Here is a 144,179-nt window from a genome sequence, read left to right as displayed (position 1 = left end):
GAGACAAGTAGATACACAAGACACTTTCTAGAAGTTTCCTCACTTGCATCAGGGTATCTGCTTTAACAACTTGGCAAAATTCACTAACCCAATCAAAAAAATCACTTCAATGTGTCTGCACATGCATGCCAGAAAAAACATTTTGGTCACCCATAACCCACCTGCCCTAAAGAGTCACCTCTGGGCTTCTCCAGACAGGCTCCCACACTCTTTGATCCAAAGTTCTGTGGGTTATCACCGTCCCCTGCCTCATGTTATGAAGGGAAAGTTCTACCAAAAGAGGAGAAAGCTAGAAAGGCCCGTAAGAAAAGCAGCCATGTCTAAAAGGGATAGAAAAGCCCAAAAAGTAGAAGTGAAAAGACGTAAGCGTGGTCACACCCATGTCCCCATCAGCCAAGGCTGTGACTTTTTTTTTCTATGTGTGAAAACTTGGGAAGATATTTGAAGTTGCAGTTGGTTCCAGATAACTTCACTGTGTTGTGTAAATATGTGAGAATGATTTAGTGATTTGGGAGGAAACTGTTCTGTGTTTTTGAATGGGCTAGAAATGCTTTCCAATTTCTCCCATTTAAAATCATAGGATATAGGTTACCACTATTCAAAATGTTAACATTAAAATGTTTGCTCAGATTTGGAGAAGGAAAGATTCCTGAACATAGATTTCAACTATTTGCAGAGTAGGTGGTTTGTACCTGTGGAAATAAAGAATTAGTTAGCCTTTTTCCAAATAGGTACCTTGGGAGTCTAGGAGTTTCATCTGACAATACTGCCATGACTTAAAATATTTTTGAACTCCTCTTTTAAAATTGCCTTTAGTCTGTGATGTAGACTCTTAAATGTCCTCAATGGTGGGAAATGTTTAGCAATTATTTTCAGCAACTGATTTGGAGACTAGACAAAGGCATTCAGAGCCAGATTCTGGAAAATAAGGTAAAAAAATGGTTCCTCCAAGAAATGGTATTTTGCTCAACAGGAGTATTCGTATGCGGTAATGATGTCACATTTCTGGTGTGACTTATGAGGTGGTTTTGCAGTCAGTGGGATAGGAGGAATTCCAAAGAGTTTTATGAATGGCAACATCATTAGAAAAGATACCTTTCCCAAAATGAATGTGAAGAATAAAACTCCTTGTTATAGGGGCGCCTGGGTGGCTCAGTGGGTTAAGCCTCTGCCTTCTGCTCAGGTCATGGTCCCAGAGTCCTGGGATCGAGCCCTGCATTAGGTTCTCTGCTCGGCAGGGAGCCTGCTTCCTCCTCTCTCTCTCTGCCTGTCTCTCTGCCTACTTGTGATCTCTGTCTGTCAAATAAATAAAAAAAAAAAACAAAACTCCTTGTTATAAACACTTGGATAAGTTTGTTCAAAATAGTTCCCATTATTTTTTTTCCCTCCTTTTGTTCAAAACAACTTGTCCACTTAAGGCAAGTCCCTAAAGAACGGGATACCTACCTATTTTCATCCAAATAGGTGATTTCCCTTTCAAGTATTTTCTGGAAGGAGACTTATGCTGTCTTCTCTGAATCCCTCCCATTTATAGGACAGAAAAAATAACCTGACAGGAGATTAAAAAAAAAAAAAAAAAGCCAGAGTTGGCAGATGATGGATGGGAAGTGGAAGGAAGGTAGAGAGCAGGTATTATCAAGCTGTCTTTTTTTTTTAAGATATTATTTATTTATTTGACAGACAGAGATCACAAGTAGGCAGAGGCGGGCAGAGAGAGAGGGGGGGAAGCAGGCTCCCCGCTGAGCAGAGAGCCCGATGCAGGGCTCGATCCCAGGACCCTGGGATCATGACCTGAGCCGAAGGCAGAGGCTTTAACCCACTGAGCCACCCAGGCGCCCCATCAAACTGTCTTTTGACCTAGAGGTCCATCAGATCTGTACGACAGAGAAGGTTTCAGACTCTGCCAAGACCTCTCAAAGCAACCACACAAACGAATGATGGTTTTCCATCACAGCGTTTTGTTTTTGACTTGAATTTCAAGGACTCTTAAAGCTCCAGTCCTTTCGGCCTGGAGCAATAGAGCGATGGGTATGTAAGACTCAGGCCTGCAGGAAGGAATGTGGCCCCTGAGGCAGAGAACTCTGTTTCGTTCACTAATGAGTCCCAAGAGCTTGTAATAGACCCTTGTAGATACTCAATAAATGCTTGCAGTAAACGGGGTTCATCTCTCTAGGCCTCAGTTTCCTCATCTGTTAAAAGAGGATGCTGGCTTAGACCAAGAGTTTCTAGTAGTTACTAATAGGGCCTCACCTTTGTTCTCTCCTTTCCTTTCCAGAGCTAGAAAGCTCTCCCCAGGCTAGACCAAAAGGGCAGAAAATCAGTTGTGTCTTCCTTGTGCTGGATTACCATCTCTATTATCAACGGGCACTTCACTTTCATAAACTCAACGTTTTCCAGAAATGAAAATAAAGTGGAACAGAAACTACTGGCCGCCCATAGGACATCCGTGTTTTTCTTTTTTTCTTAGGAGCAGAACTCAATTTTGCTGGAACTCTCATGTTTGCTAACCCCAAGGGTTGCTGGAGTTAGAGGACATGACTCTGGGCTAAGAAGGAAGCAGTAACCTTTCCTAAAAGAGAAAGAGACAGCACCACATTGGGCTGGAAGAATGGGTACAAGGCTGAGATACTGGAGGTGCTGTATTTGTCACACAGGTCACGCCAACACTGTCAGTAACCCCCAGGCCATGGAGCTTTCACTCCTGATTAGGACATTCTTTATGCCTAGTTCTTAGAATCCAGCAAATGATTTCTAAGGCAGCCCAGAACTGCTAAGGAGAACTTTATGATCCATATCTAGCCCTTTTGGGGACCAGACTTCCAAAACAAAACCTTTGGGTATCAACCAGAGCAAGACCAAAACTAACCTTCCTCACCCACCCCACCAATGCGACTGTGTTTGGTTTTCTAGAAGCTTCTGGGCACAACGCGTCACCCAAAAGTACGGAGGAGCACACAGCTGAAGCCTAGCTCATTTTGTTCCCTGTGAGCCTCATTTTTATGTCCCTCCCCCAAATATTATGAATTGAAGGCGATACTTATTAATACAAATACGGCGTTTTGCTCTCTTAGAAAGACAGGGTTTGGGGCACCTGGGTGGCTCAGTGGGTTAAAGCCTCTGCCTTCGGCTCAGGTCATGATCCCAGGGTCCTGGGATCGAGCCCCACATCGGGCTCTCTGCTCAGCGGGAAGCCTGCTTCCTCTTCTCTCTCTGCCTGCCTCTCTGCGTACTTGTGATCTCTCTCTGTCAAATAAATAAATAAAATCTTAAAAAAGAAAGAAAGAAAGACAGGGTTTGACCCTGTGAATAGGTAGCACCGGTTTGCATCCCTCGGCCTCTCCCCCTCTCATCCAAAGTTCCAGCCACACATGACACAGTCACCAGGGCTCCAGGAGGCCCATGTGGTGGCTGAGAGGCGGGATGTCACTTTTCGGCCGTAGCTCAATAGAGCCAAGCCGGCAAAAACAGGAGAGCTCATCAGTGAGGTCACAGAATTTTCTTCATGCCTTAGAAATTTTACTCCCATGTACCCACGACACTCAACACAAGAATGTAGGAAGAGACAGAGCCAGTTGTCAGGTTCAGGAGAGAGATCCATGGAGTAGCCGGGAAATTCTACCCAAGAATGAGTTTTAATTTTTTTTTTTAAAGACTTTATTTATTTATTTGACAGACAGAGATCACAAGTAGGCCGAGAGGTGGGCAGAGAGAGAGGAGGAAGCAGACTCCCCGCTGAGCAGAGAGCCCGATGGGGGACTCGATCCCAGGACCCTGGGATCATGACCCTAGCCGAAAGCAGAGGCTTTAACCCACGGAGCCACCCAGGTGCCCCCAAGAATGAGTTTTTAAAGGAAGGCATTTATTTAAGGCAATGGAGTGTCTATCTTGTTTATATTTAACATTTTAATGGTTGGAAGGTTAAGGTCTTAGAGCAAGAATTGTTGCTACTCACCTACAAGCAACTGATTATATTTTAGTGAACTTGACCCTCTCTCGGGTATTTAAGGAAGCCTGTTATAATGTCAAGCCCTGGTCTTTTTCCCGAAAAGAGGAAGGAGATAGAAGAAGTAAGTCTACAAAATGGCACCGAGTCACAGCAACGCCAGCCTACTCAGCTGCCTTCAGGGAAGCTAAACACAAAGAACAGGCAGCGAGTCTGAGAGGACAGAGGGGAAGGAGCCCCTGAGAAGTGAGGTTTCATGCTAAGTTCACTGCAGAAAAACAGGAGGCAGACTCTCGCGAGGGGACTTGAGGGAGTTACTCCCATTACAAGCTGGGGTTCTGCGGCTGATCTCTCTCTCTCTGTCCCCGCCCCCTTCTGCTCCCACAGGAGGATACAGGTAATTAACAAGCACCCCGAGATGCAGGCCCTTGTCAGCAGGTCTCAATGTCTTTCCGATGGTCCAAGATAACATAAATTTGGGATTTTCTTTTTTTTTTAAGATTTATTTATTTATTTGACAGACAGAGATCACAAGTAGGCAGAGAGACAGGCAGAGCGGGGGGCGGGGGGGGGCGGGGGGAAGCAGGCTCCCCGCTGAGCAGAGACCCCCCCCACCCCCATGCGGGACTCCATCCCAGGACCCTGGGATCATGACCGGAGCTGAAGACAGAGGCTTTAACCCACTGAGCCACCCAGGCGCCCTGGGATTTTCTAAACCAGTTGCACACATGGACCCCAAAAAAGAAAACTTACACTTACAACTAGTATCGATGGCCTTTTCCCCGTGCTGCTATTTAAATAGCCAGTTGCACAGAAAATTGTCCCTCCGAAGAGACCGCCATGATGTCCAGCCCCAGAGTCCAAGCAGCCTCAGGAGCAGCGGCCTCCCTCCTGCCACAAAGCCGGCTCCGGGTGGACATGGGACACAACCTCGATGAAGGAAAACAGGTGAGGAAGAGCGGTTCAGCGGCAACAAGCACCTGGTCACCATCTTTAGACCAAACAGGAAATGAAAATAATAGCGTGTCAGAGACAAAAGGAAGAACCTTCTATTGTCAGACCACAATTCCCTAATAGGAGCTTTCTTTCTTTCTTTCTTTCTTTTTTTTTTTTTGCCTACGAAAGATGCTCTCAGCTACGGGGCCACGTTGGAATCACCCAGGGGAGCTTTAAGGGGAAAACCTGAAGTCTGCTCCCACGCCAAACCAATTAACTAAGACTCTCTGAGGGAAAGGGGAAAGCCCCGGTGGGGGGGAGGGGGAGGGGCAAACAACCCCCAGAAGAGACATGCAGACCCCCAATGTGACAGGCAGGTCCACTGTCCCTCAACTCCATCATCCCCACCTTGATCAAGCAGCCACATTCGACACATCTCCAAAGACGAAGAATTCACGGACCTTCCACAGAATTCCATTCCACGTTGACACCATTCTGAAGTTTAAAGGTTTTCTTTATGTGGAGGGAGGGTCCACCTCCCTTTCCACAACGGCCCCCAGTTTGTCCTCGCTCTGCCCACAAGGGCCACGGAAATCCACATAACACATACGTTGAATTTGGGAAAGGTGCCAACCCAGAGGAATTCTTTGATAGCACAATTGACAAGCTGAGGGCAAATTTGAGGGCAGATTAAAGAGAATGAATGAAATCCAACAGGTATCTGCATCATGTCTTTTATTTCATGTAGGGCTAAGAAACACGGGCAAGGAGAGAGGATGGGGGAAAGCGGGCTTTGGCAGCAGGAGTGCCGTGAGGGACCTCCAGCGTGGGGATGGAGGGTTGGGGGACGGTACCTTGAGCTGAGTCACGGGGAATGAGATGGCTGTCCCTACTGCCCGTGCTCTCCCAGCTGCATTCACAGAGGGCAAAGCGGGGAGGGCCCTCGTGAGACACGCCTGTGGCTGAGGACTACGGGGACCACTCTTCAAAAGAGATCCAGAAAACCAGAGAATGTGAACCCTAGGGTGATAGATTTTTCAATGTCTTCAATAAAGAACTACTGGCAGAAAAGCTACTGAAAAGGACGTTAAAATGGTGAGAGGAAACTCACATTTGAGTTGAGGCTCTGGGCCAGGTGTTCTAAATCTGTCCCTTCCAGGAAGGATCGAGCCAGCCTCTGAGGTTACCGGTGATCTAAAGAGAAGGTGTTTACATGGTTTCAAGGACTAAAACCAGGCAGGGGGAGTGGACTTGAAGCTTAAAGGAGACAGGTGTCTTCTTCAGCTGCTTTTTCTTTTGTTTTGGGGTCTCCTCGGGAGAAGACTCAGGTCATCCTACTTCTCAGTTGGTGGGACTCGGTTCACTGTTCTGGAAAGACTCCTCGCTTACTTATTTGCTCATTAACTCCTTTATTGGTTTATTCACATGTATATATTCTTAAATCCCGCTACTATTTCTCTCCCTCTCCAAAGGCAATGATGTATATTCTTTTCTTTGCCTGTATCCTTGTAGAATTTTGTAGGTATTCTGTACATTTTCCTTCCGTCTGCGTTGTCATTTTCCACTACAGTTTTTGCCTTTTTCTTGTTAATTTGCAGGAGTTCTCTGTGTGTTCTGGATACCAGTGTCTTGTTGGCCTTTGCCACTTAATTTACAGTCTGTTAACTTTCTAATCTTTGTAATAACGTTTACCAGATGTCATGAAAAGCTCCTTTTCTTTTTCTGGTATGGATTTTACATCCAAAGTTTTACTTAATAAATCCTTCCTTACTTTATAGTCACAACAAATTCTCCTACAATTTCTTTCTATCACTGTATCATTTCAGCTTTCATATTTTAATTTTAATTCATCGGGAATCTGTCACAGTGTGTGACGTTATGATAAGGTCAGTGTTCTTTTTCTCCTTCGAATGAGCCTGTTTTTCCAGGAGCATCTACTAGATGGTCCTTCCTCTCCCCCACTGACTTGTGATGCCACCTCCATATTATATCAATTTCAGGTCCGTGTAGGAGTCTGTTTTAAGCTCTTTATCCTGTTGCATTGGCCTCCTGGTCTGTCCTTGCACTGGTACCACGCTGGTTTTATTACTGCAGCTTTGTAGTATGTCTTAACATCTGCCCAGGAACTGTACCCCCCTTATGCTTCTCTTTCATGATTGGCTTACTATGAAACACTTCTGGAGATGTGAAGGACAACATCGTGCTTTTAGCTCACAATATTCTACTGTACGCTTAAAAATTGTTGCGAGGGTAGATCTCTTGTGATGTGTTTTCCAGAACTTTTTCTAAAAGAGCCTGGCTCTTTTAGCTGGCTCAGTCGGTAAAGCATCTGCCTTCAGCTAAGGTCATGATCCCAAGATCCTAGGATCAAGCCCCGCACCACCTTCCTGCTCAACAGGGAGCCTGTTTCTCCCTCTGCCCTTCCCTCCTGCTCACTCTCCTGCTCTCTTTCTCAAATAAGTAAATAAAATATTTTTCTAAAAATAAAAAGAGCCCGGCTTACTATTTGTGGACCTTCATTATTCTGTATAAATTTTAGATTAAAACTTGATAACTTCACAAAAAGAAAGTACAAGGGGCACCTGAGTGGCTCAGTGGGTTAAAGCCTCTGCCTTCAGCTCAGGTCATGATCCCAGGGTCTTGGGATCGAGTCCCGCATCGGGCTCTCTGCTCAGCAGGGACCCTGCTTCCTCCTCTCTCTCTGCCTGCTGCTCTGCTTGCTTGTGATCTCTGTCTGTCAAATAAATAAAATCTTTAAAAAAAAAAAAAAGAAAGTACAAGTGGAATTTTTATAGAGATTGAATTGAAATGAGAGATAGTTTAGGAAGAATCACCATCTTCATGTTATTAAGTCGTCTTATCCAAGAACATGAAACATCTCTCCATTTATTCAGATCATCTTCTGTGTCCTTTATTTACATTTTAAACTTCTCTCGGTACATCGTGTGCATACCCTTGAATAAGTTAATTCCTAGATGCAATCTTTCTTGCAGGAATTCCTCTCTGTGGACTGATAGAGAAATGATATCAGCACACAGTGGTTTGCCCTTACTGGTAGGAAATTATGTTCCAAGACTCCCAGTAGACACCAGAAACCATAGACAGTACTAAATCCTCTATGTACCATGTTTTCTTCCTCTACATATGATCCGACGATAATTTTCTAGATTAGGCACGGTAAGAGATTAAGAACAATAACTAACAATAAAATAGAGCAATTATGACAATACACTCCAATAAAAGTTCTGTGAATGTGGTCTCTCCCTCTCAAAATATTTTCTTGCGCTAACTACATTCAACCTTCTTCTTGGGACCATGTGAGATGATATAATGCCGGTGCGGTGACATGAAGTCAGGAGCATGACGCAGGCTTTACGCACAGAAGGAACATCCTCTGCTTCCAGACCAGGTTGATCTCGAGTAACTGAAAGCACAGAATGTAAAACCATAGATACGGGAAGACTATGGTGCCATAGGGAAGCCTCTGGCTGCCATGGGCTTTTCCCAACACATTCACATCCAGGGCTATCCTGCGACCTCGCTGTATGCAAAGCAGCTAAGCCGGCTGCCCTTGACCCTTCCGGTCAGGACCCTTCACACTCTTGGCCTCTCCTCCATCCCAGGTGTGTGAAAGCCAGCGTAGACTTAGAACTCGGTCGGTAACCTCTGCACCCCAGACCTGAGGTCTCTGTCTCTCCCCCACTGGTTGCTGTTCGCCTTCTCAGTTTAGCACCTCAGGCGGATCAGGTTCTCAGGGAAGCCCGCGGAGAAGCGGATTTCAGCTCAGTCCCCGGAGGGACTTGTGTCCCAGCTGTCCCAGGAGGGAGTGGCTGACAGGTAGTTAGTTACAACCTCCCCTCAAGGAAGAGGGCTTTCCCTCAGCCTCGTCAGAGACGTGTGATGGTGCCGTGTCCTGGAAACCGTGGGCTCTGTGGTCAGTGTCAGTTCTGATATTTGGGGGTTCCCAGGGTCCAGGTGCCTCTTTCCGTCACCCAGGCTCACCTTCCCAGGTGTGCTCCCCTGTGATCCAGGGGTCCCCACTTGCCCCTTGGGGTCTCCAGTCCAGAGCACACAGAGCTCTGGTCTGCTGGGGACATTGTGGGAAAGAAGGGACAAAGGAAGGACCTAGGTCCTCTGTGAGACATCTTTGGGCGCAGAGGGCATCGCCCGGGCTCCCAAAGTCTAGCTGGTATATTGAGGAAACCACCCATCCCGGAGAGGGATACACCCTGGGAACCTCGTCATTAGTCTAGATCCATAAAACGAGCTGGGCAGTTTTCACTCCCTTCCATCGTCTGCAATGTCTAATGTGAGTGAAGAAGCAACTGTTTTTTTGAAAGTTTGGTAGAATGTACCTGTCAAAACAATCTGAGCCTGGGGTTCCAGAGAGCGGAGGCTGTTAAATGCCGTGTCCACTGATTTAACCTTCATGGTTTTATTCAAGTTTCCTGCACGTGTGCTGGTTTTGCTGTTTTCCATTTTCAAGGAACATATCCATTTCATCTGCTTTAACTTTGTTTGCACAGAGGAGAGCAAATCCCGTAATTGGATAAGTGGAGTGCACACAAACAAAAGAAATCAGTTGTGTAAATGAAGAGCTGTTGAATTGTGAGGCGGAAAACAACATCCAGGGTAAACCTGAGCCGCCAGGGAGGGGCCGGAGGTTCCGAGTCACAAAGTTCCTATTTGCCCGGCTTGCTGCGATGTGATGCCATCTAGTGGTCTTGGCCTGCTCTGGCTAAAGTACGGATCGGAATAAATCTGGGACCCGAGGCTGGCCAAAGCTTCCAGATCACCGGCAGCAGCCGTTCCAGAAGTTTCCCTGGTTGTCCAATGCTGCAGATTTGGGCTAAAGAGCCTCCTGCTCCCTTTGAAGCCCCTTCAGTTGGTGGCCTACAGAGCCCCCCCTCCCTGGTCTCACTCCCCAACAGTCGCCCTCCCCGGAAAGATAAACACTTGAGGCCACGGCCATTTGAGAAGGGCGGGATATATCACCAAGCCCAGTATTACCAAGTTCACGCTATTGTGAGATGAGAAGGTAATGTTTTAATTATTTTTTTATATTCCTGTTGTATCTTATTGGGCCATTCTCATTCTGTAGGATATTTAGTTTCATCTTTTTCCTCATCACTTTGGAGAAGAGTTTGTCGATCTTATTTATCTGGTCGAAGAGAGGGCTTTTGACTTTGTTCATCATTCTATCTTTTTTTATTGAGATATAAATGGTTTTTTATGGATAGATAATTCATACGCTGTCAAACGTACCCTTTAAAGTGTGCAATTCACAGGTTTTTTTTTTAGTATAGTCACGAGAATGTGCGGGTGTTCCCACTATTTCCGGAACATATTCATGGCCCCAAAAAGAGCATCTACACAGATTGGTCACCACTTCCCATCCCTCCTTTCCCTGCCCCCGGAGAACCACCAGTCTGCTTTCTGTCTCTCCCTGAACAGTTCATATAAATCACGCAGGATGTGGCCTTTGAGGTCTTGCTTCTTTCATTTGGCTTTCTGTTTTCAAGTTTCACCCCACGGTAACATGTATCAGCTGCCTCTTCCTTTTTATGGTGGGATAATAGTCCACTGCATGGATATACCCTATTCTGTTCGTCCGTTCATCTGTTGATGGACATTTGAGCTTCTCCTTCGGACTACTATAAATAACGCTGCTAGAAACACTCATACGCGAGTTTCTGCGTGAACGTAGGTTTTTGGATCTTCTGCGTATATACCTAGGAGTCCAATGGTGGGGTTCATATGATAAGTCGCCATTTAACTCATTGGGGAACTGACACATTTTTCCACAGTGGCTGCACCACCTTATGTTTCCACCAGTGAAATGAGTAAGGGTTTCAGTTTCTCCACATCCTCATGGGTGTGAAAAGGTATCTCATTGTGGTTTTGATTTGTATTTCCCTCATGATTAATGATGCTCACTATCCCTTCGAATTTTGTATCTTCTCTGGAGAAATGTTCTATTCAAGTTCTTTGCTTATTTTTATTTTTATTTTTTGGATTTTTATATGTTGTATTTGAGTAGAGTTGACATACAACTTAACGCTAGTTTCAGGTGCACAACGCAGTGATTCAGCATTTTTTTTTTAAGGTTTTAAGGATTTATTTATTTTTCAGAGAGAGAGAACACAAGTAGGGGGAGCTACAGGCCCAGGGAGAAGCAGGCTTCTCACTGAGCAGGGAGACCAGTGCTGGACTGCATTCCAGGACCCTGAGATCAGGACCTGAGCTGAAGGCAGACGCTTAACCAAATGAGCCACCACGGTGTCCCTCTTTGCCTCCCCCTTCCCCTTTGCCTGTTTTTAAGTCGGGTATTTGTCTATTGTTGGGTTCTAAGAGCCACGTATACGCTGGTAACGAACTGGCTAAGATTTTACCACTGCTCAGAGAGAAGCAGCACAGAGAGGAGGAGTTTCCTGAGACAGTAATCTGTGAGCCCCGGGCATACGGAGGGGCAAGGTGGCAGCAGTAAATTAAGAAGGGCATAGGTCAGCTCGCATGTGTTTTTATCAACTGTCTACCCCTCGGAGCTCCGGCATTGCCTGGATTTTACCATCCCAACACCAAATATTTGAGCCTTTGCTAAGATTTCCAAAATAAATCCCAATTTTAGTCCACGATCTTGAATTTATTACTGATCCTTCTGCTCTCCATGTGTAAAGATGGAGAGGACCTCCTTGCAGCACTGCCTTGAGGCTTATATGATGTAATGTATAGGAACACTGGGCTTCTAGCTAAAATATTAGATCCTCCTCCCCTATTTTAATGTTTATTCTCACATTCTGCTTGCCAACATCTTCATCTCTTACACAGATGCTCACTGTTTAAATATAATGAAGCTGTTCTTCCACTACTGTAAATTATAGAGACCTGGGCTGGGCTGCTATGGGAAGAGGTACTTTGGTCTAGTTAGATAACTACATATGGACATGGGTCTCCAGCTTTCTGGGATCAGTTTATGTCCTACAAGGTTAAAAACAAGCTCTAAGTTAGAAGCGATCCTGTTTCCTGATTGCATTTCTGATTATGGTTTGTCGCTTATCATTTATTTCCCATAGGTGTTGCTGAATGGACTTTTACCCCAAAGCTTCATTTGTTAAAAAGAACACTATTAACATAAAAGAATCCTCACCAGAGCTGCACAAGGAAGATACATTGCTTTGGTTTTTCTCTAGACATCTAGTAGCAGCAAGCACATATTTCATTAAAAAGATTTAAAAGTCCATTTGTTTACAAAAATGACACGGGGAAATCTAAGTCACAATTTATTTCTTAAAAAAGTATAATGAGAAAAATAAGTCATACAGTAGACATATGAGAAGCCGAGAAACTTTTTTTTTTTTTTAAGTCAATGTCTGAGATTATATCCTCCTTCTAAAAAATAATTTCACCATTTCAGGACAGTCTGAGAAGGAAGCCAATCAGCCAAAAAGAATTCTCTAATTTTCTTCGGCATATAATAGCCATCCAAGGGACATGGTAATTTTAGAAAATTAAGAGCTTCATATCCCAAAGGGAAGGCATCCCCCCAAGGTGACAGTTTTGGTTTTGTATATGGTTTCTCCTTCACGCATATAAAAGTTCTCACCGTACACCGTCAGAAAGCCCTGAGGCACAGTTTGCATCTTGTATCATTTTCATGTTGTTGTAACTCTGTGGTCAAGATCTTCCTCCCCCTTCATATGAATGTGGCCAATGCTTCCTCAAGTGATTTCCCTAAAGAGAACACAGTCTTAGGCCTACCCAGGAGCCACCTAATCCATTCTGGTTACATTTATGAAGAATAGTCCTAAAATTCCGTATTTCCATTGGAATTCCTTGCATTACCAAATGAATTAACCCTAACCTGATGAACTTTATAAATATAATGATTTGCAAGAGGGGCTTCACATTTCCTCTTTATACCACGTCCTTTTCACCTCGGACCTGTTACAGAACGGATCCCAGGCTACAGGAGTAAAACTCCAGCGACTCTCATCTTCTTTTGATGTTGCCTCTGCACTGCTACAGAGTTAAAAACGCAATTTCTGGGGCATCTGGGTGGCCTTCGGGTCATGTCATGATCTCAGGGTCCTGCGATAGAGACCCACATTGGGCTCTCTGCTCAGCAGGGAGCCTGCTTCCCCCACCCCTCTCTCTGTCAGCCTCTCTATTTGTGATCTCTCTCTCTGTCAAATAAATAAATAAAATCTTTTTTTTTTTTTAATGCAATCCATAGGTAACTTGGGATGTATGCTCTGAGCCCAGTCCAGTAACAAGAGAGTATTCTAATTTGGGAGACCTTAACAAATCTTTCTAAGAAATACCACAAAGAGGGGTGCCTGGGTGGCTCAGTGGGTTAAAGCCTCTGCCTTAGGCTCAGGTCATGATCCCAGGGTCCTGGGATCACGCCCTGAATCGGGCTCTCTGCTCAGCAGGGAGCCTGCTTCCCCACCCCCACCCCCACCCCCCTGCCTGCTGCTCTGCCTGCTTGTGATCTCTCTGTTAAATGAATAAATAAAATCTTAAAAAAAAAAAAAATTCTGTAAAATTGCCTTTCCTGAAATTCAACGATTTCATGGTAACTACCCATCCATATTTAATTTTCATGTGCTATCATTTGGATAAAATTTCATTTACTACCGTCAGATCAGCTCCCTTTGGGGGCACAGTGATTTTCACGTTGTCAACGGGATAACTGTTAGTCAGGCACGTCGCTTGGTGTTTCCCAGAATTACCATTCTTCCTTTTCCTTATTAAGTCAGTACTTCCCTTCCTGGATTCAGGAGTCTATTCCACTCAAGAAGCAAGATATCTTCCAGATCTTTAGAAAAAAGAATTTGTGGTTGGATCTGTGGCCAACTTTTGCCACCTAAGCTCCACCTGCCACTCCCTCGTTTGCAACCTGAAAGCTCACAAACCCAGCTCTGTCCTCCACCACCTCAGCAAGAGCTCTGGAGATGCCCCCTTCCCAGGGCTGGGATCCACTGAAGCCATGTAGACAGGTGGTGTTCTGACGTGACCACGCCTCTGACTGACGTGGAAACTTGTTGAAACAGACTGCTCATTCAGTAGGTCTGACGTGGGTCCAAGAATTTGTCTTTCTAACCAAGTACCTGGATGACGCAGGTGACTGAGTGCAGTGACCATAATTTGGAAACCACTGCCTATATACCAGGGCATCAACCTCCCACCTGGAAAGTCCTAACTTGTCTCAACACATACCAACGTCAGAGATCAAGAAGACTGGAAGAACAGCTAAAACCGTCAAGAACTCATTTCGGCCGACACCAGCTCTAGAGATAGGGGATTTTGTAAATGACTGGCTAAACCTGGCAGATTCCCTGGCCGTCTGGATTCTGGACCGTGCTCCCTTACCTAGGTGTTCAGAATTTTCCAGACTCCCTTCGCTTCACTCCTGGGCTGCTGTTACCCTGCCTGGTCTTAGTATCATGGCCTCATTGTTACATATCTTCTGATTCTGATAAAAGCCTGATGAAGAAAAACTTCAGTCCATTTTTGGAAAGCAGATGAAAACAGCTCACCAGGTCAGGATTCCTCTAAAGGCACAAGCCCCTTTCAGGAGTGTAACATTCATTAGCAATTCAGTAAGTCCCTGTACATTTTCAACGGTCTCCAAACTCGTGGGGAGGGGAAGTACCTGATATGAGCTTCCACTGTGGCAAATACCTTAAGAGCTTGTGAACAATTCCACAAAGCAAAACCATGCCCTCAGTGAGCTCACGGCTGTAATAAAAGGCTGTATAAGGCCAGGAGGGGGGTATAATGGGGCTGGGATTCACATCCCCCTGACAGCCCTCTTAATTCATTTCTCCTCATTCCGGGTGATTCACAGACACCCACACAATACAGCTTAGGCTCTTGAGTCCCCAGCACTGAAGAGGTTGCCACAGGGCCCTGCAATTTTCATCATGGAGCAAAATCATCTACTGATTACCTTATGGCTTACATTGTAGATGAGATCGTTTGGGGAGAACACAAAGACAATCTTCACGAAAAACAAACACCCTTCCCCCAACAAAAACCACACCCCTTATGAATTATCTTCCCACAACTAAGACAATGATTTAAGACTCTGCCAAAGCATTTTAGCAACGACAGCTGATTTCTGGCGAGGAGCACGGATAAAGCCCAAATCAGAAGGCCTCGTGTCGGGACCCAGAGCTGGCCCGGATCACCTGTGCTGCCCTCGTCTCTGCATGACAGACTCAGAGAGGAGGAAGACCCAACTGTTAAAATATCCAGCATGAGCCCCCCACCCTGGCTCCTGAGTCCATGCGGGACACCCTGACGGCCGTACGCCCCACCCTCTCATGGTAGCTGCCTTCTTGACTCTTGTCTTCCCGAAGCTCTGACCACTGCCCTGTCATGCTTGGCGAAAGACCACCTTACAGTGCAGAACCATGAAATTCATCTGCGTCGGCCAAATGTAACAGGGAGCCCCTTAGCTGCAAAAGCGACTGTCGGGGTTCCTGTGGGGGGTCTCGGGTGCTGGAGGCAGGAGAGGCCAGAGAGGGGAGCAGGGCCCCTATCAGTCCAGCACAGACAGGAGGGAGTCGGGAGCAGCTCCTTCTGCTTCCCGGCGCCACCTCTGCCATCTTCTTCCCCGTCAAGAGAGAACCTCTCCCATCACCACTTAACTTTTGTTGACTTGGCCGAGTATTTACTTTTATACATTTTATCACCGGGTACAGATTGAAGCAGCAGGTACCTGCAGGGCAGTTTGTAGGGAATACTTAAGAACTGTTTCCTGGAAATAGAAAGGAGATGGTAGGTGGGGGGGCTGCACCAGAGGAAAGTGGCCCCCAATAAACATGGACGGAAGGGCTGGAGCCTCCCCGTCTCCAACAGAAATATCCCAGCTGTCATGCGGTGTCAGCCGGAATGCAGAGAGCATGGCCTGTCCTTTCCCACCCACCCCAGTTCCTCCCAGCCAGATGCCAGGATCCCGGGCCTGCCTGGACACATGGCAGTGTCTCTGGTTATGACAGAAACCCAGGAGGAGGCCTAGCATTTCCCAGGATTCCTTACTCATCTTTTCAAACCAGACGGAGGGCAGGAGGTCACTCTGTCAACAGCTTTCATCGGGTCACACAAATGTCCAGTATTCATCTCAACGAGCAGCTTCTGATAAACAGATCTGGAAAACACAGCTTAGGCCTGAGGTTACAATACAGGCTTTTCCCTCGAGCTACTGTGTCCAGGAAGTCAGTGTAATGGCCAAGGATATAACCTAAAATTAAGTGCAGCAAGAATGGGGCACCCGAGTGGCTCAGTGGGCTGAGCCTCTGCCTTTGGCTCAGGTCATGATCTCAAGGTCCTGGGATGGAGCCCCGAGTTGGGCTCTCTGCTCAGCGGGGAACCTGCTTCCCCCCTCTCTCTGCCTGCTGCTCTGCCTACTTGTGATCTGTCTCTGTCAAATAAATAAATAAAAATCTTTAAAAAAAAAAAAAGTACAGCAAGAATTCTGAGCAGACCTGTTTCCTAAGAAGGAAGTGTGAGTGAATCAGCAGTGATGGCCACCATTGGTACAAGGACCATGACCGGAACCAGATATTCGGGTGGATGATGACAGAGTGGCTTTGCATTTCATTTACATTTCATTTACATTTACCTCTTTAGTATGAAAAGGTTCAAACACGCACAAGAAGGAGAACAGTGTCAACGCTTGTCACACCAACCCTACATAATTCAGTGTGTCGTTTCTATAACGTGACAATATTTTCTTACAGAATCAGGACACCACTGCTGCCCTTAACAAAATTCCTTGATTGTATCTGGCATCCCCAGTCCATATTCAATCCTGAATGGAGAGACATATTTTTATTTTGTATGGAGCATGGGAAAATTGATAATATTGGAAAACTGATACAGTAATGCTGACTATAGATACTGAACAACCTTCAGAAAGGAACAAAACTTACAAACATTTGGTAATTAACACGAATCACAACAATTTATCCAACTACTTGACGCTGACCCCCAGTAACCACAGATCATAATAACGATTAACGCATGTCATTAAATGTTCACGGGATCAGAGTTGGAATCAAATAAAATATGCATGAAGAGTGAAGGCATCTGCTTGCAACTTTAAAAGAAAATTGTTCACTTCCAACAAACTCATGCTGACCTAGATTATCTGTATTCAGACCCAGGGAAGTGTAGCTGATATCAGGAGCACCAGAAAACTTGGGGCTTCATCAAATTCATACCCTCTGTGCTTACCTTTACAATGATACATTAGGCCCTTAGCGAGGTGGGGAAAATGCTGATCCCAGACCAACACGATGACAGAAAACACACTTGTTCTGACGTCTCTGAGAAGGAACTCTTTTTGTATGAACGTGCTGGAGTCAGAAGGTAGGTTTTGCATATAGTGGCTGTTGAAGGGCTCCTCGTCCTCCTCCTTCCCTCCCTGCACACACTCTGGTTTGCAGGACTGAACTCGGGCAAAGGGGCCGAAAACAGACCTTGAGCGCGTTCCTTCTGTGACTCAGTGTGTCATCTGGGAGACACTGATGGTTCCATCAGAGAGCTTTCTGCTATGCTACCACACGACCTATACAACACATTTGCATGGTCCTTTCCAAGTCCCTGTGTCAAAGGACGCACTTAGTCCAAAGGAAAAGGGTCTAACAGAAGTCAAGGGGGAGCTCTGTGCACTAACGTCTTCCACTGGCAGTTGGCATTTGCCATGAAGCCTTCCCCAGACCTTTGTTCTCATCCTCCCTGAGCTCGTGGCCACTTGGTTCTTTGGACACAGACACTAGTGAACTCAAGGACCCTGACCTGCCCCACGGATCAACAGACTGGCTTCGAATTCTGGCAGAATAACCTCTGTGATGTTGACCCCAACTTCTTAGTGAGGTTGTAAAACTGGGCGGGTCTTGTTAAGTCACATTAGCCTTCTGCAAAAGGGGAGGGAGAGAGAGAGGAAGGCAGGGAGAGAAGGGAGGGAGGGAAGAAGGAAGGCGGGCAGGCAGGCGGGCCGGCTGTGCTTGGAAACGGCCCTCTGAAACCCAAACACTGGTGAGCCCGTTAAAGACTTCGAGTCTGACAGCCCAGCGTTCTCAAACCACGGCCGCTCTAAAGGGAGAATAATTATACTTAACAGAAACCACCTGCATTTTGAAGTTGCCCTAAATTTAAAGCTTCTGGGAGACTTCATTAAATTTAATGAAAACCAAAGCTGCTCAACAAAGATGCACTGTAGCACCCACTTAGTTATTCCTGAGGAAATTAAGCAGCGGCACGAAGACCTACCTCAGCTTTCACACTGAAACCTCTGGATAGCAACGCCCCTGAGTGTATAAAGAATGTATGAAGAAGGTAATGCTCCTTTCTTTGCGTAAGCGAATAACGTCAAACTACTCACGCGTTCCTGTAGCAAGAAAGGAAAACAGAACTAGAAGGAGAAAGACGAGGAGAAAGGCAGGATGTTTAGGGAAACGATCCTGAGTGTGAAACTGGGTGATATCCTAGCTGACTTCCCATCCCTAAAGCCCCTCGGTCCTCTGCTCCCCACCCCCAAGTGGCATCTCTTTGGTTCCTAAGAGGCCTGTGTGTTATCTGCCACTTCAGGGCAAGTGCCCACTTCATGCAGGTCAGGACGGGTACCTGTAAATCCCGGCACCAGGGTACGTGGCTTGCTGTGCGTTCGCGGGAATCCTACTTAACCAAGACTACTTCTCTGCGGAAACAACGGTGATTCCGTTGAAGGATTTTAGCAGTAGGTAGAAGGTGACACCAGGCAGAAACTTTTCTCCAGGACAAGGACAGGGGGAAGAGGAGGGGAAACTGCCCAACCTGCCTTCACAGAGGGCAACCAGACAGCCGAGGGCACGACGGTGCGTCAGATTCCCCTTGGAGAGCTTGTGAACGGACTGCGGGAGCCTGCTCCCAGGGTTTCTCCCTCAGGAGGCTGGGAGTGGGCCCCCAAACTTGCCTAACAAATGGCCAGATGCTGATACTATGGTCCACAGACCGTATTTTGAGAACCACTGACCAAAGACATAGTGTCTCCAAGCCCTAGAAAACTGAGGCATTTAGGAAATGCTTTGGTATTAGATCAGTCTGATCCAAAAAGCAGACCATAGCGTTGGGAAAACGAAGCCACCAGTGACAGGAAGTAGCTGGCTAATGACTGAGTCACGGACATCTGCCCCAAACAGCAGGTCCATCCCCAAGAAGGGAAGAATAAAGCCTCACCCTTGAAAGGTGATAGGGTTGGGTGGGGTCCCACAGCCACCATCCAGCTGCTGGAATCAGGAAAATGCCATGGAAGGTTCCTAGGGGCTGAGGAATGAAGTTTGGAGAGACTGCTTCAGGGCAAGGAACATCTACCTATGAGGAAGACCTGACTGGTCTGCGGGTGGGCTGGAAACTGTGTTCCCCATCCTGGCAACAGAACCCACCCCCCCCAAAACCACACACCCAGACAGACCCATGCCCACAAGTGCCCCCAGGTCTTTACAATTTCTGTATATTTAAGCAAAAACTCTGAATCACTGAAGTCTACAACTCATCTGCTTCCACTCAGAGCACTGTCTACACCAACTTAATGAATGACAACACACAGAACCCTGAGGCGAAGTTACTGAAACACTTTCATATTTAACTGTCACGTAACTCTTACAACATGCTCGTGAGATACACCAAGAGAACAAGCAAGAGAAAGGATTTTCATGCGTCACAGGACTAGCCCTCAGACCCCCAACTGTGTGAAATTGAGGCCAGCCTCCTGGTTCCAAGACTGGCCTCTTGATGCTACATTCAATATTTTTTCTCCTTAGACCACATTCTCTCCCATTTAAAAGGGATGTGAACCAACCCTACAGAGCAGGAGAAACTTAACCTCCCCCGCTTCATTCAGTGAGAACCCAAATCAACAGATTATCCAGGAGACGTATTTCATCATTGCATTGAACTTGACACCTAGTACCATCCATCGCCCTAAGGAGCTCCCTGCCCCTGCCTTCAGAAAGACAGAGCTCTCCATCACTCAAGGTAACCAAACAAATGTTCCACAACCACGCACACCAGGTACTTTAAAAAGGGGATTCAGGCATCCAGTGGGATGGACATTGACAGATGCTACTAATTCTATTGATTCTAAATTCTCTTAATTTCTCCATTAGGTTACTCATGAAGAACACACTCATTATCCCTATCACTCTCTGTCACTTTCACGTGTAAAATGTTTCTGTGGGCCCACTAATTTCAAAGGACAAGAAATCTTGGTATCGTCATAGCCACAATGAACATAAAGGACAATGGATTTTTTTCATGCTTGCCAGTTAGTTCATTTTTGACAAGTGGATATAGACAGGACAATGTTTCTTACCAGAATGCACGGGTTTGGAATTCCACAGTCCCAAGTGGGTGTATTTCTTGTCCAATGGCATCTTTCCTATTTGAAAGTGTTTTCTTTAATCTTCTCTAATGTACTCTTCCCCCTTTTCTTTCTGTTGTTCACACTGTAAAGTTCTAAAATGAAAGTCCGTATGCATTGACTCTGTGATGTTTGTTCTAAAAGCCTGCAAATTTTTAATGGAATCATTATAAAAAATTCTGCTTGTTAAACCCAAGTACAAGTAGAGATGTATTAATATTTTAAGTGGAAAGCTCATCAAGGCAACATGCCACAAAGACTTAGGAGTTAAGAGAGCTGAGTTTGACTCCCGGCACCAATACATCCTAACTCTGTGACTTTGGCTAAGTTTCTTCTTTGGGGTAAAAAAAAAACATAACTCACAGGAATAAAATGGAATAACATGTGTGGGCACCAGCGTAAGGGATAAGGCAGCACTTTACAGCAATTAGGCACAGAGACTACCTGTGTCCACATCACAGATCTGCCATTTGACAGCCACAGGATGGTGAAAAAGTGATTTAACCCCCCCAAAACCTGTCTCCTCATTGTTGCAATGAGGATGGTATTATCTGCCTCACAGGCTTGTGATGATTGGCTTGGAGAAGGCTTGGGAAACCCTTGGCATGGAGTGCTACAGATGGAACAGAACTTGGACCCGGGTCCCTTTCCTGGCAACCTCTTTGCAAGGACCCTCGGGTCTTCCTACACCCATCTCTCCCTACCTTGGCATCTTGGGTGGCACAGAAGGAGAAAAGACATGTAAGCTAGACACCGAACCCTCACAGGGAAAGAAGTGTCTTTGTCGAGGCGTAGATATCCACTGAAACCCTGGTCAGCTGTGAAAAGAAACACTGCAATGGCCTGGCTGAGAAATGAGCCAGACGGTTCTGTATGGTAAAGTGGGACAGAGTGGAGCTCCGGGGTCACGGGGGGTAAGCAAAGCCAGTGTGAGAGGAGCCAGCCCATTTGGGACTTTCCAATGGTGGGAGGAGCCAAAGCAGTTCTGAGAACCAGAGTGTCTAGTATAGGCCATGAGGAGCCCACCCGGCTAAGATATAAGGAAAGTCCTCTGTGTTAATCCAGGGGCTTCCATGTTGGCCTGCTACACATAATGACCTTGAGCATGTGTGGTTTGGGGAAAACATTGACAAAATGAATACTGCCCCCCATTTAGTTTCAGGGCAGTGACATAAGAAGGGAATGGCTGAGTGAGGGGAGATGAGAGATGATAAGCCAACGGAATCAGAAAATCCTATCAAAAGGTGATGAGAAAAGCCATCAAACCCCCCCAAGAATACTTGGGCACATTGGTAGGCACCCCAGATTCTCCTGTAAGCAGGGACTCTGGGTTTAATTATCAAATGAGAGGTGACCAAGAGAGTTGGAAAACTGACTGTGCCATTTGCATCACTGGCTTAAAACTGGATTTTAACTGATTCTTACCTGAGAAAGTGAAATACTTGACTTCAAAGCAAGGTTGGAAAGTTAATACTCAGTCCTAAAGTCTTGAAGCTAGAAGACCTTCCCACAATGACTGAGTCTAACCCCTTAACAGCTCAGAAACCAGCCTGGAGAATGGTGGGCCCAGTTCTCAGAGCAAGTTCTAGCAGCCCGTGGACTGGAGTCCTCAACCAAGGGCAGCCATTCCCTTACTTATCATTGGGCTGATGGTTTCGTGTCAAAAATGGTATAAAGAGGAGCCCCAGTGTGTGTATAAGATAGCTCAAGAAACCAGGGGGTTAGGACGAGCTGCCCACAGATGTTCTAGAGTTGAAATGTTATTAATCCATTTCAGCAACAGAGGATCTTTCTTTCAACTACACCAATCAACTCTATCAATACATTATTATATCAGGCAACTCCGAATGACAAATTAATGCTCTTTTGAGGATAAAACCCATTTTGAAGATGAAACTCAGTCTTGGACACAGAAAAGTGGAATTAAGTATGAAAAAAGGCCCATTTGATTATCAGAACTTCTGAAGTTTTCATTTGCTTTTCTGTGTCCTGAACTGATTTTCTGGTGTGTTGAAACAAAGTGAACACAAATTTAGAAAATCCAATGCCTTTACAAAGAATATGAAACTTTTGAGAAATTTTTATCACTGTGGTCTAATTATTGAACGTGTGTTTAAATTGTCACTGAATTTATGAAATGAAAATCAACTAAACATTTTAATCAACTTAATTTGGAGATTTTAAACCCGTGATTTTTACAAAATGGCTGTGTAATAAAGCCATACTCCCTCAGCAATGCAACATGTTTATAACAGTAATAATTCCATTTTCAAGACATACAAAGACCACCAAGATGAGCTACTGTATAGAACTTGAAATTAATAGACCGTGTCTTATGCCTCTGTTTGTCTTTATAATAGTTAGAGCTATAAACCTAATTAAATTCAAGAGAAAATGCGACAGTCAACCGTAAGACTTTATCAGGAAAAGACAAATGATAGTTGTTTGGATACTGGAGGAGGAGTGAAAAGGCATTTAGGGGATAGAACTTTGATACATAAAGGAGCTATAGGATACAAGATAGGGGCACATTTTCAACTTTGCAAGGAAAGTCAGAAATAAAAAAGGTCAGAGGGACACCTGGATGGCTCAGTCGGTTAAACGTCTGCCTTTGGCTCAGGTCCTGATCCCAGGGTCCTGGGATCCAGCCCCAGGTCAGGCTCCCTGCTCAGCGGCGAGTCTGCTTCTCTCTCTCTTCCTCTGCCTCTGCCCCACTGCTGTGTGTGCACTCTCTGACAAATAAAATCTTCATATTAAAAAAAAAAAAAATTCTCATCACGGTAACAAAAAATTACATACCAAAAAAAAAAAAGTTAAAAAATGTCAGAGATAAAGAGGCTTCTCTGGTCCAAGTAATTCTGCAGTGCCCAGTCTTTTCCTGTTTCCACTTTAGAAGATTGTCTATACAGCCAAAGCTACCGAGTTCAAGTACTGCCAGCATTACAGAAAGAGCACTCCTCGGGGCCCCAGTGCCCTTAGTTAAGGAGTCTAAGACAAATCAGATGATCTGCAGAAGGTAGGCATGGAGGGGTATGTTTTGAGGCATTGCTTCAAGTGCATTGCAGAATAAAGACGAAGTAGGAGTGGGTGACCTTGTTTCTTCATCTGGTGCTCAGACCTCCCCCAGTGGGACCAGGCACAACTCATTTTCTTGTCAGAGGTTTAAGGCCAACTGCCACATGGGCTGGGGTTTGTTTTCTTTTTAGGTAGGCTCCACACCCAACCTGGGGCTTCTGCTCTCCACCCTGAGACCAAGTGTTGTGTGCCCTACCACTGATCCAGCCAGGTGCCCCCAAATGGTTTTTTTTTTTCATTGTCAACTCCAAAGAGTTAGAAACTGACAGTTTACAAGTGGGGAAATACAGATTTCTTTTTTTAAAATGTTTTATTTATTTGACAGAGAGAGATCACAAGCAGGCAGAGAGGCAGGCAGAGAGAGAGAGGAGGAAGCAGGCTCCCCGATGAGCAGAGAGCCCGATGTGGGGCTCGATCCCAGGACCCTGGAATCACGACTTGAGCCGAAGGCAGAGGCTTTAACCCACTGAGCCACCCAGGCACCCCAAGATTTCTTTTTTTTTTTTACGATTTTATTGTTTTTTAAGTAACCTCTACACCCAGCGTGAGGCTCGAACTTACAACCCAGAGGTCAAGTCCCAGCTCCACCAACTGAGCCAGCCACGTGCCTCGAAATACACATTCCTTAGACAACTCATACGTGAATGTTTATTCTCTGATTAAAAGTGCAACTGAAATGAAACCTGAGAAGCCACAGGACGTCTACTAAAAAAGAGGAATTTCTTTAAATGATAATGTCTTGAGAAACAGTAACAATAAAATTGTGTGCGTTCAATGGAATCAGCTCCTGAACGCCAGCTTCCGTGTTCACGTGGGACTCGCCAATGCCCAGTGCATACTAGGAATCCGGTGAATACCTCTTGACTGAGGATCCATCCATTACTGGTCTTGGAAATTGTGCTTTGGGAATCCGTACAGTCCTACGTAGCAAAAACCATATAGCCGACCTTGCATGCCTATTAAGCTGGTGAGGAGTGAGGGGAAATGGTGTGTCCTCACTCACTTCCACAGGCCCAGATACATGGAGCACTCTGAACTCAGCAGAAGAAGAAAGGCCTATTCTGACTGGGGATAGTAGGCGAGGAGGTAGGGGTACCAACACCCTAACCTCTCATCTCCCAGTCAGAACTCAAAGATAAAGCCCCCTCTACTCCCACAGTCCATGTGTCCCCCCTCAGGACACAGCTGGAGCTGCTGGCTCCCTTTGGACTGAGGCTTGGTTGCCACTGGGCCCAGCTTCTGGGGATTATTCAAAAAGGCCAAAGACTAGAGTCCCTTAAACCCACAGCTCTACTCATTTTCATGACCCTGCGATCATGACCGGATACCCCTTAGGTATCTTTTCTTCATTTTTTAAGCTCTGTGAACCCTGATACCTCGATGTCACTTACCAGGCAACTTCAAGCCAACATCCTGCATATATGTGTAATGTAAATCTAATTTCACTTTTACTCTTGTGCCCATTTGTGGGTTATTAAAACGGTTTTTTGTATTTTTTCTTTTTTTCCTCTTCCATCTTAAATAGCTTAGTCCACACTGACTTAAAATGCTCTGCTCTTCAGAAAATCACTCTCCGTAACTTGCAGGTTTTGACGTCTCTCGACGTCAGAATTTCTCAATGGAGCTGGGTTACCATTTAATTTTGCTGCTCTATGTGTTGACTGAAAGGGTAAACTTCTTGTTGGGGTGCTATTACTAAATACATTATCCCTCAAATCTATTTCTGTCCAATGTAAATATCTGCTTTCTCAGGTTGTTTGCTTTAAAATAACTAAGCCAGGTTCTGTGAGAAGTTGGGAGACTGTTCTCGCTGTGTCCAGGAACAGCTTCACGCAGGCACACATGTGGGAGGCTTCAGGAGAGAGCAGAGTTTACCAGGTGATAAGGTTAAAAAAGCAAGTTGGGGGAGAGGAGACCTTCACGGTGGACCATTGTGATTTGGGTCCCCTGTATTCTCAATGTCCTTGGATATCACACCTGATTAGCTCTCAGGCCATGTCATTTGGATGCTAACAGGACATCCCTGAGATTCCTATCCTTAGAAAGGTTTGCTTGCAAGGTTGACCCCTGGCTGGCATCTGGGAACTCAAGATTTTGGGAAGATCCCCCCCCCCCATTCCCTCCCTGAGGAGAGCGGCTCCATTCCCAAACTGCATCAGTGGGGTTTATGCTAAATACCTGCTTTCCTTCATGAGTCTGGACTTCTGGTGTGTGCTCTGACAAGAGAAGCCTGGCCTGTGTAACCAGCCTCTCAGTTAAACCCTTGGACGCTGAGTCTTGGTCGGTGTTTTACACATGCTGTGTGAGACGCTGGGGGAATTAGGCATGTCCTGTGTGACTCTCTGGGAAAAGAAGTCTTGAGAGCTTGGACTGATTTCCTCTGGACCTTGCTCCATGTGACCGTCTCCTTTTTCTGATTTTGCTTGGTATCATTTTGATAGGATAAATCACAGCCACGAATATGACTATATCCTGAGTCTCATGAGTCCTCCCAGCAAATCATCAAAACCAGGAGAGTCTGAGGGAGCCCCAACACACTATGCTCAGCTACACTTTTGGGCCCTGATACACACAGGCCAATCAGCATATCCAGCATCTCTAGAGCGATGATGATTCAAGGGTTGGCTTCTGACTCAGGCGCAGCTAGTCCGACTAGATGAGGCCTTCACCGGGGCTTTTGTGAGAACCCAGTGCTCTTTATCCTGCTGGTAGACTAGGAATGGGGCTCTTGAGGCTGCACCTGTTGGTTGCCTTCATGTGACCAAACAGGAAAGAGCCAGGCAGGGCACCACATGGGAGCTTGCAGATAAAGCAGCCAGAGAGATGGCAAGGAACTAGGCCGGGATCCAAGTGAATTGCTTGATGAAACCCCTTCAAAAACAAACCAACCCTTCTAGAGGTTTCTTCAGTTACGCGGGAAGGTTGTGTTACACCAGTCTGAACTTGTTTTATTATTGGCCACTACAACAAAAATCCCAGCTGATGGACCATGGAACCATGCCAGAGCCTGGACGGGAAGGTGACAAGTAGGAACTCTCACGGGTTCCTAGCTGGGAGGTGTGTGTACTAGGAAGACTCCTCTGATGGGCGGTACGATGGGACCATCTGGGAAGCCACGAAAATGAGCTATCCACCACAAGGGCACACTTGGGTAATGGCGGCTAGAAAACCCTGGAATATTCAGGAAGTGGAAGTAAAGGAGGGGACGCAGGGTTGGGGGCAGTGAGGACAAGAAAAGTCAAAGGTGACTGGTTCCTTAGTTGGCCTCAGGACACATTCGGGAATGGAGGGGAGGACCATGCATTTACCTTGGGCATGTGTGCGCAGTAAGGAGGGGACAACAGTCCAGTAACAATCTGGAGCTGTGGGTGGGACTCGGGGATTATGGAGGGATCGGGGCTAAAATACAGACTCAGAGCAACCAGCACTCAGGTGATGGCTGAAGACAGGATAGTGGATGAAACCAACCGGGAAGAAAATATCTAGCAAAAAGGGAGGAGGGCTGAAACTTCGACTGGTAATCCTGAAAAGATAGAGAGACAGAGGAAATTATAAAGGGGACAAGTAGAAGACAGGGAGATTAATCCATAGGTTCACTAAGAAGTTAACACCTTTCTCACTGGAGGATAAAAGGGAAGGAAAGAACGAAAGAGGACGGTACAATCAACAGTATTGAAATTATAGAAAAGATTAAGGAGCACGAGGATTAAGAAGCTGCTAAATCTGGATACCAGTAGCTTTCTGACCTTTAAGACTGATGGAGATGGGTTAGTAAGATAATTAAAACATCTTTCTTAGTATCTTTTAAGCATCTAGGGTATATAGTCAACACTTTCATTAGTGTGGGGCATTTGATTAATTTTAATATGCGATTCCTATTTGAAAGGACACAAAGCTCTTCCAAGCTCAGTAGGAACAACTTCTATTTTAAACGACCAGTGTTAAAAGACTGCTACTTTATAAACAAATTCAATTGGTGTAACAATAAATCACTTTAAATTGCAGTTAATTTTATAACAGCATTCAGAGATCATGAAGCTAAGGCATGACTGCCGAGTATGTACCTTTTCTTCTACACCTTCTACATATCCGGCTCATCTATTAGGCCGACCGTAATCTATTAAGGCGCTGCTCTGTGCTCCACCGCTTCGTAAATACTCCATTTCCACATTTCTGAGAGCATTTCCTTTGATCCCTGAGCTGTAGTTCCCCCCGTCTTGCTCCTTGAAGCAAAACGCCAGGCCAAGCTCCCAGAAGCCTTCTTCAGACCAAAGACAAGTCTGCCCAGCAGCTGAGGAAATCATCAATGGCTCAGCCTAGGTCAGGGCTCCCCTGCAGGGCATCACCAGTGACAAGTTCGCTCAGGGCAATACTGAAGGGCCATCCCCGAAGGATCCGCCGAGGCCTTGTGGTAAGTGCACCCACCACAGCCAAATGTCTCCCTATGCGTCCTTTGTTTACCACCCCGCCCCAGGCGTCAGTCTCAAGAACACCTCCAAATACAGCTCCTGCCCACAGATCTCCATCTCAAAGTCTGTCTCCCAGGGAACTGAGCCCGGAACAGCCCCCCCCACCCCCACCCCGCGCACACACACGTCCCCCTCAGCTGTGCTCTGTGAGCGGCATTCAGGCCTTCCCCGACTTCAGCACCCCACCTGCCGGTCACCTCTGCAGCCAACCAGTCAAGAGGGCATTTCATCAGCACACATCACCTGAGCCACAGTGTGGGGAGAACATTAGCATGACAGGACCTGTCAGTCACAGCTTTATGATTGCCAATTACCGATGAAGCAAGAAAACCCTGTTTGGTATTTACAGGCATTGTGTGAAAATAAAGGATTTGCAGCAAAACAGAGTGGAGAAGAAAGAAAACTATTTGGGAACATAAAGACCCTTCTCCTGCCCTGAAGCAGGACACTGTTAGAGTATGAGAAACAAGTGAGTATGTGTGATCATTCATGTTAAAACTGGGGTATCAGTAAGCAAGAGATCAGAAAATAACAAAACAAAGTGTAAAAGACTTCAAAGTGGCCTTTCCTCATCTAATTTTCCTTTCCACTTATAAATGCTATTATGGTTCTAAAGACCTGGGTGACAGTTTTTTTATTATGAAGATAGAGCTCTGAGAACAGAAAGATATTACGGGCTGACTTACAATTTCTTGTAAAAAGAACAATAATGTGAAAAATTAGTAAAAAATTAAAATCTCCAAACTTATCTAAAACCTGAAAATGGTAAGCAGCTTCCTCTGTATCTTAGTTTTGATCACTTTTGCTTAATCAGGTTTGCGTATCTGGGCGAAGAGACGATGTAATTTTTCTAGTCTTAGTCACACCGCGGGGTGTCCTTCAGAGCCTGGCGTAGTCTTTAAGAATCATTTGAAGCTTCTGGCCCAGCAAGATGTTCCCTCTGGCCTTCAGTCTGCCACTAAAGAATGCCTGGAAAGGAGAGAGGAAAACAAGAGCGCCAGACTTAACCATGTTACATTTCCTTTCTTTTTTAAAAAGATCCTTGGTCACACTGAATACAATTGAGATAACAACCCTGGAAAACAAAGGCAACTTTTATCCAGCAACAACATTTTAATGATTATGGAGAGCACCCATATTCTAGATATGTAAGAGGGGGAAAAAAAGCATCTTTTGGAAAAATCACAGAATAATCTGAACGGACAGACTTGTGAGTTTCTGCTTCAACCCACCCTTGGAGGCCAGTGTATGTTCTTAAATGTGATTTTGAGACTCTATGAATAAAAGTCTTTGCTGTGTTCCTAACGCTAAAAATATTTACGACACCATGAGACAGAGAGCCGAGTACTGACAGAAGAAGGTCGCGTCACAAAGTCGGGCATCGACCCGGTGCTGGCGCCTCCCAAGGGCTGGGTGAAGAGCCAGGCTCTGCTGCTTCCAAGCGAGGGGAGCAGGGGGCAAACCCCTTCACCTCCCGCAGCTCCAGCCTCCTCTTCTCCAAGAGGCATGACGAGAGGACCTAAATAAGGCAGGCCTACCGCGGCACTGACGGCATTAGTGCGGCAAGCGCCGAGCTCGGCCTGCCCCAGGCAGCAGGAACACATTAAACTCGCGGTTGTCACCACACCAGGCCTCGCATGGCCTGACCCCACCCGACGCAGACTCAGGCAAGGTGCTAAAGATCCCCCTCAGTGTCAACTACCCTTTCGACAGAAAACAACCAACACCAGCCCAAAAGAAAAAAACCATCACAGTTTACATAGCCGAGAAAAGAGTACGTGGAACATGAAGTGAAAAAGAAATCCACAGATTTTTAGCCACAACTACTACTTACTGCTGCAAAGTAGCCCTACAAACACGATGTCACTCGGGAAGCACAGCCATGAGCCCACATGGGCACACTGAACATCTATTTACTGCCAGCGGACAGCGGGGCCGACTTCAGGTCCCAGAGCTTCCCAGACCCAGCAGGAAGGGGGGGGCAGGCTGCGTACACTCAATACTGCCTCCTGCTTAGCAACGAGTGGCAACTTAATCTTAGAAGCAAATCCTCATCAATCGGAGGAGAAGCAAAAGCCTTTTAAACTTCTGAGCCCAGCAAAAATCAACGAGAACTCATTCAGTCGGGATCAAGTGCTCCGTGTTCGAACGGGAGACTGCAATTTCAAAACTACTGCTTTCGCTGCACAGTTATGGACACTATACTCACAACGCTGCAGGGGGCCAGTATGGACACGGGCCTGCTCGCTTCTAGCTCCCAGAGGGACGTGCAACCTTGGATAAGACCACCTCACTCCTTGAACTAAGTCCACCAAAACTGGCATGCAATGGTTGTCAGAGTGCCAAGACTATGTACACAGATCTGTATACCTATTTCCTCAGGGCAGATTCCTAACAAGAAACTACTGAATCATGACCTTTTTTTTCCCTTAAAGATTTTATTTACTTATTTGACAGAGAGAGAAAGCACAAGCAGGGGGAACAGCAGGCAGAGGGAGAGGAAGATGCAGGCTCCCGCTGAGCGGGGAGCCTGATGCAGGGCTCGATCCCAGGACCCTGGGATCACGACCTCAGCTGAAGGCAGATGCTTAACCCACTGAGCCACCCTGGCGCCTCCGAATCATGACATTTCTTAGGTAAGCTTCCTAACCATGCTTCTCTATCACCAGCTTCCAAACCACACCATGGTTCTGAAGCAAATTCATAGGCACAGGAAGGAATGCTTAAAATTTTCGAGGCAAATATGGTGACAGTGGTCACACAACTTTTGTTTGGACCCAACTACTTAACCAACTGGACCGCTGGGTTATTTCTTTTGGCCTAGGAATGCCAGGCGAAAAATATGGAGACCGTAAGTTGCCATAAAGGAAGAAAGTCGGAACCTCTTCCACGGTGCTTTGCAGAAAGACTCTTCCAAATGTATATTCCCTGAAACTACATGTGAATGCTCTTACACAAACTTTTTAACATAATCTTTGAAAATGTGAGGCAAGATGACATCCTTTAATTTGCATTTTGTGGATACTGGGAAAAATTAGTAGTTTTTCTAAGGCAAGTGAATCATTTCTACTTCTTTACTAATACTGGTTCAAATCTTTTGCCCCTTTTTTGTATTTAGTGCTTTCCAGAATTTTGCAAAGGTTATCAATACCACTAGACCATGATTCATCGTTCCCTTTATTAGTTCTCCCAGGTTTATGGGAATATCTTATGGAGTCTGACATGCTGAAGTTTCCAATTTCTACGTGGCCTAAATTGCTGCAATTGAGCTTCTGTTCCTTATTTTTACCCTTGCTTTAATCTACTCAAGTGTTACTGAGTGTCCACAGTATACTAGGTCATATCCCAGGCAGGAAATAACTATCGCCCTCTGTTTTCATGAAGCTAACATTATAGTAGGGGAGTCAAAAAATAAAATGTAAACAAGAAATTAAGATCTGCTGTCAATGCTATGAAAGAGAAAACAAGATGCTCTCAGAGACTGTAACAAAAAGGAACTACTTTGGATGAACTAAAGCCAGCTATGGAAAAAGCTGGGGGACAAATTCCAGAAAAGGCAAAGGCACTGACACCAAAGGAGTTAAAGCTGACAAGAAGAAACTGCAAGCAACAGGAATGAAAATAGCATTCTAAGAGGGAAGGCAAGCGGTATGGGCTGAAGCTAGAAACACCGCCGAGAATCTCTATCACGTCCTGCTCGGCTCCCACTGTTCACGTGGCCTCCTCGCCGTTCCAGTGCTCCAGTAAGCCCGGATCCTCCTGCATCCACACGTGGTCTCCTTGGCCTCATGGCTCATCCCTCACGGTGGTCAGCGTTCTCTCAGGCCTCTGAGGACAAGCCCGTCTGAAACCCTTCCTCTAGCCCGTCACACTCTGACCCAGGGGCTGGCAAGCCGCAGCCCGCGGACCAAACTGGTCTGCTGCCTGTTTCTGTGAACGCAGCTGTACAAGGACACAGCCCCACTCCTCTGTCTCCCTATTATCTGTGACTGCTTTGACTCTACAATGGCCAGACTGTGCACATGCAACAGAGACCATCGGGCCACACAGCTGAGAATGTTCACTACCTTTCATGGAGAAAGGGTGCCAAGCAGGGCTCTAACCCATTGCTCTGCCCGATTCTTCTTCATGCCTGCAATCAGATTTCCTTCCCACTCCCCTCTAGAACTAAGCTCAGACAGCAGGGGCGCCATCTTGTTCTGCCATGCCAAGCACCCAAATCAGATTAAGTGCTGAATACGTTTCTGAGAAGGAATCAACTAAGGCCACGAGTCACCAAGCACTGTACTGAGCTCTTCATATATATTATCAGACTGAATTATAACTGGCCTTTGGGATCATTACAATTATTGTATTAACTTTACCAATGAGAAAATCGAGATTGAGAGAGGAAGTGACAGAACTTAGATGCAAACTCAGAACCACCTCATGTCAAAGATGCTACTCTATTACTTGACAGTTCTCTTTAAATTAGTCCCTTCTCCAAGAAAACTATACTTTCTCACGTATTCAGCGGCTCTGTTCCCTGTAAACGCTGCACAGCTTCTTTAAACAAGCATTCCTTGTTAGGGAAGTCACTGGTATTCCGCAGTTTGGGTTGGGATTATAAACAACTTCTTTTTCAGTGATACCTTCTAGTTGGGTTTGCTGCTGTGTGAAAGTGATTTTTTAGTAATTATGGAGCATGGGCTCGAAGTCCTTCATTCTAAGAATCAGTAGTTGATTCTCTCAGGATTTCTAGCTACATAATCAGGGTTTCATCAAAGTAACATCCTAATTTTTACATCAGTTTCTTTAATTCTGTGTGTTTGTGGACTGGCCAAATGCTTCAGAACAATATTCACTAAAAATGGTCAGAGAGGGTGCTCCTGTCCTCGTCATTATTTTCCACAGAAACGCCTCTGCACTTAAGTAGGACGCTGGCTCTTATTGGTCTATCCTTCTATTTCCAGTTTTCAGTGATGATTGTTAAGACAAGTTCTTAATCTTCTACATCAGGAATGAATTTCAAATTTTAGGAAGTATCTACTAATAATATGGTTTTTCACCTTTGAACATGAATAATGACAGAATATATTTAAAGGTGTAGGTGTGAGTTTTATATGGTCTTACTCCAGGCTGAAGAAGAAACTCAGTTTTCAAGGGGGTTATGTGGAACTCTGCTAATATGTATCATCTGTCAACCCCGATATTGAGATCCCCTGAGTATCGTTCATAGCAACAAGGAACTTGTCTTCTAGGTTAGCATCTGGGAGCCAGCTAAAAACTGCAATGGTCCAACAGGATGCAATGATGAGGACCGGGCGTGTTGGGACATTACCTTCTGGGGATCCAGCTTGCCCAGGACCACTTCCATGAAATCTTCATCTGAAAGGGTGAAGGTTGCATCAGCTGAGCCTTTGGCCGGGCCTTGGTACACTTTTCCAGAACCACCTTTGAGGTCAATAGCTGTCAAAAGTAGGAAGAGAGCAACGTCTATTTTTTTCTGCACAACATGAGAGTAAAATAAACCAACCAAAATGTGAACATTTTTACAGTTTCCAAGTTCATGTGGTGCTTTCTACATTATACATTATATGTCATTTAGAAAAATTTAGAAAATCCTTTATTTTTCAAGATGGCCTTTTTATAAAGAAGTTGTTCAAAACGGTCAAATCAAGGGCACCTGGCTGGCTCAGTTGGAAGAGCGTTTGACTCTTGATCTCAGGGTCGTGAATTCAAGCCCCATGTTGGGTGCAGAAATTACTTAAAAATAAAATCCTTGGGGCACCTGGGTGGCTCAGTGGGTTAAGCCTCTGCCTTCGGCTCAGGTCATGATCTCAGGGTCCTGAGATCGAGCCCCGCATCAGTCTCTCTGCTCAGCGGGAAGCCTGCTTCTTCCTCTCTCTCTGCCTGCCTCTCTGCCTACTTGTGATCTCTGTCTGTCAAATAAATAAATAAAATCTAAAAAATAAAAAAATAAAAATAATAAATAAAATCCTTAAAAAATAGACCAATAATTTCACCTCAGTGAAGAAGTTTATACAACAGAGACATTTTAAATGTTAATTAACGTAGAATAACATAAGGAAGTTAAGTGGTTAAGGCCTTTAGATTCAAATACAGACACTCTAGTCAACAAAGGAAGAAAGCTCCATTTTGTTTTATTTAATTAATTTATTTTGAGAGAGAGCATGCGAGACGGGGTGGGGGGGGCGCTGAAGGACAGGGGGTGAGGAAGAGAGAGAGCTCAACGCTCCACAAGGCTCAATCTCACCACCCTGAGATCATGACTTAGCTGAAATCAAGAGTCAGACACTCAACTGACTGAGCTGACCACCCAGGCACCCCAGAAAGCTGAATTTTAAAACAGGTGCATATTGGCTGGGTTGAAGGAAGGGAATACACACATTCTAGTCACCTCTCAAATACCTGCCTTCATCAAACGTTCTGTCATGGATAATAAGACACTCAAAACAGATTCATAAGAATGTTATAACAGTTTGCTGCACTTACGATTTATAAAATATTTATTGCCCTCATTGTTGCAAACAAGCATTAAAATTAGTTTCTTTTCCCTTAATTGTTTTTGACAGAAGTGTTCAGTGTCCCAGAAACAGGCTGAGTAACTGGGAAAGCGATGGACAATCACCTTCAAGGCTCTCTCTTAGAGAGTTGGATGCCCAAGCTACATGTTAGAAAGTTGTCTCCCATGTGACAGACACCAGTCATCCAGTCCTCTGGCGTCAGTCTCCGGAAGGCGCTCTCTCTTGCTACAGTGAAGGAGCTACCATCGCATCGCTGCCCCTGAGGGTGTGGAGAGAACTCCCAGGTGAGGGCCACAGAGAAGCGACACATTTGTGAGGAAACCCCACAGTGCTTAACTACATGCTGCTTAACTGAGACTTGCTCCAGAGAGAAAATTAAATCACGCCAACTCTGAGAGAACAGGATTTTCCCAACTAAGGTAAAACAGTAGTAACCTGACAGTAATGGTTACATGGGGAAGGAGAAGGGGAACTTTTTGCTGTACGCTTCATTCACTCACTTCACTGCTGAGTTTCTACCTGGGGTGTCCGGCCATACGCCAGGTACTGAGTCCGGCACATGGAGCAAAGGCTCTGTTCTTATTGGCACTTACCTAGTACACACGTGTTTTCACATAATGCTTGTAGAGTTGAAAAGGAAGAGAGAAAAAGAAAGGGAGGGAGTCAGGAAGGCTGGAGAAGGAAAGGGAAGGAAGGAAGAAAAGCCTGTAAACTCTCAAAAGCAAACCTCTGGCGTTCAACAGACAACCTTCATGATTTTAGTTCTTCACAAGAAAGTCTGAAGTCCACAAGACCCGCTCAGGCATGAAGGGGGACCGCAAACATCTTAACGCTCATGTGTGCAAGTGACTCTCTGAGCGGATGGGGGCTCGTCGCCGTCCGCCTGCCCTCTTGCTCCCCCTACTTCTACGTGCGGCTTCCCAGCCCTGCTTCTTGCAAAGTAGTAAAACACTTCTGTGGAAAGCTGGTAACAAGGGTTGATGACAGAAACAGGGCTAGGAAAGGGAAGGTTCTTAGCAAGGACACAGGCAATCAGGGTAGAGGAGTGGAACTGCCAATCCCACAGTAGCTCAGGTCATGGTCTACAACATGGCACGTGTGGGAGCCTCAACACCCACCACCACCTTGACTTCACAGACAATGGGAAGGTCATGGCTGATCTTAGTGAAATGAAGAAACAGAGAGCACATATTTTCTCCTACTGGTAGAAATGATTTTAAAAGCTTTATGAATGACGGTAGCTCTGTATTTATATAATCATTCAGGCTCTGAAAGAGTCCATTAAAATTTCAGTCATACTTTACAGCATTTAATGGAGAGGTGTCAGATGAGAACAGGGCATCTGGAAATTTAGGGATCTTGGACACTCTTGGGATATATGTACCTTAGAAATCACAAAGGGATACCACAGCAGAAAGCAGTTACTTTTATTGATGCCTCCTTCATTTAAGATGACAAATTCTTCGATGGAACAAGAATGTTTTGTGTCTGTATACCCTACACTTCCTTGAATAGAGAGTACTTAGAAACTATTAGTTAATGGATGATTAGGAAAGCACAAAGAAGAAGCCCTTCTCTTAAGGAAAAAAAAAAAAAACAAACAGTAACAACAACAAAAGGAAAACTTAAGTCAAATACAGATAATTCTTTTAAATCACACCATGAAGGACATAACACTTTCATGCCGTTTCTCACAAAAACTCAAGCTCAATCTAATAATCATGAGGAAATATCTAATAAATACAAACTGTACAGCATTCTATAAAATATTTGGGCTCTACTCTTCATAGGTCCCCCACCCCCCAAAAAAGGCAGACTGAGGAACTCATCCAGATTAACAAGCTAACAAGACCTAATAATGAAATGCATTATCTGATCCCAAACTGGATCCCAGGCAGTTCTTTCTTTTTCTTTCTCCATTTCTATTGTTATTGTTATTATTATTACTATTAGTATTCTTTGACTATAAAGGACATTAATGGGACAATTGGTGAAATAGTAAGGTCTGTTGATTAAATAATACTACATCAATGTTACTTTCCTGATATTGATAATGGTTTTATGAATAGTAACAGAAAGTGTTTGCTTTTAGGAGAGTGTTTGGAGATAAAGCACACTGTATCTGCAAGTTACTCTCAAATGCTTCAGAAAAATGATCCCAAGATGTATGGAGAAAATAAAATAATAAGGAATATGAAATAAAATCATAATTTGGAGAACTGGGTGAAGGACAGATACAAGTTCTCTGTGCTAGTCCTGCAACTTTTCCCTAAGTCGGAAATCATTTCAAAATTAAAAAAAAACTACAAGAAGAAGTTATTAAGATGAATAACACCCACAGCCAGATGGAAAGCCCTAACAGTTTAAGAGATTTTGTGTGTGAATGTACATGGGCATGCAGTTAGGGGGTAAGCTGTGACAGAGGAAGCAGTCACCACTGCTGCTAAGGGAATGGATCTGAAGCAGATGCCACTTCAACACACATGTCCCCATTCCTGACTAGACACCGTATTTCTTTCCAAAGGTCATCTTTCAAGTCTTTTCTGCAAACACATGAGGCTCTTTTGGATCCCAATGCAAAACGTGGAACCAGCATCCTTAAGATTTGGTTTCCATCACAGCTGAGAAACCCTAAAAGGTGAATTGGTTTGATGGCTAGAAGGGCCATGAACACTAACCCAGGAGCTAAAAATAGGTTCTAATGACCAACTGGTGTGTCCTCCAGGATGAATGTATTCTGCTCCTAAAAGAACGCTCGTTGCTAAATCTTCCACATTCCGGCCAATCTCCAAGATCCAAAACAAATGACCTCTAACATTTAAAGAACATCTTCATCCAATATTGTCACATAATGTATAATGGATACCTGGGTCTGGTCCAAACATGTAGACTTGGCTCTACACCATTAATTTCAGTATGTATTTTTTAAACCCCAGTAACTTTATTACTCAACTAGCAACAGTCAAGCAATACTGCATTGTATGTCTACACCTTGCTATATAATTGCCAATTCCAACTGTGTTCCTATAATGGAAAAGACTACAAATACATGAAAAGAAACTCAGTTTCCGTGAGGGGAAAAAAACACCGGATCATTCAATATGAACCAGCTTAAACCTATCATCTTAAGAAAAACGGAACATATTTTTACTCAGCAGCACTGTGTCATTACTACACGAAAATCAATCTGTCTCCATCAAAAGTTACTGTTCTTACAGCTACTTTACAGCCCTTGGATACAATCGAACAACAAACAAATTCTTACTTGGACTAAAGTTACAAGAAATTGCATATTTACGATCCGCGGGCCACATTCTAAGATGCTCACTTCATTTAGAGACAAATGGAAATGCTGGAGCCATGAGCTGAGAGCAGATACTCGTGCAGGATCAATAGGGATTTCCCTCCATTTTCGTCCTGCAGACCACAGAGCACAGCGGCAAAGCTAACACTCTTGAGTTCCAACCACCATTTCCTCGAGCATGGTTTCCAAGTCTCTGTAATGGCTGAGTCTCTCCCACATTCCAGGCCCACCATTCCTACCGCCTAGTCCAGATCTCAGTTGGCTACAGGTAAGCACAAGCACCGGGCTTATCCTCTGCTCCCTGAACCCATCTCCTCGCTCACGTTTCACACATCTGGCAATGGAGTTAACATCCCCAGCCCCAAAGGCTCTTCCTTCCATTTCATCTGTAATGCAACAAACCTTGTTTCTTCAACCTCTATATTCAAACTTTCCTGCACACGCTGCCTCTAAGAGTTATTCCCGCAGACAAAAAAAAAGAAAAAGCCTATCTTTTCATATCTGTAATCAGCAACCTAACAGAGAACTTAGCACATGGTAAACATAAACGCTCAATTATTACTTGAATGATCCAATCCTCCCATTCTGTGAAAGCTGACAGCACCTTTTCCATGTCTCTTATCTATTCTGTTCAGAATTATTTATACATATGAATAGGTTTGGATTCCTTATTTGGACTCCTTCAGGCCAGATGTGTTTTAGAATTCAGAATTTTTCAGATTTCAGGAAGGAAATATGGTGCATAAAACATGTTTTACCTAGTATAGAAAAGCTCTGATGATGCAACACTCTATAAACAAATACAGGATTTCTGTACTCAACCCCTTCCCCGGGTGAGAGAGAAGACAGTCATTTACACCACTGAAGTTCCAGCCAGGCTTTGCCATCAGTGAGTTGGGAAAAACAAAAACAAAAACAAAAACCACCTTTTCATGTTTAGACTTTTTGGTTTCTGGAGTTGCTGAAGGAAGCAGATGTATTTAAATTTTCAGGAGCAGGCTACATAAAGCCTCTGATTCTTTACCTTCTTTATGCCTTCTTGTTATCTTTCATTTCCTCTGAATTTTAACTGTTACTCCGAACAGAACGGGATCCAGACGGCTTATAAGAACAACTTTTTGCTGGCTTTAGAAATTAATAGTAATAAATATTTAGAAGCTACACTGCCTACTTATAAAAGGTTTTAGTGGTATCACACTGTTCTTGAATGTTTCACTCATACTAAATAGACAATATCCACACAACACATTATTGTTTTAAAAGAGAGAAAAGCACTAATTTCAGCCCTTTTTCTGAAAAAAGCTGACATATGATTCCATCTAAAGCGACACATTCTACATGGCTTTTAGCACTTATTCAAAATACATGGAAAGAGGTTACTGTGTTGTAGACTATACTAGAAGACAGCAACAAAAAAATTAATCTGCAGCTCTTTCTCAGGCTGAAACCCAAGGTCAAATGGGAGGAGACATATAATTATAAATGATCATAACACAGTAAGATAACCGTGACAAGCAACAAATTGTTCAAAGGAAATTCGGGGATTTATTTCTCTAGATGATGTCCAACTGCACCTTTGCAACCTAATCAAAATATCCCTAGGAAAGTAAAAAGCCAAAGGATAACCTTTATTCTTTTTCTGTTTTTTTTAAGATTTTATCTATTTATTTGACAGAGAGAGAGCACAAGCAGGGGGGAGAGGCAGAGGGAGAAGCTGAGCTAGCAGCCCAACACCGGACTGGATCCCAGGACCCTGAGATCATGACCCAAGCAGAAAGCAGATGGTTAACCAGCTGAGATACCCAGGCGCCCCAGGATAACCTTTATTCAAAAGGGTAAAATACCTGAAGTCATAGTATCTTTGAAAAAGGTGTTCTAACATAGCAAGGCTTTCAATTACATTTTAGAGTAATAAAAAAAGACATAACAAGATCATTTGTCCTTGATATTATTATATTGTTACATGTTATAATATTATTTTATACATTATTATGTAGTAATTGTATATTATACATCATATAATAATATAATTTTAATAATGAAATAAGGAAAATATGCTTCTATCTTAATTTCTATCTATGTAAAGAAGCACTATGTGTGGATCATAATGTTTTATACTTGGTAAACGAAACACTGTCTCCAGAGGTAGAATAAGAAGGTGCAGTGACCATTCCAAGATATGGCTCCCTCCCGCTAAGTTCCTCACCAAGACCCTGCTTCTGGCTTCTTCGTAGGCAGACCCAGGGCCTGCACCTCTCTGCTATGTGCTCGTAGCCTGCGAGAAAGTAAAGGACAAGCTCTCCAGCCTGTCTCCAGTCATCTCAGCCCAATGAGGCAGAGGCCACACTGGCCTTCACCCTCCTGCTCCTGGGTGACCAGGCATGACAGGCCTGGGGGGTGGGGGGGGGGCAAACCTCAAAGGCAGAGCTACCACTCCTCCTCCGCAGCCCAAACCAACCCTGACCCAGCACAGACACCAGAACTCACCTAATTCTCCCTAGACCAACACTAATTTGGTTGTAAAAGACACTCCTTGGGGCACCTAGATGGTGCAGTCGGTTAAGCGCAGAACTCTTGGCTTTGGCTCAGGTCATGATCTCAGGGTCACTGGACCTAGCCCCATGTGGGGCTCCATGCTCAGCAGGGAGTCTGCTTGGGACTCTCTGTCACCCTCTGCCCCTCCCTGCCATTCTAAAATAAATAAATTAATTTTAAAAAAAGACTCTCCTTACTCTCCCCGCCCCCAAACCACATGCTGCTCCAGAGATTTGGCAGTGGTGGTGTGTGGATGGCATGGTTGGGGACAGAAGGGAAAATGGGCACAGTCCAAGATCTGTGGGTTAAAACGCATCTCCTGGGCCACTAAGCCAAAAGTCCTTGGTTCTGATATTTGCACAGTCACCTGTGCAACTTCAGGGACACCCAAGCCCAGCCACAGTGAGCTGAGGAGCTTCAGCCTAGTCTCTGCAACCAGTTCTGGCCCGGCAAGACATGAACCAGGCTGAGACAACTAAGAGCAATTTAAAATACAAAATACTTGGGGGCTCCTGGGTGGCTCAGTTGGTTGAACACCCGACTCTTGATTTCGGTTCAGGTCATAATCTCAGGATCCTGGGATCAAGCCCCACTTCTGGCTCCTCACCTGGCAGGAAATCTGCTTGAGGATTTCTCTCTCTTCCCCCTCCCCCGGCTTGCGCACGTGCGCTTTCTCTCTCTCTCAAATAAACAAATAAATCCATAAAATGCAAAATATTTGGTACTGAAGTGTTGAACAAAATATTTTTAAAACTGTTCATGAAAAAAATGCTATCTACTCCCTAAATCAAAGCACTCAATCATCAATTTCATGTCATTTAGCAACAAGATAAAAAGATGCCAACACGGAGTTGTTCTCTACGATGCCATAAGCCTAGAGGCCTGGACAGCTGCTACTGCTGCCATCAGTGACACAAAGCCTGGAAGAAAACAACAGCCCGAAGTGAAGACAGTTACAACACCAGTGAGAACCAAGTAACGGACAGGCAAAGGGAACAGTGAACCCTTTCAGAGAAAGCTTTCAGATCCCACGTGACCATGAGCTTCAATAACCAAGGCCGTACAGAAGAGATGTAAGCCAAGCCAAAGCCACCAGACTTATCAATAATAAGTAGTTATTAACAGGATATTGATGTTCCCATTTCTCCAGTGGAAATGTGAGGAAAAACCCTTCTAAGTTAACTGAAGGTCACTTGTAAAGGGAAGCACATTTTCTAACACTGCCTCCAAGGAAAGTGTCACCAAGATAAGGGGGAAAACCTGAGTTAGCTACCAACGCTAAACTGGAGATCACTCTCTTGCCACGAGGGAATCACACGTACGCTGTGTCAATCCCTACAGGGCTCTGGTCGCCACCTGTGATAGACACACGGTTCCAGCACCTTCTCACTCTTAGAGATGTCATTCCTCTCCTCGACCAATAGACTCAAAAAGCCTGTGCTTTATATTTGTCCCTCAACTTCTACGTTCATCCCTAGGGAAAAAGTTGACTTCCATCATGGAAAGATAGAAAGATAGAAAGAAAAAAAGAAGAAGAAAGGCAGGCATGTGATAACACTTGCACACAGCGTTAATCTATGAAATTCCTGAGAAAAAAATTAGATGCTTTGAAATTGGGGGGATTAAATACCTATTAACATTGCTGCCTTACCACCCCCGCCATTTTGTAAGTTAACGTTATAGAAGCAGTGTCTCCAGAAGAACAAACATCAGAATGTGAGCAGCGGGGAGTGGAATTCGATCATCACTGTCTCCTTCATATCTTTAACTATCCAATTTCAGGTCATCAACACACAGTGCTTAACAGAAACCACAATTGTCAATTAGAAAGAAGGTTGTTAACATTGATCCAGAATCAGTTTAACAAAACTTCAAAATGTTTTTCATTTTGTTTTACATTTTCAACATGTAACAAAGACTATTTCAAAAAGTTTCAGTCGATTGAGAGATGTATTTTAATTTTCTGCTCTAAGTGAGCATTTATAGTGATCATTAGTTGTAGTGGGGAGTAAAACACATGGATTTCCGAGGCACTCGAAAAGGCAGTCTTAAATACCAATCTGATAATTCAGGTGATAATTAAAATTATTAATGTTTTGGGATAAAGAAAACAATTTTGAGAGTGTCAAAGTACAATGACTTAAAACTATATCATCTGACCTGATGAATTTGCTTTCTGTGAAAGGGACGTTTAAAAATTAAAGATGCGGGGCGCCTGGGTGGCTCAGTGGGTTAAAGCCTCTGCCTTCAGCTCAGGTCATGATCTCCGGGTCCTGGGGTCGAGCCCCGCATCGGGCTCTCTGCTCAGCAGGGAGTCTGCTTCCCTTCCTCTTTCTCTGCCTGCCTCTCTGCCTACTTGTGATCTCTGTCTGTCAAATAAATAAATAAAATCTTAAAAAAAAAAAAATTAAAGATGCACAGAGCTACCACCACCATTTCAAAGTATGAATTTCAGGTATTACAACGAAATCTTTAAAAGAGGTATTTTCATTTTAATGGATTCTTTTACATCCCTGAAATACACCGTCTTCTGAGTGCCCTGAAACCCGATATTTCACATGAAGGCAGGGTTGACCTACCTTCAAAGAGACAGGCTTTGATAAGAAGGATACTCTCTCTCTGTTTCCTAAGAGCAACCTCAGAACAGTGAATATGTGCTGCCGAAGCGAGCACAACCTCAGAACAGTGTAAAGTCAGGGACAGGACTTACTCCACTTGGCTGCCGTGTGTCCACCTTTAGTGATATGCCACTCAAATACGGCATTGACCTTCTTCGCCACCTCATGCCCGATATCCTTAAGGCGGCGACCTATCTCCTCAAAGACCAGAGTACTCTGGAGCTCCCCACCCTAGCAAAAAGAAAAAAATTAACTTGAAAATTTTGTAAAAATGACTCAAGGGGAAAAAATGATTACAAAATGTGTATGTGCAATAAAGAGATTTTTTTTAAATCTGCATTAAAATAAGGCAAACTCATTTTTTTCACACCAGGCTCCTTTCACTCTTCCCTTATGTTTATTGATGTCATCCACGACCTCAGTCTTAGTGAGAGGATTTTACTTTCATCAGCATTCAGAAATAATATTTTAAAAGTACCCTAGGAGCTAGACAACCTGTGTCCTAACTAACTTGAGAAGCAAGATACTGGACAAATCAATCAACCTCTGTGATCTCATTTCTTTCTTTGTAAAATAGGATTAAGTTAAGTGCAGCCCGCAACTCCTTGTAGCTCTAACACTTCTGAAGTTTTTGATCTTAGATTCTTCTTAAAAGGGATCTCAATATTCAGGCTTTAGGTGATGATGTAGCTTACAACAGAAAATTAAAGATCATGGGTCTGAGAACCTCAATATTATAAGGTTACTATTCTGAAGATCAAGAATATAAACATTTGTATTAAAAGCCTCTGTTAAGAGAGGATAGCAGAAATGTTTTAATAAATAATACAAGCTATTGCTTTTATATTTGCATACACACAAATTTACATAAATCTTTACACAAATCTTTAAATCAAGCAAAGGTACAGGGATATTTAACTTTTTCCTCTATTTTTCTCCAGAATATTGTTAGTTTAAGATTTCTCATTAAACAACCGGGACGCCTGGGTGGCTCAGTCGGTTAAGCATCTGCCTTCAGCTCAAATCATAATCCGGGGTCCTGGGATAGAGTCCCACTTTGGGCTCCTTGCTCAGTGGGGAGCCTGCTTCTCCCTCTGCCCCTAACCCTGCTTTATGCACATTCTTTCTCTCTCTGACAAATAAATAAAATCTTTAAAAATTTAAAAAAAAAAAGATTTCTCATTAAACGACTGATTCAGTTACTCTAAAACTAGAAAAATCAATTATTTTCTCTTGAGAGGCACCTCAGTATCTTCCTTAAAAAAAAGTTAAAGAAATTCCTAAACTGTCAAATATTCCTTTACTTGAAGTTTTGGATTAACGTCCTTTAAGAATTAAAAATCTTTCAAAGCTCTTACTTGTCTAAAGCAGCCTGAACATTCTAAAAGTAATCTTAGAGACAACTGGATGGCTCAGTTGTTAAGCATCTGCTCAGGTCATGCTCCCAGGGTCCTGGGATCCAACCCTGCATCCAGCTCACTGCTCAGCAGGAAGCCTGCTTCTCCCTCTCCCGCTCCCCCTGCTTGTGTTCCCTCTCTTGCTGTCTCTCTCTCTCTCTCTGTCAATAAATAAAATCTTTAAAAATAAATAAAATAAAATAAAAGTAATCTTAACTGAAATTCACCAATCAGGAAATGACTTGGCTACCAGTTTCTATAACCCACCTCAGAGGGTGTCTTCACTGAAGTATCAGATTTTGGCAAGAGATCCACATACGCATTTGAAATGACAATGTCTCCGGTTTCTTGGACCTTAAAAGAGATGTAAGAGGGGAAAAAACCAATTCACTCTGATGATTCCAACGAAAACATAGTATTGTTGCAAAACAGTATACAGTCATTTAAAAGAAAACGGCAATTTTTCATCATCATCATAAGAAAATAAGAATCCAAATTAAATCATGTTTATAAATTAAATGTCAAGATGAACAAACATGAAGGCTTGCTGTTTTAATACAACTGTTATTAACCCTAACTGCAGAATCCACTGGTACCCTTTTAAAAAATACCTATGACCAGGTCCCATCTCCCAAATTCTAATTTAAACGGCCTATGGCAGATCCTTGGCATTGGTATTTGGGGAAATTACTTTTTAAACCTAAGTGTGTCTCATGGGGAGCTAGGGCAAGGAGTGTTGAATTCTAGTAAGCAGTACAATGCATGGCTGAGTACCCACATGACACAGTGATGCTCAAAGTGCATTTATTCTATTCAGAGAGAATAAAATCCGCTGGAACAGACCACAGTGATCCTTTTTAAGCAATAACTCTAGCTCTTATTACAAATAGGAAGGGTACACAGCATAAACTAAATGCTTAAATAGACTTTCATCAAAACACTCATGAAAGGAACTCAAATTCGAATCCCTAATCCTTCATCTAAAATCATTCCAATGGCTACTCTTTCATAAAATTATGGTGTTGCTACCAATGGGCAGAACTGGGTCTAAAAATTAAGGAAGCATTTATAAAACCAGATTTTTAGCAACTGAGATCATTCTCCCTTGACCACTTGCCCTCGTACTTCAGAAGAAAGATCTTTCAAACAATTTGTTCATTTTATCTCTAATTATATACAGTGCAAAGCACGGAAAGAGCCAATTTATGAACAAAATACACTTTAGTAAATTACTTTTCTGTAACCAAGCCAAGCATGTCATTTTGGAACATTAGTTTAAAATGTTTCTTAAAATACAACATGAAGGAAGGAGGGAAGGAAGGAAAGAAGGATTCCTATATGTAATAGGAAAGAATACCTCTGATCACTGGGAGGGAAAGGTGAATACAGAGAAAAGATAGGAAGATGTGCTTAGAATTTATCAAAATGGCAAAAAGGTATTCTATTTAGATATTAAATTCTTTCTCAGCCCTTTAAGTCTGTATCCATGGAGATTATTTCTATGCTGTTCATTACTGCAACTGAGGAAAATCAAAACCTGTAATGTGGTCATGGACCTTACCGCTTATAGATTTCATTACCTTACTCAAAAAATAAAACTTACTCAAAATAATTAGAAAATAGGAAGGCTCCAGAAGAGGTGGCACAAATATTAACCACAAGAGGATTTCAGAGAAAGGCCATTTGTGAGTCTGTGGGGGCAGGAAAAGGGGAGTGAGCCATAAGGGGCTGCCTCTGAGGGCAAGGGAGAGCTTGGAGGAAGCCGAGAAGACAGGAGGCCCCGGCAAATGAAGGGTATACACAAATTAAGCAGGAACGGGACACTGCAAGCCACAGGAATTCATGAGGAGTAAGGCAGCCACAGAGAGCTGAGTTCTGCAAAGTTATTTCTTAACAAAAGAAACTACGATACAGTAAGAAGAGCAAGGGCTCTGAGACTGGAGCTTTGAGCCAGGAAGACCTGGGTGTGTCTCCCAGCTTGACCACTTTCTGTGTGATTGTGAGCAAGTATTTAGATTTTTTTTAGTGAATGGAGAGTTCTTGGCCATATTAGAAATAATGGTATAGCCTGTTCAGAGTATTTAATAGCTACTATTATTATTCATGGGGGTGTCTATACTGCTCAACACACACCATCTGATTTTTCTTTTTTTTTATTAATTTTTAAAATTTTTTGTAAACGTACAATGTATTTTCATCCCCAAGGGTACAGGTCTGTGAATTGCCAGGTTTACACACTTCACAGCACTTACCATAGCACATACCCTCCCCAATGTCCATATCCCCACGACCCTAGCCCAACCCCCCTCCCCCCCAGCAACCCTCAGTCTGTTTTTTGAGAATGGGTCTTTTATGGTTTGTCTCCCTCCCGAACCCATCTTCTTTCATTTTTTCTATTCCTACCCCCCAAACCCCCCATGTTGCATCTCCACTTCCTCATATCGGGGAGATCATATGATAGTTGTCTTTCTCTGACTGACTTATTTCACTAAGCATAATACCCTCTAGTTCCATCCACGTCATTGCAAATGGCAAGATTTCATTTCTTTTGATGGCTGCATAGTATTCCATTGTGTATATATACCACCTCTTCTTTATCCATTCATCTGTTGATGGACATCTAGGTTCTTTCCATAGTTCAGCTATTGTGGACATTGCTGCTATAAACATTCAGGTGCATGTGCCCCTTAGGAGCACCACGTTTGTATCTTTAGGATATATACCCAGTAGTGCAATCGCTGGGTCATAGGGTAGTTTTTTGAGGAACTACGTTCAGTTTTTTGAGGAACGTCCACACTGTTTTCCAGAGTGGTTACACCAGTTTGCATTCCCACCAACAGTGTAGGAGGGTTCCCCTGTCTCCGCAACCTCGCCAGCATCTGTCATTTCTTGACTTGTTAATTGTAGCCATTCTGACTGGTGTGAGGTGGTATCTCATTGTGGTTTTGATTTGTATTTCCCTGACGCCAAGTGATGTGGAGCACTTTTTCATGTGTCTATTGGCTATCTGGATGTCTTTGCAGAAATGTCTGTTCATGTCCTCTGCCCACTTCTTGATTGGATTATTTGTTCTTTGGGTGTTGAGTTTACTAAGCTCTTTATAGATTTTGGATACTAGCCCTTTATCTGATATGTCGTTTGCAAATATCTTCTCCCATTCTGTCAGTTGTCTTTTGGTTTTGTTAACTATTTCCTTTGCTGTGCAAAAGCTTTTGATCTTGATAAAATCCGAACAGTTCATTTTTGCCCTTGCTTCTGTTGTCTTTGGCGATGTTCCTAGGAAGAAATTGCTGGGGCTGAGGTCAAAGAGGTTGCGGCCTGTGTTCTCCTCAAGGATTTTGATGGATTCCATTCTCACACTGAGGTCTTTCATCCATTTTGAGTCTCTTTTCATGTATGGTGTAAGGAAATGGTCCAATTTCCTTTTTCTGCATGTGGCTGTCCAATTTTCCCAGCACCATTTGTTGAAGAGGCTGTCTTTTTTCCATTGGACATTCCTTCCTGCTTTGTTGAAGATTAGTTGACCATAGAGTTGAGGGTCTATTTCTGGGCTCTCTATTCTGTTCCATTGATCTATGTGTCTCTTTTTGTGCCAATACCATACTGTCTTGATGATGACAGCTTTGTAATGGAGCTTGAGGTCTGGAATTGTGATGCCACCAACTTTGGCTTTCTTTTTCAATATTCCTTTGGCTATTCGAGGTCTTTTCTGATTCCATATAAATTTTAGGGTTATTTGTTCTATTTCTTTGAAAAAAATGGGTGGGATTTTAATAGGGATTGCATTAAATGTGTAGATTGCTTTAGGTAGAATAGACATTTTCACAATATTTGTTCTTCCAATCCATGAGCATGGAATATTTTTCCATTTCTTTGTGCCTTCCTCAATTTCTTTAATGAGTACTTTATAGTTTTCTGAGTATAGATTCTTTGCCTCTTTGGTTAGGTTTATTCCTAGGTATCTTACGGTTTTGGGTGCAATTGTAAATGGGACTGACTCCTTAATTTCTCTTTCTTCTGTCTTGTTGTTAGTGTAAAAAAATGCAACTGATTTCTGCGCATTGACTTTATATTCTGACACTTTACTGAATTCCTGTACAAGTTCTAGCAGTTTTGGAGTGGAGCCTTTTGGGTTTTCCACATATAGTACCATATCATCTGCAAAGAGTGATAGTTTGACTTCTTCTTTGCCAATTTGGATGCCTTTAATTTCTTTTTGTTGTCTGATTGCTGAGGCTAGGACTTCTAGTACTATGTTGAATAGCAGTGGTGATAACGGACATCCTTGCCGTGTTCCTGACCTTAACAGAAAAGCTTTCAGTTTTTCTCCATTGAGAATGATATTTGCGGTGGGTTTTTCATAGATGGCTTTGATAATATTGAGGTATGTGCCCTCTATCCCTACACTTTGAAGAATTTTAATCAGGAAGGGATGCTACACTCTGTCAAATGCTTTTTCGGCATCTATGGAGAGTATCATATGGTTCTTGTTCTTTCTTTTATTAATGTATTGTATCACATTGACTGATTTGCGGATGTTGAGCCAACCTTGCAGCCCTGGAATAAATCCCACTTGGTCGTGGTGAATAATCCTTTTAACGTACTGTTGGATCCTATTGACTAGTATTTTGGTGAGAATTTTCGCATCTGTGTTCATCAAGGATATTGGTCTGTAATTCTCTTTTTTGATGGGATCCTTGACTGGTTTTGGGATCAAGGTGATGCTGGCCTCATAAAATGAGTTTGGAAGTTTTCCTTCCATTTCTATTTTTTGGAACAGTTTCAGGAGAATAGGAATTAGTTCTTCTTTAAGTGTTTGGTAGAATTCCCCCGGGAAGCCGTCTGGCCCTGGGCTTTTGTTTATTTGGAGGTTTTGATGACTGTTTCAATCTCCTTACTGGTTATGGGTCTGTTCAGGCTTTCTATTTCTTCCTGGTTCAGTTGTGGTAGTTTATATGTCTCTAGAAATGCATCCATTTCTTCGAGATTGTCGAATTCGTTGGCGTAGAGATGCTCATAGTACGTTCTTATAATTGTTTGTATTTCTTTGGTGTTGGTTGTGATCTCTCCTCTTTCATTCATGATTTTATTTATTTGCGTCCTTTCTCTTTTCTTTTTGATAAGTCTGGCCAGGGGTTTGTCAATCTTACTAATTCTTTCAAAGAACCAGCTCCTAGTTTCATTGATTTGTTCTATTGTTATTTTAGTTTCTATTTCATTGATTTCTGCTCTGATCTTTATGATTTCTCTTCTCCTGCTGGGTTGAGGCTTTCTTTGTTGTTCTTTCTCCAGCTCCTTTAGGTGTAGGGTTAGGTTGTGTACTTGAGACCTTTCTTGTTTCTTGAGAAAGGCTTGTACCGCTATATATTTTCCTCTCAGGACTGCCTTTGTTGTGTCCCACAGATTTTGAACCGTTGTGTTTTCATTATCATTTGTTTCCATGAATTTTTTTCACTCTTCTTTAATTTCCTGGTTGACCCATTCATTTTTTAGAAGGATGCTGTTTAGTCTCCATGTATTTGGGTTCTTTCCAAATTTCCTCTTGTGATTGAGTTCTAGCTTCAGAGCGTTGTGGTCTGAAAATATGCAGGGAATGATCCTAATCTTTTGATACCGGTTGAGACCTGATTTATAACCCAGGATATGGTCTATTCTGGAGAATGTTCCATGTGCACTAGAGAAGAATGTGTATTCTGTTATTTTGGTGTGGAATGTTCTGAATATATCTGTGATGTCCATTTGGTCCAGTGTGTCATTTAAGGCATTTATTTCCTTGTTGATCTTTTGCTTAGATGATCTATCCATTTCAGTGAGGGGAGTGTTAAAGTCCCCTGCTATTATTGTATGATTGTCAATGTGTTTCTTTGATCTTGTAATTAATTGTTTTATATAGTTGGCTGCTCCCACGTTAGGGGCATAGATATTTAAAATTATTAGGTCTTCTTGTTGGGCAAACCCTTTGAGTATGATATAGTGTCCTTCCTCATCTCTTATTATAGTCTTTGGCTTAAAATCTAATTGATCTGATATAAGGATTACCACCCCAGCTTTCTTCTGATGTCCATTAGCATGGTACATTGTTTTCCATCCCCTCACTTTAAATCTGGAGGTGTCTTCGGGTCTAAGATGAGTTTCTTGTAGGCAGCATATTGATGGGTTTTGTTTTTTTATCCATTCTGATACCCTGTGTCTTTTGATTGGGGCATTTAGCCCATTAACATTCAGGATAACTATTGAGAGATATGAATTCAGTGCCATTGTATTGCCTGTAAGGTGACTGGTACTGTATATTGTCTCTGTTTCTTTCTGATCTACTACTTTTAGGGTCTCTCTTTGCTTAGAGGGCCCCTTTCAATATTTCCTGTAGAGCTGGTTTGGTGTTTGCAAATTCTTTCAGTTTTTGTTTGTCCTGGAAGATTTTTATCTCTCCTTCTATTTTCAATGAAAGCCTAGCTGGATATAGTATTCTTGGCTGCATGTTTTTCTGGTTTAGTGCTCTGAATATATCATGCCAGTTCTTTCTGGCCTGCCAGGTCTGTGTGGATAAGTCTGCTGCCAATCTAATGTTTTTACCCTTGTATGTTACAGACTTCTTTTCCCGGGCTGCTTTCAGGATTTTCTCTTTGTCGCTAAGACTTGTAAATTTTACTCTCAGGTGACGGGGTGTGGACCTATTTTTATTGATTTTGAGGGGCGTTCTTTGCATCTCCTGGATTTTGATATTTGTTCCCTTTGCCATATTAGGGAAATTCTCTTCAATAATTCTCTCCAATATACCTTCCGCTCCCCTTTCTCTTTCTTCTTCTTCTGGGATCCCAATTATTCTAATGTTGTGTCGTCTTATGGTGTCACTTATCTCTCGAATTCTCTCCTGGTGGTCCAGTATTTGTTTGTCTCTCTTTTGCTCAGCTTCTTTATTCTCTGTCATTTGGTCTTCTATGTCACTAATTCTTTTTTCTGCCTCATTTATCCTAGCAGTAAGAGCTTCCATTTTTGATTGCACCTCATTAATAGCTTTTTTTATTTCAACTTGGTTAGATTTTAGTTCTTTTATTTCTGCAGAAAGGGCTTTTATCTCTCCGGAGCGGGTTTCTCTAATATCTTCCATGCCTTTTTTGAGCCTGGCTAGAACCTTGAGAATCGTCATTCTGAACTCTAGATCTGTCATATTACCAATGTCCGTATTGATTAGGTCCCTAGCCTTTGGTACTGCCTCTTGTTCTTTTTTTTGCGGTGAGTTTTTCCGCCTTGTCATTTTGTCCAGATAAGAATGTATAAAGGAGCAAATAAGATGTTAAAAGGGTTTCAAAGACCCCAGGAAAATGTGCTTTAACCAAATCAGAAGAGACCCCAAATTGTGCGAGGGAAAAAGGGGATAAGAAAGAATTTAAAAAAAAAAAAGAAAGAAAGAAAGAAAAGGAAAACAAGTAAAGAAAAAATATTGTAAGAGAAAAGAAAAGAAAAAAATATATAGATATATTAGACTGGCAACTAGAACAAATTCCCTCACTTAATTTGGGAGTATTTTGGTCTCTTAGTAGGAACTACCTCCCGCAATTTTAAAGGATGAAAAACATATATAAGGGTAGGCATAATGAAGAGATGGAATAAGCCTATAAAGATGAGATTTTTTTTTTAATTTCTAAAAAATGAGTTGATAAAGCAAGTTGGTTGGCAGAATAAAGAAAAAGAAAGTGGAGAGAATTTCTCGGGCTGGAAACTAGAACAAGCCTGGAGCTACATTTAGGGTATATTTTGATCTATTAGAAGTTATACCCCAAAATTTTTTAGAAGAAAAAACCCTATGTGTATACAAATAATAAAGTTAGATACAATAGAGGATAAAATATGACTATAATAATGAAGGTTAAAAAAAGTATTATTTTTTTTGGTAAGGCATTGTTAAGATAAACTAGTTAAAAAAAACGTTAAAAGAGGATAAGAGTTTAAAAAAAGGGTAAGAGTTAAAAAAAAAAAAATTAGCAGAGGAAAAAAGAAAAAAAATATTAACTGCAAGACTAAAGAATCATGGGGAGAAAGCCATGAATTCCTTGCTTTGCTTTCTCCTCTTCTGGAATTCTGCTGTTCTCCTTGGTAAGTGAAGTTGGTCTTGGCTGGGTTTCTTGTTGATCTTCTGGGGGAGGGGCCTGTTGTAGTGATTCTCAAGTGTCTTTGCCCGAGGTGGAATTGCCCCGCCCTCATCAGGGGCCAGGCTAAGTAATCCACTCAGGTTCGCTTTCGGGAGCTTTTGTTCCCTGAAGGCTTTCCGCAGAGTTCCAGGGGATGGGAATTATAATGGCAGCCTCCCAGTCTCTGGCCTGGAAGAGCCGAGAGCCCAGGGCCCTGCTCCTCAGTGCGCCCTCAGAGAAGAGCGCCCAATTGCTCCCATCTCCCTGGTCTCTGGCTGCACCTGGAGAAAAGTGCTCATTCACTCACACTTGGAGAAAAGCGCTTGGTTGGTCCCGTCTCCCTGGCCTCCAGCCGCGTGCTTGGAGAAAAGCGCTCAATCACTCTGTCTCCCTGGTCTCTGGCCACGCTCTGAGCTCACCCAGCCTGTGCCCGGTTCAAGGTAACCCCGAGCTGAGAGCTCACTCCTCGGCTTGGTCTCTGTAGCCAGCTTCCCCGCTCTAAGATCTGCGAGCTCTGCGACACTCAGACACCCCCGATCCTTCTGTGACCCCGCGAGACCTGGGGCTACGCAGATCCCATTTGGGCTTCACCTCGGTTTAGCCTCTGGAGCGATGTCCCTCAGTGGAGCAGACTTTTAAAAGTCCTGACTTTGTGCTCCACTGCTCCGCCGCTTGCCGGGAGCCGGCCCCTCCCACTGCAGTCTATCTTCCCATCGCTTTGGATTCACTTCTCCGCCATCCTACCTTTCAGAAAGTGGTCGATTTTCTGTTTCTAGAATTGTTGCTCTTCTTCTCTTCGGTCTCCTGTTGGATTTGTAGGTGTTCGCAATGGATTGGTAAGCTGTCTAGCTGATCTCCTGCTACCTGATGTCGTCTCAGCCTGCTACTTCTCCGCCATCTTGACTCCCCCACCCACATCATCTGATTTTTAACAAGGACAGAATCATGGGCCGAAAAAGTACCAGTCTGGTCAACCATGTTAACAACGATTATCTCTAAAAAACTTACAAAAAAAGAGGTGATTGCCTGTCCTTTTAGTATTTTACTGGAATACTGCTAATAGCCTCACCCACACATCACCTAGCTCTTTATAGGAAGGCATACTTATTTTTTGTCCTGTCACCTGCTCTTAATTAGGTCCAACCTCTGTGACAAAAGGTGTTAATTTCCAGATTTTGTTGTGATCAAGATGCACATGATTTCTGTCCAGTAGAAAACCTAACGATTAAGGGTATGGTTTTACTTTTTCTGTAGGACATTAATTAGTTATGCCTCTAATTCAGCAAGATTATTTGAGAGCAGCTCCTGTTGGACCAGGCAAACACTGTTGCTCTAATTCTCTTGTGAACCAGCTTTATCATCTTGCCAGCTCCCTCATTAAGCAATTAGACAGTTCTGTCATATTTTCATTTTACATCCGTGTGAGAGTCATGCCTTTAATATTCTGAAGATTATATTTTGACAACAACTTGATTGACTGGTTGAGCCAAAAAGACAGCATTGGTTGGGTTTTCCAAATAGCTGTGCCACTCCTACATACAGGCACCAACGTAGTAAGAAAGTAAAACAAAATTAAAAAGAAGATACATAGGCATCTTATTTTCAATGAAAAGTTACCACTGATTAAAAAAAAACCTTCTAGGGCGCCTGGGTGGCTCAGTGGGTTAAGCCGCTGCCTTCAGCTCAGGTCATGATCTCAGGGTCCTGGGATCAAGTCCCGCATCGGGCTCTCTGCTCAGCAGGGAGCCTGCTTCTCCCCCGCCGCCTTCTCTCTGCCTGCCTCTCTGCCTACTTGTGATCTCTCTCTGTCAAATAAATAAATAAAATCTTTAAAAAAAAAAAAAAAAAAAAAAAAAAAAAACCTTCTAGGTTTTCCATCATACCCACAGCACTCATGGAAAGAATGCTAGAGCACGGACTGAGGTTCCAGAGGGTAGGGAAGCTGGCAACAAAACAAGGAACCTCTAACAGCATGACTCATACCTTGGTTTGGAAATGGATTCTGTTTCCTTCCTTCCACATCTCAGTTTGTAGAGTCTGTCCTGGATATACCGGTTTTGCGAAACGAACCTTGAAAAGAAATGAGTTCGGGGGTTACATGTGTTTCAGAATGAAACCTTCCTGTTTGTGGGGAAAGAAATTCAGATGGACGTTAGAGAACATAAAAGAAAAGAGAGGTTTAAATACATTTCAGTTCATAAAGGAACAAAAATAGAAGTATAATTAAAATTAGATAATGGATACAGTTTGTATTAAGCTAGTTTATCTTCCAAAATAAAGAGTCCATAAATAGTCTTTAATCTTGATGAAGAAACAGAAGCATCATCATGAGGAGAGTGATACAGGTGCCCCCAGAATAAGGTAAAGGATCGGGTCCACAGTGGTACTGCATGAGCCTGGGGAGTAAGATCGGTGGGGGGGGGGCGCCGTGCAGGACAAATGAACGCCACTTCTTATCTCCTCACTTTCTATACCTCTGTATTTGTTCTGTGTACATCGGACTGCATAATCATACAAGTAGTTATAATAAAATGAAAAGCATGAAAATAACCAGTGTTCTTACAGGCAGCATATCAGAAAATGCATTTTCACTGCTGCATGGAGCACAAATCGATAAAAGCTTCTGGAGCTCTCTGACACCATCTTAAACTTTGTTTTCAGTGTCTGCCTTTTGACGTACACCTCTGCAAAGGTACTGTGTGCAGAGCTAGGGGGTAATTTGGTAATTTATAAAGGATGAAAATGTGCAAATCGGTAAGCAGCCATCAAGCTGACATAGGTGTACGTTTATGAGAGTTCTAACACAGCTACTTAACATTCTTCATTAAGCTAGGGGAAATTACACAACAGTGAAAAAAAATTTTTTTTTTTTTTTTTTGAAAAAAAAATTTTTTAAGATAAATCTCAAGTTTCTATTAATGCATATAGGCTGACGTGTGTATGCTGCTGAGATTACAATTGCATATGATATCCCTCACGGTGCAAGTGTGAGAGATATTTGCAGCTGCAACAGGAACACGTGCTAACTGCCAAGTCAGTGAAATAAAAGAAACATGCATTGTTTCAGTACACTACCTATATTCAATGAAGTCACTAAAACTCCTTTTCTTTTCTAAAAAAAAAAAATGAACTCATGTTCAAATTACACAATAATAATAAAAAATTACACAATAATACAGATATACCTTAATTGCCTTGAATCTCGACACATCATTATCTGCAAACTGCTTTAAAACATGCCTGGCAGAAAATCCAAATGTACATAATCCATGTAATATGGGCTTGTCAAAACCTAAATAAAAGAAAGAGAATTTGGATAGACAGAGGCACATTTCCTGTTTAAAAGCCAAGGAGAGTTAATTCAGGATTTCAAACAGCACTCAGAGGAATTATACTATCTATTTTAAGCAAGGTGGAAAAGAGTTTGTAAAAAATACTTCCGGGGTGAAACTATGAAATAAACAAACTGAGAAGAAACAAGAAAAGAACGCATGTTGGAGAGGTGGGAACAAAAAGCACTGTTCTGTTTAGCTGGGGCTGTAACCATGAACTCCTGCACACTGGTGTCCGTACCAGACGATCCTTCCCTCACCTCTCAGTCCCTTGCTCTCTCCTCCAACATCCCTGCCTGTCAGGGTAACTCATACACGCACCCACACGATCCCACTGAAACCCTGCGCTCACTTCCGTCCTCCACCATCCGAATTACGAACTCCAAGCACACCCTCCTCTTAACACTACATCCTGCCCTTCCCGATGTTTGGCATAAAAGTGTTAGGAGAGGCCTATTTTTAAAATATTACTCAAACTAGCTCTCCTAAGTAGCAATGTCTCTCAGATGACGGAGATAGTAGTTTTCATGGGTATGTACCATGAGCAACTCACCTGAGAAAGCAGCGAAGTTAGGATCGATGTGTAAGGGATTCCAGTCGCCGCTGAGGCGGTACAAAGCAGCCTGCGGAGAATAAATTATAAAAGTAACAAGCTATTCTCAGTAACTAGTTTCTAAGAACACATTAAAAGAAAAACAGGATATATGGTCGGTTATTATATAAGAAATGTATTCTAATTGAAGCTCTGATTTAAAAAATAACATTTCTAACACAGAAAGAGGAGCTGTAAATCAAATACATTTTGTAACACTTGCCACTGAAACCAGCTGGGGAGGAGGGAACCTGCCAGATAATGGGAAGGGGAGCAACGAACTACATCTGGGTCAGGAGCAAGTCACGGAAACGACTCCGTCAATCTACTCTCATTAAAACACAATGAAGATAAGGTACGTATTTACAGCCGCTTCTAACCAAGCAAAATTTAGGCCAACTTTCTTAATGGGGTACTTTGAACTGAAGCCTGTAAACCAATACTAGACACATAAATATCAAAGACGACCGCCGAGGGGCTCCTGGGTGGCTCAGTGGGTTAAAGCCTCTGCCTTAGGCTCAGGTCATGATCCCAGAGTCCTGGGATCGAGCCCCACATGGGGCTGTCCACTAGCTGAGAAGTCTGCTTCCTCCTTTCTCTCTCTCTCTGCCTGCCTCTCTGCCTACTTGTGATCTCTATCAAATAAATAGATAAAATCTTTAAAAAAAAAAAAAAAAAAAGACGACCGCCAACTTTCACCCTCCTGGTACCCCAAATCCCAAGCATGAGCTCAGCCTTTAAGAAAACAGATGGACAAGTTGCCAGGGAGATAAAATTTCTGCTTAGTCCAGATTTTCCTGTCACTTCCTCACTTTGATGAGGCAGGATGAGCAGAAAGATACAGAAAACAATAGGGAAAAAGGTGCCATAGCTCCCAGCATTTAGCTTGTTTATTGTTCAAGCCAGAGAGTACTTTTCAGTACTGATGGGGAGAGACTTGCCAAAAAGCCAACAGTAAGTATTCCAAGTATCTCTATGGGATCTGCCTCAGTATGCCTGCCCTTTCCCATCGGTTGCTACCTCAGGCTTTTCAAGACTATTAAAATGCTGCACAAAGACTCATCATGTCAGCATATATGACTTCCTTAATTACCAGATTCTTATTATTTTTAATTATTGATTATTCTTTTTTAATACATTTCATTTCTAGAAAACATTTTCCATAATGTACAGGAAAATACCATTTCTTTTAAAATATGCTTTGTACAGTTTTAATAAGCTCTTTCTCCTCTCCATCACTCCATATAATACTTCTATAAATGATTCATTTTCTCAATGACTCAACATTGTTCCCTTTATATGACCTTCTAAAAATAACTAAATATAAATCAACAATTATCGTAGTGTAAGATATCATATAGTATAGTTGCAAGATTCTGTGTAATATGTTAGCGGATTAAGTGATAATTTTTAAAAAGCATTTTGCAAACAATAAAACATTAGGCAAATATATAGGACTGTGTTGCACAGAAATGAAAGCAAAGATACATTTCAGAGCCTGAAGATCAAGCTGTCGAACATGATGGATCATGGGCTTTGATACCACACAGACCTGGGTTCAGATCCAGCTCTGCCATTAATGGGCACATTTCCTTACCACCCTGAGCCTCAATCTCCTCACTTAAAAAACTGAGAGGTAATACAACTCTTACAAAGCATTATCCTTGATAAATATTTATACCTCAATAAATGTGAGCTATTATTATTATTTTAAAAGGCATTAACAACAGGCTCAAAGTAGGTGAGTAAATGCTTTATTCATTGTCTTACTGAGGACTCTACCCTGGGAAACAGTCTTTCAGATTGCTCTGAAGAACTGTCCCAAAGCTTGTCAGCTCAAGGGATCATATATACAAAAGGGAGAAAAGGAACACATGCTTGCCAGCACTTCTCTGAACACTTGCACGTCACAAGGTATAATTTGTTACAAATGTAAAAATTAAGGTTTTCTGATTTCTAAGCAGATACGAGAAAGACGCTGCAGTCATCTTAATACATGATGTTTCTATATATCTGACTGTTTAAAAATACTGCTTGCATGTCTCAGTTTAACTGGTTTTTTGGTTCCTCCTTTTTATTTCTCCTTGAGGTCACCTGAGATGGTCACAGGAGGCTGACATCAGTCACCTACGGCAGTGTCTGTGTACAAGGATACGACAACCAAGTTTTAAGATTAGTACCAGTATTCTTACCCCACAGATATCCTTCCTATAAATGAATAACAACTAATTCTCCTAAAGAAATCCTATTAAAGGAATATGAAAATTTTCATATTATTTCAATGATAGTACTGCTTCCTATAGATGGCAAAGACAGAACAGAGACATCATGAGACATGACTAAAGTCAAGGGACTGGATGTTTTACTAAATTCAATCATAAATGCCAAATAACCGTTTTCCAAATAAGGAACACCGTCAGGGCTTACTTTCTGAATATTTGGACACTCATATTTCAACTTTCAGAAGGAAAGCTGAAATCTTGTTTCATGTTTCATCTCTGTCTAGATACAAAAATCACTAAAACACAAACACACACATACACACACAACTAAGAGAAACAGCTATAAATTGCCTTACTTGTATATTATATGTGAGTGGGAGGATCCTCAACATATCAATAAATTAGTTCTTAATTTTATTTTTAAAAAAATTGTATCATGAAGCTAAACTAAATGCTAAATCAAAATGCTCAGAAATGTGCAGTCAAATCCGCACATGCTCCAAAAAAGCATACATATCACCATGAAGAACAAATAAAACTGCACAGATCCCAAGACTACGGACAGTGTAACCAAAGACGGAGAACACTGCGAACTTCAAATTGCTGTAAGCAGAAAAATAAGCACCAATTTCCAGCACAGCTACCCTCTGAGCATCCTCTCAAACCTACTAGAGAGAGCGGTGGGGGCAACCAGGGGTGCACAAAAGCAGTATGGAAGAGAGGAGAGGAAAAGAAAGAAAAACCACTTCCAGAAAGTCCCCCTTGAGGAAAAAAAAAAAGGTACTGAGGAGAATCCTGAAAGATGAGAGCACTGACTACAAAGAAAAGAATCAGAAGTGCATCGGCCTCCAAATGGCAGTTCAGAAAGGCAACATTTCTGGGGGAGAAAGGATAAAACAAAGAAGTCCCCTTTCAAGACTGGATAATGTAGGGAAAAAGCAGCAAGATAGGAAATTTAATATAAAGAGAACTAGAAAAATTTTATTAGTAAAACAGCTCCTGACACTGTCCCATTCCAAAAAGCCATCTTTCAAAGAAAACACACTCTGCCACGTTGACAGAAGCAGGAGATCCTGAATTCCTTAACGAGATCATCTCGTTAACTACCACAAACTACCTGTTTTACCCATAAACTGCAAACAGGTAAGCAGCCTCCATCTGTAGAAAGCTACTGTAAGACTAAAAGAGGAAGTAAGAACCAAAACATTACAATAAATGAAATTTCCCCAAACAAAACAACTACCAAACAGAACAAAACTCTAACACAACATTCAAGCATTTGGGGATATGAAACAAACACCATGAATCTAAAACTCAAAAACTAAGAACACCAAATGGACAAAAAACATGAAGGAATGAAATAAGAATTAAACTCAGGAAAGAAAGGGAAGGGGGGAATTCTATCAGTAAGGAAGACTAAATTAGAAGATGCATATGGGCTCCTGGGTGGCTCAGTCAGTTAAAAACCTGACTCTTTGATTTTGGCTCAGGTCATGATCTCAGGGAGCCCACATGGGCCTCCACCCTCAGTGGGGAGTCTGCCTGAGATTCTCTCTCTCCCCCCTGACTCTGCCCCCACCCCTGCCTCAAGTAAATACAATATTTGAAAAAAATATAAGATGCCTCGAGGAAAACATATTCAAATCAAAATGTAATAAGGGGCATAAAAGAAAGGGAGGGAAAGAACCAAGAGAATAGAAATGAGACCAAGAGAGAAGTAAAAAAGGCAGAGACAAGTGGTTAAAAGAAGACAGAATAAGATCCAACACACATAAAATTAAAGTAATTAAAGAAGAAAAACAAAATAATGAATGAGAACTACTATCTAAAATTATGATCCTAAAAAACTTGCTGAAAAGAAGATGTAAATATACCTATTCAAAAGACCTACCAGCGGCATGGGGAAATTGACCAGGAATAGGCAACGATGAGACACAGCACAGTTAAACTATTAGGCTTTAAAGATAAAGAAAAATAGCAGCACCTGGGTAGTTCGATCAGTTGAGCATCCAATTCTTGATTTTAGGTCATGATCTCGGGGTCATGAAATAGAGCACTACATGGGCCTATGCACTAAGCGTGGAGCCTGCTTGGGATTCTCTCTCCCTCCACCCTCCCCCACTGCCTGCACACTCACTTACTCTCTCAAAAAAAAAAAAAAAAAAAAGATAAAGATAAAGAAAAATATCCTAAGGGCTTCAAGGATAAAGACCAAGTAACTTAGAGAAAGATAATTAGCTTGGCATCAAAATTGTCAAAAGCCACATATGAAAGCAAAGTAACAATGGAACACCATTTCTGAGAAACTCAAGACTTCATATCCTTAAGACTTCATATCCAACCAAGTTGTTCTTAAAGAATCTAAGGTATAGGAAAACAGTTTTAAATACACAGGAACCAAAGGAACACAATACACGTGAGCCCTTCTTGGGGAACCTACCACAGGAGGAGCTTTATCCAACATGGAGGTGACAGGGCAACATTTAGCAAAAAGGAATGATATACTCATTTGCAAATCTAAGACTAAAACAAAGATAGGGACAACAGCAGAAGAAGAATTTTTACATGTTAAATGTTCTGAAAAAGTAAAATTAATGCAGCTCAAAAAATGGGAATAAGGGAGAAGAGAAACAAGAAAATAAAAGAGGCTCTTTAACTGTAATACAGGAAACAGGTAGAAAACAAAAGACAACGATAAAAACTGGAAAACCGGGATGCCTAGGTGGCTCAGTCTGTTAAGCCACTGCCTTCGGCTCAGGCCACAATCCCAGGGTCCTGGGATCGAGTCCCGCATCAGGCTCCTTGCTCTGCAGGGAGCCTGCTTCTCTCTCAGCCTCTGCCTGCCACTGTGCCTGCTTGTGTGTGTGCGCTCTCTCTCTCTCTGTCTGACAAATAAATAAATAAATAAAATCTTTAAAAAAAAAACAAAAACAAAAACTGGAAAACCACAGAGTAATAAGCAAGAAAATGAGGCACAAAGGGTATATAAAAAGGTGTGTACCAAAGAGAAAGGTTATGACTTCCACTTGTGGCCATGACAAAATATCCCTTCTACTGTCAAAAACTAGGAAAAAGAGGGACGCCTGGGTGGTTCAGTTGGTTAAGCGGCTGCCTTCGGCTCAGGTCATGATCCCAGCGTCCTAGGATCGAGTCCTACATCAGCTCCTTGCTTGGCAGGGAGCCTGCTTCTCCCTCTGCCTCTGCCTGCTTCTCCCTCTGCCTGTGCTCGCTCTTACTCTCTCTCTCATTCTGACAAATAAATAAATAAAATCTTAAAAAAAAAACTAGGAAAAAGAAAAATTTTACATGGGGGAGGGAGGCACTGTTCTTCGACATTGCAGAGCAATGTCTTGATATACTGTCTTGTGTCTTGATAGAAGAGACACAAACAAGAGATCACATCTCTTTGCTGGACAACACTTTCTAGACTGCAGGACAAAGAAGGAAAGTCAAGGAGAGCAAAACAATCTCAACAAGTTAAAGAGATAAAGATCAGAGCTCTGGGAGACTGTGCAGCTGGAATGTGACTGCAAGGGAGAGGGGAAAGCTACACAGAAGAGAGTGCCAGTAATCTGAAGAGAGGTTGGTTCCCTTGAGGGCCATAGAGAAAGGCCCTGGAAGATGAGCCATCACATGAAGCAAGAGCCCTTGTGGGGTTTAGAGGCACTCCAGGCAGAAGCCAGCATGAAGACCTAAACTTATGTAAGACCTTCAACCTCCTGGCCCGGCTACCATAGAACAGCTACATGAGTGAAGGCAGAAGGAATACCCAGGCAACACACAGGATCATAAAAAAAACAAACAAAAAAGGTGCTACTTATAATACACCTTGTAATTTAATAAAAAATAATTTAATGGACCGTATAACCAATATACCCAAGAGTAACTTTATTTAATAATGCTAGTGGGTAATGTTAGAATAGTGGTATAAAATATGTATCTGGGGAAAATAGGTATTGATTTTCATTCTCCCCGGCTGTAAAGCCTGACATCTAATATCTTCATCTTTCTAGATTACTAAGGATGCATTTTCTACTTAATAATTATGAAAAGCTACAAAGGACACCTGGTAATGTCATACCAGTTTGAAGATGAAGAAATGCTCCCAAAGACACGAGAAAGAGACCGTCCCAGAAGTGATACGGGAAAAGCTAAAGATATGGTTGCCAGTTTCCTTAGTGACCAAAAAATTACTGATTTAATGTAAACACCCAGCACAGAGTTGAAGCTATAATGACATAATCTCTTCCTTACTTCTACTTCTCCTTCCCGACCTGCCCAACCACAACCACCTCCCACTACTGTCTCATGTGGTCACTCCCATTCCCTCCCTCGTACAGCCTCATGCTCTCCTCGTCTCTTATAGTTAGCTCTCGTTACTTATCCCCGGCCCAGCAAACTGCAAGCCCTACTGGTGCGGAGAGAAGAGCTACACCATGGTAGCCCAGCTAAGTGCCAGCTTTCCTACCAGAACCTTCCGAACATCATTCCCTAAAGAGTATCCCTTCTCGGAATGTCTACAGCACTTACACACCAATTCAAAGCCCATGTTCAATCATTCATTGCTTGCAACAGGTGCCCCAGTTATTCCGACATTTACATCCTGAGTATCCAAGCGTCCTTTCATCTCCTTGACCACCGATCCCATTTCTTCCACTTGATCTGGCTCCAACGGCACCAATTCAGTTTAAAACAGCCCTAAATCCCTTGAAGTTTATGCAAAATTTTATGAAAAATGATTTTTGAAGAAACAGAATGTGGCTTTCATCGTATTTTCAAATGACCACAGGAGACAAAATGCTGTCAAATAATGAATGGGTGCCCATTATTTATACAAAAAGTATTTGTTAACTTAAAGACTGTCCTTCATCACACAGCAAGAGTCAACTCTGCTGAACACTAACGAAAAGTTCTACTTCTCTGAACGAGGCTTTAAAAAAAAAAAAAAAAAAACCTCTCAACTTACCGTGTATAGAAATTCAAGCCTTGGAAACTATTCCGCTTTTCTTATCTACAGCAGGTTCCTTTTATAATTTCAGTAACCCAAGAATAATAAAGAAGCACTGCTGGGTTTTCTGAACCATGAAACCACCAAGCCTTTTCTGTCCTTTTAGTGCCTTAATAAAATTAATTTCACTATGAGGCTTTAATTAAACATAAATATGGGTGCATTCTTAAGAAATTGATAAGAAATGGGGATGGGAAAAATACTGAAAGCCAAAAACTAATCTCAGGAAAAAAAAAAGTGTCCTTCTTTCCGTCACCTGATTCCACAGTGTGGAAAAAAAATACCAATCTTAATTCTTTCTGGCTCATGAAATTAATTTCTATTTGCCTGCAAACATAAATCCCGCAGAAGTTCTCATATCAAGCATATCAAAATTAGCATCAAAAACCACATAAACTTATGAATAATTTGCCATCCTTACCGATGCTCCCTCACAAAGGACCGTCAGAGTGTGATGTATTCTGTTCTGTACCTGCATGCTTTGTCTTCTGGCCACTGCCAGGAAGACTCTTTGGGGACTCACAAAAACAAAGTGGCCTTTCTCATCTTTACAGTTACCTTTTGTTTCTTAAATCAGTCCTCATATGCTCACAGACTCTGTCTACTGATTTTATCTCCTCCATCAGGAAACAAATTATTCATGCCAAACAAAAGAGATTAAGCCAGCCACCCTTCCTAAAATGCTGTATTTTTGCCTATCCACTAAAACTGGCTTAAAATGATCTGTTTTCAAGCAATGCAGCTCGATTTTCTTTCCAGAAAGTGAAAAATGTGATGAAAATTTGCCTTTTAGTTCTTTTTATCCTGCTTGCCAAGGCCTTAATGAAACTCTTCACTTCTGGGCTAGGCAGTCTCTTTAAGCCCTGGCCAACAAAGCAAACAGGGAAAATACAATCTTACCTGATTAAGAGAGGTGGTGTCTCTAAGTACAGCATCGGGAGGTCTAGTAGGCACAGCTACAGCTACCTGAAATCAAAACACATCACATGTTAAATACTAACAAAGTAAGAGTTACTCTTAAATACTAACAAAGTAAGAGTTACTCTCTTTACTCAAATGGGTATATTTGATGAACAACCCTGCTTCAGTGTAATAAAATTGGCAAGTTAGATAAAAAAGCTTTTAAAAATATTTCCTGCTCAGGAAATAACATTTAAAATTTCCTAACTGCTAGCCTCATCTGTGTGGTGATTTCCCTGAAATGACCCTGTTTAATGAAAGGAATTATACAACCGGACCCATTCTCTAGGCCAGAAGGGAAACAGAGGTGAAGACTCTTTTCCCAGGGCAAAAGGTGATAACTATAAGAATTAGACAAACGACTCACACCTTTGAATTGATTTCATCTTTAAATGTACTTTACTAAGGGTTCAGGTCTCTCATTTGGCTGAGATCCTTGGATGTGTGGATCAATGTTCTTCATCAAAGTATTCCTTCCATCATTTTGCCGGTTTCTTCCTCTCTCTCCTCTCTCACTGGAACTCCCACTACACGCACGTTGCTGTACTGGAGGTATCCTGCATTTATTTCCCTGAAGTTCTTCATTCTTTTTCTTTTCTTCAACTTTCTTCTCTTTATTCTTGAGACTAATGTAGGTAGGTAGGTAGGTAGACAGATGGACAAAGAGAGAGAGAGATCTTCAAGCTTTCTGGTTCCTTCTTCTGAGAGTTCAAATCTACTGTTGAGCACTCTAGAAAATTCTTCCTTCCCTTCATTGTACTTTCAGCTCTGGGACTTCTGTTTTGTTTCCACTACCTGATTTCTCTTTCTTGATTTTCTCTCTCTGTGGAGTCACTGCATTGCACATGATTTCCTTCAACATGCTCTCCTTTAGTTCTCTGAACACATTTGGAATAGCTGCTTAGAAGTCCTTGTCTGTGAAGACCTCTCAAAGGCAGTTTCTATGGACTGTTTTGTTCTGGTTTTATTTTCCTGTTTCTGGATCATGTGCTCCTATTTCTTGCATGTCTTGTAATTTTCTGTTGATGACTGGACATTTTAGACGACCTGTTAGGGCAACTCTGGACACTGACCTCCTTTCTCGTCCGCAGGCTTGCAGTTACTGTTAACTTGTTTATCTGTGTAGTGCCTTGACTAGACTGTTCTCGCTAAGTCTCCGCCTCCCCCTCCCCCGACCCCCCTCCAGCAGGCTCTGCTGGTGCTCCTGAGAGGTTAGGCTTAGGGCAAGAACACAGTCACCGTGGAGGAGACCAGTGTTAGTGGAGCTCTCTGTAACTGTCTCCCTCGTTAAGGATCGTACCCACCTGTTAGCTCCACTAAGTGCCGGATGACTGCTCTAATATTTTCAACAGTGCCATGGGGCATAAACTGCTCTAAAGTCAGGCCTCTTCACAGGGCTAGCCTCTGAAGCCCAGCTTTGAGGTTTGTTAGGATCCCATGAGGGCTCTCCTTAGCTGTCTCTCCAAGGTTCTCTCTGGTAAACTTCCAGTTGGGCTAGTTGTTAGCTTCCTGCTCTCATGGAGCTGCCAGACTCTGCCTGATACATGTTCACCACAAACATAACTTAGCTTTCTGTGGGCACCCTTACTTTTGAATTTCCAAATACTCTGTTCCACGATGAATCCGTTTCCTTGGGAAGCATTTCTTCGATCTCTTACCATGACAGCCTGCCATACCTATGAGCAAAACTGCTCCTCCTCTGCAGTCAGGGGAGGGGCAAGGAGATTGGCCCACTTACTGCCAAGTGACAGCCTCACTTTACAAGAAGTGGTGTTGGGCAGGGCCAGTGGCTAGTGGTCTCCCAGCCTTCCTCTTCCAGCATCAAATCCTCACCCTATGAGCAAGCTGGGGCAGGAGGGAGTGGGGCCTGAGTCTTTTCAGCCTAGCACAGGTAGAACAGAGTTTCCACCCTGTAGGTGGGAGCTGGGGAGAGGATGAGAATCGCCTAACTCTGAACTACTTCGACCTGAAAGGGAGCTTCAGCAACATAAGCTGGGGGTGGTGACAGGGGAAGAAAAACCAGTAAACTCCTCCTGGGAAGAAGGCATCGCCCTATTCTGGGAACTGGGGCAGAGGGATCACGTGTTTTGGCTGCACACGCCTGGAGGGGAGCTTGCATCATGTGGGGAGCCAGGGGAAGAGGGAGAAAGGCCAGAGCTGTGGCTCAACACCAGAGATTCTCACTGTTCTTACCAAGATAAAGAGTTCCTTGAATAAACATTTCTTCATTTGCTATATATCCTGTGGACAATTCCTAGACACTTCAAATGTTTGTTTTAATTTTACCAGTCACAATGGTTTCACTGGGGAGAGGGTCCAGGGAACTCCTCACACCATCGTTCCAGAAGCAGTTTCTCCATACTGCTTTAAGTACACTTCATTTACCCCAGAATATTTATTATAGTATAATCTTATATAATCTTATTACCTCAAACACATCAGAGTTGCCCAGGTTAAATGAGAGTAAAATCCAAGTTATAAAACATTTTTAGAAAAAAATGTTTTCACAAAGAATCTGAGACTAAAGAGTACTAGAACTGTCTTACATAAAAGAAGTGCTTAAGTCATTAAATGAATAAAGGTTTTATTTTATACAAAGATCACTTACATGCATTGGGTTTTTCTAAAGACTTCTGGGTACTACAAAATTTACATAAGAAAGTAAAAATATTCCCATAATTACCTCAGGTACATTATACTTACATCAAACAGACTTTTCTATATATAACACATATTATCATTCAAAATACACACACATAAACAGCATTTCCAATCCAAGGAACACACTCTGATCCAAAGAAGTGTGAATTACTGAGGAAACACTCTACGAAATTATACCTATGAAAATATGTGTAGTTTGCACATATAGTAATATGTGTATTCAATATAAATGAATACACTTAAATACTCATTTATTTTGCTTATAAGGCCAGAGCCTACCTTGGCTTTGTCTGATGTCCGTTTTCCACCAATGCCTCCAGAGCCAATAGCAAAAACAGAGAACTGATTATAACACACAAGCTCCTCCTCAAAGTAAGAATAGACTGAAAAGCAAATGAAAGAAAAAATAGTTATTCTCAAAAGACATAGACTAGTTAAACAATATATGATCAGCTATTCCTTTAAAATTTCCAAAAACAAAATCCAGTTACTGAAAAGCATGTAATTTAAGATGCCCAAGTTTGGTTTACAAAGCATGATTTTAATTCATTCACTACCAGTCTCTGGAAGGCAGAATGAAGACATCTTCACAAATCCTCTCTCCATTATAAAACAGCTGTTTCTCTCGCCTCTTCTTAAACCTCCCCAACTGCCTATCATATCTCAACACTCTCCACCTAGAACACTTCCAAAATTCCCACTATGTAAGGCAGGTATCCACACTCTCAAACATTTGCACATTCTGCCAAAGGACTCAACAAGAGTCTGGAATATAAAAGAAATTGTGAGATTGAAGGTATAAGCTTCAGGAGGGCAGAATCATGAGCATTTTCCTCACCATTCTATTCCCAGCAATCAGAATAGTACCTGGGATTGAAAAGGCACCTAGTAAATATTAAATTAACTAGTAAATTAATGAATATATGACATGACTGAGCAAGTCAGTGAATAAGTAATGAATGAATGTAGGACAACGGTCCCTCTTTCCACTGACAATTTCCCAGTGAGAATTTGAATACAGTCTTGTGTCTCCAACTCTAGGAAACTAGAAATATGACTTTGAATGGCAGACTAAGAAAAAATCTAATTATAACAAAAAAATAAGGAAGGTCATGGCAATTTGTATTTAAAATAAGATTTTTCTCTTCATTACACAGGAAACTGGATATCTCATTTCATATATACTTTGTCTACAACTTCTAATACATTATTATCCATTACCAAGCTATAGTTAAATCAATGGAGTAGGTCAAGAGAAAAATGTCAACATGAAAGCTAAGGTCACAGCAGAACTTCTGTTTTGTAGTATGTTACATATTAGGTAGCACGGGGAGAAGAGTCAAAGAAAACGAGGAGAATTAAAACCAAATGATAGCCAACTTCAGGAATGATAAGAAAACATAAAAACCTACAACAGAAAAAGGAGAAGGAAGAGGACAATGAGAAAGAGTGAGAGAGAGAACAGACATATGATGAAACTCTACGAGCTAACACAAACAATGTAGCAAAATATTTAAGAGCATCAAAAACGTTCCTGGCATATGATTCAGTAAAAACAAGATAAGGTCCTCAACAGCGTACACAGTAAAACCTATTATCTAGTTAGAACAAAAACGATGAAGCCTATATGCTAACTATCAGACAATACTAAACTTCCACTATAATTTATTTACAAATTTTTTCACAATAAAGATCTATTTCTTGCCTTCTTAAACTTTAGAATAATTTGATTTTAAGTGATGCATCTTTAGCTGATGTTTAATTACTAGCATTTCAACATTTATTTAAACTACTGTAACCTTTTTTCTCCCCACTGCAAAGAAAATGTGGCTCCAGTGTTTAAGTCCCAGTTGAGTTGAACAGGCCTGAATGTGCAACGTTAGGAACCTAACTACCATTTATGAAAATGACTCAGGGGTCAAATGCGTTCCAAGTTCCAAAGAGCTAACAAAGACAAGAATATTTACAGTATAGGCTAATTATCAACTGATGGCTGTCAGTGTGTTCCTTCTGGCCAAGTTCATACACCAGAGAGTTGAGTTCCCACCACGCTCTACATACGACCCACACCTCTCAGCTCTGCGCTTTGTTGGAAACTCCCGTCTTCCCACCCCTACCCCAACCCACTCTTTCTCCCCACCTTCGCTTCTTTTCTAAGACCTTATAAATTTTTAGAATGCTTATCTTACTTTCTCACAAACTGGAAGATGAACACAAACCTACCCATCACTTTCTAGGGTGAGGTACTACATTACATATGAGACCTATCAATCTAACAATATTATGAAAAGAACCAGAAGTGAGTTACCATCCACAAGAATTACTAGCCCGGATCCTTTATCTAGGACATCAGCAATGACTGCTTCACATTTTAAGTTTCCTAAAATGAAAAGCAAAATAAATATGATGATGTTGATGATCTTGATGATCTTGAAGATCATCAACTTATCACATTCAAATAGGAGAGAACGTAACATAATTTACATAGTAAGTTCAGCAAAACTATAAAGTTGAAATAATTTTCAATTTAATGCTGAGTAATTCAATATTAAAAGGAAACAGAATACCTAAGTCACTACGTTTGCAACAACAAGTAGCAACATAATAAAGATCAAACTTTCAATACCCAGAAAATCTACAGACCAGCACATCCTGAACTACAAAGAAAATAAAGTTCTATTAGGTTTCTTGTACTCAATGTAATGCTTTTTTTTTTCACCCCTAGGAGGGGGTCACTCAACCTCTGACAGTACCATCATGGCTAACAAATGAGCCACTGAGAGACACAGAGACACTGACATCAGTCCCCTGACGCTTGTGGCCTTATGTCTCATCGCCTGCCAGGTTTGAAGGGAAGACCATGAACAGCAGTCGTACCATGGTTTCCTACAGTTTAAAGAGGTTCTAAAACATTCGTGTCTTGGATTTTGAATATCCATATTTACTAATTTACTAAGGTAAACTTTAACACTTGCCTAAAGAAAATGTACAGAAGCTACTGAAGAAAAATAATTCATGAGAAACATCACTTGAGACTAGAAAGGTACAAGAAATTGAGAGAAATGTTTTTCACACCTTCCTATTTGTATCTCTATTCAGTCATAATCATTTCTTCAAAGATTTATTTACTTTTGAGAGAGAGCATGCAAATGAGAAAGCAAAGAGCAGAGGGAGAGGGAAAGAGAAGCTCAAGGAGACTCCCCGTTGAGCTGAGAGCCTGATGCAGGGCTCGATCCCAGAACCCTGAGATCACACCTGAGACGAAATCAAGAGCTGGACGCTCAACGAACAGAGCCAGGCACCCCCATTGTAGTCATTTTCAAGTATATACCTTCATCTCTCTCTTAAAATCCCTTAGGCAGAAATCCCTAAAGGCAGAAATCTATCTCACACATTTCTGCTTTCCTCATCACCCAAGTTCCCAAGCAAACCCACATCAGGCTGGCTGCACCACAGAGGGACCCTTCTGGCCTCGGCCTCAGCCCCTGCCACCAGGGCCGCCACCACACCGCACGCACGTGACACACGCACGCACACAAAACCTTCCTGGCTGGGATCCAGAATCCGTATTTTATTTTAAATAACAGGAAGGGGCTCCTGGGTGGCTCAGTCGGTTACGTGTCTGACTCTTGATTTCAGCTCAAGCCATGATCTCAGGGTCGTGAGATCGAGTCCCATGTCACGCTCCATGCTGGGCATGGAGCCTGCCTGAGATTCTCTCTCTCCCTCTGCCCTTCCCCACTTCTAAAAAAAATAATAATAATAACAAAATGAAATAAAATAACAGTAATAGAATACAATGTAGTAACAGACTGTTTCAGGATGTAGCCTGGTTAGAGAATTCATCTAAAACTGAAAACTGTGCCTTGCACATGGCAGGTGACCAGTGGATACTCGATGAAGGCAGCTGTCATATGCTGGACACTGCCTCACAGAAAACGTAGGCTGTAATACACTGCAATAAAGCTTTTCAGCTTGAAGCAATAAGAATCTCACAACATTTTTAGTAAAATAAAAAGATATGGGGAAACATTAAAGGAGGAGTCCAGCTACCTGCTGACCTATACATTATATAATGTGACATGATAAACATTTTTTTAATTTTACCATCTTATATGGTCAGTATTTAATTAGACAACATGCTGACATTAGAGCAGTGAAACAAACCAAATCTGTCAAATTACAGTGGAAGAATGAGAAAAGCAGCTTAACTGAACTAGTCAGATATTACTGAGAAAAAGAAAATTCATTCCTAAGGCAGACGTGATTTTACTTACTCTAAAAGAAAATAGGAAAAAGTTAATTGCAGGAAATTCAGTCTGTATCTTTTAATGTGGTTTGCTTAATGAAAATCTCTACCAACATAAACACCTGAGAAAGGAATCAAAAACTATATTCATAGGAATCACAGTGGATTACACACAATTACTAGGTTTAGAATACACATACTTTTAGAAAAGACTTTTTTCCATTGCTAATAACACATACATCAGTGGAGATAAACTGTCAGTACTCTGAAGTAATTTATTAATAAAGACCATAACAGGACAAAGTTTAAGGTCACCAAAACAGCTACTCCTTCACATCGATCTACTCTAACGGCTGACAGGCACATCAGCACCTTGCCATATGATTTATTTAAGCCATTTATTTAAGTCATTCTGTGCCCGCTTCACACAATGGTTTGGAAGGTTAGTCAGGAAATAAAATGAGGGTATGATTAAGAAATCAGTGTATCGTGAACTCACCTGCTCTGGGAAGTGGTCTGTATAACTCCAAGTATTGCTCCCCGTGGAGAACCTATGGCAGAGTAAACACAAGTTTATTAGCCGACTTTACTGTCTCACAGGTTCTGCTGTGAATACAGCTAATCACAAGTGATATTTCACCGTCCACACACTCACGTCATTACTTCCCCCAAATTATCTGTCTCGGTTTTGCTTCTACTTCTTGAGCATATGATGCAAAATTAATCAGTCTCCCAATCTAAAGTCTGTCAGATCTTTTGAAGCAGAAAAGGTATCTTTGCGTTCTTTTTTGGCATTCATGACTCTTTGTTGACTGATAATTATGGGCTGTTTGCCAATACAAACACTAAGCTAGACTATATTTCTAGTGCTTATCACTGTGTCTGGAATATACTGGGTATTTAATAACTATCTGTGGAATAAAAATGAACAAACTGGCCATGCGAGTAAAGTAATTTCAAATCACACATACCACATACAAATGACTCAAGTAAAACAAAAAAGTAAACCTTACAACCACGTTCAAAGTAAAAAACTATCAATATCAACATTTCCTTGGTGTAATATCTTATAAATTATCTATTTCTATAGAGACAGTCATAGATATATGTTTATCTATAAGATACATCTTATAAATTATCTATTAGTAGATACCAAGGACACTGTGTAACTTGATAGCCACATGACCTCAATGGATGGAAACAAGAATACATCAATACGTGTAGGAAAGTAGTAGGACAGGAAAAACAAAACCCGATCAACATGTTCAAGTGACCACACCCACTGGCACAGGACAGCTTTAACTGTGTGTCTTTCTCCAAACCCAGAAGGGAACAAATGGGACAAATGCAGGACAGTCCACATTATATCACAAAGCCTGGAGACTTGAAGCTGGGAAGACGGGGGTTTCGATTCAAGACGGCTATTCTTCCTTGCCAGAGATTCCGAACACCATTTATGACTGTTCCAACTCCTTCCAACTCAGAAGGAGTATTCTGCAGAAATTTGAAACATTTGCTTTAATTGTTTGTACTTCAATTATCCAAACAGAACTGGATGCAGCAAAGACCATGGGAAAGGGACTAAAACAACAAACTACTTGTATGTATCCCTTGCCTCCCTCCCAACTTCAGATGCTCAAATAAAAATAATTTTTCAGGGGCCACCTGGGTGGCTCAGTGGGTTAAGCCTCTCCCTCTGGCTCAGGTCATGATCTCAGGGTCCTGGGATTAAGTCCCACACCGGGCTCTCTGCTCAGCAGGCATCCTGCTTCCCCCTCTCTCTCTGTCTGCCTCTCTGCCTACTTGTGATCTCTCAAATAAAATCTTTTTTAAAAAATCAGTTTTCGCAGATTCAGAGCAGCAATGGGCTAAGTGACCCTCTAGTAAATGGGTCCTCTAACTGTCAAAGTCAGAGGAACGGGCTCATAGGTCTATGTATGATTCAAGAGTTATCCCTGGGCTCAGTACCCAAACCTTACTCCAAGAAATGAAATCTACCCCACCTCAAAAAATTTCTCACAGTTCTTCAACTCCTTCCTTCCTGAAACAATCTATTCACTTTGCTTCTCAAATACCACATCCACCTGAGCTCATCATCAGAGCTCATCCCTCACCAGTCATTCCTTTTCAGTCTCTCTGGCTAATTCTTCCGCATGTCTTCACCCTCTCAACACTTGCAGGGTTCCTGAACTCAGGCTCTTCTCTACTTACACTCTTACCTTACACGATTTCATCTAGTCTTGTGTCTTTACACATCAACTGAAGTCTAAGAACCCCAGCAAGCCCTCTCCCTCACATTCAAGACTCATATATTCAACTGCCCATTGTAGACCTTCACTTGAATGAGTCATAGAAACTAAGGTCTGTCCAAAACCAACTCCTGATCATCCCCACCTTAAAGTAATTGTATATATCTATCTTATGATACATAATATGTTATATGTAATTACTACACATATTAAATATATTACATGTAATTATATATAATATATAGAGACATATATACACATATATCATCCAAGTTACAAAAACCTTCATCCTTGACTCCTTTTTCCTCTCCCTCACATCCAGCCTTTTGTATAAATTATAGAAGAGACTCCTAACAGGTTTCTCTGCTTCTGCTGGGCTCCCATATCATCCACAGAGTAGCAGAAATGAGCCTGTGAGTGAACACAGGCAGATCTATCACTCCTCCATTCAAAGCACTACAAACAGTGATAAGCTGAAATCCTAATGACTACAAGGCCCTCTTCTCCTACCACTGTCCTCTGGCTCCTCCCACAGCTACACTGGCCCCCTTCCTGTTCCCAGAATAAGCCAGGCATGCACCTGCCTCAGGGCCTTCCACATTTGTTCTCTCTGCCTCAAATCCTCTTCCCAGATCATGACCTGGGTTGCTCCTTCACCAGTATCATCAGGTAAGAATTATCACCCCCATTTTACAGACATGGAAACTGAATCTTAGTGAAGTTCTTTACCCTTGGTCAAGCAGCAAGTAAACGGCAGAGAGAGAATTAAGAACATTATGCCATAGTCGGGGGACTTGACCTTAATGCTCTTTTATTCTTTTTGCTTGCCCCTTCAACTAACTCTCTTCTCTTTTATGCTTAAAGAAAAATCCAAAGATATGCAAAGTCTTTATTCTTGTATCAAGCGCCCCAGTTTTATTAATACACATACATGTGTACACACATGCCCGTGCACACACACACACACACACACAATGTGAAAGAGATCAATCATATTTAAAGAAACCAAAAAAAGCAAAATAAAGATTTCTTATTATGCATACCTTTCCCAAGGTGACTGAGACCCCAGGAATCTCTGAAAATTCTCCACCTACTAAAGGTTTCTGAGCTATAATAACTCCAAAGGTAGGCAAACAGGAGAAATCAGCGCTTCCTTCATATATAAATTTCATATCTTTCGGTTCCTTGATCGATGCCCCCACGCCAAGGGCATACATAATAGTTTCCAGTTCCGTATAAGTAGAGGAAAAGGAAGGAAGTTTATGGCTAATGGCTCCAGCCTATGAGAGAGGTGGAGAAAATTATTTTTTCATTGATATTTCTGTCCAATGCTTAACATTTTAATTTTTTCAAAACAACTAACTCCTTGCATACCCTACCTATTTTGCTTTCAAAGAGATGTGAATAGAATGCCTGTTGGTAAAATCCATGGGGTTTCTTAACTGTTTCATTAGACTTTATTTTAATAAAAAACAATCAGAAAATGTGTAGAAAAGGACTTCATTTACAGATAAGTACTTTTGCATTGTTTGCTTCTTACCAACAGTATGTCTCATTTTCAAATTTCCTATATCTGATAGTGAGAAGCCCTACTGGTTCAGCAACAGTTAGCCACTCAAAAATACAAAAAAATTAATAATTATTATGAATGTGTCATAAACAGGGATAGTGAACTGCCCTATAAGAGATACCGTATAAAATTCACTGTGAAGAGATGAGCCAAACACTGCGTAATGCTGTGTCGTACCGTTGTACACAAGACTGCCTCTTAATGGTTTTAGTAAAATTGCAATTTTACCTTCAGTTCCTCGCTAGGAATGTCCCTTATCTCATTGACATTGTATTTTTTTACTTAGTTATGATATGTCTAGCTAACGTGTGAAATATGTATTAGGTTAAAAAAGAATGACATCCAATTGTCAATCATGTTCATTCTGAAACGGGAGTCATCAAATAAGAGTTGGGAGCTAAGAATGCTTTTCACATTTTTAAGGAGTGGTTAAAAAAAGAAAAACAGGAAGAATACGTGACAGAAATAGCATGTGGTCCATAAAGCCCAAAACACTTATTATCTGGCCCTTTCCTGAAAAAGTTTACAAACCCCTATTCTAAAGTAAAATCATATTTATAACCCGATCATATTCTCAGGGTTAAAATGAGATGGTTAACTTTATCACTATGTCTGCCCTGAGTCACAAACTTCCAAAATCAAATTCATCAAATGATTTATTTCTATTTACACAATACAATTTTTTTGTTTAAAGGCTAAATATGCGAGATAGTAAATCAGCAAACTTCACACGAGCTATAACCACACTTCTATTAGAATTTCTGACAATGGGAGGCTATGTGCAGCCATGCTGAAATAGTTCCAATATATAATCTATCGATGCTTTCCCTAAAGGGGGAAAAAAAATAAAGACTCCAAAGAGACACTGAAACAGACATCTTTTTCTAAAAAGTTAGAAAAATAGTAAGTAGAGCAGGCTTATTAACAACGGTACCAATAAAGGGCAGGGAGGGAAGATACTTGTCTAATTATACTAAAGAAGTAAAAGCAAAAAATATAAATAAAAAATTTTTTAAAAAAGAAGTAAAAGTTACACAGGCTACACCTTAGTCTTATGTCTATTCAAATTCTGTAACTATTCAGTACATATTTTATGAAAAGTTCCATTGTCACTTATCTTTCCTATTTAACAATAAATTAGTAGCTTGAGAAATAATACTTTTCGTATCACAGAAAAGAAAAGAGAGAAACAAAGAAAAGAAAGAATCTTCAGAAAAAGCATAGGCTTCTCCCCCCAACTTACAAAAGCTGATGTAGCTGTTGATGCTGCCTGACTCGTAGGATTTGTCGACACTCCTCCCTCTGAATCTATTTTATTTAGAGCTCCAATTATACCGCCAATCGATTCTAAAAAAATAATAATAGCAACAATGATGCTTTTGTTAAAGATGTGACTAAGAAAAGCTACCACGTGCTCCATAATCACTCCTCTACCACAGAACTGAATACGAAAGGTCAGGCTGATACAGAAAGCACTGTCAAAGATTTTCAAACAGACCAAGGGTAACTGGGAGTTTTCAGTGGAGAACAAGGCACCGTCCAGCATCCTCTTCCTGGATTATGATTCTAAGGAGGTTCTAAGCTTTGCGATGTCTTTGATGGATTTTACAACTCCGCAGACTGGGTCCCTTGTCCAGAGACATGCAGTCTTTGGTGAAGGAAAAGCTAATTTCTGTTCTTTCCCCACCACAGCCCCCTCCTCCGGGAGGGAACAATGCCAAGATTACCCTTGAGCCCCACCCCCCCACCCCCATCTCAAGCAATAGCTTTGAAGACGGTACTAAAAAATCTTCCAAGGAAAATCATCACCATGACCACAGATTCCAGACAGGGTTCAGAAGCTGCAATTCTGGGGTCAAAAAGGTTAAGAAAGGAGTTTCATGGGGCATCCACATAGGCCAGAAGATTCCAAAGACTCTGGGACCTTTCTAACAAACATTAGCGCTCTGGGCCTCCTTCCAAACTTAGACCAAAACTCTAAGCAAACCACAGAATGCAATGTGATCAGGGATACTAGTGGGGAGGCTTTGGGCCACTGAATCCTCCTCTCACCACCCCACTCGACTGCTACCAGAGGGAGGCCTGTAACTGAAAGTCACCTTGCCACAGGCTTAGGGCACCACATCAGACACAGGCAGCCTGAGTTAACTCAGCTCAGACACCGAGCAAGCTTGGCCAGTCACTGCGGTTGTCTGGGGATTAGCTGTGTCATCTGGAAGATGAGAACAGTTCTACAGAAAACGTGAGATTTTTCTTCTAACTGTACTTCAAATACTTACAGGTATTTTTTCATTTATAATTATGTGATTCATTTAGTTAGCTTTTTCTTTATAATGCTTTTAAGGCAATAAAGTGGAACTTGGACATTAGAATAAAGTTTTTAATATATTTCTTCCTTCTTTCATTCATTTTCATCAATGGGTAACTATTATTCACAGGCTAAATTTATCTCCAACATCAAACTATGGAATACAGCAAATGCTACCATCAACAACATAACAATCATGTTATCATCTGATTGAGAAAGAGCACAATGAAAATTTCAGTGAGCGTACCCGCAGGCAGGAAAGTGTCAGGAAGGAGACGGGTGAAAAAACCCAGAATAGTACATTTTTCAGATATATTCTCCTAACAAACACTGAATACAAAACAACTAAAAGAAAAAAGAAAAAGATTTCTCTGTAAAATAACTCTGAATCATTATCTTTTCCAGAAAAGTCCTTTGAACATCAAACACTATATGCATATATGTGAGTTATACTTGAAAAAAATGTGACTTTTACTGGCTGTCTATTCCTGTGGAGACCACAGATGTAATTCGTGGTAACAAGCATTTACTGAATCCTCTCTGAGTTCAGCACCAAATACAAAAGCAGTGCTTACAAGACACAGTCTCTGCTTCCCAAGGAACACACTGTGCAGTTAAGAAACCACATACTATGAAACAAAAGCAGTTCTGATGAGATGCTAAGCAGTCAGAGTTGAGCTGAGGGAGAGATCAATGTAGCCTGAAATATCTGGGGGTGGTGTGGTGAACACCCCAGGCTTGAGTTTAGATTTCTAAAGAAACACTACAATTAGAGAGGTGATAAGGGGAGGAAGGGGCCTTTGAGAAGGGCAGAGAAACAGCAGCAAAGGCAAAGCACTAAAACAAAGCAAAATCTACTCACAAGACAGAAATGAGCTAAGCCTAAACAAAACTGGCCTAAATGAACTTTTAGGGCAATAGAGAAAACCCGGTGAGGTAAGGAGGATATGGTTCGGTACCAGAAGACTCTGAGACGAGCCGTCAGACAGGGAGCAGACACATGGAGCATGGAAGGGTGAACACCTCATCCCATCCCCCACCCAGACGCCCGCCAAAAACACAGGATTATAAGAAGCCAGGAAAACGAACAAGAGGGTTGGCATACATATATTAAATGTGAAGAGGTCTAACAGCTACCAGAGTAGAAAATGTGCTCTAGTTAAAACAGAAGACAATTCCAGAAGAGCAGAGAACGCTCTATTGCCTCCGGTTCCCCGGCCAGGAGTGAAGGGATGTGGGCCCCTACCTTGAATTCTCTGTGGCTTGGTGGCATTATCGAAGTCACAGACCTGCTTCCAGTTGGCCTTCACAGCCTCGGGAGTCATTGGCCGATTCTTCTGTCTCACAATGGCTCCAAGAGCGCGCTCCCAGCGTACTGGTCACAGAAACAAAACAAAGACACCGAGCACAGAGTTTAAGAGGGACACAGAAAGTAAAATTCATCTGAGCCCTTTGAATTTTTTTTTTTAACTTTAAGAAAAAGGAAATTCAGGGGGAAAAATAGATTCTAATATCTGAACAGTTTTACTACAAGCCCTTTAAATGTATTTTTCTTGAAATAACAAACCCATTAGGATAACGTCAATTAAAAATATATATATTTAAAGCTGAAGGGAAAAACCTCTCCTCTGACTCTGCCAGACCCTACTAAAGGTAGAATTAAGGCTGACTCAGAAAAATTGAAATTATATATAATCACACCAAGAGACTGACTTCATGACCCCAGATCGCTCAGGTAATATACTTCCAGATAACAGAATAGAGCTTTGTTTAAACAGCAAAGTGAGGACAGGTGGTGGTAACAGGTCGAAGACTCCAGATAACCAAATTAATACACCACACAGCCCCAAACAATTCTCCCTTGCTTCCCTTTGCTCTTGCTCCCTCACCACAGGAAGTCAACTAGGATAGAGCAGATGCATAAAAATCATTATTGTTGCATAAGTTCTATGAGGAGAACTTTTAATACCGTTTTCTTCTCAAAAAGCCCAAAGAATAAAACACCCACTAGTAACCTTATTTAAACATAATGGTCAAACTTAGATGATTATTAAACTGAAGATCCGTTTCAGGGAGTGACTGAAAAGCCTGCTTCTAGAGCTTTCCCCCTGATAAAGTCCCAGAAAGAGCTTTTATTTCAACAACTGATTTATTTTTTTTTCTTAAATGGTATCCTGAGACACTTATATTGAGTAATACTCACGTAGTATACATTACTTTAATAACCAAAGAGAATGGTCATTAATGATGAAAATATTGATACTCTATAATGATATATAACGTTATAATGACACCCTCCAATAATGATCATCTTTTAAATAACTCAATTCATTTTAATTCCAGCAGCCAACTGAAAACTTGATTTGGGATACTGGAATTTTCAAGTTTTTTTTAAAATGTCATGAAGCAATTATCCAATTTGGAGCACACAAGATTGGAGAGCTGGAGAAATAGAGGGTTGAAGCCAAATGAGTTTCCTACTGGAGTGAAGTGGAAAAACTTCCTGATATCATTTGCAATTTCTGTCTCAGTAAGTTGTTCACTGTGATTCCTCACTGTCACTTCCTGCTGCCTCATGGCCCCAAGGAAGAAAAGACTCCAATGAGAGAACTGGAGAACCTTCCCGCTGTGTACCATCTAGCACAGGGCTCTTCTCAGCTTTTCCAAACCGCCCTCTCTCCCACTCACTTCTCTGCAGAAACAGCCAGAACGATCATGTAGGACTCCAGACACACGGAAGGACAAACACCAATATAAAAAGAGACGGTGCTGTCTGAAGGAACAGACAAGATCTAAATAAGGGCTGCCAACAGGAAAAACAACAGCTCAACAGTTTCTTAAAAATGCCAAAGGCCTGCAGAACAGCTTCCACATTTTAGAATACCTGCTGGTAAAACGATGTTTGTGTGTGACTATGAATGTACGAGCTCCAAGAGTGAGGCATTTGGCAAGATCTTTATGCTGCTCCAACTGGATGTGCAGGGTTAAAAATACAGAAACAGGGACCCGGGGTGGCCCAGTTGGTTAAGCAGCTGCCTTCGGCTCAAGTCATGATCCTAGGGTTCTGGGATCAAGTCCTACACTGGGCTCCTTACTCAGCAGGGAGCCTGCTTCTCGCTCTGCCTCTACCTGCCACTCTGCCTGCTTGTGCTCTCTCTCTCTCTCTCTGACAAATAAATACATAAAATCTTAAAAAAAAAAATACAGAAACAACATATGGCAAACCAAACACTGAAGGAGACTTACGTTTTCCAATCCATCCTCCTCCAACCTACCAAAAAGAAGAAAAAACAGTTACACCATCTAAAGTGAATCACACAGAGAATTTGCTAAATTAGAAAAACAGGCATCTACCTCTCTAAGAGTATCAGAGGGCTAGATCACAATGGATGAAAAGAAGACAGCTCTACAAGAGCCCACCAGCCTCCAGGACTGTGTGTTGTTCATCTTCTCAGGGTAGAAACACAAAGTAACACAAGGTAGTAGAAATGCGTATGGCAGAAAAGCATGACTGAGGTCAGAAACCAAGGTTTCATACTAATTCTTCTACTTACTAGTTGTGTGACCTTCACCAATTTATGTGAATTCCCTAAATCCAGATTTCCCCTTATGTAAAATAATGAGACAACTCTTCATGAGATAACCATCAAGGTGAAACAATATAAAATAGTAAATGTGTCCAGCACACCACAGGTGGAAAAGGACACATCCCTCTAGAAAGTTCTAGTGAACAAAAAAATAAAAAGGAAAGAAAAATAAAAATAGGACTTGATTGAATGAACTACATACAGTCATTTTAATAAAGTGTCTTCTGTAGAGAAAAGGCAAATGACCAAATATATTAATTGCTGCACAGAAACATCAGTTTTTTTCCTAGAGAATCCCCAGAAGAGAATCTCTCATAAAAAAAAAAAAAAAAAAAAAAAATCTTGTCGTCAATCTTCAAGCACAACTACACTGTGCCGGAATTTATCATGAGAATTCCACATGAACAGGCCAAGAGAAAATGTATGCAGGGACACGACACATCCTCGGGCTCTAAGCCAAGTAAGGCCTTTTTCACCCTTTTCCTCTATATGAATATGACCAGAACTTTTACAGTAGACCCATTAGCCCTGATGCTGTCAGAGCAGACAAATCAACAGTGGTTTTGGTAACAGACAAGAGAGAGACCCTATTTTATCACATTTGGGGAATGAAGCCTCGAGCTGTAAGCTCCTCCCAGGCACTGGAAGCAGGAGCTCCAACTGAACCAAACGGTCTAGATCCTACACTCTAGATACCTCTCAGAATGTTGCAAACAAAGTGGCAAAACTTATTTTCAAGGTTTCAGTTGGAATATCACAGATGTTTCTTACTGTATTTTAGCAATCATGCACACCAAATGTTCCTCACTAAAAACGTTCACAACATAGTAAAAGAACAACATACAAAACTTCATCTACAAAATGACCTTGTTGTCTCCGTAGGTTTGGCTGTGTGTATAAGATGCAGATATAAGGAAAAAAAAGATTGTTTATAAAGGAGGCACACAAAGCCTAAAAGGATACAGAAAAATACTAACAGTAGTTATCTCTGGATAGGGGTAATGCTGACGATCTTTATTTTCTTCTCTACACTTTCCAGTTTATTTTTTCTACAAAGGCATGTATGATTTTTGTCCACAAAGTTAATAACAAATGTAAATGTAAAACATAAAAAGTTTATGAAATTCCTTAATGATGTAAAAGACAGGCCAAATTCTGGGCCCCAGATGGATTAACACTAGTAAGTTTGCAAAGGTCTTATAAAGTTCTTTCTGCCCCTAATTTTCCACAATTACATTCAATGGCTGTGATTAAGGAAGTGGGGGCACACTGTTCTACTTAGACATGTGTAGACTGTTCTTTAAACAGCTTTTTGTTCAAATGTATCTGATTAATATAGTATTCACTTCAAACTAAGCCAGGTTATTTTGCTACCAAGATATATATTCAGATTTCCTAGTATTCTTCATAGAACAGGTTCATTATTACCACAAAGAATCAAATAAGGGTTGAGGGCAAGGATCTAAAATATAATAGTCCCAGGAAAAAAAAAGAGAGATCACACCCAAATGAGGAATCATAGATGTACTAACTGACATAAAGAGATCTAAAAGGACTTTGTGGAGTAAAAACTAGATCTCAGCAGATGTGTGCTTTTTGTTTCTACAATGAACATTTAAAGCTCTACAGCAAGGAAAAATGGTAATGTTTATTTTGAAAGTGAAAATAGTAAGTTATGTTTACTCATGTATCACACCCAGACTAAATTTCTGCTATAGCGATATAACAGTTAAAATTGAAGTGTGACTGGTTTTTCTGTTTTATTCTGTTTTGTTGTAAAGATTTTATTTATTGACAGAGCGAAAGAGCACAAGCAAGGGGGAGCAGCAGAGGGACAGGGAGAAGCAGGCTCCCTACTGAGCAGAGTCTGAAGTGGGGCTCGATCCCAGAACCTTGAGATAATGACCTGAGCCAAAGGCAGACACTTCCTGACTGAGTCAAACAGGCGCCCCTGAAGTCTGACTGTTATGTACTAGATCCAATGCCAAGATTTTAAAAATATGATTTTGGGGCCCTGGTGGCTCAGTCAGCCAAGTATCTGACTCGGTTTCAGCTCAGGTCATGATCTGTGGATCATGGGATCAAACCCTGTGCTATGCTCCACGCTCAGTGTAGAGTCTGCTTTAGATTCTCTCTCCCACTCCTTCCACTTGCACTCTCTCTCTCTCTCTCTCAAATAAATAAATAAATCTTTTTAAAAATTAAAAATATGATTTCTAGTTGTCACCACAAAAAAACAAGAAAACTAACACTCAGGGACATTAATTTGCACAATATTCCAGTGAGCCGGCAATTATCAAAGAATTCAAAACCCAGTCTCGCTGACACTAAACCCAACTCTTTATCCTTCAACTTCCACATCCAAGTTCCCAAACCAAATAAAACTTTCTCCATTTGAGCAAAGACATCAAACCAGCCACGTTTTCATTTGGTAAGATTGGAAATGAAGAAATAAGGAAAAACAATGTACGAAGTTGCTGTTACTTCTTCTGAAAAGGAAATCCATCAACATTTGTTCCTTAGTCAATCATGATAATAAAAGATACACAAGTGATATCAACCCATACAGATGTTTACAAATGTGAGCAACTGGAAAACACTAATGTTTAGATCATTTTTCACATATAATTACACAAGTATTGTTCTGAGAGAAAGCAGGAAGGTGCAGAATACCTCAAACAAGCTACCGTTTTCCTCACAGCTCTCATGGCAAAGCCAAAGGACCAGGGGGGCCACGTAATCCGGCTTCAGAGCTTCCACGAGATCTGAAGGGCCAAAAAAAGGTTATAAACAAGAGTGTCTACGTACATAACCAATGATTGTGCTTTCTAAAAATTCCTTCCTTATACACTACAGGTAACTCAGAGACTTGTTAAATAAGTAAGAACAAAATTAGATCTATATAATCAGTCAGCCTAACATACAAAGCTTCTGGAAGAACTGTTGCATCCCAATGGAGACATTCCAGAAGCTCCCTCAAGCTTCTAACTTAGAAGGTAATAGACATACCTTGAATACAAGTTAGAGTCTCCTAGGCAGTAACTAGTGAGCAAAACTCTATCTAACAAGAGGAACTGAAGTACCATTCATTTCCAGAACTATTTCGCCCTCTCAGCAATTCATCCAGTAGCTAGGAAACTACAAAACAACATTGACAACTATAATGGCAGTAAGATAATGATACGAAATGCAACTGATTACTGATGAGTAACAAAGTGCAAGAAGTATTTTCCCACGACATACTCTTCTGTGAGCAACTTGACAGAGTAGAAAGGAACTGGCATACCTTGGAGATATTGTGGGTTTAGCTTGAACCACCACAATAAAGCAAATATCCAAAAAAAGCTAGGCAAGTGATTTTTTTTTTTGGTTCCCCACTGCATACAAAAGTTATGTTTATGCTATCCTATAATTATTAAAACAACAATGTACACATCTTAATTTTAAAATACTTTATTGCTAAGAAATGCAAACCAGCATGTGAGCTTTCAGTGAGTTACAATGTTTTAGGTAGAGGATGGTCTTGCCTCCATGTCGATGGCTGCTGACTGATGAGGGTGGTGGTTGCTGAAGGCTGGGGTGGCTGTGGCAATTTCTTTTTTTTTTTTTTTAAGGTTTTATTTATTTATTTGACAGAGAGTGAGTGAGAGAGGGAATACAAGCAGGGGGAGTGGGTGAGGGAGAAGCAGGCTTCCCACTCAGCAGGGAGGCTGATGCAGGGCTCGATCCTAGGACCCCTGGGATCATGACCTGAGCTGAAGGTAGACGCCTAATGACTGAGCCACCCAGGCACCCCACTTGACTCTTCTTTTTACAAACAATTTCCCTGTAACATGCAGTGTTATTCGACAGCATTTTATCCACACCAGGACTTCTTTCAAAATTGGAGCCAAGCTCTCAAATCCTGCCGCTGCCTTATCAACTTGGGCTATGTATGTTCTAAATCCTTTGTTGTCATTTCAACAGTCTTCATGCAATCTTCCCCAAGAGCAGATTCCATCTCAAGAAATCACTTTCTCCACTCATCCCTAAGAAGCAACATCTCATCCATCCAAATTTTATCACAAGATGGTAGTAATTCAGTCCCATCTTCAGAGTCCACTTCTAATGCTAGTTCTCTCACTGTTTCCACCACATTCTGCAGTGATTTCCTCCCCGGAAGTCTAGAACCCTTCCAAATATCCATGATCATGGGAATCAACTTCCTCCAAACTCTTTTGAATGTTGATATTTTAACCTCCTCCCAAAAATCACAAACATTCTTAATGGCATCTAGATGATGAATCCTCTCCAGAAAGTTTTGAATTTCTTTTTCCCAGATCCATTAGAGGAATCACCATCTATGGCAGCTTTAGCCTACGAAATGCATTTCTTCATTAATAAGACTTGAAAGTTGAAATGACTCCTTGATCCATGGCTGCAGAATGGATGATGTTAGCAGGCCTGAAAACAACCCTCATCTCCTCTATCTCCACCAGAGCTCTTGGGTGAGCAGGTGCATTGTTAATGAGCAGTAATACTCTGAAAGGGATCATTTCTTTTGAGTACTGGGTCTCAAGAGTGGGCTTCAAATATTCAATATTTAAGTTCATGAATATTAAAATATTCAATATTAAATTTCTTGAATATTAAAATATTCAATAAATCATGCTGCAAACAGATGTGTTGTTATCAAGGCTTTCTTGTTCCATTTATAAAACCCAGGCAGTGCAGATGTTGCTTATTTCTTCAGGGCCCTGGGATCTTCAGATAGGTAAATGAGCACTGGCTTCAGTATAGTCACCAGCTGCATTAGCCCCTAACCAAAGTCTTTGAAGCCAGGCACAGACTTCTCTGCTCTAGCTATGAAGATCCTACAGGGCATCTTCTACCAATAGAAGGCTGTCATGTCTGCATTAAAAATATTTTGCTTACTGTAACAACTTCGTGAATTATCTTACCAGATCTTCTGAATAATTTGCTGCAACGTCTGTAACAGCACTTATGTGTCACATCTTGCATTTTTACCAGGAAGATGATAATTAAAACACTTTCCCTGCCTAGTCCACCAAACTGTTCCAAGGCTCAAGTGAGATATGATATCATAATCTTTTAAAAATCAAATAAGTGCACATTTTAACTGTGAAATGAAAAAACAGGAATTTAGGTTAAAATGCTAAAGCAACAAAGATGACATTTACGGTCCCTGTAAATTAAAGAGCAGCTCCAAAAACTTTTCACTATATACCCTCTAATATAGCTCTCAAGTATGAAAAAAGTCCAATGGCACACTTTTCTCCATTTCCTATTATACAAAGGTAGATGCCAAATATCTCAAATTACATGAAAAAGCAAATTCTTAACCAATATACCGTTCATCTCAATACACAGCATTCCTCTCATTTCGCTTATGTATCAATTGACAAAATCGGAAATCAGAGGATTAGAGATTCACGTGGTTTATACTGAATATAATAACAACAAAAAAAAACCCCGAATCTATGAAAACCAACTGAGCATACATTACCTTAGATGAGAAAAAAGAAGAAAAGAACAAAAGCCACATAACAAAAATACTTCTGCCTTGCATCTTATTTCATAAATTATCACTAAAAATGTTAAGTAAATATTTTGCTTTCCAGTTCTCCAAACATATCCCAAATTTACTAGTTAGCTCACATCTTATTAAATTCAATTTTATAACCAAAAAACAAGAGTTAAGGGTTAAGTGAAATTCCTGAAAACTATCATAGCTAATACATACAAAGTTATGTGAAAACAGAATTAAACCTTAAGATTCAATACTCAATCGAGTGTTTTTTTCCACAATACTAGATGACAGGATTTCTAGCACTCCAGTATGCCAGATACTCTGAAGAATCCTTCTGCTTCCACAAATTAGATTTTTGAAGCACTGCTGAGGTAGAGAAAGTAACTCTCGACTGGAAACAAATAAGGAAAATATTCCTTAGCTCTGCACTGCAGTGAATACAGGATTACTCTGAATGCAGATACCAATGACAGCGCTAATATATACTTAGAGACAGGCCAGCATCAAGATCGTATCCTGAGCCTATATTGTTCTACACTGAACGTCAACGCTAAAGGAAGACTGAAGTAGTCCAAGGTTGGCTGTGTCTCCTGCTTTCCAGCAGTAGCAAAGACAAATCCTCTCTGAAGAAAACACCATTTCATAATGCAGAATAAACAAAGATTAGGATGAGACAAAGAGCTCATGATAAAAAATCACCAAGCATACATGAAGGAAAACCACCATAAGTGAAAATCAAAAGAAACTAACAGATTTAAACTACAGTGAGATAGAGATGTTGGAATTTAAAATATATCATACATGAAAGCTAATTACTAATTCAAAAAGTAAAGAATACAATCACAACAGTAAGCAACCATGAAGAAACTATCAGGAGTAAATAGGCAGAATAGATCTGGAAGTGGGGGATGGGAAGGATTACTGAAAGGAAAAAACTTTTTAAATGTTAAAAAGTAAATTAGACAGAGATGAAGAGTGAATTAGTGAAATGAAAGACATATTTTATGAAATATTCAGAATTCAATGTAAGAGATGAGAACAAAGAAATATTAAAGTTATGAAAAATTAAAGAGAAGTTAAAAAAAAAGAAAAAGGACACAATTAGGTCTAACATACATCTAATTGACATAGAGAAAGAAAGAAGACAGTGGAGGCATAACACTTCAAAAGATGAAGGCTAATATTTTTCTTGAACTTCTAAAACTAAACAAAAATATAAGCCACGAATCCACAGATCAAGAACATGCTAGACAGATAAAAAGAAATGCATGCCCAGATACATCAATGAAAGAATACAACACAAAAGAGGAAGACATGATCTTAAAAGCACCAGAGAGAAGAGTAAATCATCTATTTAAAAAAATGACAATTCAACAACTATTGGAAGCAGGAAAAAATAGAATAGATTCATCAAAAAGGTTGAGAGAAAATAACTATCAAACTAGAACTGTGATCCCAGAAGAATTTTCTTTTAAAAATGAAAATGGGGGTGCCTGGGTGGCTCAGTGGGTTAAAGCCTCTGCCTTCGGCTCAGGTCATGATCCCAGGGTCCTGGGATCGAGCCCCGCATCAGGCTCTCTGCTCCACGGGGAGCCTGCTTCCTCCTCTCTCTCTCTGCCTGCCTCTCTGCCTACTTGCGATCTCTGTCTGTCAAATAAATAAATAAAATCTTAAAAAAAAAAATGAAAATGAAATACATACATTTAAGATAAACAAAACTGAGAGAATAAACAAAAAAATGGGACTGAAGGAACTTCTAAAGGACATATTCTAAGGAGATGGAAAATGACCCAAAGACACTGTAAAAGATATAAAAAATGGTAAATGTATGTAAATCCAAACAGATGTTTTCCATATAAAATAATAACTGTGATGGGGCACCCGGGTAGCTCAGTCAATTAAGAATCTGCCTTCAGAGGGAGGAGTCAAGATGGCGGAGAAGTAGCAGGCTGAGACGACATGGGGTAGCAGGAGATCAGCTAGATAGCTTATCTAACCATTGTGAACACCTACAAATCCAACGGGAAATCGAAGAGAAGAAGAGCAACAATTCCAGAAACAGAAAATCGATCACTTTCTGAAAGGTAGGACCTGTGGAGAAGTGAATCCAAAGCAACGGGAAGATAGACCCCAGGGGGAGGGGCCGGCTCCCGGGAAGCGGTGGAGCAACGGGAGCACAAAATCGGGACTTTTAAAAGTCGGCTCCACTGGGAGACATCGCTCCAGAGGCTAAACCGAGGGGAAACCCAGGAGGGGTCAGCGTAACCCCAGGTCCCGTGGGGTCACAGAAGGACTGGGGGTGTCTGAGTGCTGCAGAGCTCGAAGGTTTTAGAGCGGGGAAGCCGGCTACAGCGACAAAGCTGAGGAGTGAGCTCTAAGCCCGGGGTTACCTTGTGCCGGTCGCAGGCTGGGTGGGCTCGGAGCGCGGGCGGAGGCCACGGAGACAGAAGCGACCCGGCGCTTTTCTCCAGCTCCAGCAATTGACTGCTTTCCTCAAGGCGCGACCGCAGGCCAGGGAGGCGGGGCGGTTGGGTGCTTTGCTCTGAGAGAGCACTGAGGAGCGGAACCCCAAGCTCTCAGCTCCTCCGGGCCGAGAGATTGGGAGGCCACCATCTTCATTCCCGTCCTCCGGACTCTACGGAAAGCGCTCAGGGAACAAAAGCTCCCGAAAGCAAACCCGAGCGGATTACTTAGCCCGGGCCCTGGCAAAGGCGGTGCAATTCCACCTGCGGCAAAGACACTTGAGAATCACTACAACAGGCCCCTCCCCCAGAAGATCAACAAGAAACCCATCCAAAACCAACTTCAGTCACCAAGAACAGCGGAATTCCACAGCAGGAGAAAGCAAATCTTATCTGGACAAAATGACAAGGCGGAAAAACTCACCTCAAAAAAAAGAACAAGAGGCCATACCGAAGGCTGGAGACCTAATCAATACGGACATTGGTAACATGACAGATCTAGAGTTCAGAATGACAATTCTCAAGGTTCTAGCTGGGCTCGAAAAAGGCATGGAAGATATTAGAAAAACCCTCTCCGGAGAGATAAGAGCCCTTTCTGGAGAAATAAAAGAACTAAAATCTAACCAAGTTGAAATCGAAAAAGCTATTAATGAGGTGCAATCAAAAATGGAAGCTCTCACTGCTAGGATAAATGAGGCAGAAGAAAGAATTAGTGACATAGAAGACCAAATGACAGAGAATAAAGAAGCTGAGCAAAAGAGAGACAAATAAATACTGGACCACGAGGAGAGAAATCGAGAGATAAGCAACACCATAAGACGACAAAACATTAGAATAATTGGGATTCCAGAAGAAGAAGAAAGAGAGAGGGGACCAGAAGGTATATTGGAGACAAATATTGGAGAGAATTTCCCTAATATGGCAAAGGGAACAAACATCAAAATCCAGGAGATGCTAAGAACGCCCCTCAAAATCAATAAAAATAGGTCCACACCTTGTCACCTGATAGTAAAATTTACAAGTCTTAGCGACAAAGAGAAAATCTTGAAAGCAGCCCGGGAAAAGAAGTCTGTAACATACAAGGGTAAAAACATTAGATTGGCAGCGGACCTATCCACAGACACCTGGCAGGCCAGAAAGAACTGGCATGATATATTCAGAGCACTAAACGAGAAAAACATGCAGCCAAAAATACTATATCCGGCTAGGCTATCATTGAAAATAGAAGGAGAGATAAAGAGCTTCCAGGACAAACAAAAGCTGAAAGAATTTGCAAACACCAAACCAGCTCTACAGGAAATATTGAAAGGGGTCCTCTAAGCAAAGAGAGACCCTAAACGTAGTAGATCAGAAAGAAACAGAGACAATATACAGTAACAGTCACCTTACAGGCAATACAATGGCACTAAATTCATATCTCTCAATAGTAACCCTGAATGTTAATGGGCTAAATGCCCCAATCAAAAGACACAGGGTATCAGAATGGATAAAAAAACAAAACCCATCAATATGCTGCCTACAAGAAACTCATTTTAGACCCGAAGACACCTCCAGATTTAAAGTGAGGGGGTGGAAAACAATGTACCATGCTAATGGACATCAGAAGAAAGCTGGGGTGGCAATCCTTCTATCACATCAATTAGATTTTAAGCCAAAGACTATAATAAGAGATGAGGAAGGACACTATATCATACTCAAAGGGTCTGTCCAAAAAGAAGACCTAACAATCTTAAATATCTATGCCCCTAACATGGGAGCAGCCAACTATATAAACCAATTAATAACAAAATCAAAGAAATACATCGACAGTAATACAATAATAGCAGGGGACTTTAACACTCCCCTCACTGAAATGGACAGATCATCTAAGCAAAAGATCAATAAGGAAATAAAGGCCTTAAATGACACACTGGACCAAATGGACATCACAGATATATTCAGAACATTCCATCCCAAAGCAACTGAATATACATTCTTCTCTAGTGCACATGGAACATTCTCCAGAATAGACCACATCCTGGGTCATAAATCAGGTCTCAATCGGTACCAAAAGATTGAGATCATTCCCTGCATATTTTCAGACCACAATGCTCTGAAGCTAGAACTCAATCACAAGAGGAAATTTGGAAAGAACGCAAATACATGGAGACTAAACAGCATCCTTCTAAAAAATGAATGGGTCAACCAGGAAATTAAAGAAGAATTGAAAAAATTCATGGAAACAAATGATAATGAAAACACAACGGTTCAAAATCTGTGGGACACAGCAAAGGCAGTCCTAAGAGGAAAATATATAGCGGTACAATCCTTTCTCAAGAAACAAGAAAGGTCTCAAATACACAACCTAACCCTACACCTAAAGGAGCTGGAGAAAGAACAAAGAAAGCCTCAACCCAGAAGAGAAATCATAAAGATCAGAGCAGAAATCAATGAAATAGAAACTAAAAAAACAATAGAACAAATCAACAAAACTAGGAGATGGTTCTTTGAAAGAATTAATAAAATCGATAAGCCCCTGGCCAGACTTATCAAAAAGAAAAGAGAAAGGACGCAAATAAATAAAATCATGAATGAAAGAGGAGAGATCACAACCAACACCAAAGAAATACAAACAATTATAAGAACGCACTACGAGCAACTCTACGCCAACAAATTTGACAATCTGAAAGAAATGGATACATTTCTAGAGACGTATAAACTACCACAACTGAACCAGGAAGAAATAGATAACCTGAACAGACCCATAACCAGTAAGGAGATTGAAACAGTCATCAAAAATCTCCAAACAAACAAAAGTCCAGGACCAGACGACTTCCCAGGGGAATTCTACCAAACATTTAAAGAAGAATTAATTCCTATTCTCCTGAAACTGTTCCAAGAAACAGAAATGGAAGGAAAACTTCCAAACTCATTTTATGAGGCCAGCATCACCTTGATCCCAAAACCAGACAAGGATCCCACCAAAAAAGAGAATTACAGACCAATATCTTTGATGAACACAGATGCGAAAATTCTCACCAAAATACTGGCCAATAGGATCCAACGGTACATTAAAAGGATTATTCACCACGACCAAGTGGGATTTATTCCAGGGCTACAAGGTTGGTTCAACATCCACAAATCCATCAATGTGATACAATACATTAATAAAAGAAAGAGTAAGAACCATATGATACTCTCAGTAGATGCCAAAAAAGCATTTGACAAAGTGCAGCATCCCTTCCTGATTAAAACTCTTCAAAGTGTAGGGATAGAAGGCACATACCTCAATATTATCAAAGCCATCTATGAAAAACCCACCGCAAATATCATTCTCAATGGAGAAAAACTGAAAGCTTTTCCACTAAGATCAGGAACATGGCAGGGATGTCCATTATCACCACTGCTATTCAACATAGTACTAGAAGTCCTAGTCTCAGCAATCAGACAACAAAAAGAAATTAAAGGCATCCAAATCGGCAAAGAAGAAGTCAAACTATCACTCTTTGCAGATGATATGATACTATATGTGGAAAACCCAAAAGGCTCCACTCCAAAACTGCTAGAACTTATACAGGAATTCAGTAAGGTGTCAGGATATAAAGTCAATGCACAGAAATCAGTCGCATTTCTTTACACTAACAACGAGACAGAGAGATTGAGGAGTCAGTCCCATTTACAATCGCACCCAAAACCATAAGATACCTAGGAATAAATCTAACCAAAGTGGCAAAGAATCTATACTCAGAAAACTATAAAGTACTCATGAAAGAAATTGAGGAAGACACAAAGAAATGGAAAAATATTCCATGCTCATGGATTGGAAGAACAAATATTGTGAAAATGTCTATTCTACCTAAAGCAATCTACACACTTAATGCAATCCCTATCAAAATCCCATCCATTTTTTTTAAAGAAATAGAACAAATAATCCTAAAATTTATATGGAACAGAAAAGACCTCGAATAGCCAAAGGAACATTGAAAAAGAAAGCCAAAGTCGGTGGCATCACAATTCCAGACTTCAAGCTCTATTACAAAGCTGTCATCATCAAGACAGTATGGTACTGGCACAAAAACAGACATATAGACCAATGGAACAGAATAGAGAGCCCAGAAATAGACCCTCAACTCTATGGTCAACTAATCTTCGACAAAGCAGGAAAGAATATCCAATGGAAAAAAGACAGCCTCTTCAACAAATGGTGCTGGGAAAATTGGACAGCCACATGCAGAAAAAGGAAATTGGACCATTTCCTTACACCACACACGAAAATAGACTCAAAATGGATGAAGGACCTCAATGTGAGAAAGGAATCTATCAAAATCCTTGAGGAGAATGCAGGCAGCAGCCTCTTTGACCTCAACCGCAGCAACTTCTTCCTAGGAACATCGCCAAAGGCAACAGAAGCAAGGGCAAAAATGAACTATTGGGATTTCATCAAGATCAAAAGCTTTTGCACAGCAAAGGAAATAGTTAACAAAACCAAAAGACAACTGACAGAATGGGAGAAGATATTTGCAAACGACATATCAGATAAAGGGCTCGTATCCAAAATCTATAAAGAGCTTAGCAAACTCAATACCCAAAGAACAAATAATCCAGTCAAGAAATGGGCAGAGGACATGAACAGACATTTCTGCAAAGAAGACATCCAGATGGCCAACAGACACATGAAAAAATGCTCCACATCACTCGGCATCAGGGAAATACAAATCAAAACCACAATGAGATACCACCTCACACCAGTCAGAATGGCTAAAATTAACAAGTCAAGAAATGACAGATGCTGGCAAGGATGCGGAGAGAGGGGAACCCTCCTACACTGCTGGTGGGAATGCAAGCTGGTGCAACCACTCTGGAAAACAGTGTGGAGGTTCCTCAAAAAACTGAAAATAGAGCTACCCTACGACCCAACAATTGCACTACTGGGTATATATCCTAAAGATACAAACGTGGTGCTCCGAAGGGGCACGTGCACCCAAATGTTTATAGCAGCAATGTCCACAATAGCCAAACTGTGGAAAGAGCCTAGATGTCCATCAACAGATGAATGGATAAAGAAGGTGTGGTATATATACACAATGGAATACTATGCAGCCATCAAAAGACATGAAATCTTGCCATTTGCGACGACGTGGATGGAACTAGAGGGTATCATGCTTAGCGAAATAAGTCAATCGGAGAAAGACAACTATCAGATGATCTCTTTGATATGAGGAAGTGGAGATGCAAGGCGGGGGGGAGTTGGGGGGAGGTAGGAAAAGAAAAAATGAAAAGATGGGATTGGGAGGGAGACAAACCATAAAAGACTCAATCTCAAGAAACAGACTGAGGGTTGCGGGGGGGAGGGGGGACGGGAGAGGGTGGTGGAGGGAAATGGACATTGGGGAGGGTATGTGCTATGATGAGTGCTGTGAAATGTGTAAACCTAGCGATTCACAGACCTGTACCCCTGGGGATAAAAATACAAAAAAAAAAAAAAAAAAAGAATCTGCCTTCAGTTCAGGTCATGATCTTAGGTTCCTGGGATCAAGCCCCATATCAGGCTCCCTGCGTAGCAGGGAGCCTGCTCTCTCTCTTCCTCTGTCCCTCTCCCTGACTTGGGCACATGCTCTCTCTCTCTAATAAGTAAACAAAATATTTTAAAAATAATAACCATGATAATATCTAATTTATAAAGAGTTTAAAAAAGAAAACTATAATAATGGAAAGTAATAACACATAAGTCATAAGGTAGATGACTAGGTTTAAAGTGTTCTTGAATCCTTATACTGTTCAGAACAGGAGTTAAAACATCATCTAAAGTAACCATAAAAAGGAAAGAAATATACAGCCAGTAATCTGCTAGACATTAGCCTTAGCAATATTTTTATGGATATGTCTCCTCAGGCAAGGGAAACAAATACAAAAATAAACTATTAGAACTACACCAACATAAAATGTTTTTGTACAACAAAGGAAACCATGAACAAAACAAAAAGGCAATCTAATGAATGAGAGAAGATATGTACAGATGAGGTATCCAGTAAGGAGTTAATGTCCAAAATATATAAAGAACTTACACAACTCAGCACCAAAAAACCCACAAAAAACAAATAATCAAATTAAAATTGGGCAGAGGACCTGAAAAGACATTTTTCCAAGGAAGACATACAGATGGCCAGTAGACACATGAAAAGATGCTCAACATCACTAATCATCAGGGAACTACAAATCAAAACACAATGACGTTATCACCTCAGGTCAGTCAGAAATGGCTAGTATTCAAAAAGACAAGAAATAACAAGTGATGGTGAGGATGTGGAGAAAAAGGAACTCTCGTGCACTGCTGGCAGGAATGTAAACTGGTGCACTACTGTGGAAGACAGTATGGAGGTTCCTCAAAAAATTAAGATAGAAATGCTACATGATCCAGTAATTCCACTACTGGGTATTTACCCAAAGAAAACAAAAACACTAATTCAAAAAGACATATGCACCCCTATGTTTAAGTGTTATTTACCTCAGCCTAGATATGGAAGCCATCTAAGCATCCATCAAGAAATGAATGGTTAAAGAATCTGTGGTACATATCTATAATAGATTATTACTCAGCCACAAAAAAGAAAGAGATCCTGCCATTTATGACAATATGAAAAGACCTAGAATGTATTATGCTAAGTGAAATAAGTCAGACAGAGAAAGATAAATACCTTATGATTTTACTCACACGTAGAATCTAAAAATGCAACCAACCAACCAACCAACCAACCAACAAAAATCAGAAACAGACTCAAAAACAACAGAAAAAAACTGGTCATTGCCAGAGGGGAGGAGTGGGGGGAAATGGGCAAAATAGGAAAAGAGGATAAAGAGGTACAGTTATAAAAATAAATAAGTCACAGAGAAGAAAAGTAGACCATGGGGGTATAGTCAATAATATAATTAACATTCTACAGTGACAGACGGTAAATATACTTTTATCATGATGAGCACTGCATAATGTATAGAACTATCGAATCACTATGTTGTACACTTGAAACTATCAGAACACTATATGTCAACTATACTTTAGTAAAAATTTTTTTAAAGTAGAGAAATAGAGTATGTACATTTTCAGAGAAAAGAATAAATGAAGTTTTAAAACAATCTCTAGTAATCAAAAAAATGCAAGAAATAACCGACGCGTGGAAAAATATTATAACACAACACAAAATGGTAGAAAAAATTCAAGTTTATCAATCGTACAATAAATGTAAATAAACTACATTCATCAGTTAAAAAAGACACAGCCAGATTTGATTTTTTATATTGCTCAGGTAGGGAATTCACAAAAGAAATGTCTACAACAGAGATACAGAAAGACTGAAAGTAAAAATTAAAAAGAAAAGAAATACCAGGAAAATACCTACCCATAAAAAAATACCTACTTTAACATTAGACAGAAAAGACTTAAAAAAAAAAAATTAGTGATAGTAGAGGGCATAAGATAATAAACAAGTCAGTTTACAAGAAAGATTTAATAATTCTCAACACACAAGCAATTGATAAAACAGCCTCAAAAATTACAAGTCAAAAATTGCCAGACATACAGGAAGAAACTAGTATATGATTATATATTATTTCCAAAGCATGAAAACCAATATATCTTTATCAATAATTAAAAAGTTGAGCTTAAAAATATCCAATAAATATAAAGAATATTTCAAAAATACAATTACCAGGCTTGCTATGCTATAAAGAGCTCTGCTACTACAAACTAGAAGATATTCTTTCTTCTCAAGAACACAATGAACATTCATAAAAATTGATCATATATTAGCCTATTAAGGATAGCGCAAGAAATTTCAAAAACCACTATTACAAAGACCATATTTTCAGGCTACAAAGCTATTAGGTTTGAAACCAGTAACAAAAATATTAAATCCCAATTTATTTGAAAATTAAAAGTATGTTCCACATATGTGGGAAAATATATCTGCAAAATACATGCCTACAAAATAGCAGAATAAGAATTCCTACATATTAATAAGAAAAAGACAATAATTCAATAGTAAAATGGCCCAAAAAACTTGTCCTAGCACTTCACACGAGAATATGTCTGGCCAGTGAGCAGGCATATTAATAAAGCATGAGGCCATTAGCAATCAGGGAAATGGGAATTAGTAACACAAAGAGATACCATTTTATACTCACTAGATTGTCATATACTGACAATGCCAAGATCTGGACAAGACTAAGGTGCAGGAAAAGGGTTAACTCAACAGGCCTGAGTTGCTCATACTCTGCAGACTCCCAAGAAAGGTCAGTCTTCAGGACTGGCCCTTGGCCAGTTCCTAGGAGATCAGCTCTGAGGTTTCTGACTAATGAGAGTATGCCTGAATCTTTGGGCCATGTTGAACTAGTTTGATCAGTTTATGCCAATAATGTGACTTATGAGGAAGCCTATCTCTGCTCCATGGGGCTGGAGTCTAAGTGGTCAAGGTCAGTCACACAGGAGCTTCATGCTGACATGATTGACCTCCAGTAAAAAGCCCGAACACCAACGCTCAGACAAACTTCCCTGGTTGGCAACATTTACGCCTTTTCTTCAAACATTACTGCTGGGAGAATAAGGTGCATTCGGGACATGTAGAAGCCTGGAGCTGATTTCTCCTGAAAGACACCCATGTGTCTTTCCACTTTGCAGATTTTAATCTGTATCCTTTCAACTGTAAAAACCATAACGGTGAGCTTAACAGCTTTGTCTGAGTTCTATAACTTCCCTAGTGAATCAAGCCTGAGCGTAATCTTAGAGACCCTAACCCAAGCAGAGATCAGTGAGAACTCTACAATCTCTCGTGGATGTTAAACTGGTTGAACCCATGTGAAAATAATTTAGCATTAGCTTAAGTTCAGCATTTGCATATTCTGCAACTCAGCAATTTTCCTTTTAGGTACACACCCCAGAAAAATTTTTGTTCATATGATGCAGGACATACATACAAGAAGGGCAACACTGTTCAAAAAAAGCAAATAAATTATAAACAATTAAGATGTCCATTAATAAGAACTAGATAAATTCACACCATGGACTATTAAAGAGCAGTAAAAATGAATAAACTACAGCTGTATGCATCATAAATTAGTATCAAAAATTTGACACTGCATGGGAAAAAAGAGGAATCCACAAAAAGAAAAATACATTATATTACAATATCATGAGAATCAAAAACAAGCAAGCCAAACAATAAAGTACTTAGCCATGTATTTATTACTCTTTCAATAAAGGATAAGAGAAAGAAAACCACACATTATCTTTTTTTCTTTTTTAAGATTTTATTTATTTACTTGACAGGCAGAGATCACAAGTACACAGAGAGGCAGGCAGAGAAGGAGGAAAGCAGGCTCCCTGCTAAGCAGAGAGCCCCATGTGGGGCTCGATCCCAGGACGCTGGGATCGTGACCTGAACCAAAGGCAGAGGCTTTAACCCACTGAGCCACCCAGGTGCCCCAAACCATACATTTTCTTTCAGTATTACCTCTTGGGGGAGTAGGACAAAGAGATAAAAGATAGATGCAAGTTATCTGTAATGCTCTAGTTTGGGGGTGAGAGCTAGTCTTCAAATGACCACAATAATCGCCATCTCCTCTTATTCACCCCTTTTTTGTGAATTCCTCTTTTTTTTTTTTTGTGGTTCCCTCCCAAAGTGTACCAGAGCTGGTCTGTATGACCAGTAGGATAGGAGAGAAGTGATAGTATATCACTTCTAAAATTAAGTTGTGAAAGATACTGCAACTTCTGTCTTGGCGGCTGTTACTCTGTTTTTCAAATTATTAGCTCTGAGGGGTGCCTGGGTGGCTCAGTCATTAAGCATCTGCCTTCAGCTCGGGTCATGATCTCAGGGTCCTGGGATGGAGCCCCACATCAGGCTCTCTGCTCAGCAGGAAGCCTGCTTCTCCCTCTCCCTCTCCCACTCCCCCTGCTTGTGTTCCCTCTCTCACTGTGTCCCTCTCTGTCAGATAAATAAATTAAAAATCTTAAAAAAAAAAAAAGTATTAGCTCTGGGGGAAGCCAGCTGCCATATAGCAAGAGCAGTCCTACAGAGAAGCCCACAGCTGAAAAACTGAGGCCTCAAGAGAACAGCTAGTAAAGAACAGAGGCCACTCATGCTTGGAAGCAGATCCTCCAGACCAGCCATGCTTTCCTATTACTGGAGTCCCATCAAACATCTTCATCAAAACCTCACCAGAGACCCACAACTTCCCAGTTAAGCCACTGCAGATTCCTGACCCCAGAAACTCTGGGAGATAATAAATGTCTGTTGTCTTAATCTGCTAAGTTTTGGAATAATTTATTACACAACAATAAACAATACAACTTGGAAAGGTATTCATGGATATTTACTTATTACTTTTATTTCATGTAAAAAACACGTAAGTTACATGCATTACTTTGATTTATCAAATGTATCTCAAAGGGGGGAAATGAAATTGCAAATGTCTCCATACATTAATTATAATAGCAGATTCTTTAACAAATGATTCTTTTGATAGCCTGTAAATGGGTATTCAAGAGGAAGAAAAGAAAAACTCTGGGGCAAAGTCAATTTTCAGTTTTCCTAAACTATAAAAGAGTAAATAAAAACCAAAATTTAAACACAGCAAAAATTTACAATCTGAAGGATCTTTTAAAAACAATCTACAACAACTCTCTTATTTTACAGAAAACAAAACAGGTTCAGAAACATTGTTAGTTGTCTAAAGTAGATCTTATTTTTCCAAACTTCTTTTACGAGAATATGGTGGGCATAAAGGACACTACATTAAACATTTCCCTAACATCTCTAGAGGTAGAGAACTGTTCAAATAAATGGAAGCTACATTCTCAATAAAAAACAAATTTAAATCCCAAAGATTTTGGTATTTTCTTGAAAACCTACTGTTTCCCAAAGAGTGTACAGCCCACGGCAAAAAAATGACAAGGTAGAAATCTAGCAGAAGAATGAACACAAAATTTCAAAGTGTTTATCTCTTGGTATGAAGCAGAGGGGTAGAATAGAGGGAAAAGTTAGAGTGCCAAGTTATCAGTAAGGCTCCAATGCCAGGGGTAAGTAGCAAGGTCATGACAATCCATTATATTTTTATGCTTTTCTTTCTCCCAGTAACACTGTGAAGTATTAAACAGTAACACTGTCTTGCATATATATATATATATATATATATATATATATATTCTACTTAAAAGGAGAAAAGATTAATTGTAACTGCCCTTCCTATAATTTGTTTTTTTAACAAGAATTACCATGATCTGAATATGAAAATACAGAGCTTTTAAAAATAAGGGATTTTTAAAAATGGCCTTGATGACAAGGGAAAAAAATGAGATCTCTGGTTCAAATAGTTTTTCTGCATTAAAGCAAACTGGTCAGGCACAACAGCTCTTAGCAAAGGCTAGCAAATATATACTTGGTATTATAAATCCCAAGTTCTAAAATGAATGTTAGCTCAAATGTGAAAAGTAAAGAGTACTACAAACAAGTATTTGTTCCATGAAAAAGCTAATATTAAAATAATTCTCGTCATAAATTTTAAAGATTTTACTTATTTATTTGAGAGAGGGAGAAAGAGAGGGGTGAATGGCAGAGGGAGAAGCAGACTCCCTGCTGAGGAGGGAGCCCAACATGAGACTCAATCCAGGATTCCAGGATCATGACCGGTACCAAAGGCAGATGCTTAACCAACTGAGCCACCCAGAAGCCCCTCCACTCATAAACTGTACTGCACCATTTCAGAGAAACAACTTATAAAATATTATGAAGATTTTCCTTTTAGCAATGTTAAAAACCAGAAATATTAAAAAACCACATGGTTGGGGCGCCTTGGTGGCTCAAATGATCTCCAGGTCCTGGGATTGAGCCTGGCTTCAGGCTCCCAGCTCAGCAGGGATTCTGCTTCTCCCTCTCCCTCTGCCTTTCCCCATGCTTGTGCTCTCTCTGTCTCTATCTCTCAAGTGAATAAAATCTTTAAAAAACAACAACAACAACACGTTTTTCCACGACTCAAGTATTCTGTGTATTATATAACAGTATAAGCACAGGCTCTCAATCATACACTTACATTTTACATTTTGAAAGAACAAAGTTGGAAGACTCACATTACCTGACTTTAAGACTTACTATATAACTAGAGTAATCAAAACCATTGGTAAAAGGACAGGCACAGAGATCACTAGAACAGAACACATTATTCAGAAACAGACCACACCTATGTGGTCAACTGATTTTCTACAAATGGGAAAAGACAACCCAAACCAAGAATGAGTACTAGTGTATAGGACAAATGAACTAGTTCCTTCAACAAATAAATGGCTCATCTTTAAAGAACAAACTAGTGTATTAAATAATATAAGGACTCTAGTAACAAAATGCCTGTGGACTTTATCTGGATCCCTGTGGAATAAGGCAACTCAAAAAAGGTATCTTTTCATAAACTATAATGTTAATTTGTTATTAGGTGAAGTTAAAGAATTATTTTGTTTGATGTGATGATAGCATTGTGGTTATAATGTCAGAGATACAGTTCCAAGAATTTATTAGGTGGAATATAAAGTCTAAGATTTACTGTGAAATATGACTGAATAAAAAGGAAGAGGATGACTAAAACAACAAAAAACCATTGTGAAATACACCCAAGAATTCTGCTTTCCTTAACAAAGGGCTGTCCTAGTAGGAGACTACCACAGCCTTATCTGACCTAGGGGAAAGGCAATTAGACGAGTGGAGCATCTCTAGCCTTCTGGTCTCAGTTAAGGGGAGAGAGAAGAAATGGCTAAGAAACTCTTCTGAACGTCACAACCCAGAACTCCGACTCACTAAACAAAATGGAGATTTCATCATAAGATTATAGAACATTCACCCTCCCCATAACTTACAGCCACATCAACAGGGCTCCAGTATAGGAACAATGGATTTTAACCAGAGGGCTCCAAGATACACACACTAACTAACAAGGAATTTCTAGGGAGACCCAAGACAACAGGGGACACAAAAACAAGGACATAGAGGAAAAAAGCCTCCAACACAGAAAGCTACAGCAAACAATAAACATAGTCTAATTCTTCACAAGATAAACTTAAAACCTTACATTAAAGGCCTATTTACCTCACTTTCTATTACCGCTGTAATAGATGTATTAACATGATATGTCATGTTAAGCTTTCAACAAAAATTTCAAGGCATGCTAAAAAGCAAGAAAAGCATGGGCTGGAGAGACTAAGCAAGCTTCAAAACCAGACTCAAATATAACATTTTGGAGTTAGCAAAATGGGAATTTAAAATAACTATAAATCATATGCTAAGGGCTGTAATGGAAAAAGTAGGTATCACGCTACAACAGATGGCTATTGTAAGCAGAGCAATGAAAACTAAGAAAAAAATCAAAGGGAAATGCTATAAAACAAAATAACATAACAGAAATGAAAAAGAAACAGTGAACTTAAATATATGTCAATAGAAACTTCCCAAACAAAAATGCAAAAGTAAAAAAGAATTTATTTATTTATTTATTTATTTATTTATTTATTTACTTTAGAGAAAGACTGTGCGCTCAAGCAGTGGAGGAGGAGCAGAGGGAGAGAGAGAGAGAATCTTAAGCAGGCTCCACGCCCAGCTCAGAGCCAAATGTGGGGCTTGATCTCACAACCCTGACCTCATCACCTGAGCCAAAATCAAGAGTCTGATGCATAATCAAATGAGCCACCCAGGCACCACAGTAAAAAGAATTTTGAGAGAGAAACAGAATACCCAAGAATTGTGGGACAATTACAAAAGATAATAAGATGCACATAAGGGGAATACCAGAAGGAGAAGAAAGAGAGAAACAGGAAAGATATTTGAAACAGTAACAGCTAAAAGTTTTCCAAAATTAATCAAAGACAGCAAACCACAGATCCAAAAGTTCACCGGCAATCAAGTAGTATATTGCCAAAAATCTCCACCTAAGTATATTATATTCAAACTGCAAAAAAAAAAAAAAAAACAAGGTGAAAAATATTGGAAGAGGAAAAAATTCCTCACCTATAGGTACAAGGAAAGAATTATGTCAAACTTCTCTTCAGAAACCATATAAGAAGCAAGAGGAGGGTAGAGTGAAATATTTAAATGTCGAAAGAAACAAATTGCCAATCCAGAATCCTGTATTAATGAAATTATCCTTCAAAAGTGAAAGAGATTAAGGGAATAAAAAGATAAGCTACAGACTGAGAAGAAAATTTATAAAATATGTATCTGTATCTGATAATGAACTTATTTCCAAGATATAAAAAGAATGTTAAAACTCAACAATAAGGAAACAAGCCACCCAGGGTGCCTGAGTGGCTCAATCATTGGGCATCTGCCTTCAGCTTGGGTCATGGTCCTGGGGTCCAGGGACTGAGCCCCACATAGGGCTTCCTGCTCAGTGGGAACCCTGCTTCTCCCTCTCCCACTCCCCCTGCTTGTATGCCCTCTCTCACTGTCACTCTCTTTCTCTGTCAAATAAATAAATAAAATCTTGAAAAAAAAAAAAGAAGAAGAAAAGAAAACAAGCTGCCCAATTTGAAAATGAGCAACAGATGTGAACAGACACATCACCAAAGAAGATAAATTGCAAGTAAGCATAGGAAAAATGCACACATCATGTCATTAGGGAACTACAAATTAAAACACGAGACACTACTACAGACCTATCAGAGGGACTAAAAAGCAAAACACTGACAACAACAAATACCTGCAAAGATGTGGAGCTACAAGAACTCTCCCTCATTTCTAGTGGGAATGCAACATGACATAGCCCTTTTGGAAGACAATTTGAAAATTTCTTACAAAGCTAAACAATCTTGGGGCACCTGGATGGCTCAGTCTTTAGGCATCTGCCTTCAGCTCAGGTCATGATCTCGGGGTCCTGGGATCAAGCTCTGCGTTGGGCTCCCTGCTCAGCAGGAAGCCTGCTTCTCCCCCTCCTACTCCCCCTGCCTGTGCTCCCTCTCTCTTGATCTCTCTCTCTCTCTCTCTCTCTCTGGCAAATAAATAAATAAATAAATGAAAATCTTTAAAAAAAAAGAAAAAAAAAAGCTGAACAATCTTAACATACAATGCAGCAACCATGTTCCTTGGTATTTACTCCAAATTGAAAACTTAGGTTCACACAAAAACCTGCACATGAATGTGTATAGCCACTTTATTCGTAACTGCCAAAAGCTAGAAGCAACTAAGATGTTTCTCATTTAGTGAATCAATAAATAAATTGTGGTCCCTCCAGACGAGGAAATATTATTCAATGATAAAGAGAAATGAACCTCAGTCCTACCTGACATCTGGGAAGAGGGGAGGATGAAAAGGTGAAGCATGGGGGATTTTCAGGGCAGTGAAACGACTCTATGTAAATAAATTCTGTATATGACAGTGGATACAGAACATTGTATGTTTGTGAAAACCCATGCAACTATACAATACACAGAATGAGCCCTAACGGAAACTATGAACTTTGATTAACGATAATAGATCAATACTGGTTCATCAGTTATAACAAACATAGGGCACTAATGCAAGATGTTAATAAGAGGGAAAACTATCTTTACCATTCTGCCCAATTTTTCCATAAACCTAAAACACAGATCTAAAAAATAGTCTATTAATTTTAAAAAATAATTATCACGATAAAATGGTCAAAATGCTATTACTTCATTCCATTAAAAAAAAAAGATATATATGTATTTATATGTACCTACACAGAGAAAAAGAATGAAAGTATATTTCTGTGTCCAGAACTGTGGGTCATTAAAATTTTTTTCCTTTGTGCTTTTCTAAAGTTTCCATAATGAACACAATGATACATAATGCTTTTTGAAAAGGTAAGTTAAATAACTTTTTAAACTATTCATAAAATTAAATACTCACTCTGCATAGATTTGTGGCTACGAGCACTGAAAAATCTAAGCTACCTACCTTCAGGCATAATGTTTTGGGTCATCCGTGATCCAGCAGCAGGGGCAATAGTGTTACAATGAATGTTGTTTTTCTGGCCTTCAATTGCAAGGGTATTTGAAAGGCCCAGAAGACCCAGCTTTGCAGCACCATAATTGGCCTGGCCGAAGTTGCCATATATTCCTGAAGCTGATGCAGTCATGATAATCCTAAAAGGAAGATCAATCTCTCAAAATCTCTTTTCCATGTTTTGATAACACAGCAACTCTAAGCTTTTTATTTTCTTTTTCTGTACTATTACACCCATCAAAAGAAATTCTGTATACTGTCATTAGGTTCCTACAGTCATGATTCATATATGCAAAATAATGTTAATAATAGAAGTAATCTCTCAAAATTCAACTGTAAGATTTAACTGTTTTAAAAAGAATCCCTGATCAAGACCAAATGAATTCAAGTATAAGGATCTATATTCATTAGCTACTGAAAACAGCAATAAATACCTATAAACAAAAAATAAAGTGAAAATGTGTAAGTTAAGGTTATGGTAAGAAACATTAGAAAAATCAGTTCTAATGCTTTAGTTTTCATTACTTTGCCCCTCTCTTTCTGGATAATATTAAATGCCTCATATTAAAACAATGCCACTTCCAAAATGTGAGCCCATCTCACCCTATTTAGTAGACCAAGTAAAATAATTTGGATCATTTATTTTCAGAAACTGAGAATCAGGAGAAGCTAGAACTGTCCAACGGGAACAGGTATCACAAACAATTTCCTCTAGTAAACCTGTGTGAAATCCAGGTTAACAGGAAGGAGCCAGCCAGAGTTCACGGAGCCACCTCGTGGCTCTGCCACGTTCCTAGTCACTCACACAGACACAGACACAGTCCTACGGCTCCCAAACAGTTTCTAAAGACCAACTCATGTCGGCCCAGTACCAGCGAGCTAAACACAGTGCTCATCTCTCCTCAGCTGGTCAGTGGACACAGTATCACTACACTTTGGTTAGAGAATGAAGTACAGTTGAATCCTCGCCATTTGTATACTGCTAGACTATCAAAATGAAAAGTGGGAGGTGAAAAGAAATATAAAGTTGGCCAGCTCAGCTAATCATTGACCAAATGACACCAATTTAATGAGAGGGTACATGCCAAGAGTACATTATAAGCCTGCTCATGTCTGAAGAGATCTTCCTCAATGCCAAAGCACTTACCTTTCCCTGTTCACAAGGACCCATGCACTGCATCCCCGACCCCCACCCCCGAGAGTCACACACAACTCTACCTTCCAAACTTCTGTTTCTTCATATGCTCCCAAGCTGCCCGGGTCACTTGGAACGAGCCTCGCAAATGGACTCTGTGGATTATATCTAAAACAGTAAATTATTTTTATTAGATACTTGGTCAAAAATTAGATAGGCATGTCTCAGAATCAACATAAGCAATGATTTTATTTATACAAAGATGTTTATTTTATACCAGCATTCAAGATCAACTACTGTCATATTGCTCCCTAAGTAAGCATTTTTGCTTGTGTCCCAAGTATGTAACCAATCAACAGTTCATACCCATTCTCCCTACAATTTACGATAAAATTACTATAATCCCTATACACATCTAAATACAATGCTATCTTTAATTTATGCTCACTTCCTATAAAAATCCACTAATACAAACATCCAAGAACTTTACACATATAACTGGGACCAACACAAACATTAGTTAAAGTGTAATGTGTACAACTGTTGAATTGCAATGCTGTGCACATGGAAATAATAAAACATTGTATGTCAACTATACTCCAATAATGAAAATTTTAACAAAACAAATAAATTTTTTAAAAAGCATAAGCGCAACCTACACAATTCACTGTCCAGAAATGTTTGCCAATTGCTATTTCCCTATACCCATATTTTTACCAGGGTAAATTGCAAATGAGTTGGGGCAGAAAGGATCAGAAAATGGAGGGAGAGAGGGAGAGGTCAGTGGGGAGAGAGAGAGGCCCATCTGTTCTTAGAGATGTCAATCTAATGAACAGACAACTTGGGGAATGATTCAGATAGACAACTCTAGATTTAATTTTACTCTTCTAATTATCAAGTTTTGGGTTTTTTTTTTTTAACATTTTATTTATTTGTCAGAGAGAGAACACAAGAAGGGGGAACAGTAGGCACAGGGAGAAGCAGGCTCCCCGCTGAGCAGGGAGCCTGAGGTGGGACTCGGTCCCAGGACCCTGAGATCATGACTCGAGCCGAAGGCAGATGCTTACCCAACTGAGCCACCCAGGTGTCCCTAATTATCAAGTTTTTAACCACTTTTAAAACTTTGATACTATTTTATTTATTTTTGTTTCAGCCTGAAACCTCAACAAATGTTTCCATGGGTATATTAGAAGAAATAGTGCATAAACAATGAATTCTGTTACGCTGAAAAGAAATAAAGAAAAAAAAAGAGAATAATGTAAAAGTGTTAAAAGGAACTTAAAAAAAGAAAAAGAAAAAAAAGGGAAGGGTCACCAAGGGGTTAGGAGTGGCGAGCTTAGGATGAACGGAGAGGAGGAAAAGGCCCACCGGCGCCCCGCCCAGAGCAGAAAAGAAATCAACAACGTAAGCCCCTTTGGCCAACAAATCCTATCTTTCTCAGCTTCTTCTTTACCCAGTGGTTAAATCGGAAAGAGGAAATTAAAGGCCCTTCTTTGCTTAATTCTCAATCACAATGATACTTTGCCTCTTCCCAAAGAACGGTGGCAATGCACCCCAGAAGCACGCTTCAACAACAGTGATATAATTTACCTTAGTTCGCATGCCTCCTGCGCTTCCAGCCCCCAGTTTGTTTTAGTTCTGATGGCCAACGAAAAGTCAAGGCACAAAGGGCACCTGGATGGATCAGTCAGGTAAGCGTCTGCCTTTGGCTCAGATCATGATGCCAGGGTCCTGGGACCAAGCCCAGCATCGGGCTCCCCACTCAGCGGGGAGTCTGCTTCTCCCTCTCCCTTTGCCCCTCCCCCCCAATTGCGCTCTCTTTCTCTCAAATAAATAAAATCTTAAAAAAAAGAAGAAAAGAAAGGTATGAAGAGCAAACAGAAAAAGAAAGTGATTTGTTATTTAAACCCAATTTTCCAATGTGGCATTCCTAATGGGATTTTCCCCTACTCACTAGAAGCTTCAAAATTACATCTAGGTTCTCAGATCTTGCACATTTTCAGGGCCCCAGACTCCCTTCCATACCCTGCTCTTGTTCTTGTTCTTGAAATAAGATTCACACCAGTAGCTAAGCATGTGGAAGACAAGTTAATACAGCCGGAAAATGCTAACAATTTCTTAAGAAGAAGAAAAGGAAAAACGAATTGAAAGACACAAAATCTTTCTGCCAAATGACTTAAAAAGTTTTCATTTATCAAATGTTCAAAAGAAAATAGGTTACTTCCAACTGTTGTGGTCATTTTCAGTTGTAAAGCTTATTCATCACGTTCATCATCTACATTAGCAAAAGTAAAAGTAGGTAGGAGCAGGTTTTTCCTTAAATGTATAAATGTCTCAAATATTAAAACACTAAATGGATAGGTATGCTCCACAGAGACAAGTGTTACAAACAACTTACCCCAGTCTTCATCACTTATTCTACCAAAAGAATTGTCCCTCAGAATTCTAAAAACAATGATATTACATAGGTTAGGGGGGAGGAAGAGTATCCACTTTTTAATAAAACCAAAAACTTCGCATGCACATTATTCTCAAAATGAAAAAAGAAATACTCACCCAGCATTGTTGACCACAATATCTACAATATAAAAAAATCCAAGTCACAAACATAAAAACAAGTGTATTAATTTGCATTGGCTTACAGCTCGTATTTCTTTCAAAATTGGGCTTTTTCTCCCCACATGGAAAAGTAAATAATAATAGTAGCAGAAGAGTGCTATCAAAACAGAATTTTATACCTATAGAAAAACAAAACAAAACAAAAAACAAAGAAAAAACTTGATTCACAAGTATCTCACCATGTCAGAGCTTTCCTCTCAAACTTTCATATGTATATGTTTCCACCTCCACATTCTGCCAAAATTCTATCAGCTTATAGAATCAATTGTTGCCCAACTCTTAGGTTCTTAACATTCAATGGTAACCACAAGTCATACTCATTTAACCTCAGGATTCACTCAGAACGGTAAAAGTTTAAAAGATTTTTCTTTGCCACTCAAGAGTAGAAATTCCAAAAAGGAAACAATTAGAGTTAGAAACTGATGGCCTATCTTAATACATAATTGCATTCTCATTATTAAAAAAAAAAAAAAAGGAATCATTTTTTAAGGCCCAACCATCATCTTGGGGCTGTTCTCACCCTGTTAACTTCACATCTTTGTGGCCTCTATCCCTCTGTCAAATTGTACGTCAACAAATCCCTTAAGCTCAACCCAACATAACAAGAAAAACAAATCTACTAGACCAAAAAAAAGAAAAAAAGAAAAAAAGGCAGAGAGAGCACATCTGAATTACAAAAATTAATGTTTTCTAGAATGTAAAGATGCTGGGCTTTTCCACAGTTTCCACATTGAGGGAATGTTTCCCTGAAGTAATTCAATAACCTTTTACTAAAAATAAAAAAAACTTAAAAAAAAAAAAATCTTTTACTAAGAATGTGTGGAACTAAACCAGGAAGATTATCTAGAGAGGGACAAACTCAATGACGCATTTGAAACCCTTCTCAAAAATAAAGATTTTTATTACGTATACTTCATCTTAGTTAATTCACAAAGCATTGAATCCTTATGATCCAAATCATAATTATCTAAAAGATTCCACAGGGTCCTCTAGTGCCAAAATGTTTATTTTATAAACACATTTGGGGTAGAATTCAGTTTTCACAAATAAGAAACTGAGAAAATGCTCATAATTTTTTAAGAGTTTTTAAATCCAAAAAACTATGAAACAAACTCAACACATTTTTGCATAAAAAAATGCCACCTGCAGCCTACTGGGAAATAAGGTAGGGTGTGTAAAATAATTTGTAAAAGCAATTGAAAAACTTAGCTATATAATTAACTATAGATTAATAAATAAAACCTTGGTTATAAAGAGAAGGAATTTTTTATAAACGAAAGAAAAATCAAAAAATTTGATGAAGAAGGTAGAAGCTGCTCTGTTAGTACATTAACACAAAGAAACATCACCTATTCTTCCAAAAGCTTCTAGTGCTGCCCTCACAATCTTCTCTCCCGCTTCCACTGAATCTGGAGGAAAGGAAAATGAGCACAAAACATCAGTACTATCCCTCTCAAATAACTCCTAAATTCTGGATCAGAGCACATGACAGACACCATTCACTTAACAGAATTCATTTCCCCAAAAACAAATATATATTTTAGGCACATAACAAATTAAAATACAGATGATCTAAAGTTACAAAGGAAATGCAGCCCCTAAAACAATTATTTAACCCACCAAAAAGAAAAAAAAAATGGAGAGGGGAATAAAAAAATTGTTGACCAATACTATCTAAAACAACACTGTCTCATACAACTTTCTGTGAGGATGGAAATGTCTTATTTCTGTAGTAATACTGTAGCCACTATCCGCATGTGGCTACTGAGCCCTTGAAATATGGCTAGTATGACAGACAAAGTGAGTATTTAATTGTTTAATTTGTATTTAAGTTTCAATAGTCACAGAGGCACTCCCTCTACAAGATGCAAATCAGAATTGAGAAGGGAGGCCGGGGGTACACGTTTAATTTGAAAAAGCAGGCTCAAAGCTCAATAACTACATACGGAAACAAACCTACCATTTGTACATTACTAAGTACAAAAAGCAAAGCTCAACAAAATAGAGTGGCTTTCTTCTTTTCTGCTCATCAGCCTAGGGAGAGAGCTCACGTCCCCAGAGTTGTGTGTCAAATGGCCAAGTATCAACATCCCACTGTCTCTCTCTATATTCTCTGCAATCCCTGTGGAGGAGCCAGGAAATATATTCCCTTCCCTGAGATCCACAGAGATCTGCCAAAAGAGGCACCCAGCTCAAGAAGGGAGAAGTAGGAGAAGCCTGCATATGCAGGCAAACCATGGGAGCAGAGTACGGATGAGAGACCTCTGAGCGGTGAGAACCTGACAAGGCCATCCACAGTTTTCTTCACATGCATGTGCCCAGCCCTTGCCATGGTTATGCAAGCCTCTAATTCTTTGTGTGAAAACCCTTCACGCTTGGAAATCTGCAGGGCCTTGTTTTCCTACCTGCATCTTGACTGATTGATATTGGTTGTATACCAATACTGCGGGAAGAGGCAAGGGAGAGAGTCTGGAATTTTTCTCATTATAAAATAGATTTTTTTAAACTCCAGAATTAAAAAAAAAAAAAAAAAGTTGAAAACATTTTTGTAGATCCTCAGTGAGAAAAGAAGACACTAAAATATCTGTCTCATTATTCCATAGAACACTCAAAACAAGTCATATCCTATTTCCCTTCCTTTAAAATTTCAAAATCAAGAGACTGGCAATCTAATTTTACCTCTGGCTAATAAAAACAATCTAATTTAAAGAAAAGCCAATAAGCACTCGCTTTTTAAAGTAAATCTGTTCGAGAAGGTTCCTTACAGATACTATTAGAGTCAATACATCAAATGCTGTTTTCCTGGTGGCTTTAATGCCTAACTTTGACTCTTAACGTTTTTATAAAGGAAAGAAAGTCACATATAGCAATGATTACTTGTGCAAAATGGAACTTAGTGTTTGGATACCAGAAAGGAGGCATTTTTCTTCCTATGCTATATTGCTACACGAATTTTTCTAAAACAATTCTTAAAAGAAGAATGTAATGTCATTCTGTAGAAATAACCTAAAACCTTTTAGCTAAAACGGGTCTTTCAAAACAAAAGCATAGAGACACCTGGGTGGCTCAGTTGGTTAAGCAGCTGCCTTCGCCTCAGGTCATGATCCCAGCGTCCCGGGATCGAGTCCCACATCGGGACCCTTGCTCGGCGGGGAGCCTGCTTCTCCCTCTGCCCAGCACTCTGTCTGCCTGTGCTCCCCTCGCTCTCTCTCTCTAACAAATAAATAAATTTAAAAAAAAAAACAAAAAAAAAACACAAAAGCATATTCCTATCCACATCATTAATAATTCATGTGCTTATTAATAAAAATGTTAAATAAACAACATGCTGAAAGTTAAGACTCGTGAAATAATCTACATCACAGGTTTTTAAAAGCCTCATATATTATATAAAATAGATAGCAAAACAGATGTGGCTGACTCGGAGAAAATCTAATCTCATAATCACACTGGAATGATGAGACATTTGCTCAATGATTATTCATGTGAGCAACAGCATGAATTGAAGGAAAAGGCAAAAAACAGCATAGCGCTTTCAAATATCATACCATAGTTGGCCACGGCTTTTCCACCTTTACTTCTTATTTCTTCAACAACCTTATCAGCAGCGGCTAAGGAGCCTTTACTCAATCCCTTCATGTCCCCTCCTAAGTCATTCACTGCAATGCAAAAACAAACAAGAACTCATTTTTAAACCTCAAAATATGAACTGGAAATAAAATGCCACTTTGAGTGTATCTCTTCTGTCACCTCCTCCATTCCTTCTCACTCTACCCCTGTCTTCTGTAACATGCCAAGAGATAACATACTTTCAACCATGCTTCTTTGTTTCTAGGAGAGAGATAAAGCAGCAAAAATATTTAAACACAGGTTCAGCTCATGAGATTTTAAACTTAGCAATGCTTTTCCTTTTTTGAAAAGAAAAAGAACATGATTCAACCCACTTTGAGCAAAAAAGAATACTCATAAAACATACTGTATCAGGGTCTACCATGAAAGAAGTAAACATTTGTTAAAAGAGATCAGAAACATATACAGAAGTCATAGGTGTTCAGCCTCTAATTGGTATCATGACTCCAGTTTGGTGTTTAACAACTGACCATACTCACCGCATAAGATCTCACTGTATCCAACTGTACAAACACTGATCAAGCATTTACTATTTGTAAGGAAACTGTACTACTGGGGCGCCTGGGTGGCTCGGTGGGTTAAGCCTCTGCCTTCACCTCAGGTCATGATCTCAGGGTCCTGGGATCGAGCCCCGCATCGGGCTCTCTGCTCAGCGGGGAGCCTGCTTCCTCCTCTCTCTCTCTCTGCTTGCCTCTCTGCCTACTTGTGATCTCTGTCTGTCAAATAAATAAATAAAATCTTAAAAAAAAAAAAAAGGAAACTGTACTACAGAGGGACACTAAAATGTAGGAGGATGGCACTGGTCCTTAAAGGCTTTCTCATCTACTGAACATTGAGTATGGATTGGCTAGAGTAATACAAAATTTGCAACAAGCACATAAAGACCAACAGAACTAAATAATGGGGACAAATAAAGTTAGTGTACGTCACAATTTAAGGTAAAATTTACAAAATAACATGCTAAAACCACTAAGAAGATCCACAGATCAATTCCAAATAACTTGAAAAAAAAAACAATTAAATAAAAACGTTTCAGATAAATAATTTACATTGCAAAATGAACATTTTTTTTTAAGATTTTATTTATTTACTTGACAGAGATCACAAGTAAGCAGAGAGGCAGGCAGAGAGAGAGGAAGAAGCAGGCTCCCCGCTGAGCAGGGAGCCCGATGGGGCTGGATCCCAGGACCCTGTGAACATGGTCTGAGCCAAAGGCAGAGGCTTAACCCACTGACCCACCCACGCACCTGCAAAATGAACATTTTGTAATAACATAATTACATAAGTTTAGAGGAACAACAATAAAAAATTAATCAATAGGGGCACCTGGGTGGCTCAGTGGGTTGGGCCTCTGCCTTCGGCTCAGGTCATGATCTCAGGGTCCTAGGATCAAGCCCCACATTGGGCTCTATGCTCAGCGGGGAGCCTGCTTCCCCCTCTCTCTCTCTGCCTGCCTCACTGACTACTTGTGATCTCTGTCAAATAAATAAATAAAATCTTAAAAAAAGAAAAAAAAGGACTTAAAAAAATTAATCAATAAATGGCAGGGTAATATACTAAAATTTAAAGCCTTTTAATATTACCAAACTGATGGTTGCCACATCTGGGGTAAAAAACAAGATTTTTTTTTTCTTTTAAAGAATGTCTCTCTCTTTTTTTAATTCAGGTGTTGGATGGATGGGTTTGGGTGGTTAAAGATAAGGGAATGAGGCAGGGAAAAAGCCAATGCCAAACCATACTGAAAATCAGGTAAGTCAAATGTGTTTTCACATAACTATTTTAAGGAAAAGGGTTTTTCAGAAGGTGGACTGGAATATATTTTTCTACCAATGTAGAAAAATATAGTGCAAATAAAAACTGGTATGAAGACACAAAGTAATGGAAAGAGGCTTACATTATTGCTCAATAGATGAAAAAAGATTCTCAACACTAAACTCCTCTTAATTGTTCATTTCTATGCAATTACTCAAATGACAGGAAACAACCAGTAAAAAATAGCAGGAGTTTAAGACTCACAGCTAACAGTCTTGTAAGAGCCTTTTTAACTAAGTAAGGCAAAGTTCAAAAGCAAATTGGCAAACGGGATATTTGGAAAGAATTACTCCATTGTGCAATGGAACACTACCCTCAAGTGGAAATTGTTCAAAGTGCAACCAAACAGGTAAGCACTGAAGCTTGTGTAAGTAATTGCCTGAGATCAGAGCCATACAGCTAAACAGCATCAAAACAGACTTATTCAAGACAAGGCTCCACATCAGAGTGTACTCAGTGAACACTGACCCCATTCATCATGCCACTGTCACCAGACCTAAATCTCAAGGTGAAAGCCTGGGAGAGCAACAATGGGAAAAGATCATTTTGCAATTACATGCAAAGAGAAACCTACCCGTACTATGTGACACTGTTACCATTAAACGGATGGCTAAAATTCTAAGGAATAATAATAATAAATAGAATTTTAAAATACCATTTGTACCTCATACTGGTATATGTATACTTGACATTTTCAAAGTACCACTGGGTACACTGCAGCCTCTGATCTCCACAGGGCTTTTGAAATGTTGGCAGAACAGCTGTTCCTGGTTTTACAGATGTGGAAAGTAGGGAAGGGTTAGGGAACGTGCCAGAGGAGCCAAGGCAGTAGGAAATGGCAAAATCCAGACTAGAACCTACACCTACCACAAAGCCACTCTGTTCCTCTAACACTGGAAGCAAGTTTCTTTTATCCAAAAAAGAACACAATTTTTTCCACTAAACCAAAAGGGAACAACACAGAGTTGCCATACTGTTTCCACTGTTAGGCTGAAAGATACACTCACTCTCCTTCATCAGAAAGCTTCTCCAGAGCGGCCATCAGTGTTTCTAAATATGTGAAGGGCCACAAATTGCAGTGGTAGTTTAGAAAGCAGGGTCTTAAATTAGGCTCCTGTACCTGATTTTCTTTCTCTGAACAACAAGATGGCATCAAAGGTATCCTTACTGAGAGAAAAAATGGAAAATGAGAAACTGATCTTCCAGAGTTCAGTCGTTGGACCGCTTCTCCTGCTCATCTGTACTCACCACCCAGGTGAGGTAATTCAGTCTCCTGGCTTCAGATACCATCTATAAACCGAGAATATTCAGATTTATGTAGTTGCAACCTGTCCCCCAACTACAGAGTCTTGTAGGCCACTGTCTACTGAGTATCTCCTTCTGAAAGTCCAGCAGGAACATCTCCTCCCTCCCCATCGGACCCTCCTGTGGACTTTCCCTATCTCAGTAAATGGTCTCTCAATCTTCCTCCTTCCCCAGCAACCCACATCGGCAAATCAGCAAACCTGGCCCTATCTACCTTCAAAATATACCTAGAATTTAACCTCTTTGCCCCACCTCCACCCCTACGACCTATTTAAATCACCACTATCTCTTCTGTGGATTATTGCAGTAACTTGATAGGACTCTCTGCTTTCTTTTCTCTCTCTAATGGAAAAATCATTAAGATGCCCAAGAAGAGTTAATGGTATGAAAGCCCCAGTGACCTCATCATCCTTCTCCACCTGCATTCTTGCTCCCCCGCAGTTATTCTCTACACAGCAATCAGAACCATCCATTTAGAGCTTAAATCAGGTCAGGCTGTTTCTCTATTTACACTCACCAATAGCTCCCCATCTCCAACAGGGTAAAAGCTGGTCCAGGCTCAAAGCTAAAGGATCTCCTGCAATCTGGCTCTCCGCAACCTCTCTGTTCTCATCTCCCGGTTTTGTCCCCTTTGATGACCTTGCACCAGCTGCACTGGCCCTCTGCCTGACCCTGAACACAAGTGAGCCTACTCCTGCCTCAAGACTGATGCACTCACTAGCTGGGCCCCTGTCACAGGCTCCTGGGCCCCACATCTCAATGGTACAATCCCTCCCTGCCCCCAGGTCCCTCCTCAGAGTTCTCTTCCAGGCCATTCACTCAGATTCTTTCTCCACAGAACTCTTTGTTAGCTGACAGAGTTTTACATATGTATCTACTGTGTTTCCCCAAAGCTCCCCCCCCCCAACTAGAATGTAAACTCTGTGAAAACAGGAACCCCATCTATTCTATTCCCCACTCTATTCCTTCGGCTCCCATGACAAGCACCCAACAAATAACTGTTGGATCAATAAAGGAGTTCATCTGATGATATCTACTAACTGTATAAAGAACTTTTAATTTTTCTATCATTTAAAAATTATAAGCAGCCCGGGGCTATTCTAAAGCTATCTTTAAAGGCTGCCTCCCATCACCTGGGTCTGTGAAAGTCCTAAGAAGCATCTGGAGAAGCTGTGGGCATTGTATATATAGCTCATTTATCATAAGCTGGAATCCACACGTGCCTTCTTGCAATCTTTCTCCGTGTGTCATATAACCTATTCACTTAATCAGCATGTATGTCCTTTTTTCCCATTTATTTATTTATTTATTCATCCATTTAATTTAAATTCCAGTTAGTTGGCATACAGAGCAATATTGGTTTCAGGAGAAGAGTCCATCACTTACACACAACACCCAGTGCCGATAACCACAAGTGCCCTCCTTAATACCTATCACCCCTCTAGCCCATCCCCCACCCACCTTCTTCCATCACCTCTCACTTTCTTCTCCATAGTTGAGAGTCTCTCATGATTTATTTCCCTCTCTTTCTCCCTCTCCTATGTTCATCCATTTGGTTTCTTAAATTCCACATGAATGAAATCACCTGTTATTTGTCCTTCTCTGATCAACTCAATTCACCGAGCACAGCACACTCTAGCTCCATCCATATCACTGCAAATGGCAAGATGTCATTCTTTTTGATGGCTGGGTAGTATTCCTGTGTGTGTGTGTGTATCTTTGTTATCCACTCATCACTCGATGGGCATGTGGGCTGTTTCCATAGTTTGGCTATTGTTGATAATGCTGCTCTAAACATCAGGGAGAATGTACTCCTTCGAATATGTATTTCTGTATTCCTTGGGTAAATACCTACTGGTGCAATTGCTGGATGGTAGGGTAGCTCTATTTGCAGCTTGGTGAGGAACTGCCATATCGTTCCCCAGAGTGGCTGCACCAGCTTCAGCGTGTATGTCTTAAGTGATCGCTAAGCAAAGCACTGAGTTTACACTGGAGAGAATACATCAGTGCCTAAGGCAGACCCTTTTCTTTAAGAATCTAAAATAGAAACACATTATATATAAGGAGGCAAGGATGCGCTTGCGTGAGCAAGACCTCAGGCTCACTTTGACATATCCAGGTCCTAAGCAAAGGGCCTCACACACAGCAGGCAGTCCCTACCACTGGCGCCATTCTTTTCCCTTTACAAAGGCCTTTAGTTTTCTTTGTTTTTGTTTTTTTAAGATTTGATTTATTTATCTGACAGAGAGAGAGACAGCAAGAGGGAACACAAGCAAGGGGAGTAGGAAAGGGAGAAGCAGGACCGCCACCAAGCAGGGAGCCCCACGTGGGGCTCAAGCCCAGGACCCCAGCACCACGACCAGAACTGTAGGCACAGCCCAACAGCTGAGCCACCCAGGCGCCCCAGGCATTTAGTTTTTGTTTGTTTGTTTGTTTGTTTTTTAATAAACATATAATGTATCATTAGCCCAGGGGTACAGGTCTGTGAATCACCAGGTTTACACACTTCACAGTACTCACCATAGCACACACCCTCCCCAATGTCCATAACCCCATCTCCCTCCCCCCGGCCACCCTCAGTTTATTTTGTGAGATTAAGAGTCTCTTATGGGGTCCATGTCACGGCAGGAAGCAGAGGAAGGAGACCTCTTATCAAGACTCAGCGAAGAGCTGGAAAAGTCATTTGAGAAGATGTTGGAGTCACTGGCCATTTTCCAAGAGCAGCTGAAAGTGACCAAATTGCAGGTAGGACCTGCGGAGAAGTGAATCCAAAGGGACGGGAAGAGAGACCGCGGGGGGAAGGGCCGGCTCCTGGCAAGCGGGAGAGCAATGGAGCACAAAATCAAGACTTTTAAAAGTCTGCTCCACTGAGGGACATCGCTCCAGAGGCTAAACCGGGGGGAAGCCCATGCGGGGTAAGCGTAACCCCAGGTCCCACGGGGTCACAGAAGGACCGGGGGCGTCTGAGTGTCTGAGAGCTCACAGGTATTAGAGCGGGGAAGCCGGTTACAGCGACAAAGCCGAGGAGTGAGCTCTCAACTCGGGGTTACCTTGAACCGGGCACAGGCTGGGTGAGCTCGGAGCGCAACCAGGGGCCAGGGAGATGGAGGGACTGAGCACTTTTCTCCAAGCACGCGGCTGGAGGCCAGGGAGGCAGAAGCGACCGAGCGCTTTTCTCCAGGAGCGACCAGAGGCAAGGGAGACGGGAGCGATTGGGTGCTTTTCTCTGAGGGCGCACTGAGGAGCAGGACCCCAAGCTCTCAGTTCCTCTGGAACGGCGATAGGGAGGCCGCCATCTTCATTCCCGTCCTCCAGAACTCTACGGAAAGCATTCAAGGAACAAAAGCTCCCGAAAGCAAACCCCAGCAGATTACTTAGCCTGGCCCCTGATAAGGGCAGGGCAATTCCGCCTCCAGCAAAGACACTTGAGAATCACTACAACAGGCCCCTCCCCCAGAAGATCAACAAAAAACCCAGCCAAGACCAACTTCACTTACCAAGGAGAACAGTGGAATTCCAGAGGAGGAGAAAGCAAACCTTATCTGGACAAAATGACAAGGTGGAAAAACTCACCACAAAAAAAAGAACAAGAGGCAGTACCGAAGGCTAGAGACCTAATCAATACGGACATCGGTAATATGACAGATCTAGAGTTCAGAATGACGATTCTCAAGGTTCTAGCTGGGCTCAAAAAAGGCATAGAAGATATTAGAGGAAACCCTCTCCGGAGAGATAAAAGCCCTTTCTGCAAAAATAAAAGAACTAAAATCTAACCAAGTTGAAATCGAAAAAGCTATTAATGAGGTGCAATAAAAAATGGAGGCTCTTACTACTAGGATAAATGAGGCAGAAAAAAAAATTAGTGACATAGAAGACCAAATGACAGAGAATAAAGAAGCTGAGCAAAAGAGAGACAAACAAATACTGGACCACCAGGAGAGAATTCGAGAGATAAGTGACACCATAAGACAACACAACATTAGAATAATTGGGATTCCAGAAGAAGAAGAAAGAGAGAGGGGAGCGGAAGGTATATTGGAGAGAATTATTGAAGAGAATTTCCCTAATATGGCAAAGGGAACAAACATCAAAATCCAGGAGATGCAAAGAACGCCCCTCAAAATCAATAAAAATAGGTCCACACCCCGTCACCTGAGAGTAAAATTTACAAGTCTTAGCGACAAAGAGAAAATCCTGAAAGCAGCCCGGGAAAAGAAGTCTGTAACATACAAGGGTAAAAACATTAGATTGGCAGCGGACCTATCCACAGACACCTGGCAGGCCAGAAAGAACTGGCATGATATATTCAGAGCACTAAACGAGAAAAACATGCAGCCAAGAATACTATATCCGGCTAGGCTATCATTGAAAATAGAAGGAGAGATCAAGAGCTTCCAGAACAAACAAAGCTGAAAGAATTTGCAAACACCAAACCAGCTCTACAGGAAATATTGAAAGGGGTCCTCTAAGCAAAGAGAGACCCTAAAAGTAGTAGATCAGAAAGAAACAGAGACAATATACAGTACCAGTCACCTTACAGGCAATATAATGGCACTAAATTCATATCTCTCAATAGTTACCCTGAATGTTAATGGGCTAAATGTCCCAATCAAAAGACACAGGGTATCAGAATGGATAAAAAAACAAAACCCATCAATATGCTGCCTACAAGAAACTCATCTTAGACCCGAAGACACCTCCAGATTTAAAGTGAGGGGATGGAAAACAATGTACCGAAGTTACAATGTACAATGTACCAATGTACCAATGTACCAAACAATGTACCAATGTACCAGACCCAAAGTTACCTCCAGATTGAAAATGAAGGGGTGGAGAATCATTTATCATGGTAATGGACATCAGAAGAAAGCTGAGGTGGCAATCCTTATATCGCATCAATTAGATTTTAAGCCAAACACTATATAATAAGAGATGAGGAAGGACACTATATCATACTCAAAGGGTCTGTCCAAAAAGAAGACCTAATAATTTTAAATACCTATGCCCCTAACATGGGAGCAGCCAACTATATAAACCAATTAATAACAAAATCAAAGAAATACATGAACAATAATACAATAATAGCAGGGGACTTTAACACTCCCCTCATTGAAATGGACAGATCATCTAAGCAAAAGATCAACAAGGAAATAAAGGCCTTAAATGACACACTGGACCAGATGGACATCACAGATATATTCAGAACATTCCATCCCAAAGCAACAGAATATACATTCTTCTCTAGTGCACATGGAACATTCTCCAGAATAGACCACATCCTGGGTCATAAATCAGGTCTCAACCGGTATCAAAAGATTGGGATCATTCCCTGCATATTTTCAGACCACAACGCTCTGAAGCTAGAACTCAATCACAAGAGGAAATTTGGAAAGAACGCAAATACATGGAGACTAAACAGCATCCTTCTAAAAAATGAATGGGTCAACCAGGAAATTAAAGAAGAGTGAAAAAATTCATGGAAACAAATGATAATGAAAACACAACAGTTCAAAATCTGTGGGACACAACAAAGGCAGTCCTGAGAGGAAAATATATAGCGGTACAAGCCTTTCTCAAGAAACAAGAAAGGTCTCAAGTACACAACCGAACCCTACACCTAAAGGAGCTGGAGAAAGAACAACAAAGAAAGCCTCAACCCAGAAGAGAAATCATAAAGATCAGAGCAGAAATCAATGAAATAGAAACTAAAATAACAATAGAACAAATCAATGAAACTAGGAGCTGGTTCTTTGAAAGAATTAATAAGATTGACAAACCCCTGGCCAGACTTATCAAAAAGAAAATAGAAAGGACCCAAATAAATAAAATCATGAATGAAAGAGGAGAGATCACAACCAACACCAAAGAAATACAAACAATTATAAGAACGCACTACGAGCAACTCTATGCCAACGAATTCGACAATCTCGAAGAAATGGATGCATTTCTAGAGACATATAAACTACCACAACTGAACCAGGAAGAAATAGAAAGCCTGAACAGACCCATAACCAGTAAGGAGATTGAAACAGTCATCAAAAATCTCCAAATAAACAGAAGTCCAGGGCCAGACGGCTTCCCGGGGGAATTCTACCAAACACTTAAAGAAGAACTAATTCCTATTCTCCTGAAACTGTTCCAAAAAATAGAAATGGAAGGAAAACTTCCAAACTCATTTTATGAGGCCAGCATCACCTTGATCCCAAAACCAGACAAGGATCCCATCAAAAAAGAGAATTACAGACCAATATCCTTGATGAACACAGATGCGAAAATTCTCACCAAAATACTAGCCAATAGGATCCAACAGTACGTTAAAAGGATTATTCACCACGACCAAGTGGGATTTATTCCAGGGCTGCAAGGTTGGCTCAACATCCGCAAATCAGTCAATGTGATACAATACATTAATAAAAGAAGAACAAGAACCATATGGTACTCTCCATAGATGCCGAAAAAGCATTTGACAGAGTGCAGCATCCCTTCCTGATTAAAACTCTTCAAAGTGTAGGGATAGAGGGCACATACCTCAATATTATCAAAGCCATCTATGAAAAACCCACTGCAAATATCATTCTCAATGGAGAAAAACTGAAAGCTTTTCCGCTAAGGTCAGGAACACGGCAGGGATGTCCGTTATCGCCACTGCTATTCAACATAGTACTAGAAGTCCTCGCCTCAGCAATCAGACAACAAAAAGAAATTAAAGGCATCCAAATTGGCAAAGAAGAAGTCAAACTATCACTCTTTGCGGATGATATGATACTACATGTGGAAAACCCAAAAGGCTCCACTCCAAAACTGCTAGAACTTGTACAGAAATTCAGTAAAGTGTCAGGATATAAAGTCAATGCACAGAAATCAGTTGCATTATTTTACACTAACAACAAGACAGAAGAAAGAGAAATTAAGGAGTCAATCCCATTTACAATTGCACCGAAAACCATAAGATACCTAGGAATAAACCTAACCAAAGAGGCAAAGAATCTATACTCAGAAAACTATAAAGTACTCATTAAAGAAATTGAGGAAGACACAAAGAAATGGAAAAATGTTCCATGCTTAAGGATTGGAAGAACAAATACTGTGAAAATGTCTATTCTACCTAAAGCAATCTACACATTTAATGCAATCCCTATTAAAATCCCATCCAGTTTTTTCAAAGAAATAGAACAAATAACCCTAAAATTTATATGGAATCAGAAAAGACCTCGAATAGCCAAGGGAATATTGAAAAAGAAAGCCAAAGTTGGTGGCATCACAATTCCATACCTCAAGCTCTATTACAAAGCTGTCATCATCAAGACAGTATGGTACTGGCACAAAAAGAGACACATAGATCAATGGAACAGAATAGAGAGCCCAGAAATAGACCCTCAACTCTATGGTCAACTAATCTTCAACAAAGCAGGAAGGAATGTCCAATGGAAAAAAGACAGCCTCTTCAACAAATGGTGCTGGGAAAATTGGACAGCCACATGCAGAAAAAGGAAATTGGACCATTTCCTTACACCACACACGAAAATACTCAAAATGGATGAAGGACCTCAATGTGAGACAGGAATCCATCAAAATCCTTGATGAGAACACAGGCAGCAACGTCTTTGACCTCAACTGCAGCAACTTCTTCCTAGGAACATCGCCAAAGACAACAGAAGCAAGGGCAAAAATGAACTATTGGGATTTCATCAAGATCAAAAGCTTTTGCACAGCAAAGGAAACAGTTAACAAAACCAAAAGACAACTGACAGAATGAGAGAAGATATTTGCAAACGACATATCAGATAAAGGGCTAGTATCCGAAATCTATAAAGAGCTTAGCAAACTCAACACCCAAAGAACAAATAATCCAGTCAAGAAATGGGCAGAGGACATGAACAGACATTTCTGCAAAGAAGACATCCAGACAGCCAATAGACACATGAAAAAGTGCTCCACATCACTTGGCGTCAGGGAAATACAAATCAAAACCACAATGAGATACCACCTCACACCAGTCCGAATGGCTAAAATTAACAAGTCAGGAAATGACAGATGCTGGTGAGGATGCAGAGAAAGGGGAACCCTCCTACACTGTTGGTGGGAATGCAAGCTGGTACAGCCACTCTGGAAAACAGTGTGGACGTTCCTCAAAAAACTGAACATAGAGCTACCCTATGACCCAGCGATTGCACTACTGGGTATATATCCTAAAGATACAAACGTGGTGCTCCTAAGGGGCACGTGCACCTGAATGTTTATAGCAGCAATGTCCACAATAGCCGAACTATGGAAAGAACCTAGATGTCCATCAACAGAGGAATGGATAAAGAAGAGGTGGTATATATACACAATGGAATACTATGCAGCCATCAAAAGAAATGAAATCTTGCCATTTGCGACAACGTGGATGGAACTACAAGGTATTATGCTTCGCAAAATAAGTCAATTGGAGAAAGACAACTATCATATGATCTCCCTGATATGAGGAAGTGGAGATGCAATGTGGGGGGTTTGGGGGATAGGAAAAGAAAAAATGAAAGAAGATGGGATTGGGAGGGAGACAAACCATGAAAGACTCAATCTCAAAAAACAGACTGAGGGTTGCTGGGGGGAGGGGGGACGGGAGAGGGTGGTGGGGATATGGACATTGGGGAGGGTATGTGCTATGATGAGTTCTGTGAAATGTGTAAACCTGGCGATTCACAGACCTGTACCCCTGGGGATAAAAATACATTATATGTTTATTTAAAAAATTAAAATTTTTTTTTAAAAAAAGAGTCTCTTATGGTTTATCTCCCTCCCGATCCCATCTTGTTTTATTTCTTTCCTACCCCCCAAACAACCCACATTGCATCTCCACTTCCTCATATCAGGGAGATCATATGATATGATCTTTGTCTTTCTCCGACTGACTTATTTCGCTAAGCATAATACCCTCTAGTTCCATCCACATCATCGCAAATGGCAAGATTTCATTTCTTTTGATGGCTGCATAGTATTCCATTGTATATATATACCACCTCTTCTTTATCCATTCATCTGTGATGGACATCTAGGTTCTTTCCATAGTTCGGCTATTGTGGACATTGCTGCTATAAACATTCGGGTGCACGTGCCCCTTCGGATCACTGCGTTTGTATCTTTAGGGTAAATACCCAGTACTGCAATTGCTGGATTATAGGGTAGCTTTATTTTCAACTTTTTGAGGAACCTCCATGCTGTTTTCCAGAGTGGCTGTACCAGCTTGCATTCCCACCAACAGTGTAGGAGGGTTCCCCTTTCTCCGCATCCTCACCAGCATCTGTCATTTCCTGACTTGTTAATTTTAGCCATTCTGACTGGTGTGAGGTGGTATCTCACTGATGTTTTGATTTGTATTTCCCTGATGCCGAGTGATGTGGAGCATTTTTTCATGTGTCTGTTAGGCCTTTAGTTTTTGATGTCACTTAATCCCCACCATAATTCTCGAAGTTTGATAAGGTGGCTACTAACAGTGCAAGAGATCACATGGTTGGGCAGCATAGCCGGGACTGGAAGCCCAACCTGACTTGGAAGGCAGTGTGTTTTTCCCACCACTGTTCCCCTTTCAGCTGTGAGGATCACTCAGGGCTTGGAAACACAGACTCTGTCATCAGGCCCTGGGAACCTAAGAGTCATCTTTACCAGCCACTGTGTAATAGCAGCACAGGCAAGAAATCATGCCCATCTTAAAGGATTTTGATTTCAACGACTCAAAGGTGCTACTTCACCAGTTCAAGAACTGTAAAGTTTCTGCCTTTCTAATGGTCAAGAGAGGTTCTTCCTGCTGGACCACTTGAGCCATCTTTCTGCTCATGCCCTCAAGAGAAAACTTAAGACTCGGAATCCTACCTATGACTCACCTACTGAGAAAAGTCCAAAACAATTCCAGTGCCAACATTCACAGGCGTGTAAAACCATTTCCTGTAATATGTAATTTACACAACACTGGACATACATCCCATGTTGAAACTATCAGCCAAAGGCTGACCAGTTCTTATACCCAGACTGCAATCTCCCACAATTCTTTCTATTATGGGATATAAAACACAGCAATCATATTAACATGAAGTCAGAGAATATCTTTTGTGATGCTTGGCCAAGGGACTTCCCTTGGCCAATGAAACGGGAGTGGCAGTGGCATGCTAAGAAGAGACTTAGGAGCCATCGTGGATCCACTGGTTTCCTTCCTCCGTCCCAAGAACAACAATGTCCCAGATAGAAGCTGCTCCTTTAGCTGGGATCCTGAAATTAGGAAGACACTGAGAGCAGAGACATAGTTGACTGGAGGCTAAAAGGCCACAAAAGCATGAAATATTTCTTTACTATTGTCAGACATTGAGATTTGTTTGTTAACCCAGCATAACCCCACATAAGGTGACTTACATGAGAAACAAACTACTCTACCCTTTTGGTCTTACTTCTTAAGGAACTCTGAGCTAGTCATAAAATTAGGAGGAATCACTTTTTCATAGACAAGATACTCTGATGTCATACCCTCCCAGGTTTATTTATTCCTCTACTTTTTCTTACTCATGTAAAAAATACACTGGGCAGAACAAAAATTAACAAAGAAGAAACAGTAGTGTGTGTGATACAAGCTAGAAGCAGGTATCTGAAAAGCTAAAACTAGGGGGTAGCAGTGGCCAGGGAGGAACACAACTTGCGGCTGGTCTAGAAAGTTCACTGGTAGGTCACAGAAAAAAAGCAGTAGAAAAAAATCCACCAAAAGCTAAGCCATTTCAACAGACTGACTTTTCCCTTAACCAAACGAAATCTGGCTCTTCAGCCAAGTATGACAAATGATTTTGCAAGCCCTTGACCAAACGAAATCTGGCTCTTCAGCCAAGTATGACAAATGATTTTTCAAGACACAGTACCTGTCCTGCTGGACTTCACCAGCACCTGCTGCAATGACAAAATAAAAAGACATGCAAGACCTCTTTCTCTTTTTGTTAGAATTTTAAAGTTCCTGTTCCGAATTTAATAAACTCAGCAGTAAGAGATTAATACAGGAAAACTGACCCACATGAACACACGATGCTGTAAAGTTTTTACAAAATAAGTTTATAAACTAAGATTATATCTTAATCCCACACAAAAAAAGGAATTTATTCGACCAATCTCAAAAGACACACCTGTCCCCACCCTCACCCCCTCCAAGAAGAGTCTATGTCAAACAACAAAAAAGGTCCAGTGAACAAAGTACCTTCTCTGCACAAGGAAATAGTCTAGGTCCTTTAGGAGATACAGAAGATAAAACAGAGTCCTTACCCGCACAGAACTGAACAGAAAAAAAAGGTAACTAAATCAAAAGGTATAGGGTAAAAATATTAAGCAGCAGCAACAGAATTAAGAGAAAAAACAGGAACAACATGGGACCATAGATCTTGACAATGAAGTATCTTGCGAAAATCTGGCAAAAGGGGCCTGAACGGAGTCCACGCCCTCTGGCTAAATACCACAATATCAAAACTGGTGCTTGCCACAAGGAGCAGAGATATGCCTTTAAACAAGGAACATCCAAAGATTCTATGTCCCTTACATAAAGATAAGCTACATATCCACCCGAGGGAGAAGAGTATAATTAAAGGTCCTGCTTGCGTGTTCTTTATGTAGAAAACCAGGGTGCCTGCTTACCCTTTGGTTATATGTCTCCAAACACAAATTGGGGGAAATTTATCTCTCTCTGTGCCTTAGTAAGAGGTAGAAAAACGGTCATTATTAAGCCCTTGTGGGCCAACAATTTTATCTCAACAAAGAGACTAGTAAATATTAGGCCCTATCGTCTGCTCTACCTACTATGTATCCTGCACTGAGCACTCGTTCAATTACTGCCCACCAAGGCTTGGCGGCAGACAAATCCACTGCCGTGTGCGTACTACATCATGCCAGACCAAAACATTTAAATTATTAAAACCTCCCACCTTGTGATCCTTCAATGCAGCATCTTCCAACCGATGACCATAATAAAATTCATCCAACTGTCCCTTCAACGAAAACTTTAAAAATGTGTTGGTAAAAGCTTCCCGAGGAAAAATTTTGATGAAAGAGATTTAAAAAGAAAAAAAAAGAAAAAAGAAACATACTTTGGATTCCCTTATTTTTATCAATATATTTATACTTAAAGGGATTCATTCTGCATCAGCCTCCTGTCTCAAAAAATTACAGCTCACAGTTTACCAAATTCAAGAATTTCCTTCTGTACAATGAATGGGTGACCACCTTATCAATTCTGTTCAGCTTCAGACTCTGCGGAACTAGTCTACTTTAAAAAAGTAAATTAGAAAGTCAGCCTCAAGGAGGAATACTTTTGCCAGCAGAAGAAATAATCAGGATGAAATCTGACCCTGACAAATGATTTCACATAAAGACAAAGGTGACTGACTTGTGAGGATGGTACTTTCAATTCCAGCTACTCGTTAAAAAGACAATTTTATCAACTTACCAACAACAGATGCTCCTCTTTCTGCAAAAGCCAGGGCATAGGATCGGCCCAGCCCTAAAAAAAAAACAAAGGCATCAAGAGAGTTGAACAAATGTTAGCAATTTTGGGGTCCATTCAAATCAACCCCTATTTTAAAGTAACTGGCAAGGGGCGCCTGGGTGGCTCAGTTGGTTAAGCCTCTGCCCTTTGGCTCAGATCATGATCTCAGGGTCCTGGGATCCAGCCCCGCATTGGGCTCTCTGCTCAGCAGGGAGCCTGCTTCCCCCTCTCTCTCTGCCTGCCTCTCTGCCTACTTGTGATCTCTCTCTCTCTCTGTCTAATAAATAAATAAATAATCTTTAAAGTAAGTGGCGAGCAATTAACTACATTATAATGATAGGACCTCTCCCCGTCTAGCTCACCCTCTTCTACTTACAGAGGTCAGAAAGCTTAAAACCATATTTTCCACCTATTCTGCCCACCATTTCCTACACCCCTATCCCACTGCTAGGAGGCTCCAAGGTTCCACCATTAAAGGCATTTCCACTTCTGGAAGGTGGAAATGAGGCAAGTTAGCTTATGGTAACTTCTGGCTGTCACCGCTGGTTAAGGAGCTGCTTTCTTAAATCTTCCCAGGTATTAAGAAACAGTGTGTGTAGTTCTTGATTGAGCTCCCTCTTGATCAAGCTCCAGCTGGGAGCTTCCACTCTTTGGAACCTTGGTACCGTGTGGCTATTTGGACTGTAGCAGTTCCAACAGCAGCCCCCGAGGTAGGAATTCCCTACTGAACCAGTTCTGATGGTTCCACAAGTCATTGCAAGACAAAGTGTCAAACACCCAACTGCGTGTGGTAGTTTTGTTTTTTTTTTTTTTAATTTTTTAATTTTATTTTTTTAAGTAGACTCCATGCCCAACATGGGGCTTGAAATCATGACCCTGAGATTACAAGTCACATGCTCCCCCCACTGAGCCAGCCAGGCATCCCCCAAATACCTGTATTAAATCCTTTCCTGCTTCAAATATCTAGTGATCTCTATATCCTGTACCGAACCTTGACTACACAATTACCAAACACAAAAAATATTTATTTCAGACTCAGAGGTACAAGGTGTAAATTTGTTATCCAAAATATATACATATACTTATATAGGTTTTAGAGGCACAGAGTATCTCAGGATAAATATGTATGAAATGTCAATTATGAGGTTACCTCTGGGAAACAGAACTGTGTAACTAGCAACCAAGGGTGGAAGGCTTACTTCTATATTATTTAAATCATTTTAACATATATATACATCTTTTTCATTTAAATTACCTGATAAATTTAATTAGTAGCTTAAATTTAATTTAAATTGATAAAGCAGCATACAAATAACAAATGAAGATTGCTAAAAGTATCAGGCTCTTCTAAAAAGAACCCAAAAATATAAAGCTTTCCAAAACTGAAAGATATCACCAAATAATTTACTTTAGAAGTTAATTCACTTTGAATGGGTAACAGACACTAAAGGGAGGGTGTCTGTTAAGTGTCTGCCTTCGGCTCAGGTCATGATCCTGGAGTCCTGGGATCGAGTCCCGCATCTGGGACTCGATTTATCTATGTACTTGGAGAAAGACCACGCACAAGCAAGGGGAGCAGCAGGCAGAGGGAGAAGCAGCTTCTCCGAGCCTGCTTCTCCCTCTGCCTGCTGCTCCCCTTGCTTGTGCGTGCTCTTTCTCCAAGTAAACAAATAAATCTTAAAAAAAAAAAAAAAAGGAAAGTCTTCAGCCAATACACATAACTTAAGTCCTCTCATATCTTATCAGATCAAGGCTGAAGCATGTGTTCTAAACATTGTGTATTTAAGGAAATCAAAGGCTTACGACCAGAATATCCTGGAATGCAAAATTAATGGCAACACAGTAGAAAATCATTGGATGAAAGGAATGGGGTGAGTTGCTGGTAGAGAGAGTGACCTAATTTAATAAGAGAATTGTCTCAACTTAAAATCAAGTTATATAGTTCTCTCAAAAGATAATGTAAATCATGCTCCTTTATCATCAAGGCCCGTATAAACTATACACAAATCTGCATATAAAATGAAAAGTGACAGTCTCCTTTCTTTTCCCTCCAACACCACTAACTCATTAACAGATTAGGAAGGACCCTTGCATGTTTTAATAGTGTTTATATAAACATTATTTGATACTTTATGTCCATTAGTCTGCCTCTCCAATTAAACTAGAACGTCCTTGATGGCTGAGACTGAATATGTCACGCTTTTGTATTTCCCACACCACCCAGCACAGCTTCAGAGTCAAAGGCACAAAAAGTTAAATCCAAGAGCCTCCATTTCGTCATAATCTCTTAATTCCCTCACATCTTCTTAATTCTTAATTCTCTTCTCACCCACACCTAAATTCACTGCCAATCACTCTTCTTCATTTCTCTCTTTTTTTATTTGACCTTAATTTCTTTAACACTGTCAAATCTCAGTTGACTCTTAACTCAAACTGCTCATTTAGGGTTAGATAGTTTACACTCCTAAGTTAACAACAAAGCCCCTGAAAATAGCTCCCTAGACTATTTCCCTTTCCAGCTTTACTCAGAATCTCCAGCTACTCACACACTTCTCACTTGTTCCAGATGCAACATCTGTGCTCTCAAAACCCTCTGAAATTCAAAATGACTGGACCTCCTTCCTTCTTCCATGGCCCAAATCCTCAACTTTCAAGTTACATTCCCAACAACCACTTCAGTCAATCAATAAATGGCTATTTTACCCTGTTATTCCCATTATACCACCAACCATGGCAAAATACTCCAACTGAAGTACTGTGCTTGGCTTGATAAGCACAGAGAACTGTGTGAACAATTCTAGAACTCTCCTTCCAGGTCTCCCAATAAACTAATCTGTATTTCAAGCTAAACAACAGCACCTGAATAGTGCAGATATATATATGTATTTTTTAAGATTTTATTTATTGACTTGAGAGACAGAGCACAAGCAGGGTGAGCAGCAGAGGGAGAGGGAGAAGTAGGGTCCCTGCTAAGCAGGGAGTCCGACTCAATCCCAGGACTCTGGTATCATAACCAAAGCCAAAGGCTGACACCCAGGTACCCTGATAAATTTCTCTTATCTGTAGAATAGGAGTGGGTTGGAGTCAGACTAATTCTCAGACCAGGCCCTGCAGGCATTCATGGACACCCTCCTGGGATGTTCAGCACTGACTCAGCTATATGGGTATGAATCTCTAAATGAGAAACCCAAGACCTCAAGGACAAGTCTCCGTGATAGGAATGCAACTTGATCTCTGTCTCCGTTTTTCAATGATGACCTAGGACAGTCTCAACTTCACTACAAAATTATTTATCTCCCTCAGATTAGCAAGAGTTGGTGAACCATAATCCAGGCAAGGGAAAGTCTGCAGGGCTCTATAAACAGGAGGTACTAAGTCCATTATTGTCTACTCACAACTCATTAATGATTCACAAAATCAGTTTAGGAGGTTGCAATGTGCATTTACTTAGTGAAATAGAAAATTTTAGAGGGCACTTCATTTACCATGTATCATGTCATGAATGGTGTACGGGTGTCCTGGGTCATGGTGCAAAAGGTATTTCAAACCGCAAATCACTCACTATTTAAACAGGCTTAGAACATTTAATGCATCACTTAATTATTTCCATGAAAGGCAAAGTGTAAACAAAATGCTCTCCAGGGGAACCTGGGCGGCTCAACTGGTTAAGCAACCAACTCTTGATCTCAGCTCAGGTCTCAATCTCAGGGTCATCAGCTCAAGCCCAGCACTGGGCTCCAAGCCGGGCATGGAGCCTACTTTAAAAAAAAAAAAAAGAAAGGAAGGAAGGAAGGAAGAAAGAAAGAAGGTTTTCCAAAAACATATGATCATTTTAGGATGAATATAGCTATGGGTATAAAATTCTTGGCCACCAATTAAGACTAAAAGCATCTTGGGAATGGGGGCATTAGAACCTATCAACAAAGATGTAAAGATACAAATGGATTAACTGACAATTCCACTGTTGTGACTTTTAATACACAATTTAAATTAATTAGGTCTATTCTAGATATAAGGTACCAGCCGTGGGAATCAAAGGCAAAGAAGGTCAAGATCCCAACACCTGGGGGTTAGAGAGGTCACCTGCTGGTGGGAAATAGCATAAAATCACATAGCAGAACACCACCATGGGTATGAGCGGTTTTCCTCTCCCCCCCTCCTTCAAGAATAGGGTTTTTTCACCTAACAAATCTCCATTCTGATCTGGTCCACTCCAGAAATATGCCCCCCCCCCCCAGTTTCTATTGTTCCTATCCCACGCCCACCCTAACACCTGCCTGACTCCGGCAGGCATTCTGAGTTTACAACTCGCACCAAGAGTTCAGCCAGTCCACTACAGTGTTTGGCTTGATAAGCATACAAACTCCAACGAGAAGACTCTCCTCAGACACCCCCTCTCTAAAGAAGAACCTCTCAAGGGCTTAGAACTATCTGAAAGAGGAAGAGAAACACTGCACAGCTGACTTTTCAAAGGCAAGGGGCTGCCATCCCTCCTCCTCTGGGGGTGACTCCTGTCGCGTCCGGCTTTTCCACAGCCTTCCGAGGACTCGACAAGAGGCCTAAGACAGGCGAGAAGAGAGGCGACCGAGCAACAATGAGAACTTTTATCGAGTCCTGACAACCGCAGCGCAGCCCGGCCCCTCTCTTGCAGGACCCCCGGGGGCCTCGGGAAGCTGCACGGGACTCTGCGACTGGGGGTTTCTGGACTCAACGCCGGCCAGGCCCACCTCTTCCTCCTCGGCAGAGTCGGCACCTCGAGAACGGCCGTTACCCGTCCTCCCACCCGGCCCACCGGTCCCCTAGCTGGTTCTTCACACCGCCTTCCCCCCCACCGCCGCCCCAACACCGCCCGCAGCCCCGGCGCCGGGACTGCAGCTGCGGCTGCGCGTGAAGCCCGGGACGAGAAGAGGGGCTCCGGGCGCGAAGGCTAGGCGGGCGTCCGCTCTCCGGCTTTCGCGTGCTCACCTCCCCCCGCGCCGGTGACCAGTGCCACCCGCCCGTCGAAACGCAGCAGCGAGGCCATGAGTGCGACACAGACACACAAGCCGAATCGCTGCAGGTCCCCCTGCGACACGCCAAGGAAAGATGGAATGGAAGGGGAGGGGCGGGCGTGACCTGAGGCCTTCAGGGAAGGAAACTTCCAAGTGCGCCTGCGCGGGAATCCCTTGGAACTCTGGGAACTGTAGTCCAGTGGGAAATGTAGTCCAGGGGCTCTGAGAGCCTCTTCAAGAGGGTTTGACTTCAAAGGGCCACTTTCGCTGTTAGAAGTAATGGGATCCTCGAGGACCTGTGTGGTAAATGGCTGACAGGGCACCAAACGTACATCCATTCTCCTATCATTTTGTCATTCATTCAACAAGTGTTTTCTGGACTTAGGCGCTAGCCTAGAGAAATAGGACGCAGCCCCTATCCTTAAATAACTTGCAGGCATAGACCTGAAGGAAAAAAAGGCACCCTTTACCAATGAGTAAAGATTTGTTAGAATGTAACCCCTGAATCTCGTGCATGAAAATCATCCAAGAACTGTTAAAAACAGAGTCATGAACCCTCACACTGACCTCCCAATAGAATCTCTGGGGACCAAAAAAAAGGGGGGGGGGGCTTTTAACAAGTGCTTCTAAATGATCTTTGCTTTTTAATATTGAGAAAAGTCATATGTTGTATTTCATTCATTTAACAATTATTAAGCATCTATGGGTGGAAGGCACAAGTTTCCAGATGAATAAGTTCCTCCAGAGCTCTTCAAAGTTAAACCTTTCATAACCTTTATAACCTTCATATAACAATGCAGCATGATTGAACATATGATAAATCTGCACAGGTCTGCTAATCGTGATGTGTAGAACAAAGGGAAAAGAAATGTAGAAAAATTATATCTCCTTACAACTTGCAGCCCACTGACAAATACTGGAGGCAGGCTGAGTGACCTTGCTCAAGGAACTCAGTTGCTTTAGTGTTAGTACTTGGCTAGGGGCAATTGCACTGCGGGGTATTAACCCAAATGTTACAAAAATACACATTGGAAGGAGTGTATACACCCTGATGTTTATAGCAGCATTCTCAACAATAGCCAAACTATGGAAAGAGCCCAAATACCCAAATACACACACACACACACACACACACAATGGAATAGGACTCAGCCATCAAAAAGAATGAAATCTTGCCATTCGCAATGATGTGAATGTAGCTAGAGTATATTAAGCTAAGTGAAATAAGTCAGAGAAAGACAAATACCACAGGATTTCACTCATACGTGAAATTTAACGTAAATTATTCATACGTGAAATTTAAATTAAAGAAAGAGAGGGAAACAAATCTTGAGAGACTCTTAACTATAAAGAACAAACTGAGGGTAGATGGTGGGAGGTGGGTGGGGGGTGCATTAGAGGGGTGATGGGTATTAAGGAGGGCACTTGGTAGGAAGAGCACTGGGTGTTGTGTGTAAATGATAAGCCACTGAACTCTACTCCTGAAACCAATATTAAACTGTGTGTCAACTAACTAGAATTTAAGTTTAAAAAATAAAAATATAAATACAAAAATAAAAATACTTGGCTAGAGGCACAAAGCAAACTTAGCTTGACATTAGCCCAACCTCCAGAATCCTGTAAGTCTTCTTTAACATATAAAAATCCCTTTGGAAACTTCCTTTACCTATACCCCCATCCTCAAAATATGTGTTAGCAATCATCCTTCCAACATATTGCCCATTTATGTACATCTGAAAGGTGTCACAAACCTTATCTTAACAAGAGCTAGCCCCTCAAGGTCCTGGAAGCCTTGCTTCCAAATTCCTCAGACACTTACCTTATCCGTCACCCCACTAAGTAAAAAGTGTATAATCAGTCACTCCTCACAATCCCAGGGCAGCTCTTTCTGCCCATGGGTCCTGTCCCCATTGTAGAGGCCACTTTAAGGCCAACAGTCTTGAGTGATGGAATGCAGAAAGGGCCATAGCAACCATCAGGCTGAATACGGACAGGCCCCTCAGGAGACCCATCTCAAAAATATCCATAAGCCCTAACTAACCAATAGGCTACTTACAACTAGGCACCGTTTCCAAAAAAGGGAAGATCCCGAACCTCCTCATCTTCCTCCTTTAAAAAAATGGCACCCACCCACTACCTCCTTGAAGACAGCCATTCCCTTGCAGTGTATTCAGTAAACTTCTATTGCCTTTGTTCTGCCTCAGGTGAATACAGCAGACCACTAGCCTCCACCAGATCAGTAGCCCCACATTTGGGGGCCCCCTTCTGATTGAGAGACACCCCACTTTGGCACCGCAACTGTGCTTTAATAAAACCACCTTTTTGCACTGAAAACATCTCAAGAATTCTTTCTTGATCGTTTGCTCCAGGACCCCACACCCAAAACATCACATCAATAGTACCAAAATAAAGGGCCGCTAGCCCTGCTGGGAAAAAGGAAAATGTTCAAAGGCGATGAAAACACAGAGAACCTTAAGAAATGAGCTCTGTAAATAAAGAGCATTACAGGAAATGCAAACACAAGCTAGATGAGGCTGAAGGGTGGGGGGAGGGGTAAAGCCGCAGAAATAACCACCCAGATCGTGTTTAGATGTTTTAATTGAGTACTTCAAATGGTTTAAAGCAAGATGACTCGAGGCTGCACATTAACATCTCGGAAAGTACACTGTGCGCTGTTATTTGGTTGGTTTTTTTTTTGTTTGTTTTAAGATCTCAAAACAAAATTTAATTAGTCTTGCATTAATGTGACATGTTTGACTAGTTATGATGGGAGAGGTAAATAGGAATCAGCATCTTATCCCAACTGGACCTTCCACTTTCTGTTTTGTTTTGTTTGTTTTTTATTTTTTTTAATCTTTTTTATTAACATGCAATGTATTATTTGCCCCAGGGGTACAGGTCTGTGAATCGTCAGGTTTACACATTTCACAGCACTCACCATAGCACATACCTTCCCCAATGTCCATAACCCAACCACCCTCTTCCTACCCCTTTGCGCTGTTACTGAGGATCCATCACAAGTGAACAAGGCAAGCAAAAACCTAATGGGAAAATCTATGGAGCCTCCAGTAAGGCAGAGGAAAAATAGGAGAGGGAAAATCCGAAGATATTTTAGGAAATGGAGTCAGGTTTTTTGATTAATTGAATGTGAATGTGAAGCAGGAATCACAGAAATAAATAATAACCCCCTAACTGTGACTTGAGAATCTAGATTCTGGTGGGCCATTCATCAAAATAAGGAATAGTGGGAGAAGAGCGGCTTTGGAAGGGAGCACGACTCGGGGCCACCTGCCTTTGGGAAACTTAGTGACGCTGTGGCTGGAGTTGTGGACAGACAGCTGTAGTTCTAGAGCACCGAGTTTGGTTTCCTGGCCCAGGCAGAGTATGAGAGGTTTCTCTGGAACTCCAGCCTAAACCTCCAAAGAGCAGTCCTTTCTTTCACAGAAAGCTCACCTCTAAACCAGCCCCTTGATCTCTTAGACATTTGTCCAAGACTTGTGACGCTGGACCCCTGAATTCTGGTGCTCACTGAAACCCCGGAAGGCCAGCCACAAGGGCGCTGGACCCAAAGACTAAAAAAACAAAACAAACAAACAACAACAACAACAACAACAAAAACCCAGATGTTGGGGAGCCTGGGTGGTTCAGTGGGTTAAGCCTCTGCCTTCAGGTCATGATCTCGGGGTCCTGGGATCGAGCCCCGCATGGGGCTCTCTGCTCAGCAGGGAGCCTGCTTCCCCCTCTCTCTCTCTGCCTGCCTCTGCCTATTTGTGATCTCTCTCTCGGTCAAATAAATAAAATCTTAAAAACAAAACAAAACAAAACAAAAAACCCAGACGTTAAGAAGAGGGGGTTGCTTCCAGCGCTGAGACCGGAACCTCGCCCCGCCCCCGCGCCGCCTCCAACCAATGGGGACGTGGCGCCTGGAGGCGGAGCTCACTTCCGAGTCGCCCGAGGGCTCTGCTGCCGCCCCTCCTTCTGCTCTCTCCGGAGGCTCCTCCTGACTTAGACGCTGCTCTCTTCGGACCAGAGCTCTGTCAAACTTCTTTGCTTACTGGTCACGGGGAAGATCTGGCCTTCATCTGCAGGCATTTCGAGTCCAGGCTCCGATCAAGATGTGAAAGGGAGCCTGGAGCTCAACCAAATGGGACTCCTTAGGTTCAAGAGAGAGCGTGTGTGAGAACTCAGCAAATAGGGATCTCCACGTCCCTGCTCCCTACTCACGAAGGTTGGAATTAGGACGACTGAGCACAGCCCAGATTCCTCATACACTATCCCACAAGGAGGCCTAAGGAGAGGTGCATTGGCCCTTCAGGGCCCAGATCCCAATGGCTGGACATCTTTTCTGTCTTGTGTTGGAATCTTTCTGGTGTAATGCAATAACACTGCTCTTTTGTTAAAAAAAAAAAAAAAAAAGTACAAGGCAAAAAACGAAGTCTAGGTTCATGATTCCTACTTTTAGAAATGCAAGTGCAAAATCAACCCAGTTGTCACTGAAGATGTAGGGCTTTCAACCTAAGACTTGCAGCAGGAGAGAAAAGGAAGGGTTTCTCCGCCACTGCTGGGAAGCCAGTCCAACACGTCCAAGTCCAAGACTCACAACCGGCGCTCACTTGCCCCAGACCAGGGACAACAGGCACGGGGCTTGAGTAAATGCTAGTGCTTGGTACAGTGAGTCCCCAAATAAATACGTCCTGAATATGGGAGGTGGTACAGATTTAGGACATAAGTCTTGGAAGTAGAGCAAGATGTATAACTTAATACACTGCAAGAGTGATGCTAAATTAAGCATAGATTATTCTCTAGTTTTAATAATCTAAGCATAGATTATTCTCAAGTCTAGGACTTGCTCTCAAGTCCTCATTCTTAGGGGAGGGGAGGCAAAAAGGGACATTTAAACTTACCAGTTAATGACAACTCAGTCTGTTTTGGGGAAATGCAATCTTTCAAGGTCTCTCCCTCCTCCTTCTTGCCTAAATGTCACCTTGACATAGAGGAAAGGTTTGGCAGAGGAAGGTGTGGACCCTAAAGCCATATTGTCCTCTGCTTTCCATGTAGCTACTGATAAAGGGCATGTGCTTAGATATTCCTAGAATCTGCTGGGTGTTCTTTCTCACTCTGAACTATTTTAGCAACTTCTATGTAAGTCTAGATTTATAAACATGTATAGGCAAATAAAAAAGGATTCAAATAGAATTTTAAAACTATATATATATATATATATATATATATATATATTTATCTCTTCCATGCCAGCCAGGAGCCAAAAGAGACAAGAGTAGGACCTTCGGTTCCCCCATCCTATAAACCAAGGTCATTGCCGTTCTGCCACAGTTAATTACCCTCTGCTGATTCAAGGTCACTTGCACTGGCAGTGACTTCTCAGAGTCAGAATTACCCATTTCACGGCCTCATTTCTTCAAGCTCAGGCCCAGGATAGGAACAAGGGGGTGCTGGGTCCCTGAAGAACCCAGGCTAAGCACACCCCTCTCAGCTACCTTCCTCCTCTTTTTCCATCCTCTTCCCGGTAAGAATTCTACTTCAGCTTTCCTGCCACTCAAAACTCCTAAGTTTGTCCTGTTTGCTCCCACCTTACAAATTTCTCTTTTCTAAAGGAGACACTGAGCTTTATGGCTTATTCCTACTGGTATATGGAAGTGGGGGGAGCACACAGGGATATAATAGGGAAGTAAAAGGGGATCCTTTTTGCTGCCAGACTGAAGCCACTTCCTATTGGAGAATCCTTTTTTTTTTAAATTAAAGATTTTATTTACTTATTTGACAGAGAGAGAGCACAAGCAGGAGGAGCAGGCCAAGGGAGAAGCAGGCTCCCCACTGAACAGGGAGCCTGAGGACTCGATCCCAAGACCCTGGGATCATGATCTGAGCTGAAAGTAGCTGCTTAACCAACTGGACCACCCAGATGTCCCAACCTATTGGAGAATACCTCTAACAGCAATGAACAAGAGGACATATCTAGGCCCTCTTTCATATGGCCCCACTTAATATGTGCCCCCTAAAGAAGGAGGAATGGCTAACCTGATTGAATGGCCAAGGAGACATACACTAAACCACATTTACTAGTGGGTGAGGATACCAGGCTCTAAAGGCAGCAACCACACCCCATATTCCTTTCACTTCCTGCACCCACACAGAGGGTTCTCTTCTGCTTCCTCTCATCTATCGCATGGATCAGCGAGCCAGGCAAGACTGCTTCTCAGCAGGTCAGAGGCTCAGCTCGCTCCCTCCTGTCCTTTCTTTCCGAATATGGCACCTTGGTCTCCATGATCTCCTGAGTCACAGAGTTGCCAAAGTAGACTGCCTGGCATTAAGCATTAGGACAAACTACACTTTTTCATAACCTGTTTTATTTTCTTATATTTCCTATGGGCATATACCTTTTCTAACCCTGCATTTGCAGAGCTCAGGGTGTGAAATAGGGCGAGGTCCACGTTGAACCCCAAATATACTGGGGGCCCGTGTGGCAAAAGATAAGAATCACCACCCAGAACTAAAAGATGGCAAGGAATGATGAAAACTTCAGTATTCCCTGTGGCTGGTTTGAGATTGTACCAGTGCAGGCTGATTTAACACAGTTGGAGACCACCGTAGCTGAATTTACTAAGAAAAGACATCATTTTGGGAATCAACACAGGCTTTCCAGGAACTCAGACTGCCTAAGTCAGAATCAAGTCTTGGATGGAGATAGTTTTTTTCTGAGCCACGAGGAGCTCTCTGGGGGGACCCCAGAGCAGCTGTCCTTTGTGTGAACTTCAGACCCACTGCTAGTCGCAGGAGTGGAGCCCTCAGGCCTGGCTTTTTCTCAAGCTTGGCTTAGTCAGTAGAAATCAAATGGATTTTTTGTTAATTGTTTTCTCCTTTATCTTGTTTCTTACCCTTGGGTAGATGACCCAGCTTGGACTTGATGCAGTATGAAGGGATTTTCAGGAAAGAAAGATGAATGCTTCTTTGGGAGTAGGAAAGTTTATGTGAGCGTGCCTTTCCTGGACCTCAAAGGTGCCATCTTGGTGGTGGCAGTGGGCTACAAAGCAGCCAAAGAAAGCCAGGGTCTGTGGGGGATCAGCAACCCCTTTCCAGAACGTCTTCCCCATTGCGTTCAGGCTCATAGACCCTGGCTAACTTGCCCAGTGTGACCGGTAAGCTGACAAGCTCAAACAAGAAGCTTTTCTCTTTTCTCCATTCCCCAGATAATCCTAAATCAATAGGCTGGCGACTGCAATATGGGTCTGGAATTGTGCTGGGATCTGGAAATGTTATTTCTGCCTGTGATAACTGCTGTTGGTATTTTTATAAATACCGTGGGAGTGTGGCTGCTGCTACCCTGACCTTATGGATCCTGTGCTCTTTCGGAAGAGTAAGACGCATGAGTGAACAGCAGTTGGCTCAGTACTACTCTGCAGTCTTGGAGGAGTTACAGCTATTCTAGGGTGAGATGCATAGGTCATGGGGAAAGCCCCTGAGTGGTAGCCAGCCTAGGAAAGTTAAAAGCATGGGGTCGGGCAGGGCAGGGGTGCCTGGGTAGCTCAGTGGGTTAAGCATCTGCCTTTGGCTCAGGTCATGATACCAGGGCCCTGGGATCAGATCCCACATCCGGCTCCCTGCTGAGTGGGGAGTCTGCTTTTCCCTCTGCCTGCCGATCCTCTCCCCACCCCACACCGTCCCTGCCCCTGTTGTACTCTGTTGCTCAAACAGGGTAATGGGATTCAGGAGGGATCTGAAGTGGAGAAAGGAGGGAGGTACAAATTTAGAGAGCGTATATCTAGGAAAGGCTTGTGAAGAGTTGAGTTTGGAGCTGCATCTTGAACAGTGAGATAAACCTGTCAGACAAGGATTGGGACCGAGGTTTCAGAACAGAAGAAATAGCACCTCCAGAGCCTTGTTGGGGGAAACACCTTCACACCTCCTGGAACAGTGAGGAGGTCAGAGATGGACAAGGACCAGATCGCATCTAGTTCCGTAAGCCACAGTTGGGAGTAGAGATTTTATTCTAAGTATAATGGGAAACCCCCCAAAAGCAGGAAAGTGGAATGCTCTAATGTGCAAACTCCATTCTAAGCACACAAATGCACAGAGGGGCTCCTGGGTGGCTCAGCGAGTTAAAGCCTTTGCCTTCGGCTCAGGTCATGATCCCAGAGTCCTGGGATCGAGCCCCACATCGGGCTCTCTGCTCTGCGGGGAGCCTGCTTTCTCCTCTCTCTCTCTCTCTCTGCCTGCCTCTCTGCCTACTTGTTATCTCTGCCTGTCAAATAAATAAATAAAATCTTTAAAAAAAGAAAAAATGCGCAGAGAAAAGCCCAGAAGGAACACACCAGCCAATAACTCGTCCGTTCTCACTGTGGGCTGGGGACCACAGTGGTGATGCCGGAGACTTTGGCTTTACCTGTTTTTAACAGGACAATGTGCCCGTGTTATTACACAAGCGGATAACTTTTATAATTAATGGCAGTTCCATACAATCCCATGGGTTGCCGCTTAAAACCCACTCCATCGGAAGCAGATACGTGACGCCAAAGAAATCACAGTATTTGTGCACCTGGGAAGCCTGTTTTAGACACATCTCAATTCCAGGACGTGTATCTCCCTTACAGAAACCGCAAACAAGCGTGTGTATGGCTTGGTGAAAAATCACTGCAGGGAGAAGCCGAGAATACCGAGAAGAGGCACGCCAAGTGAGGCCGCCTTGCCAGGACTAAGACCTTCGCTGGTTCCTCCCAGGGGGAAGCAGCCGCTAATCTGGGGCATCGAATCAAGGTTGAGAACCTTTTTCAGTATCTGGGGAGCTGCTGACATTTCTGTCTTTATAGAAGGAACTTGGCTTACCCTGCACACCTGCTCTTTTGACACTGGAGCCTCTGGGGGTTTACGGACCACGTTCACAGCATGTTGCTCTCAACCCTTGGGCTTCCCATTCACAAGCCCGCATTCATCATGCCGCGTAATTCTGCCGCCTTCCTGTTCACCTCGACTCCCTCCGTTCTGCTTGGAGTCTTCAGGAACACGCACGCCCTCCACCCAGTGCCTCCTCTTTATTTAATGCTCTTGCTTCAGGAGACTTTTTCTATCCAACCCACTGCTGGCATTTTCTCCCACGGTTACATCCTGGACATGTTCATCGCCTCTTACCACTCCTGAAAAACGTGTCCAAACATGTTACCTTTCCAGCTCAGGGGCTCGCCCTGGGGGAGTTCTTGCCTATCATCATGACCCCCCATGCATGACTCCCACGGCTCTCGCAATGCCTACAGCCTCTTCTTGTCTTCCTTTCTTAGTCTCTCTGGTTCATTGTTACAACAGAGGAGCCTACAGTGACCGGTCATTATCAGCCAAAGTCCCTAGTTTACATTAGATGTCACCCTTGGTTTTATTGGTTTTGACCAATGTAGAATGGCCCCATAGTATCATACAAAATAGTTGTACTGCCTTAAAGGTCTTCTGCTCTGCTTATTCATCCTCCCTTTCCCTAACTGCTGGCCACCACTGGTCTTTTTACTGACTCTGTTGTCTTATGTTTTCCAGGATGTCCTACAGTAGAAATCATGCAGTATGTAGACTTTCCAGATTGCCTTCTTTCACTCCGTGACATGCATTTAAGTTTCCTCCATGTCCTTCCCTGGCTTGCTAGCTCATTACTTTTTATCATTGCATACCGTTCTACTGTTGGATGTACCACGGTCTACTTATCCATTCGCCTACTGAAGGACGTCTTGGTTTCTTCCAGGTTTGGGCAAACCGTAGTCTTTTTGTAACTTCATCTCGGAAGCAGCATGCCATTACTTCTGTGGCATTCAATGCCCTGGAAGCAGGTCAGTAAGCCCAGCCCACACTCAAAGGGGAAGGAGTAAACAAAGGTATAAATACCAAGAGGGGAGTATCATAGAAACCGTGGAAGCTGTCTTCCACACCAGGGGGAGACAAACCTTTACAGCTACCTTGACAATGCCCAAGCAGCCAGGCCAGTCACAGAATGCCCTGACTAGGATCCGTGCCTGAAAAGACTCCACTCTTGTTTGGGTGTAACATCACCTACCAACGTACTAAAGACGAATGAGCAACACAGTGGATGCCCCTGGCCCCACCGAGAGGAATCCTAAAGCAACACACGGCACTTCAACATCTGCTGCCCGCCCATTTTCCTAGAAAAACAAAATCTACTCCTGGCACATTTTTGTGCACAGCTGCCCATCCTGTTCAGGTTTTTCAAAGAAGGAATTTCCCAATTAAAGTGTGCCGTTTGTTCCACTCCTGAGTGGGGCATATATCATAGAGGGTAAAAAAAAAACCCATAAATAAAATAGTTCTGGTATCGCTGCATAGTATTGTTTTCATTTACATCATACATATAAAATATCATTGGAATATTTGTATGAATTCAGAATGTACAATTTTATTCTTTGTTGTGAAAATTTCTAGTACTGACCCTCAGCTGAGATACAAGGGTGAAAACCTGGCGCCTTCCCTCAAACTCAGAGCCTAAACTCCTCTATACTAGCCCAACATTTAGTGGGAAAAGCATTTGTGAAAGCACCTCTTGGTGGAAACAGTGGATTGACGTGTTTATTTACAACTTTTAAAAGATTTTTTTTTAATTTATTTGACAGACAGAGACCACAAGTAGACAGAGAGGCAGGCAGAGAGAGGAGGAAGCAGGCTCCCCGCGGAGCAGAGAGCCCAATGCAGGGCTCGATCCCAGGACCCTGAGATCATGACCGGAGCTGAAGGCAGAGGCTTTAACCCACTGAACCACCCAGGCGCCCCTATTTACAACTTTTAACAGTGGCATTCCATGACTCTTTGAGAAATGTTTCCACGTGCAATAGACCCCCTGTCCTTTGCCTTATTGGATTGTTACATCCAGTCTAAATATGTCCTCTCGTTAAACAGCTAGTTGATTTCTGCCCTACAGGTTCTACCGCAGTCAGGAAGCAATGGCACCACATCACCACAAGAGGGAGCACAGAGCCGCAGAAGCATCTCATTCATTGTTTCCAAGGCTAAGCTGTGCCTTTCTGTTTCTATTTCCCCCATCCTCTTTCCCTTTCTAATAACTCCGAGACCTTGTTCCGAACACAGGCAAGGCCAATATCTGCAGATCTCTGTAAAGACGAGGAAAATATCGTTGGGAGCCCCTTATTT

The 144,179-nt window shown here is 41.5% G+C and overlaps 1 protein-coding gene across 1 annotated transcript; it reads right to left on the bottom strand.

The window, feature by feature from the left end:
- Window positions 1–28,440: 28,440 nt before the first annotated feature.
- Window positions 28,441–133,127, bottom strand: HSD17B4 (hydroxysteroid 17-beta dehydrogenase 4). Its single transcript, XM_080804999.1, has 24 exons — window positions 133,000–133,127; window positions 127,996–128,049; window positions 112,349–112,459; window positions 110,150–110,209; window positions 108,738–108,759; window positions 108,580–108,626; window positions 106,265–106,349; window positions 104,999–105,186; window positions 83,754–83,845; window positions 80,740–80,764; window positions 78,740–78,868; window positions 76,429–76,532; window positions 74,659–74,895; window positions 71,866–71,917; window positions 69,426–69,497; window positions 67,397–67,500; window positions 64,397–64,462; window positions 56,228–56,297; window positions 55,528–55,634; window positions 54,326–54,412; window positions 44,481–44,567; window positions 42,909–43,047; window positions 33,153–33,280; window positions 28,441–28,801 (listed from the first exon to the last, which is right to left on the bottom strand). Exons 1-24 carry the CDS (start codon window positions 133,055–133,057, stop codon window positions 28,712–28,714), a joined length of 2,214 nt encoding a protein of 737 aa, XP_080661125.1. The 5' UTR covers window positions 133,058–133,127; the 3' UTR covers window positions 28,441–28,711.
- Between the last annotated feature and the right edge of the window lie 11,052 nt (window positions 133,128–144,179).

This window comes from Martes martes (genome assembly GCF_963455335.1).
Source record: "Martes martes genome assembly, chromosome: 5".
In the NCBI taxonomy this organism is placed as follows: domain Eukaryota; kingdom Metazoa; phylum Chordata; class Mammalia; order Carnivora; family Mustelidae; genus Martes; species Martes martes.
This window is presented reverse-complemented; position numbering and strand designations above follow the sequence as displayed.

Coding starts and splice junctions, on each gene's coding strand:
- HSD17B4 (XM_080804999.1), bottom strand. CDS start 133,057: ATGGCCTCGCTGCTGCGTTTCGACGGGCGGGTGGCACTGGTCACCGGC. Junction 105,187..106,264: donor AAGAAACAGAAGTTTGGAAG/GTAGAGTTGTGT, acceptor TCTTCCTTTTAG/GATTATCATGACTGCATCAG. Junction 67,501..69,425: donor GCTAGTAATTCTTGTGGATG/GTAACTCACTTC, acceptor TTTGCTTTTCAG/TCTATTCTTACTTTGAGGAG.